The 138,494-nt window shown below is 45.7% G+C and overlaps 11 protein-coding genes and 1 non-coding gene across 27 annotated transcripts; 4 read left to right on the forward strand and 8 right to left on the reverse strand.

Moving 5' to 3' along the window:
* Window positions 1-1,647: 1,647 nt before the first annotated feature.
* LOC114788694 (interferon-induced protein 44-like) lies at window positions 1,648-9,111 on the reverse strand. 2 transcript variants are annotated; one of them, XM_028977509.1, is made up of 8 exons: window positions 8,906-9,111; window positions 4,169-4,668; window positions 3,695-3,746; window positions 3,177-3,372; window positions 2,950-3,102; window positions 2,543-2,714; window positions 2,062-2,162; window positions 1,648-1,875 (listed from the first exon to the last, which is right to left on the reverse strand). In XM_028977509.1, exons 1-8 carry the CDS (start codon window positions 8,995-8,997, stop codon window positions 1,687-1,689), a joined length of 1,455 nt encoding a protein of 484 aa, XP_028833342.1. In that variant the 5' UTR covers window positions 8,998-9,111; the 3' UTR covers window positions 1,648-1,686. The 2 variants fall into 2 exon arrangements, with proteins under 2 accessions (XP_028833342.1, XP_028833343.1); XM_028977510.1 differs by having other exon boundaries at window positions 8,923-9,109.
* Window positions 9,112-9,759: 648 nt separating this feature from the next.
* LOC114788427 (interferon-induced protein 44-like) lies at window positions 9,760-14,631 on the reverse strand. 2 transcript variants are annotated; one of them, XM_028976994.1, is made up of 9 exons: window positions 14,499-14,631; window positions 14,172-14,400; window positions 12,439-12,932; window positions 12,260-12,311; window positions 11,886-12,081; window positions 11,647-11,799; window positions 11,393-11,555; window positions 11,087-11,187; window positions 9,760-10,849 (listed from the first exon to the last, which is right to left on the reverse strand). In XM_028976994.1, exons 3-9 carry the CDS (start codon window positions 12,923-12,925, stop codon window positions 10,655-10,657), a joined length of 1,347 nt encoding a protein of 448 aa, XP_028832827.1. In that variant the 5' UTR covers window positions 12,926-12,932; window positions 14,172-14,400; window positions 14,499-14,631; the 3' UTR covers window positions 9,760-10,654. The 2 variants fall into 2 exon arrangements, with proteins under 2 accessions (XP_028832827.1, XP_028832828.1); XM_028976995.1 differs by lacking the exon at window positions 14,499-14,631 and having other exon boundaries at window positions 14,172-14,412.
* Window positions 14,632-15,360: 729 nt separating this feature from the next.
* Window positions 15,361-27,263, reverse strand: LOC114788653 (interferon-induced protein 44-like). 2 transcript variants are annotated; one of them, XM_028977433.1, is made up of 9 exons: window positions 27,178-27,249; window positions 26,851-27,079; window positions 18,281-18,888; window positions 17,679-17,730; window positions 17,178-17,373; window positions 16,933-17,085; window positions 16,526-16,697; window positions 16,045-16,145; window positions 15,361-15,859 (listed from the first exon to the last, which is right to left on the reverse strand). In XM_028977433.1, exons 3-9 carry the CDS (start codon window positions 18,879-18,881, stop codon window positions 15,671-15,673), a joined length of 1,464 nt encoding a protein of 487 aa, XP_028833266.1. In that variant the 5' UTR covers window positions 18,882-18,888; window positions 26,851-27,079; window positions 27,178-27,249; the 3' UTR covers window positions 15,361-15,670. The 2 variants fall into 2 exon arrangements, with proteins under 2 accessions (XP_028833266.1, XP_028833267.1); XM_028977434.1 differs by having other exon boundaries at window positions 26,851-27,263.
* A 764-nt stretch (window positions 27,264-28,027) lies between these two features.
* On the reverse strand, window positions 28,028-32,401 carry LOC114788720 (interferon-induced protein 44-like). Of its 3 annotated transcripts, none has more exons than XM_028977561.1 (8): window positions 32,342-32,401; window positions 30,745-31,244; window positions 30,311-30,362; window positions 29,827-30,022; window positions 29,581-29,733; window positions 29,174-29,345; window positions 28,751-28,821; window positions 28,028-28,535 (listed from the first exon to the last, which is right to left on the reverse strand). In XM_028977561.1, exons 2-8 carry the CDS (start codon window positions 31,229-31,231, stop codon window positions 28,347-28,349), a joined length of 1,320 nt encoding a protein of 439 aa, XP_028833394.1. In that variant the 5' UTR covers window positions 31,232-31,244; window positions 32,342-32,401; the 3' UTR covers window positions 28,028-28,346. The 3 variants fall into 3 exon arrangements, with proteins under 3 accessions (XP_028833394.1, XP_028833392.1, XP_028833393.1); XM_028977559.1 differs by having other exon boundaries at window positions 28,721-28,821; XM_028977560.1 differs by having other exon boundaries at window positions 28,721-28,821; window positions 32,359-32,378.
* A 9,253-nt stretch (window positions 32,402-41,654) lies between these two features.
* LOC114788418 (interferon-induced protein 44-like) lies at window positions 41,655-48,031 on the forward strand. 2 transcript variants are annotated; one of them, XM_028976975.1, is made up of 9 exons: window positions 41,655-41,708; window positions 43,467-43,564; window positions 44,629-45,122; window positions 45,250-45,301; window positions 45,503-45,698; window positions 45,785-45,937; window positions 46,029-46,191; window positions 46,385-46,485; window positions 46,723-48,031. In XM_028976975.1, exons 3-9 carry the CDS (start codon window positions 44,636-44,638, stop codon window positions 46,915-46,917), a joined length of 1,347 nt encoding a protein of 448 aa, XP_028832808.1. In that variant the 5' UTR covers window positions 41,655-41,708; window positions 43,467-43,564; window positions 44,629-44,635; the 3' UTR covers window positions 46,918-48,031. The 2 variants fall into 2 exon arrangements, with proteins under 2 accessions (XP_028832808.1, XP_028832807.1); XM_028976974.1 differs by lacking the exon at window positions 41,655-41,708 and having other exon boundaries at window positions 42,387-43,564.
* Window positions 48,032-49,438: 1,407 nt separating this feature from the next.
* Window positions 49,439-57,266, forward strand: LOC114788419 (interferon-induced protein 44-like). Its single transcript, XM_028976976.1, has 6 exons — window positions 49,439-49,535; window positions 49,634-49,862; window positions 53,934-54,427; window positions 54,555-54,606; window positions 54,791-54,971; window positions 57,131-57,266. The coding sequence occupies exons 3-6, from the start codon at window positions 53,941-53,943 to the stop codon at window positions 57,149-57,151; spliced, it is 741 nt and encodes a 246-aa protein (XP_028832809.1). The 5' UTR covers window positions 49,439-49,535; window positions 49,634-49,862; window positions 53,934-53,940; the 3' UTR covers window positions 57,152-57,266.
* On the forward strand, window positions 55,844-61,157 carry LOC114788417 (interferon-induced protein 44-like). The gene is made up of 8 exons (XM_028976973.1): window positions 55,844-55,994; window positions 57,131-57,630; window positions 57,848-57,899; window positions 58,163-58,358; window positions 58,437-58,589; window positions 58,721-58,892; window positions 60,445-60,545; window positions 60,637-61,157. The coding sequence occupies exons 1-8, from the start codon at window positions 55,945-55,947 to the stop codon at window positions 60,820-60,822; spliced, it is 1,410 nt and encodes a 469-aa protein (XP_028832806.1). The 5' UTR covers window positions 55,844-55,944; the 3' UTR covers window positions 60,823-61,157.
* Window positions 61,158-61,915: 758 nt separating this feature from the next.
* trnal-uaa (transfer RNA leucine (anticodon UAA)) lies at window positions 61,916-61,998 on the reverse strand. The gene has a single exon. It is a non-coding gene; the product is annotated as a tRNA-Leu (tRNA).
* A 1,224-nt stretch (window positions 61,999-63,222) lies between these two features.
* Window positions 63,223-66,905, reverse strand: rabgap1l2 (RAB GTPase activating protein 1-like 2). The gene is made up of 8 exons (XM_028977378.1): window positions 66,748-66,905; window positions 66,112-66,180; window positions 65,688-65,798; window positions 64,382-64,486; window positions 64,131-64,214; window positions 63,971-64,042; window positions 63,720-63,893; window positions 63,223-63,629 (listed from the first exon to the last, which is right to left on the reverse strand). Exons 1-8 carry the CDS (start codon window positions 66,856-66,858, stop codon window positions 63,441-63,443), a joined length of 915 nt encoding a protein of 304 aa, XP_028833211.1. The 5' UTR covers window positions 66,859-66,905; the 3' UTR covers window positions 63,223-63,440.
* A 2,083-nt stretch (window positions 66,906-68,988) lies between these two features.
* fam163aa (family with sequence similarity 163 member Aa) lies at window positions 68,989-80,559 on the reverse strand. 9 transcript variants are annotated; one of them, XM_028978229.1, is made up of 5 exons: window positions 80,392-80,559; window positions 71,658-71,742; window positions 71,403-71,424; window positions 70,866-70,980; window positions 68,990-70,211 (listed from the first exon to the last, which is right to left on the reverse strand). In XM_028978229.1, the coding sequence occupies exons 4-5, from the start codon at window positions 70,956-70,958 to the stop codon at window positions 69,858-69,860; spliced, it is 447 nt and encodes a 148-aa protein (XP_028834062.1). In that variant the 5' UTR covers window positions 70,959-70,980; window positions 71,403-71,424; window positions 71,658-71,742; window positions 80,392-80,559; the 3' UTR covers window positions 68,990-69,857. The 9 variants fall into 9 exon arrangements, with proteins under 9 accessions (XP_028834064.1, XP_028834062.1, XP_028834063.1 ...); XM_028978223.1 differs by having other exon boundaries at window positions 68,991-70,211; window positions 71,403-71,526; XM_028978224.1 differs by having other exon boundaries at window positions 68,991-70,211; window positions 71,403-71,526; window positions 71,658-71,841.
* A 3,233-nt stretch (window positions 80,560-83,792) lies between these two features.
* On the reverse strand, window positions 83,793-101,244 carry nrd1a (nardilysin a (N-arginine dibasic convertase)). Its single transcript, XM_028976185.1, has 31 exons — window positions 101,184-101,244; window positions 100,536-100,755; window positions 99,936-100,200; window positions 99,215-99,296; window positions 98,878-99,031; window positions 98,697-98,770; window positions 98,514-98,609; window positions 98,307-98,429; window positions 96,879-96,936; window positions 96,735-96,808; window positions 96,575-96,644; window positions 94,556-94,633; window positions 94,198-94,318; window positions 92,516-92,574; window positions 92,377-92,431; window positions 92,001-92,105; window positions 91,800-91,923; window positions 91,623-91,709; window positions 91,310-91,429; window positions 90,743-90,794; window positions 89,360-89,510; window positions 89,044-89,171; window positions 88,790-88,952; window positions 88,673-88,704; window positions 88,317-88,455; window positions 88,145-88,192; window positions 87,018-87,070; window positions 86,864-86,947; window positions 86,338-86,545; window positions 85,418-85,507; window positions 83,793-84,363 (listed from the first exon to the last, which is right to left on the reverse strand). Exons 2-31 carry the CDS (start codon window positions 100,691-100,693, stop codon window positions 84,142-84,144), a joined length of 3,273 nt encoding a protein of 1,090 aa, XP_028832018.1. The 5' UTR covers window positions 100,694-100,755; window positions 101,184-101,244; the 3' UTR covers window positions 83,793-84,141.
* A 5,874-nt stretch (window positions 101,245-107,118) lies between these two features.
* LOC114788052 (SLIT and NTRK-like protein 3) lies at window positions 107,119-112,470 on the forward strand. 2 transcript variants are annotated; one of them, XM_028976187.1, is made up of 2 exons: window positions 107,119-107,227; window positions 108,213-112,470. In XM_028976187.1, the coding sequence occupies exon 2, from the start codon at window positions 108,242-108,244 to the stop codon at window positions 110,738-110,740; it is 2,499 nt and encodes an 832-aa protein (XP_028832020.1). In that variant the 5' UTR covers window positions 107,119-107,227; window positions 108,213-108,241; the 3' UTR covers window positions 110,741-112,470. The 2 variants fall into 2 exon arrangements, with proteins under 2 accessions (XP_028832020.1, XP_028832019.1); XM_028976186.1 differs by lacking the exon at window positions 107,119-107,227 and adding an exon at window positions 107,456-107,783.
* The last annotated feature ends 26,024 nt before the right edge of the window (window positions 112,471-138,494 follow it).

Below are 138,494 nucleotides of genomic sequence, written 5' to 3' on the forward strand. Positions count from 1 at the left end.
CTCTTCTTCTCACAGTTCCAGAAGCACCATGAGTGACGTCAGATCCTGTCTTACTAAGAAACAGGAGGGGGCGATCTGTTCCTGGTTGTTTCTTTCCTGTACGGCCTGGATAGCAGGGGTGACAACCTTCAACCTCACCGTGTTCATGTGATCGATGGTCAGTGTTCCTTCTCTGATGTCAGCTCTGGTCCCAATTTTGGAGGCCTGGTCTTTCTCAACAATAATGGGACACAAGTATACAGCAATCCTGGAATGTTCTACAAACTTGACCCTGCACTGATCCATGGAAATGAAACATTTCAGAGTTAAAGATGCTGAGATTTATGTTGAGGGTGACGAGGATGGACAGGATTAAGAATAAATGCACTAGAGGAACAGTTAGGGTCGGATGTTTTGGAGACAAAGTCAAGAGAGAAGAGTTTTGATACTAAGTAGGCTGAGGATGGAGAAAGGCCTAGTAGGAGGTTTATGGATATGATGACAGAGGACATGCAGGTGGTTGGTATGGAAGAGAAAGATGCAGAGGACACATGGAGATGGAGACAGTGGTGACCCCTAACGGGAGCAGCCGAATGTAAAAAATCAATGTTGGATTTTTCAAAGCACTTATTTATGTTTTGCTGTAAATGACAGTTAAGAAAAAAACTTGGAATAAATTTTGTTTGTTATTTAATGAGCTTGAAATTATTCCTTTAGACTCTGGTAACCACCTGGTGGGTCCTGTTGGTGCTGGAAAGTCCAGCTTCTTCAACTCTTTAAGTTCGGTCTTCCGAGGTCATGTGACCAGCCAGGCAGTGACAGGATCTGCTGGTACCAGTGTGACCACCAAGGTACAAAACTATTTTCTTGCTGGAATTCACTCTACTTGAGAAAGTTAGGTGTGCACTATTGTGGCCTTTAATCTTTCTTTTTATGGCATTTAGTTCCGCACCTACCCTGTCATGTCAGATAAGACTAGAAAGCCGTTACCTCTCATTCTGTGTGATGATGAAGACCCTACCAAGATGAGCAGTGTTGATTCAGCGCTCAACATGGTGGCTTTTTGTTTCATTTTGAACTGTACAATAAACCCTGTTTTATTACCGGCATCCATCGTTCCTTCCCGGTCTTGGGTGTGACAGTTCTATTTAAACACAACTAATGGAATGTCATTGTGATACACTGCAGCACAGCACACGGTGCACACAATAAAATCAGTCCCTTGGTGAAGAGTGGCACCTTAGCAGATCGGGAATCGAACCAGCAAACTTCTGATTATGGAGCCACATCCTTAACCGCTAGGCCACCACTGCCCCTATTTACTATAATAAAGCAAATAATAATTTTTTAAAAACCTGAAAAAATACACAACAAAAGACCAACATTGAACAGTAAATTATTTAACATTTTTTATTCTTTCAGTACTCAGTTATGATTCCACTACAATATATGGCCAACACTACTATGAATTAACAGTTGTACCCTCGTGCATTTTCTTCTGGATCCAACAATTTAAAGTGATAAAGTGAAAAAACTAAAAGACGTACAGCCACATATTGCAGTGTATTTGTGAAGAACAATTAAAGAACACCAGCAAAGTTTTGACTGGAAGTGAATGAAGGATCCGATGCTTAACTTGTATTTTTAATGAAGCTCTGTTACAATTTGCACTTTTGGATTATGAGATCTACGCCTTTTGTCTCGTCTCTATGCAGTTTCTTCCTTAGCGTCTTGGTAAATGTCATCGAAGTAGCTTTCAGCTGCACGGAGTATTTGGATCACGGCGCTGAGCAGCAGGACGTCGATGTCGCTGTGGAGCTCCAGCTCACGGCTGTAATTTTTAACCGGAATCACGGCCGACAAAGAGACACCAAGGAGGGCGGTGGCCTCTCGCATCTGGACACAGACACAATAAATGTCCCCGTTTTTATTTGTCTGTTAGTATTGGAACACACACGCAAGTAGCAAGAACTAACCCTGTCATAGGGGGGCACGTTCTCTACATAAAGGGCACAAAATATGTCCAAGATTATTATGGTCAAAGTGGACGTCCAACCTATAAAAATATATAGTATACGTCACCATTTTCTCAATGTACAGACTCTGGTAGACCTTCTGTAGGTTCTCCGCCACTAAGGAACAGGCCTCGTCCACCTTGGTCAGGAGCACAAGCTGAGGGATCCCTGAAGTCATCATTACAGATAAACTTCATAAACTTTTTATAAACCACCTGATTTAAAAATGTCTGCTCCATCTTAAATGGACGGTACGGATAATGAGTGCATACAGTTATTGTTCATTAAACATTTAGATTATCAAAAAAATAGTATTTTCTATCAATGAGGATTGGGGATTTTTCTATCTTGTTATAGGCATGATCTAAAGTCATCATATGCAAACCATTAAACACTCAATATTACAAACAACTGTTTACTCGCCCCAACAGGCGTCAGATTTTGAAACGCTGCTATAATCTATAATCTAACTGACTAACAGCTCTGGTTGGGGTGGCCAATCAGATTTCCTGCAAGGAACCTACTTAAGTAAAGATCCCACTACTCACCCAACAGGTTGGCTTTCCGGCGGATTGCAGCAAACTTCTCCAGCATTTTTTCAGGCAACAGTTTCACTTTGCTGCTGCCAATCACATAGACCAAGCAGTGAATCTTGTCTTTCACGTACGCTGCTTTGCAGAAACCAGGTGCTTCTTCTTGCAAGGGCACCAGTGGGTTGAACTGTGAATAGAAAAGAGAGTCTTAAAAATGAAGTAGCAAGATATAAATTTTAAGGACATGATCAAAGATGCAAAATTCAGATCAGAATCAGCCGCTGACAGCATTGCCTGTAGCAACACACACAATAAAATAAAAGACTGCATAATGTGAAGACTTAAACTTATATAAAGTGGATCCAGAAATTGTGTGTTTGAGAGAAATTGCGGGTCTCAGAACTTTAATGGTATGAACTCACCTGGTAGCGATCTTGAACGTGGCCTTGCAAGATACTTGTGATGTCCCCTATATCCAGGCCAGCATTCACATCACCCTCCAAACCCATGGTGTCACACAGAATGAGAGGTAACGGCTTTCTACTCTCATCTGACATGACAGGGTAGGTGCGGAACTAAATGCCATAAAAAGAAAGATTAAAATAGTGCACATCTAACTTTGAATTCCAGCCATTAAATAGTTTTGTACCTTGGTGGTCACACTGGTACCAGCAGATCCTGTCACTGCCTGGCTGGTCACATGACCTCGGAAGACCGAACTTAAAGAGTTGAAGAAGCTGGACTTTCCAGCACCAACAGGACCCACCAGCAGAACTTGGGCCTTGCTGACGGAGGTAATGATGGGCTTCCAACTTTTAATTGATTCCATCAATTCCTTTCTTTTCCTTACAAATAAAGTTGGCAATTTATTGTCATTATTAGAGGAATTATTCAGTGGCTGTTATACAAATGTAGTGTAAAATGTAAATGTAAAAGGATTGAAGTGATTCTGAATATTCATTAAAGTTGATACCAATTGTAAATGTGTACACAATACATAACGTGTATTCCCATGTGCACAAAATTGCATATCAAATTCATAAATGTTTAAGACAAATGTCAAATGTCAAAAGAAATTTACATTAGGCATAATGGGGGAAATAATAATTGCATATTTATAATCATATAATCATTATAGAGATGGAGAGAGAAAAATAAATGATATACCCAGGGCTCCAGTCAATGTTTCTCCAAGGCTTCTCCAGGTGGTTACCAGAGTCTAAAGGAATAATTTCAAGCTCATTAAATAACAAACAAAATTAATTCCAAGTTGTTTTCTTAACTTTCATTTACAGCAAAACTCTCATCCAGAGCGACATAAATAAGTGCTTTGAAATATCCAACATAGATTTTTTACATTCAGCTGCTCCCATTAGGGGTCACCACAGTAGAACCGTCTCCATCTCCACGTATCCGACCCTAACTGTTCCTCTAGTGCACTTATGCTTAATCCTGTCCATCCTCGTCACCATCAACATAAATCTCAGCATCTTTAACTCTGAAATGTTTACTCTGTAACTGAAATGCTGAATGTGGAAAATGAACCATTTTAGTTCAGCATTTGTAGTTGGAACGCTGAAATGTGCATATTTTATTTTGCTGTACATTAATAAGAAAATATCTAATTTTATTGTAATGTACCTTCAACTCTGTAGACCTCTAACTCTATCAGGTTCAGGTCATTTCCATGGATCAGTGCAGGATCAAATTTGTAGAACGTTCCAGGTTTGCTGGATACTTGTGTTCCATTATCGAGAAAGACCAGGCCTCCAAAATTGGGACCAGAGCTGACATCACAGAAGGAACACTGACCATCGATCACATGAACACGGTGAGGTTGAAGGTTGTCACCCCTGCTATCCAGGCCGTACAGGAAAGCTTTATCATCTTTCAAATTTGACCCAGTTTGAGCGAAATCTTTACTGATAAACCCTCCGAAGATGAATCCTACTTTGTTGTAGGCTACAGTGAGAGTTGGACCTTGTCTGTCACACGTCTGGTGGAAGGCAGAGTATTTGTAGGAATGGACGCTGGCTTTGAACAGCAGGCTGAGCCTGGCAGATCCAAACAACAAGGAACAGAGCACCCCCTCCTGTTTCTTAGTAAGACGGGATCTGACGTCACTCATGGTGCTTCTGGAGCTGCGAGAAGAAGAGTTTATATGTTTATAGAACGTTACAAAATGTTACGCGCATTGGTCCACACAGTTAGCAATAGACCAGTAACGACATGCATCAGAAAAGAAATAAAGACCAAAAAAAATAAAAATAATAAAGAAAAAAAAAGGTTTCATAAGACCTCCATATTTAACAGAATGGGGTCTTCAGACATTACATATCAGTAGAAAGAGTGAAGGGACGTGGCTCTGGGTTCATTTCTTTTATAAAAACGGTTGGACCATTTGCCATGTTTGAAAGTTGTATTTAAACCACAGACAGGCCATCGAGAATAGGGAACCTGATCCACGGAGGACCACAGTTGCCATAGTCTCTACGTAGCGGTTCTTCTTCTGCGTTGTGTATTTTTATTTTGCTCCTCATTTTTTTGCTTACATTTTTTTTTGTATCCTGTGTATTTTTCTGCCCAAAAAGCAAAGTCGCATCAGAACATCGCGTCTCCCTCCTTCCTGCTCTACAACATTCAGTATTATAAGAACATGCACACACAGAATATTCTTAATATGTGTATCGTTTATAATAAAAAAAACAACATTTTTGGCACCGACCCCACGTACCTCTTACATGTTCTTATAACCGAACCAGCGCTCCGACCCACAAACCCCACGGCACGGCCGCTACCATACAATATCCTGGGGGCGATCAGAGTGTTATTACTCACATAACTTTTCACGATAACCATAAATTAAACAAACAGAAGATACAGAAACATATTTGACATGACCAGAAACACTAACACACTTAAATATTCCACAATTAAACACCCAGATTGTCACTGTAATTCCCTCTCACCCCCACCAGAATACAAGTTACCAAAATAAAAGTCTTTATAAAGTATGAAAATAGAAGATACAAAGCACACATTTAGAGAAATACACTTATAAATCTAGTGTAACCACACCACTCCGGCACATCTGCATACATGTTTAAAAGGGTGGTAGTAGCCTAGTGGGTAAGACACTCGCCTATGAACCAGAAGACCCGGGTTCGAATCCCACTTACTACCATCGTGTCCCTGAGCAAGACACTTAACCCTAAGTTGCTCCAGGGGAACCTGTCCCTGTAATACTGATTGTAAGTCGCTCTGGATAAGGGCGTCTGATAAATGCTGTAAATGTAAATGTAGGACACTCTTATGACACATCAAGCTACAGAAATGATACTTCAATCCAGAGCTAACCATTATGAACATGGAGACAAGGCCAGCAAGTTATTGGCACACCAGCTACGCCGGACAGTCAAATACTACAGATCCAAACAGTCTCGGGCAAAATCTCTGATCCCCTGGAATTTAACAAAGCCTTTAAGGAATGTTATGTGTCTCTTTACTCCTCTGATCTTACATCTTCTTCTGCTGAGTTTGATCATTTTTTTGACAAACTGCATATTCCCTCCATAGACACATCCATTGCTGAGGATTTAGAGAAGCCAATCACCATTGCAGAACTTAGATTGGCACTGATGTCTCAGCAAAGTGGAAAATGACGGATTTCCTTGTGAATTCTATAGAAAGTTCTGGGATAAACTGGCTCCATTATTGCTAGACATGTATAATGAATCGTTTGACTCTGGCTGCCTTCCTCAAACCCTTTCACAAGACACCATCTCACTGCTTTTAAAAAAGGGTAAAGATCCTTTGTGCTGCTCATTCTACTGCCCAATAAGCTTGTTGAATGCAGATTTTAAACTTTTATCAAAATTGTTGGCTGTAAGACTGGAATCTACCCTTCCAAGCATCATCTCTGCAGACCCAACAGGATTTATCCGAAACAGACACTCTTTCTCTAACCTTAGATGTCTGTTTAATACAATTCCCTCAGCTCAGGAGGTCCTCATATCACTCGATGCTGAAAAGGCTTTTGATAGACTGGAATGGCCCTATCTTTTTCATACACTGGGAAGGTTTGGCTTTAAAACAAACTTCATTTCATGGATTAAGATACTTTACTCCTCACCGCAAGCATCTGTTAGAACAAATAATACTCAATCTGAATATTTCCCCCTCTATCGTTCGACTAGGCAGGGTTGCCCCTTAAGCCCTTTATTATTTGCGCTTGCAGTTGAACCTCTTTCAATTGCACTTAGGTCTAACACTCAGATTACTGGAATTGTTAGGAATGGCCAGGAGGTGAGAGTGTCCCTTTATGCAGATGACCTCTTGTTATATATCTCTAATTTACCGGTTTCAATCCCTGCTGCTCTTACTACTCTTCAATCATTCTCTGAGATTTCTGGTTATAAATTGAATTTGAATAAAAGTGAATTAATTCCCATTAGTACTGCTGCTAGGAATTACCCTCTTTATAGCTTACCCTTCAAAATTGCCCATCATAATTTTACATATCTTGGTGTCTGTGTCACATCAAAATTTGAAGATCTTTTAAAGGCTAATTTTGTTTCCTTGCTGTCTAAGGTTGGAGAGGATTGTGTTAATAAGTTTTTCTTACCTATTTCAATGCATACCAATATTTCTGCCTCAGTCATTTTTTCTAAGCTGCGGTTATCACAAATCTATGAGGGCGTCAGTCCTTTGTGTGACCGATGTCAGCAGTCCCCTGCCAATATTATTCATATGTTCTGGCTTTGCCCTTCTTTACACCAGTACTGGACTGAAATATTTGACATGTTGTCAGAATTTGTGGGGAAAAGAATAGAGCCCAACCCACTTGGGGCATTGTTTGGGGTTTTCTCCTCACCTTCTTCATTATCTGTTCATCAAAGGGACATGCTGGCCTTCTCTACCTTACTGGCAAGAAGACTAATCACAACACACAGGAAATCCAAATTCACTGGAAACGAGATATTCTTTATTTGGTTAAACTGGAAAGGATAAGACTTTCACTTAGGGGTTCCCTTAAGACATTTAAAAAGATATGGGGTCCTTTCCTTGATCTGGTTAAGAATAAGAATTTCCCTTCTGGTCCTGGGTGATACAGTCCGCGTCTCGGTGGAGCTCTGCAGAGGTGGCTTTAAATTTATTTACTTATTTATTTTTTTTTGTACAGGTTGATGGTGGGGGTGGATTGTAGGCTGCTTTTTTGTTTCTTTTGCTTTGTTTTGTGTTTTTTTCCCCCCTCCTTTTTTTGGGTGTAATATCTGTATGTGTATGTATGTATCAATATATATAATATTATTATTATTTTTATTATTATTATTTTTTTTTTGTTTTTTTTTAGGGTCTAGGTTTGAGAGTTTGAGCTGTTTTCTTTTGTAACCTTTTGAGAATATTGTTATTGCCTATGCTCTAATTCTAATAAACAAAGTTTAATTTTTTTTTTTTAAGAATTAAAGTCTGTACTTATTTGAAGAGAGACGGATGGATTCTTTCGATTCATCGGAAGTGAAACCGAAACCATTTACTGCAGTGTGGAGACGGCAGATTATCATCATGAACAGCAGACATAGTACAGCTCTGACACGATAATTCAGGTCTAAAAGTTTGCAGGATTTTGAAGTGAGAATAAAATATTTAGGTTGAAAAAAGTGAGAAAAAGCATGAGGAAGAACAGTGAGTTCATAATGTATACATAATGTATTTCTGATGGCGTCGTAGATATAAGTTGTTACGATTCCTGAATATTTCTGCGTTATTATGTGGTCATTATGTTAATTAAGCATCTTTTTGACATGCAAATTTTCACCGCAAACTTTTAAATATTACAGGAATGCATTATGAACATGCTGAGTCCTGTATAAGGTCTTCTTCCTCATGCTTCACATCCAGCAGGTCTCAGGTCTATTCCTACCACATCGCTCGATTATATTTTTCTTCCACTTCGCCTAAATCTTTCTTTTTAACCCAAATATACCACATAATATACTACACAACCCCTAAGGGGCTCCGTAATAAAAATGGTTAGAAGAAGAAAGGAGAGGAACTATTGTAGTTTAATATACTACACAGTTGCTGAATTCATATTATAACAAATCTACAGTAAATGCTCATGAGAGGTACACAAGCTGCATTTAATTTTTTAATATACATTCAAATTCAAACAAGAAGTAATAAACATTGAAGTGAAGTGATTGTCACTTGTGATACACAGCAGCACAGTACACAGTGAAATTTGTCCTCTGCATTTAACCCGTCACCCTGAGTGGGCAGTGGGCAGCCATGACAGGCGCCCGGGGAGCAGTGTGTGGGGACGGTGCTTTGCTCAGTGGCACTTCAGTGGCACCTTGACGGATCGGGATTCACTACCCTGTATGGGTGCTTACCGTCTCACAGAGAGCAGTAACGGTGAAAGTGGAAGTGAAGTGATTGTCATTGTAAGAGTCTGCAGCAAACCACATGGTAATTTAACCAAATGTGTCCTCAGTATTTAACCATCACCATTGGTGAGCAGTGGGCACCATGACAGGTGCCCGGGGAGCAGTGTGTGGGGACGGTGCTTTGCTCAGTGGCACCTTGGCGGTTTCAGATTTGAACCGCCAACCTTCCGATTATGGGATTGTTTCCCACTAGGCCACCAACTGGGAATGGTTGCGTCAAGAAGGTCATCTGGCATAAATGTTCAAATCCCGAGCCGGAATTGTGCTACTGAGGTGCCACTGAGCCAGGTACCGTCCCCACACACACTGCTCCCCGGGCGCCTGTCATGACTGCCCACTGCTCACCAAGTGTGATGGTTAAAAGCAGGGGACACATTTCACTGTGCGCACTGGTGCTGAGCTGTGGCGTTTCCCACGCGACAACTAATCACTTTAACTTCCTATATGCCTAATGTGTGTGCACATGTTGTGCCGCCTGAAAGCAGAAGCTGCTGCGTTTCTCTGAAAATTTGCAGTTGCCGGTCTGCTTTGTCTCCTCTGTGGTGTTTCAGGGACAAGAAAGAAGTTGTGCAGAAGACAAACAGACCTTTTTGCCAACAAAACTTTATTCTTTAAGCAAATAATATAATGCATTGCTATATTACTTTAAGCAGATAACATATTTGCTGTGGCAAACGCAATGGCAGTGTTGGCGCAGCAGTTAAGGAAGCGGCCCCGTAATCAGAAGGTTGCTGGTTCGGATCCCAATCTGCCAAGGTGCCACTGAGGCGCCTGTCATGGCTGCCCACTGCTCACTCAGGATTATGGGTTCAATACAGAGGACAAATTTCACTGTGTGCACCGTGTGCTGTGCTGCTGTGTATCACACATGACAATCACTTCACTTTATTATAATATTTCACTTTATATCCCTCAACACTGTGTTTCCTGCACCATCCACACCATTCTCACATCCAGGCCTTTGTAAATATACACCTGTACCATCCAGTGCAATACACCCCCTACAGGCTATAAATGGCTCCTGCAGCGTGGAGAACTCCCTAAAGTCCTGTTGTGGTAGGTCCACCGTCACCTTGGATAACAGCCTCAGCTGAATGAAGTAATTCAACTTTCAACTTTAAAATCTGTCAAAGATTAAAACCCAGGTTCCTGGCTGTTTGATGGCTAAAGACAGCTAGTGGACAAATGGCGCTGCTGTGTGTGTGTGTGTGTGTGTGTGTGTGTGTGTGTGTAGAAAGAAAATAATTTTTCCCAGAAATGAACATCTTGAGTTTACAATATTCATGTCCACGTCTATTATTTGATTCCACTAAAACTTTCTTAAAAAACATTTGCGCTTTGGGGCAAATTTTTTTGAGCAATTAAATGTGATTAATCAAGATGAATTACAAAACCTCTAATTAATTAGATCATTTTTTAGTCAAGTTCCACCCTCGATAGGAAAGGTGTGCATGTATATATATTTATAAGTGTGTGTGTGTGTGTGAATGGACTGATCCATGACGGAACCTTTCCTATCGAGTCTTGAGTTATGTGAATATTAACGGCACCATAAAAAATCTCACAATATAAATTTAAAAATAAGAAAAAAGTAAAAAACAATTCATCTACAAGCGCGCACCCTTTTTCCAAAGAGACTCGGCCAATCAACCGCTGTGACGGGAACTAGAAGATCATCTCAGACCCTCAGACTCCCCTCCTCTGCGTCTTGGTCAACGTCATCGAAGTAGCTGTCGACCGCACGGAGTATCTGGATCACGGCGCTGAGCAGCAGGATGTCGGTGTCGTGCTCGAGCTCCAGCTCGCGGCTGTAATTTTTAACCGGAATCACGGCCGACATGGAGACACCAAGGCGGGCGGCAACCTGCTTCATCTGAACGGACAGAAGACACAGGAAATGAGCGTCTTCGAGGCAGGGACCTTCGTGACCCGCCGTAAGGACACGTTTACGCTCTCAAAATCCTGAAATGGGAAGAACTGGAAAAAAGTGACTCTCGCCGAACTTAAAAGGGTTAAAATGGCAGGTTCTCTTCTGAGTATGTTCCATCTAACTGTACATATGTAGCGAGTGTGTATGGGGTCCAAAAAGAAGAACCATGGTCCACCTCACCGTCCTCTCGATGTAGTGACTCTGATAGATCTTCTTCAGATCGTCCTCCACGATGGGACAGGCCTCATCCACCTTGGTCAGGAGCACAAGCTGAGCAACACCTGAAGTGCCACATGAACCTCAGCTTTGGAGATGCCAAGACAATGAACGCAACACTGACAGCCACTTTAGTCACTCTGCTGTGCATCATGGGAACCACCCTACAATATGATCTTGGACACCAAACATCATTGCTCACTGATTCATTAAGAGTTATTTGGTTGTCTGGACATAGATTGGTAACTTTTTTTTAACCACATGGCTCACCCAGCCGGCTGACTTTTCTACGCAAGGCAGCAAGTTTCTCCAGCGTTTTGTCTGGAAGGAATTTGACTTTGCAGCTGTCGACCACGTAGACAACACAGTGAATCCTGTCGTTCAGACGTGCAGATTTGCAGCCATCTTCTTCCATGGGCACCGCTGGATTAAACTAGAGAGGGGCGGCAGGCAGCAGCAACACTTCACCACACGCCAGCTATTCATGACACACAGAACATATGGACAAATGCACAAATCCCCACCTGGTAGCGGTCCTGAACGTGACCCTTCAAGATCCTTGTGAGGTCAACTATGTCCACGCCAGCATTTGAATCGCTCTCCAAGCCCATGGTGTCACACAGGATGATTGGCAGCGGATTCCTGCTGCTGTCTGACAGGATGGAGTAGGTGCGGAACTAAGGGCCAAAAATAGATCAATTCACAGCAAAGGTCAAGCAGGGCAGTCCTGTAGCAAATTTCGGAAATTAACTTCATGCCGTACCTGAGTGGTCACACTGGTGCCAGCGGAACCTGTGTTGGCTTGACTGGTCACATGACCTCGGAAGACCGAACTCACAGAGTTGAAGAAACTGGACTTTCCAGAGCCAACGGGACCAACCAGCAAGACCCGGGCCTTGCTGACAGAGGTTATGACGGGCTTCCAGCTTTTAATTGCCTCCATGAGTTCATTTCTCTTCCTTTGAAAGATTTAAGCTTTTGTTATTATAGAATATTTCAGCTCAGGACAGAAGATCTAAATAACATATTCATCATGGACGTCCAGATGTCCAGAACATGGATGTTCTGCATTTAGAAACATTAATGGAAACTTTGACTTGTCAAGAATTATATTAGTCTAGAAGAATGAAGACATACCCAGGACTCCAGTCGATGTTTCTCAGAGGTTTGGTCAGGTACTCTCCACAGCCTAGGCAGCCCCAATCAATAATGTTTGAACTCATTAATTATTGCCATTTTTCGGGTGATTTGTGCATTTCACTGCACAGTTATTTGAGTGTTGAAATGGCTAGTTTATTAATGGCATCACGGTTTACCTTCAACTCTGTACACCTCACATTCTGTCAGGACCAAGTCGTTTCCATGTATTTCTGCAGGGTCAAAGTTGAAGTAATTTCCTGGATTGCTGAGCACATTGTTTGAATTGTTGTACAAAAAAATTAATGATCCAAAATTAGGGGAGTATGCGCCATCGTTGAAAGCAGGCTGGCCATTGGTCACGGGGACCTGACGGAGTATGAAGTCCTCACTCCTGCAGTCCAGGCTGAATAAAAATGCCTTTTCATCATAGACATCTTGTCCTGTCTGAGCAAAATCTTTACTGACATACCCTCCATAGACAAGAGCTGAGTTGTTGTAGGCCACAGTGATGGTTGGGCCTTGATTGTCACACTTCTGGTGGAAGGAGGAGCCGCTGTAGCCGTGGACACTGGCTTTGAACAGCAGGCTGAGCTTGGCTTGGTCGAACATGGAGCAGAGCATCCTCTCCTGCTCCTTAGACAGATTGGATTTAACGGCACTCATGATGTCTCTGGAACAGGGAAGACAGAAAAAACTTGCATCTAGATGGTGTTGTAAGTTGAAAGTGAAGTGACCGTCATTGTGATACACCGCACACGGTGACACAACGAAATGTGTCTTCATTTAACCCTTGGTGAGCCGTGGGCAGCCATGACAGGCACCCAGAGAGCAGCGTGAGGGGATTGTACCTTCATCCAACATGTGATGTCACATGTGATACTCAGCAGCACAGCACACGGTGCACACAGTGAAATTTGTCCTCTGCATTTAACCCATCACCCTGAGTGAGCAGTGGGCGGCCATGACAGGTGCCCGGGGAGCAGTGTGTGGGGACGGTGCTTTGCTCAGTGGCACCTCAGTGGCACCTTGGCAGATCCTATTTGCTGACAAACTGAGCGCCCTACGCACTCAGTGCTTTGGTGACTTTGAAGCACGAAAAAAACCATTTCACAACCCATTTGCCGTCGACGTGGGAAGTGCTCCTGTACAGATTCAGCTGCAGTTTAAAGATGACACTCGGCAAAGCAACTGAAGTGCTGCATTGTGGGATATGTAGTTTGTGTGTTATCGGCGCTTCGTGTCGCTGGGCAATAATCGTGGATCCGAGGGAGCAGTGGGCAGCCAATCGTCCCCCGAGGGAGCAGTGGGCAGCCATGACAGGGGCCCGGGGAGCAGTGTGTGGGGACGGTACTCTGCTCAGTGGCACCTTGGCAGTTCGGGATTCGAGCCGGCAACGTTCTGATTAGGGGTCTGCTTCCTCACCCTCTAGGCCACCACTGCCCCTAGGTCATGACTGTCATAATGTTTTTACAAGGACAACTGTGAAATAATCACCAAATCACCATCATGACACATCTCTATAAAAAGCTTCTTTCACCAGTTCTACCAGTTGTAGGGGTGTGGTGTTCTACCAACTTTCTGTAGTCGCTAGTGAGGTGCACACAGAAAAACTGGACTGTCCCGCCCTACAATGCTTCTGTCAACATTCTTCTGTTTTATTAGAATATTTTCTATCTTGGCAAAGTAAAAATGATATAAAATGTGATGAGCTTTCATAATTTAAAAGCTCTAATTGTCTTAAATATTCGAAAGAATTTTTAAATGTGTACTTTTTTTATTCTGCAAAACAATCTGCATGTACACAATAATTACTGCAATTCAAATGAATATACTACAAATTTACTAACGCAAGTTTAACTAACTTATGCAAACAAACACTAACACCCACGTTCGCCAGCTTGCTGCTTACCAGTTTAAACAGTTCTACGTGGAATTCCAGAGGAAAACACCCAGTATCTGACAGCTCACTCGGTTGGGATCTAGATGGCCACCTCACAGGTTGATGATCTCCGTCGGTTGTGGAAAAACACAGGAAGTGAATCTCGGAAAACTGGAAATCGACAAGCCAAGATGCTCTCCGATCTGAGGCGATGATTCGTTTGTAAAGTAAAAACGTGGCAAAGGGCTGTGCCCCACCTCTAGATGACACATACACACATATTTAAGTGAAAGAACACAGTAACGTCCCCTACAGGAGTCTCCTAATTAGCTCAGGGTTTCACTAAAGAATATTTACCCAATTCCTGAATTATGATGACCTGCAATGTCCTGCACTGCTTATATTCTCATCTGGACTGGCACTTTAGACATCACTGCATAGAAACAACACGCTGCCCCTCCCCTGAATACTAGGATCAGTGTTCGTGTCTGTGGTTCCGTGGTAAGTTCCATTCCCACAGAGTGCATGTGACGTTACGTCTCACACTTCCGGGTTGTGGGTCCTGACTCTTGTGTTATGTCACCTCCGCCTCACCTACATAAACCCCGTGGGATTCGGAGTCTGCAGAGCTGTTATCCACTACACTTCCTCAGATGTTCCCCAGTTCTTTTTCCCTGCTTGCCTGTGCTGTTATTGTGCTGTTTTGTGTGTACATGCAGGATCGTGAGTCCCCTGGAGCAAGAAAAGACTGATGGACCTAACCCAGGCGTAGGACTGGTGATAAAGACCCTACCAAGACGAGCAGTGTTGATTCAGCGCGCAACACGGTGGCTTGTTTCATTTTGGACTGTACAATAAACCCCGTTTTATTTTTCTTGCACCTCGGTGTCCATCGTTCCTTCCCAGTCCCAGTGGGTGTGACAGTTTTACTTAAACACAACTAATGGAAAAACTGTTAAAGTGAAGTGATTGTTGTTGTGATACACTGCAGCACAGCATACAGAGCACACAATAAAATGTGTCCTCTGCTTTTAACCACCACCCTTGGTGAGCAGTGGCACCTTGGCAGATCAGGAATTGAACCGGCAACCTTCTGATTATGGGGCCGTTTCCTTAACCACTAGGCCACCACTGCCCCTATTTACTATAATAAACCAAATAATAATTTTTAAAAAGACCTGAAAAAATACACAACAAAAGACCAACATTGAACAGTAAATTATTTAACATTTTTTATTCTTTCAGTACTCAGTTATGATTCCACTACAATATATGGCCAACACTACTATGAATTAACAGTTGTACCCTCGTGCATTTTCTTCTGGATCCAACAATTTGAGTGATAAAGTGAAAAATCTAAAACACGTACAGCCACATATTGCAGCGTATTTGTGAAGAACAATTAAAGAACACCAGCAAAGTTTTGACTGGAAGTGAATGAAGGATCCGATGCTTAACTTGTATTTTTAATGAAGCTCTGTTACAATTTGCACTTTTGGATTATGAGATCTCCGCCTTTTGTCTCGTCTCTATGTAGTTTCTTCCTCAGCGTCTTGGTAAATGTCATCGAAGTAGCTTTCAGCTGCACGGATTATTTGGATCACGGCGCTGAGCAGCAGGACGTCGATGTCGCTGTGGAGCTCCAGCTCACGGCTGTAATTTTTAACCGGAATCACGGCCGACAAAGAGACACCAAGGAGGGCGGCGGCCTCTCGCATCTGGACACAGACACAATAAATGTCCCCTTTTTTATTTGTCTGTTAGTATTGGAACACACACGGAAGTAGCAAGAACAAACCCTGTCATAGGGGGGCACGTTCTCTACATAAAGGGACAAAATATGTCCAAGATTATTATGGTAAAAGTGGACGTCCCAACTATAAAAATATATAGTATACGTCACCATTTTCTCAATGTACAGACTCTGGTAGACCTTCTGTAGGTTCTCCGCCACTAAGGAACAGGCCTCGTCCACCATGGTCAGGAGCACAAGCTGAGGGATCCCTGAAGTCATCATTACAGATAAACTTCATAAACTTTTTATAAACCACCTCATTTAAAAATGTCTGCTCCATCTTAAACGGACGGTACGGATAATGAGTGGATCCAATTATTGTTCATTAAACATTTAGATTATCAAAAAAATAGTATTTTCTATCAATGGGGATTGGGGATTTTTCTATCTTGTTATAGGCATGATATAAAGTCATCATATGCAAACCATTAAACACTCAATATTACAAACAACTGTTTACTCGCCCCAACAGGCGTCAGATTTTGAAACGCTGCTATAATCTATAATCTAACTGACTAACAGCTCTGGTTGGGGTGGCCAATCAGATTTCCTGCAAGGAACCTACTTAAGTAAAGATCCCACTACTCACCCAACAGGTTGGCTTTCCGGCGGATTGCAGCAAACTTCTCCAGCATTTTTTCAGGCAACAGTTTCACTTTGCTGCTGTCAATCACATAGACCAAACAGTGAATCTTGTCCTTCACGTACGCTGCTTTGCGGAAACCAGGTGCTTCTTCTTGCAAGGGCACCAGTGGGTTGAACTGTGAATAGAAAAGAGAGTCTTAAAAATGAAGTAGCAAGATATACATTTTAAGGACATGATCAAAGATGCAAAATTCAGATCAGAATCAGCCGCTGACAGCATTGCCTGTAGCAACACACACAATAAAATAAAATACTGCATAATGTGAAGACTTAAACATATATTAAGTGGATCCAGAAATTGTGTGTTTGAGAGAAATTGCGGGTCTCAGAACTTTAATGGTATGAACTCACCTGGTAGCGATCTTGAACGTGGCCTTGCAAGATGCTTGTGATGTCCTCCATATCCAGGCCAGCATTCACATCACCCTCCAAACCCATGGTATCACACAGAATGAGAGGTAAAGGCTTTCTACTCTTATCTGACATGACAGGGTAGGTGTGGAACTAAGGGCCATAAAAACAAAGATTAAAGTCCACAACAGTGGACATCTAACTTTCTCAAGTAAAGTGAATTCCAGTAAGAAAAAGTTTTGCACCTTGGTGGTCACACTGGTACCAGCAGATCCTGTCACTGCCTGGCTGGTCACATGACCTCGGAAGACCGAACTTAAAGAGTTGAAGAAGCTGGACTTTCCAGCACCAACAGGACCCACCAGCAGAACTTGGGCCTTGCTGACGGAGGTAATGATGGGCTTCCAACTTTTAATTGTTTCCATCAATTCCTTTCTTTTCCTTACAAATAAAGTTGGTAATTTATTGTCATTATTATATGAAGTAATCTGTGGCTGTTTTACAAATATAATTTCCTGAAAAAGACTGAAGTGATTCTGAATATTCATTAAAGTTGATACCAATTGTAAATGTGTACACAATACATAACGTGTATTCCCATGTGCACAAAATTGTATAACAAATTCATAAATGCTTAAGACAAATGTCACAAATAAAATTACATTAGGCATAATGGGGGAAATAATTACTGCATATTTATGATAAGAATCATTATAAAGATGGAGATAGAAAAACAAATGATATACCCAGGGCTCCAGTCAATGTTTCTCCAAGGCTTCTCCAGGTGGTTACCAGAGTCTAAAGGAATAATTTCAAAGTCATTAAATAACAAACAAAATTAATTCCAAGTTGTTTTCTTAACTTTCATTTACAGCAAAACTCTCATCCAGAGCGACATAAATAAGTGCTTTGAAAAATCCAACATTGATTTTTTACATTCGGCTGCTCCCGTTAGGGGTCACCACTGTCTCCATCTCCATGTGTCCTCTGCATCTTTCTCTTCCATACCAACCACCTGCATGTCCTCTGTCATCATATCCATAAACCTCCTACTAGGCCTTTCTCCATCCTCAGCCTACTTAGTATCAAAACTCTTCTCTCTTGACTTTGTCTCCAAAACATCCGACCCTAATCTGTTCCTCTAATTTATTTTTAATCCTGTCCATCCTCGTCACCCTCAACATAAATCTCAGCATCTTTAACTCTGAAATGTTTCCTCTGTAACTGAAATGCTGAATGTGGAAAATGAACAATTTTAGTTCAGCATTTGTAGTTGGAACGCTGAAATGTGCATATTTTATTTCCTTTGTACATTAATAAGAAAATATCTAATTTTATTATAATGTACCTTCAACTCTGTAGACCTCTAACTCTATCAGGTTCAGGTCATTTCCATGGATCAGTGCAGGGTCAAAGTTGTAGAACGTTCCAGGTTTGCTGGATACTTGTGTTCCATTATTGTTGAGAAAGACCAGGCCTCCAAAATTGGGACCAGTGTTGACATTGTAGAAGGAACACTGAGGTTGAGGTTGAAGGCTGTCAAAGTAATTTCCTGGATTGCTGAACACATTGTTTGAATTGTTGTACAATGATCCAAAATTAGGGGAGTATGCGCCATCGTTGAAAGCAGGCTGGCCATTGGTCACAGGGACCTGGCGGAGTATGATGTCCTCACTCCTGCAGTCCAGGCTGAATAAAAATGCCTTTTCATCATAGACATCTTGTCCTGTCTGAGCAAAATCTTTACTGACATACCCTCCATAGACAAGACCTGAGTTGTTGTAGGCCACCGTGATGGTTGGTCCTTGATTGTCACACTTCTGGTGGAAGGAGGAGCCGCTGTAGCCATGGACACTGGCTTTGAACAGCAGGCTGAGCTTGGCTCGGTCGAACATGGAGCAGAGCATCCTCTCCTGCTCCTTAGACAGATTGGATTTAACGGCACTCATGATGTCTCTGGAACAGGAAAGACAGAAAAAAACTTGCATCTAGATGGTGTTGTAAGTTGAAAGTGAAGTGACCGTCATTGTAATACACCGCACACGGTGACACAACGAAATGTGTCCTCATTTAACCCTTGGTGAGCAGTGGGCAACCATGACAGGCACCCAGAGAGCAGCGTGAGGGGACGGTACCTTCGTCAAGGGCACCTCAGTGGCACCTTAGCGGTTCAGAATTTGAACCATCAACCTTCTGATTATGGGTCCCTTTCTGTACCCGCTAGGCCACCACTTCCTGTTGTAGGATAAGCGGTGAATCAGTCTATGTGCAAATGAATCACATTTACTCCCCATTGTACTGTATCCGTACATGCACAGTCTCAATTTAGAGTTCAAGTTCATTAGTTGTCATATGTACAGAGTACAATGCATCAAGCACAACAAAGCAAGCACAGTGTTTCACAATGACAGTCACTCCACTTGACCTCTGGTTAAGTCGTACATAAAGTGCATTGCAGTAGTCAAGATGAGTGTATTGAAAAAATGTGAAAAAAGCTGTTTTTTACCACTTAGCTGATCTGTACATCTGTATAATTTTAACTCTATCACTTGCTCCAAACCTTTTTTTTCATTACATTGTAAAAAAGTTTAGTCACATCCATGCCTTGTTTTCTGCAATACACTCCAGTAACGATTTTGCCGAATATGCATTTTCTTGTTTTAGTGGCATATAGATTTTACTGTATTCAGCCAAAAAATGCAATATGCATATTTTCGAAGAATTTAACCAAGAAGAAGTAAGTACAAAGAGAAGAGAAGAGGTCTAAGAATCGAGCCTTGAGGCACTCCACATGTGAGAGGTGCTGGAGCAGACTGATTGTCCACCCAGTTGTGCAAACAAGACAGGAGGATCTTATGGTCCACTGTGTCAAAGGCAGCTGTTAGGTCCAAGAGTACTAAAACCACACAGTGGCCAGAATGTCAACTACCTCACACTAGTCATAGTCAGTTACAAGACTGCTCTGACACTTTTACACTTTACAAGCTCTGTTGCACTACATTGTTCACATTGTTTATGTGGTTTGCACTCTCCACCATGTGCCCTTATTTGTATATTGTGTTTTAAAATGTTATATATTATGCTTATTTTTATACCATTGTATTTAATGTTATTGTTTTATTTATGTTACTTGTATGCACCATGGGTCTGAGAGTAACGCAATTTAAATTCTCTGTATGTCCTGTACATGTGGCAGAATTGACAATAAAGCTGATTTTGACTTTGACTGACTTTGAAGTGCCGATTCAGTGCTGTGACAGCTTTTGATCCCTGACTGAAACACTTCAAGGAAAAAATAATTTCAGCTGGTAGTAAACTATTTTCTCCAAGACTTTTGAGAGAGAGCTTAGATGAAGTACAGAGATGTCCTCCTGCATAGGTGGTGGTGCCAGGTATTGCTGGACGTGGATCTGGGCAGACCAATGAGGGTGATGACTTATTAGGGGCAGTGGTGGCCTAGCGGTTAAGGAAGCGACCCCGTAATCAGAAGGTTGCCGGTTCGAATCCCGATCCGCCAAGGTACCTCTGAGGTGCCACTGAGCAAAGCACCGTCCCCACACACTGCTCCCCGGGCGCCTGTCATGGCTGCCCACTGCTCACTCAGGGTGATGGGTTAAATGCAGAGGACAAATTTCACTGTGTGCACCGTGTGCTGTGCTGCTGTGTATCACATGTGACAATCACTTCACTTTATTGAAGTTGAATTGTCACACCCTCAGCCCATCTGCCCCGTGTATTAAAGCCAGTATCTTAAGATGAATCCTTTTGTACAGCTGCCGAGGCATAAGTCACCTCAGTTTTAGGACAATGTTGTTTAGTATTGGGTGATAATAGCCTAGTGGGTTTTTTACTCACCTATGAACCTGAAGACCCAGGATCAAGAACATTTTGTATAGATCTGTTGTTCTTGCCAGTGTCACATTACCAGTGATCCCAAAATGCAGTGTACACTTTGCTGACAAACTGAGAGCCCTACGCACTCAGTGCTTTGGTGACTTTGAAGCACGAAAAAAGAATTTCGAGCTGCTTCACAACCCATTTGCTTTTCGACGTGGGAAGTGCTCCTGTACAGATTCAGCTGCGATTTAAAGATCACATTTGGCAAGGCAACTGAAGTGCTGCATTGTGGGATATGTAGTTTGTGTGTTATCGGCGCTTCGTGTCGCTGGGCCATAATCGTGGGTCTGAGGGAGCAGTGGACGTAAGTTTTCTGCTATTCGAAGTTCTTTTGAGAGACAGATGGTTTCTTTTGATTCATGGGAAGTGAAACTTTAGTGCAGTGTGGAGACGGCAGATTTGCATCATGAACAGCAGACATAGTACAGCTCTGACACGATAATTCAGGTCTAAAAGGCTGCAGGATTTTGAGGTGAGAATAAAATATTTAGGTTGAAAAATAATGGAAAAAGTGAGGTGTGAAGCATGAAGTTATGATTCCTGAATATTTCTGCGTTATGTGGTCATTATGTTAATTAAGCATTTTTTTGACATGCAAAATTTCACCGCAAACTTTTAAATATTACAGGAATGCATTATGAACATGCTGAGTCCTGTATAAGGTCTCCTTCCTCATGCTTCACATCCAGCAGGTCTCAGGTCTCTTCCTACCACATCGCTTGATTATATTTTTCTTCCACTTCACCTAAATCTTTCTTTTCAACACAAAAATACCACATAATATACTACACAACCCCTAAGGGACTCCGTAATAAAAATGGTTAGAAGAAGAAAGGAGAGGAACTATTGCAGTTTAATATACTACACAGATGCTGAATTCATATTATAACAAATCTGCATTAAATACTCATGGCAGGTACACAAGCTGCATTTAATCATTTAATATACCTTCAAATTCAAACAAGAAGTAATAAAGTTCACTACCTTGTATGGGTGCTTACCGTCTCACAGAGAGCAGTAACGGTGAAAGTGAAAGTGAAGTGATTGTCGTTGTGAAAGTCTGCAGTAAACCACATGGTGATATAACAAAATGTGTCCTCTGCTTTTAACCATGATAGCCTTGAAAGGCTGCCCACTGTCCAGTGTTGACTTAAAGAACTTAAGTCAATTTTAACTCTATCACTTAATCCAAACAATATGATCTCTGTTTTTTTTTCATTAAAATGTAAAAAAAATCAGTCACATTCATGCCTTAATTTCTGCAATACACTCCAGTAACAATTTAGCAGAATATGTGTTTTCTTGTTTTAGTGGCATATAGATTTGACTGTATTTGCCATAGAAATCGAATGCAATATGCATATTTCCGAAGAATTTAACCTAGAAGAAGTAAGTACAAAGAGAAGAGAACCTGGAGGCACTGGAGAAGACTCAGTGGTGTCGATACGGACACAATAATGTATTTCAGATAGGTAAGACTTAAACCACTCTAAAACCCCACCCTGAATGCCCACCCAGTTGTGCAAACAAGACAGGAGGACATTATGGTCCACTGTGTTGAAGGCAGCTTTTAGGTCCAAGAGTACTAAAACAACACAGTGGCCAGAATCTTTGGCTAAAACAACGTTGTTTAACACTTTTACATTTACATTTAAAGCATTTATCAGATGCCTTTTTCCAGAGTGACTTACAGTCAGTAGTTACAGGGACAGCCCCCCCCCCTGGAGACACTTAGGGTTAAGTGTCTTGCTCAGGGATACAATGGTAGTACCTGGGATTTGAACCTGGGTCTTCTGGTTCATAGGCGAGTGTGTTACCCACTAGGCTACTACCACTTTACAAGAGCCGATTCAGTGCTGTGACAGCTTTTGATACCAGACTGAAACTCTTCAAGAATATTGAGCTCATCCAAAAATAATTTCAGCTGGCAGTAAACTATTTTCTCCAAGACATTTGAGAGGAAAGATGTCAAGACAAGTGTCTTTTAATCAGAGTTGTAACCACAGCATTCTTAAGACTTACAGGTATAATAATCCTGTTGGTTAAACTGCCATTAATAATACTGAGTACATAAGGTGCAAAAGTGGAGAAGACCTCCTTAAAAAGATGGGGTGGGATTGATAAGGTGACAGGCTGAAACTGATCAAAGACAGCTGAGCAGATGACGTAGATGGAGGGGTCATAGGTCGGTGGACACACGAGGGGTCTGGTGCTCGACACCTTACTAGTGAAGAAGTCTAAAAAGTTCTCACACAATTCAGTTGACTTACCCATGTAGGCTGATTGGGGAGCATTAAGAACAGAATGTACAATTTTAAACAGTACACAGGGATTGTGGGAATAAGAGTAAATGTTGGAGAAAGTATAAGATTATCACGCAATCACCATGTATATCTTCATGTATGACACTTTTATTATCCTGCACTTGTTATCCCTACATATGGTATATGTTAAGCCGTATATATTTTACCACATATGATAACCTCTTGTACCTCAACTATATTCAATCACCTTGCTGCTTAAGACCTCAACTGTATTAAATCACCTTGCTGCTATTAAAAGGGGCCATGGGATAAAGGATGTTTTGCAGGACTTGAATTACCAGGGCAGAGTGACCGGGACTTGACTCGACCTAGGGAGACAACGAATGGATGAGGGGAGGCCTGCAGATGGTGCAAGCAGGAAACCATCAACCATACCATGCCATGAGCTCAGCAACCATGTAGAGGAAAACAAGTCCACATCAATGCCTTAATAATTATTGTCTTATATGGTGTGACCGTGTGGAAAAATATACCGCCCTGTATTGAATAAAAGGAGGAGGCACGTCAGAAACCACAGAGCTGTTGGAAGCAACCTGTGTGTGCATTTCTGATTGCTCTCCTTGCAAGTAAACGAACTCGACCTGCTTCGTGTCTTCCTTCTCCAGTTATTTAATAAGTGTTAGAACAAGGTATAACTCCGACAGTTAATAACATCAGAAAAATGTTTGGTTTTAGCAGCTTTCACAGTTCTCTGATAGCCTCGCCACTCTTACTTGAGTACCATCTCGACAGACTTACTATGATCCACAAACTTTATTAACCTACTGTATATATACAGTGGAGGAAATAATTGTTTGACCCCTCGCTGATTTTGTAAGTTTGTCCAATGACAAAAAAATGAAAGTCTCAGAACTGTATCATTTCAGTGACAGATAGCACATCAAAAGGAAAATTGAAAAAATTACTTTAAATAAAAGATAGAGACTGATTTGCATTTCATTGAGTGAAATAAGTATTTGAACCCCTACCAACCATTAAGAGTTCTGGCTCCCACAGAGTGGTTAGACACGCCTACTCAATTAGTCCCCCTCATTAACTACACCTGTCTTAACTAGTCACCTGTATAAAAGACACCTGTCCACAGAATCAATCAATCAGGCAGACTCCAAACTCTCCAACATGGGAAAGACCAAAGAGCTGTCCAAGGATGTCAGAGACAAAATTGTAGACCTGCACAAGGCTGGAATGGGATACAAAACCATTAGCAAGAAGCTGGGAGAGAAGGTGACAACTGTTGCTGCAATTGTTCGAAAATGGAAGGAGCACAAAATGACCATCAATCTACCTTGGTCTGGGGCTCCACGCAAGATCTCACCTCGTGGGGTCTCAATCATTCTGAGAAAGGTGAGAAATCATCCTAGAACAACACGGGAGGAGTTAGTTAATTACCTCAAAGTAGCTGGGACCACAGTCACCAAGAAAACCATTGGAAACACATTACACCACAATGGATTAAAATCCTGCAGTGCTCGCAAGGTCCCCCTGCTCAAGAAGGCACATGTGCAGGCCCGTCTGAAGTTTGCCAATGAACACCTGAATGATTCAGAGAGTGACTGGGAGAAGGTGCTGTGGTCAGATGAGACCAAAATTGAGCTCTTTGGCATTAACTCAACTCTGCGTGTTTGGAGGAAGAAAAATGCTGCCTATGACAATGAGCTGAGTCAGGAGACAGTTGAATTGTCACACCCTCAGCCCATCTGCCCCGTGTATTAAAGCCAGTATCTTGAGATGAATCCTTTTGTACAGCTGCCGAGGCATAAGTCACCTCAGTTTTAGGACAATGTTGTTTAGTATTGGGTGATAATAGCCTAGTGGGTTTTTTACTCTCCTAAGAACCAGGATCAAGAACATTTTGTATAGATCTGTTGTTCTTGCCCAGTAATGTGACGCGCTAGTGGCACACAGGTTGCGGATCCCAAAATGCAGTGCACACTTTGCTGACAAACTGAGCGCCCTACGCACTCAGTGCTTTGGTGACTTTGAAGCATGAAAAAAGAATTTCGAGCTGCTTCACAACCCATTTGCCATCGACGTGGGAAGTGCTCCTGTACAGAGTCAGCTGCGGTTTAAAGATCACATTTGGCAAGGCAACTGAAGTGCTGCATTGTGGGATATGTAGTTTGTGTGTTATCGGCGCTTCGTGTTGCTGGGCAATAATCATGGATCCAAGGGAGCAGTGGGCAGCGAATCGTCCCCCGAGGGAGCAGTGGGCAGCCAATCGTCCCCCGAGGGAGCAGTGGACAGCCATGACAGGGGCCCGGGGAGCAGTGTGTGGGGACGGTACTCTGCTCAGCAGCCAATCGTCCCCCGAGGGAGCAGTGGACAGCCATGACAGGGGCCCGGGGAGCAGTGTGTGGGGACGGTACTCTGCTCAGTGGCACCTTGGCAGTTCGGGATTCGAGCTGGCAACGTTCTGATTAGGGGTCTGCTTCCTCACCCTCTAGGCCACTGTCATAATGTTTTTACAAGGGGAAAGAACAACTGTGAAATAATCACCAAATCACCATCATGACAAAAAGCTTCTTTCACCATTTCTACCAGTTGTAGGGGTGTGGTGTTCTACCAACTTTCTGTAGTTGTTAGTGAGGTGCACACAGAAAAACTGGACTGTCCCGCCCTACAATGCTTCTCAAAGTCAAGTCAAAGTCAGCTTTATTGTCAATTCTGCCACATGTACAGGACATGCAGAGAATTGAAATTACATTACTCTCAGACACATACAAGTAACATTAAATACAAAACAGTAACATTGAATACAAAGGTATAAATACAATTTTAAAAACACCATATACAAATAAGGGCACATGGTGGAGAGTGCAAAACCATGTAGTGCAACAGAGGTAGGTTTAAAGTGACGAAGTGACAAGTGAGGTAGTTGGCAGACCAGAGCTGCACAGAGTGACTGGTGCATGGTCAGTTTGTGTGTGTTAGGGTTCAGAAAGTTTGTGGGGCAGAAGAGGGGAGTGAGGGGAGTGGGGGCAGAGCCGGGAGGGAGTTGAGTTTCCTGACAGCCTGATGGGTGAAGCTGTCCTTCAGTCTGCTGGTCCTGGCCTGGAGACTCCGCAGTCTCCTCCCTGATGGCAGCAGGCTGAAGAAGGTTTGCATTGGTTGGGTGGGATCAGCTGCTATGCCGAGGGCTTTCTTGGTGAGGCGTGTGCTGTAGATGTCTTGGAGGGAGGGGAGAGGGACACCGATGATTCTCTCAGCTGCTCTGACTATGCGTTGGAGAGCTTTTTGGCAGGACGCATTGCAGGCTCCAAACCACACAGTAATGCAGCTAGACAGGATGCTCTCGATGGTTCCCCGGTAGAATGTGTACATGATGGGGGCTGGTGCTCTTGCTCTTCTAAGTTTGCGGAGGAAGTAGAGACGCTGCTGTGCTTTCTTGGCCAGTGCAGTGGTGTTATTTGTCCAGGAGTATGTCAACATTCTGTCAACATTCTTCTGTTTTATTAGAATATTTTCTTGGCAAAGTAAAAATTATATAAAATGTGATGAGCTTTCATAATTTGAAAGCTCTAATTGTCTTAAATATTCAAAATAATTTTAAATGTGTACTTTTTTATTCTGCAAAACAATCTGCATGTACACAATATTTACTGCAATTCAAATTAATATACTACAAATTTACTAATGCAAGTTTAACTAACTTATGCTAACAAACACTAACACCCACGTTCGCCAGCTTGCTGCTTACCAGTTTAAACAGTTCTACGTGGAATTCCAGAGGAAAACACCCAGTATCTGACAGCTCACTCGGTTGGGATCTAGATGGCCACCTCACAGGTTGATGATCTCCGTCGGTTGTGGAAAAACACAGGAAGTGAATCTCGGAAAACTGGAAATCGACAAGCCAAGATGCTCTCCGATCTGAGGCGATGATTCGTTTGTAAAGTAAAAACGTGGCAAAGGGCTGTGCCCCACCTCTAGATGACACATACACACATATTTAAGTGAAAGAACACAGTAACGTCCCCTACAGGAGTCTCCTAATTAGCTCAGGGTTTCACTAAAGAATATTTACCCAATTCCTGAATTATGATGACCTGCAATGTCCTGCACTGCTTATATTCTCAACTGGACTGGCACTTTGGACATCGCTGCATAGAAACAACACGCTGCCCCTCCCCTGAATACTAGGATCAGTGTTCGTGTCTGTGGTTCCGTGGTAAGTTCCATTCCCACAGTGTGCATGTGACGTTACGTCTCACACTTCCGGGTTGTGGGTCCTGACTCTTGTGTTATGTCACCTCCGCCTCACCTACATAAACCCTGTGGGATTCGGAGTCTGCAGAGCTGTTATCCACTACACTTCCTCAGATGTTCCCCAGTTCTTTTTCCCTGCTTGCCTGTGCTGTTATTGTGCTGTTTTGTGTGTACATGCAGGATCGTGAGTCCCCTGGAGCAAGAAAAGACTGATGGACCTAACCCAGGCGTAGGACTGGTGATAAAGACCCTACCAAGACGAGCAGTGTTGATTCAGCGCGCAACACGGTGGCTTGTTTCATTTTGGACTGTACAATAAACCCCGTTTTATTTTTCTTGCACCTCGGTGTCCATCGTTCCTTCCCAGTCTTGGGTGTGACAGTTTTACTTAAACACAACTAATGGAAAAACTGTTAAAGTGAAGTGATTGTTGTTGTGATACACTGCAGCACAGCATACAGAGCACACAATAAAATGTGTCCTCTGCTTTTAACCACCACCCTTGGTGAGCAGTGGCACCTTGGCAGATCAGGAATTGAACCGGCAACCTTCTGATTATGGGGCCGTTTCCTTAACCACTAGGCCACCACTGCCCCTATTTACTATAATAAACCAAATAATAATTTTTAAAAAGACCTGAAAAAATACACAACAAAAGACCAACATTGAACAGTAAATTATTTAACATTTTTTATTCTTTCAGTACTCAGTTAAGATTCCACTACAATATATGGCCAACACTACTATGAATTAACAGTTGTACCCTCGTGCATTTTCTTCTGGATCCAACAATTTGAGTGATAAAGTGAAAAATCTAAAACACGTACAGCCACATATTGCAGCGTATTTGTGAAGAACAATTAAAGAACACCAGCAAAGTTTTGACTGGAAGTGAATGAAGGATCCGATGCTTAACTTGTATTTTTAATGAAGATCTGTTACAATTTGCACTTTTGGATTATGAGATCTCCGCCTTTTGTCTCGTCTCTATGCAGTTTCTTCCTCAGCATCTTGGTAAATGTCATCGAAGTAGCTTTCAGCTGCACGGATTATTTGGATCACGGCGCTGAGCAGCAGGACGTCGATGTCGCTGTGGAGCTCCAGCTCACGGCTGTAATTTTTAACCGGAATCACGGCCGACAAAGAGACACCAAGGAGGGCGGCGGCCTCTCGCATCTGGACACAGACACAATAAATGTCCCCGTTTTTATTTGTCTGTTAGTATTGGAACACACACGGAAGTAGCAAGAACAAACCCTGTCATAGGGGGGCACGTTCTCTACATAAAGGGACAAAATATGTCCAAGATTATTATGGTAAAAGTGGACGTCCCAACTATAAAAATATATGGTATACGTCACCATTTTCTCAATGTACAGACTCTGGTAGACCTTCTGTAGGTTCTCCGCCACTAAGGAACAGGCCTCATCCACCTTGGTCAGGAGCACAAGCTGAGGGATCCCTGAAGTCATCATTACAGATAAACATCATAAACTTTTTATAAACCACCTCATTTAAAAATGTCTGCTCCATCTTAAATGGATGGTACGGATAATGAGTGCATACAGTTATTGTTCATTAAACATTTAGATTATCAAAAAAATAGTATTTTCTATCTTGTTATAGGCATGATATAAAGTCATCATATGCAAACCATTAAACACTCAATATTACAAACTGTTTACTCGCCCCAACAGGCGTCAGATTTTGAAACGCTAATATAATCTATAATCTAACTGACTAACAGCTCTGGTTGGGGTGGCCAATCAGATTTCCTGCAAGGAACCTACTTAAGTAAAGATCCCACTACTCACCCAACAGGTTGGCTTTCCGGCGGATTGCAGCAAACTTCTCCAGCATTTTTTCAGGCAACAGTTTCACTTTGCTGCTGTCAATCACATAGACCAAGCAGTGAATCTTGTCCTTCACGTACGCTGCTTTGCGGAAACCAGGTGCTTCTTCTTGCAAGGGCACCAGTGGGTTGAACTGTGAATAGAAAAGAGAGTCTTAAAAATGAAGTAGCAAGATATACATTTTAAGGACATGATCAAAGATGCAAAATTCAGATCAGAATCAGCCGCTGACAGCATTGCCTGTAGCAACACACACAATAAAATAAAAGACTGCATAATGTGAAGACTTAAACATATATTAAGTGGATCCAGAAATTGTGTGTTTGAGAGAAATTGCGGGTCTCAGAACTTTAATGGTATGAACTCACCTGGTAGCGATCTTGAACGTGGCCTTGCAAGATACTTGTGATGTCCCCTATATCCAGGCCAGCATTCACATCACCTTCCAAACCCATGGTGTCACACAGAATGAGAGGTAACGGCTTTCTACTCTTATCTGACATGACAGGGTAGGTGCGGAACTAAATGCCATAAAAAGAAAGATTAAAGGCCACAATAGTGGACATCTAACCTTCTCAAGTAGAGTGAATTCCAGTAAGAAAATAGTTTTGTACCTTGGTGGTCACACTGGTACCAGCAGATCCTGTCACTGCCTGGCTGGTCACATGACCTCGGAAGACCGAACTTAAAGAGTTGAAGAAGCTGGACTTTCCAGCACCAACAGGACCCACCAGCAGAACTTGGGCCTTGCTGACGGAGGTAATGATGGGCTTCCAACTTTTAATTGATTCCATCAATTCCTTTCTTTTCCTTACAAATAAAGTTGGTATTTTATTGTCATTATTAGAGGAATTATTCCGTGGTTAATATCCAGAAAAGGATTGAAGTGATTCTGAATATTCGTTTAAGTTGATACCAATTGTAAATGTGTACACAATACATAACGTGTATTCCCATGTGCACAAAATTGTATATCAAATTCATAAATGACAAATGTCACAAATAAAATTACATTAGTCATAATGGGGAAAATAATAACTGCATATTTATGATAAGAATTATTATAAAGATGGAGAGAGACAAAAATAAATAATATACCCAGGGCTCCAGTCAATGTTTCTCCAAGGCTTCTCCAGGTGGTTACCAGAATCTAAAGGAATAATTTCAAGCTCATTAAATAACAAACAAAGTAGTTTTTTTTACTTTCATTTACATGCTTTGAAATATCCAACATTGTTTTTTTTACATTCGGCTGCTCCAATTAGGGGTCAAACAGTAGAACCGTCTCCATCTCCACGTATCCGACCCTAACTGTTCCTCTAGTGCACTTATTCTTAATCCTGTCCATCCTCGTCACCATCAACATAAATCTCAGCATCTTTAACTCTGAAATGTTTACTCTGTAACTGAAATGCTGAATGTGGAAAATGAACAATTTTAGTTCAGCATTTGTAGTTGGAACGCTGAAATGTGCATATTTTATTTCCTTTGCTGTACATTAATAAGAAAATATCTAATTTTATGTGATGTACCTTCAACTCTGTAGACCTCTAACTCTATCAGGTTCAGGTCATTTCCATGGATCAGTGCAGGATCAAAGTTGTAGAGCGTTCCAGGATTGCTGTATACTTGTGTTCCATTATCGAGAAAGACCAGGCCTCCAAAATTGGGACCAGAGCTGACATCAGAGAAGGAACACTGACCATCGATCACATGAACACGATGTGGTTGAAGGTTGTCACCCCTGCTATCCAGGCCGTACAAGAAAGCTTTATCATCTTTCAAATTTGACCCAGTTTGAGCAAAATCTTTACTGATAAACCCTCCGAAGATGAATCCTGCATTGTTGTAGGCTACAGTGAGAGTTGGACCTTGTCTGTCACACTTCTGGTGGAAGACAGAGTAGTTGTAGGACTGGACGCTGGCTTTGAACAGCAGGCTGAGCCTGGCAGATCCAAAAAACATGGAACAGAGCACCCCCTCCTGTTTCTTAGTAAGACGGGATCTGACGTCACTCATGGTGCTTCTGGAACTGTGAGAAGAAGATTTTATATGTTTATAGAACGTTACAAAATGTTACGTGCATTGGTCCACACAGTTAGCAATAGACCAGTAACGACATGAATCAGAAAATAAATAAAAACCAAAAAAATGTAAAATAATAAAGAAAAAAAAGGTTTCATAAGACCTCCATATTTAGCAGAGTGGGGTCTTCAGACATTACATATCAGTAGAAAGAGTGAAGGGGCATGGCTCTGGGTTCATTTCTTTTATAAAAATGATTATGTAGCAGGTTGGAACATTTGCCATTTTTGAAAGTTGTATTTAAACCACAGACAGGCCATCGAGAATAGGGAACCTGATCCACGGAGGACCACAGTTGCCATAGAGTCTCTACATAAACATTTAAAAACGGTAACTTTTCTGCTATTGCAGAAGATCTTTTGAGAGACAGATGAATTCTTTCTATTCATGGGAAGTGAAACTTTAGTGCAGTGTGGAGACGGCAGATTTGCATCATGAACAGCAGACATAGTACAGCTCTGACACGATAATTCAGGTCTAAAGGCTGCAGGATTTTGAGGTGAGAATAAAATATTTAGGTCGAAAAATAATGGAAAAAGTGAGAAAAAAGTAGTGAGTGAGATGTGAAGCATGAGGAAGAACAGTAAGTCGTAGCTATAAGTTGTTACGATTCCTGAATATTTCTGCGTTATTATTTGGTCATTATGTTAATTAAGCATTTTTTTGACATGCAAAATTTCACCGCAAACTTTTAAATATTACAGGAATGCATTATGAACATGCCGAGTCCTGTATAAGGTCTCCTTCCTCATGCTTCACATCCAGCAGGTCTCAGGTCTCTTCCTACCACATCGCTTGATTATATTTTTCTTCCACTTCGCCTAAATCTTTCTTTTCAACCCAAAAATACCACATAATATACTACACAACCCCTAAGGGACTCCGTAATAAAAATGGTTAGAAGAAGAAAGGAGAGGAACTATTGTAGTTTAATATACTACACAGATGCTGAATTCATATTATAACAAATCTGCAGGTACACAAGCTGCATTTAATCATTTAATATACCTTCAAATTCAAACAAGAAGTAATAAAGTTCACTACCTTGTATGGGTGCTTACCGTCTCACAGAGAGCAGTAACGGTGAAAGTGAAAGTGAAGCGATTGTCGTTGAGAAAAGTCTGCAGTAAACCACATGGTGATATAACCAAATGTGTCCTCTGCTTTTAACCATGATAGCCTTGAAAGGCTGCCCACTGACAAGTGTTGACTTAAAGAACTTAAGTCAATTTTAACTCTATCACTTAATCCAAACAATATGATCTCTGTTTTTTTTTTTCATTAAAATGTACAAAAAATCAGTCACATTCATGCCTTAATTTCTGCAATACACTCCAGTAACAATTTAGCAGAATATGTGTTTTCTTGTTTTAGTGGCATATAGATTTGACTGTATTTGCCATAGAAATCGAATGCAATATGTATATTTCCGAAGAATTTAACCTAAGTAAGTACAAAGAGAAGAGAAGAGGTCCAAGAATCGAACCTGGAGGCACTCCACATGTGAGAGGCGCTGGAGAAGACTCAGTGGTGCCGATACGGACACAATAATGTATTTCAGATAGGTAAGACTTAAACCACTCTAAAACCCCACCTTGAATGCCCACCCAGTTGTGCAAACAAGACAGGAGGATATTATGGTCCACTGTGTCGAAGGCAGCTTTTAGGTCCAAGAGTACTAAAACAACACAGTAGCCAGAATCTGTGGCTAAAACAACGTTGTTTAACACTTTTACATTTACATTTAAAGCATTTATCAGATGCCTTTTTCCTGAGTGACTTACAGTCAGTAGTTACAGGGACAGCCCCCCCCTGGAGACACTTAGGGTTAAGTGTCTTGCTCAGGGATACAATGGTAGTACCTGGGATTTGAACCTGGGTCTTCTGGTTCATAGGCGAGTGTGTTACCCACCTGGCTACTACCACTTTACAAGAGCCGATTCAGTGCTGTGACAGCTTTTGATACCAGACTGAAACTCTTCAAGAATATTGAGCTCATCCAAAAATAATTTCAGCTGGCAGTAAACTATTTTCTCCAAGACATTTGAGAGGAAAGATGTCAAGACAAGTGTCTTTTAATCAGAGGTGTAACCACAGCATTCTTAAGACTTACAGGTATAATCCTGTTGGTTAAACTGCCTGTCATGGCCAACACTCATCCAGCCCACCAGAGAGCGCCAGACCAACCAGAAAGACCACGACCCGGAAGAGGAAACGGAAGCGTGCAGCGTCGAGTATAAAAGTCGGATGACCCCGAGGAGACGCTGCACGCTCTTTGTATGAGACTACTCATTCGAGACGTTTTGCTATATTAACCGCGACCTTGATCTACCGACCAACGAATTACGACCTTCGCCTGCCCCCGACTCCGAGAATTGCTTGACCCGTCAATCTACGACGGCATCCCTGTTCCCCTGCCTTCCTGCCTCCCCAGCCGTCCTCTCGTCCCGCCCACGCTCCTGGACAACCCTGAAACCCGCCGTCTTCCTATTCTCCTCTACCCCGGTAACCCCCACGGATCCCGACTTCCCTTCCCACCACACTGCGGCGCGCCCTCTACTTTCTCCACGTCCCCATTCCCTGCCAGTCTCTCCCCCACAGACCAAACGCCCCCGATATTAAATCACCTTGCTGCTATTAAAAGGGGCCATGGGATAAAGGATGTTTTGCAGGACTTGAATTACCAGGGCAGAGTGACCAGGACTTGACTCGACCTAGGGAGACAACGAACGGATGAGGGGAGGCCTGCAGATGGTGCAAGCAGGAAACCATCAACCATACCATGCCATGAGCTCAGCAATATACCGCCCTGTATTGAATAAAAGGAGGAGGCACGTCAGAAACCACAGAGCTGTTGGAAGCAACCTGTGTGTGCATTTCTGATTGCTCTCCTTGCAAGTAAAGGAACTCGACCTGCTTTGTGTCTTCCTTCTCCAGTTATTTAATAAGTGTTAGAACAAGGTATAACTCCGACAGTTAATAACATCAGAAAAATGTTTGGTTTTAGCAGCTTTCACAGTTCTCTGATAGCCTCGCCACTCTTACTTGAGTACCATCTCAACAGACTTACTATGATCCACAAACTTTATTAACCTACTCTATATATACAGTGGAGGAAATAATTATTTGACCCCTCGCTGATTTTGTAAGTTTGGCATTAACTCAACTCTGCATGTTTGGAGGAAGAAAAATGCTGCCTATGACCCCCAAAACACTGTCCCCACTGTCAAGCATGGAGGTGGAACCATTTTGCTTTGGGCGTGTTTTTCTGCTAAGGGCACAGGACAACTTCACCGCATCAACGGGAAAATGGACGGAGCCATGTATCGTAAAATCCTGAGCGACAACCTCCTTCCCTTTGCCAGGAAATTGAAAATGGGTCGTGGATGGGTGTTCCAGCACGACAATGACCCAAAACATACAGCAAAGGCAACAAAGGAGTGGCTCAAGAAAAGCACATTAAGGTCATGGATTGGCCTAGTCAGTCTCCTGACCTTAATCCAATAGAAAACCTATGGAGGGAGCTGAAGCTCAAAGTTGCACAGAGACAGCCTCAAAACCTTAGTGATTTAGAGATGATCTGCAAAGAGGAGTGGACCAAAATTCCTCCTAAAATGTGTGCAAACTTGGTCATCAAGTACAAGAAACGTTTCACCTCTGTGCTTGCAAACAAGGGTTTTGCCACTAAGTATTAAGTCTTTTTTTGTTAGAGGGTTCAAATACTTATTTCACTCAATGAAATGCAAATCAGTTTCTATCTATTATTTAAAGTTATTTTTTCAATTTTCCTTTTGATGTGCTATTAAAATAAACCTACCTTTAAAATGATACTGTTCTGAGACTTTTCATTTCTTCGTCATTGGACAAACTTACAAAATCAGCGAGGGGACAAATAATTATTTCCTCCACTGTACATAAGTAAGTACTGTTTGTGTATCATAGTAAGTTACATAACATAAAGTGTCAGTGCTACAGCATTGCACATGATCAGGTGAAAGAATTTTTATTGCCTAGAAAAAAGAAGGAGTAGCCTGTCCTGTTACTGTGTGTTGAATAGTCTTACAACACTGGGGTAAAAGCTCTACAACGTGCTGTGCGTGAGAAGTGAAAAAAGACAGGGTGCAGGGTGGTTAATGTCCTCCATGATGCGTGTGGTGTAAATGTCCTTTATTGCAGGGATTGGTGTCCCAATGATCCTCTGCACCACCAGGTATTGCTGGAGGTGGATCTGGGCAGACCAATGAGGGTGATGACTTGAGTCAGGTGACAGTTGAATTGTCACACCATCGGCCCATCTGCCCCGTGTATTAAAGCCAGTAGCTTGATATTAATCCTTTTGTACAGCTGCAGCAACATAAGTCACCTCAGTTTTAGGACAATGTTGTTTAGTATTGGGTGGTCGTAGCCTAGTGGGTTTTTTACTCTCCTATGAACCAGGAGACCCAGGTTCAAGAACATTTTGTATAGATCTGTTGTTCGGGCCCAGTAATGTGATGCGCTAGTGGCGCATCTGGTGTCCACCAGCAGGTACAGGGGTTGAATGGCCCCCACGACTGGCACCGGCCACCTTGCGACCACAGCTAGCAACAGCCGCCACAACAATTGCAGAGTGGAACAAGTTCCATTCGGACTCAATGTCCCCCACTGCCCTCGGGACACAGTCATTCTCTGCCGGAGGTGGGAATTGAAGGCCATCTTGACAGGTTCTTCTGCCAGGCGTTCCCAGCAGACCCTCATTATATGTTTGGGTCTGCCAGGTCTAAGTGGCATCTTCCCCTGCCATCTGATCCAACTCACCACCAGGTGGTGATCAGTTGACAGCTCCGCTCCTCTCTTCACCCGAGTGTCCAAAACATATGGTCGCAGGTCAGATGATATGACTACAAAGTCAATCGACCTGTGACCTAGGCTGCCCTGGTACCAAGTGTACTGATGGGCATCCTTATGTTCGAACATGGTGTTTATTATGGTCAAACTGCGGCTTGCGCCGAAGTCCAATAATGAAACACTTGAGTTCAGATCTGGCAGGCCATTCCTTCCTATCACACCCCTTCAGGTCATGCTGTCATTGCCCACGTGAGAATTGAAGTCCCCCAGCAGGATAATGGAGTTCCCAGTTGGAGCACTATCTACCACTCATCCCAGGGACTCCAAAAAGGGTGGATACTCTGAGCTGTTTTTTGGCACATAAGCACAAACAACAGTCAGGACCCTTTCCCAGACTTGAAGGCACAGCGAAGCTACCCTCTCGTCCCCCGGAGTAAACCCCAACAAACCGACTGAGAGTTCCAGAGCCAATGCTGTGTGTTGTGGTGAGTCAGACTATATCTAGCCGGTACCACTCAATCTCTTCCACAAGCTCCAGCTCCTTCCTAGCCAGAGAGGTGACGTTCCATGTCCCAATAGCCAGTTTCCTTGTCTTTGTCTCTCCCTTTACCTAAGATCAATTTGTCATGGTAGACCCTACCAGGTGCACCAAGTGCCCCAGATAACATAGCTCCTAGGATCATTAGGGCTCTCAAAGTCCTCCATGACAATACAGTGATGGTTCAAGGAGGAGTATCCATCATAATGATGAACATTATACTAGTTATTAGTGGAACCCAGAAGCTAGTGTTTGAATTTGGCAAATATGACAATTGTGAAAAAAAAAAAGTGAAAGAACACCATAGCTGTTACAGTGGAGGTAATAATTATTTGACCCCTCGCTGATTTTGTAAGTTTGTCCACTGACAAAGAAATGAAAAGTCTCAGAACAGTATCATTTTAATGGTAGGTTTATTTTAATAGCATATCAAAAAGAAATTTGAAAAAATAACTTTAAATAAAAGATAGAGACTGATTTGCATTTCATTGAGTGAAATAAGTATTTGAACCCTCTAACAAAAAATTCTTAATACAAGGGCAAAACCCTTGTTTGCAAGCACAGAGGTCAAACGTTTCTTGTACTTGATGACTAAGTTTGCACACATTTTAGGCGGAATTTTGGTCCACTCCTGTTTGCAGATCATCTCTAAATCACTAAGGTTTCGAGGCTGTCTCTGTGCAACTTTGAGCTTCAGCTCCCTCCATAGGTTTTCTATTGAATTTGACTAGGCCAATCCATGACCTTAATGTTTCCACCTCCATGCTTGACAGTGGGGACGGGGTTTTTGGGGGTCATAGACAGCATTTTTCTTCCTCCAAACATGCCGAGTTGAGTTAATGCCAACGATCACAATTTTGGTCTCATCTGACCACAGCACCTTCTCCCAGTCACTCTCTGAATCATTCAGGTGTTCATTGGCAAACTTCACACAGGTATTCAACAAAGTTGTGGCGGGTGGTCCTCCCAGGACTGGATTAAGAATCACTGTAATATGATATTGGTGGTAGAATCTTAAATGGCCCGTAAATGTATAACACTAGCCAGCATTGTGAAAGCATTACATTACAACTCAACAGTTTTTTTGCCGCTTGGATGCATCATTTTGACATGTTGACATGGTTAACTTCTGTTTTTTGGAAAGCTACAAAAAAGCTTACTTTAGGAATTCCGCTAAGAATATACAATTGGAAGGGAACTATGGCACAGAGGTGGGAAAAAGTCCATTCTTAGACTGACAGTTATTATGTCGTATTAGCCATTCACATCATTAATGACCATTTTTTAATTGTATAAATCTGATCAGGATGGACTGTTGATTGTGTTGCTGTCAAGTTTACCACTGAAACCCGAGTTTACCCCAAAGTATGTACACCACACTGTGGATGAGGCTTTTTTTGCTGTGCAAATGTAGAATTCGAATGGAATTAAGAATATATAATAATAATAATAATAATAATAATAATAATATAAATATTACCAAAATAGAATGTTCTAAAATAAAATGCATTATATATATAATATAAACCACAAACCAATCTATTTAAAGGTGCAATGTCATTTTTCTGTTTAAAATAATTTTGTTGTTATATTTTATCAACAGAATGTGTCCATCTCCTTGTTTCAATAAACAGATTTCTGTTGATGCATGATGCATGCAGATCTTTATTTACACAAATTCATATTCCATACACACTCAGGTCTATAATGATGTGCGTCCCCATTTAACGTTTACAGCATTTATCAGACGCTCTTATTCAGTAGTTACAGGGACAGTCCCCCCCGGAGACACCCAGGGTTAAGTGTCTTGGTAGTAAGTGAGTTTGAACCTGGGTCTTCTGGTTCATAGGCGAGTGTGTTACCCACTAGGCTACTACCACCAGAAACCTAGAGGGACTGGCACCAAGGTTATTATAGTTAACGAAAACGAACGAAAAAACTAAAACTAGAATTGAAAACGCATTTTCGTTAACTGAAATAAAAATAACAGCGAGGGTTAAAAACAAAAATGAACTGAAACTGTTTTGTGTGTATACAAAACGAACTTAAACGATATTATAGCAAAAACGTCCTTTGTTTTCGTCTTTGTAATAAGCCTTTTGGGTTGAATTAAAATCTACTTACTTCACGCTGCCAATTTTAAGACAGGTGTTTGTCCAGTATGGCAACACGTGGTCTGTGACGTCACGTGTCCATAGTCTGTCCGTGACCCCGCCGGCTAGCGTGATGGCTGCAGCGAAAGTCGGAAGAAAGCGGAAGAAAGTCCTATTTGAGATTTCTTTGATTATGACAGTGGCAAAAATAAAAGTAAGCGCCTTGTTGTAGAAGCATGTGATACAATATGTGGAATACTTCTCAAGGGGAAAAACCCCACGAATCTGAAAGTCCATTTGAAAAGCTCACACAAAAAGGCGAACCAAGAGTACCTGGACAAGCCGGAACACCACAAACGAGAAGAAGCATTGGTAAATATGTTTATTAAGACAGGAATGTCTGCACGACTGTGTGACTCGATTACCTTCAAAAAGTTCACCACTTCACTCGAACCAAAATTCAAAACACTCGGAGCAGCAAGAGTCAATAACCTCATTGGAGCTAAGATGGATAAGGCTATTCTGGTGATTTTGATTCATGCACCTGACAAATATCCTAATTTACAAAAATAAAACTAACACTGTAACTGATAAAAACTAAACTAAAACGAAGCAATTTCAAAATATCAAAACTAATACTAGTAAATCTGCCTCTAAAAACTAATCAAAACTAACTGAATTTAAAAACAAAAAATCAAAAGAAATAAAAACTAAAACTAATGAAAAACCCAAAACTATTATAACTGTGACTGTCACCAAGAAACACATTGTCACATGCGTCCCCAGAGGCTGGGTTAAGCACTTTATATGATATACTGAGTATAAATTGTTAAACTGAATTGATTCACATTAGGGCTGTGTGATAAATAATTTCAGCGAAGTCATGGGAATTTAAATTATATAAAGGAGAATTTAAAATAACCATTACAAAATCACATAACATCACATTTTTAAATAAATATTTTTTATATAAATGTTTTATTTTCAGTAAAGCCCTATTACACACCTAAATGAAGATGAAATAAAAAAACATTTTTTTTTATAATTATTAATTGGGAACTTGTGGATATGAGGAACTGAGATATGGCGCCGCCTGGTGGAGGTCGTTTTATCTTGTTTTGATTAGATTAGATGATTAGATTCAACTTTATTGTCATTACACATGTACAAGTACAGGGCAACGAAATGTAGTTTAGGTCTAACCAGAAGTGCAATAAGCAGCAAGTGCAGGATACAGTTCAAATAAGTTATATATATATACATAAAGTGATATGTGCAGGACAAAGTAAAGTAAAGTAAAGTGTAGTGATTGTCACATGTGATACACGGCAGTACAGCACACGGTGCACACAGTGAAATTTGTCCTCTGCATTTAACCCATCACCCTGAGTGAGCAGTGGGCAGCCGTGACAGGCGCCCGGGGAGCAGTGTGTGGGGACGGTGCTTTGCTCAGTGGCACCTCGGTGGCACCTTGGCAGATCGGGATTCGAACCAGCAACCTTCTGATTACGGGGCCGCTTCCTTAACCGCAAGGCCACCACTGCCCAGCTGGACAAAGTGATATGTGCAGGAGTAGTACAGTGCAGTGATTATCAGGAGTGTATGGGGGGGGGGGCAGAGGAGTTCAGCAAGGAAACAGCTCTGGGAAAAAAGCTGTTCCTAAGTCTGCTGGTTCTTGTCCGTGGTAGCCTGAACCGTCTGCCTGAAGGCAGGAGAGAGAACAGTCCGTGGGCCGGGTGGGAGGAGTCCTTAAGAATACTGCGAGCGCGACGCAGACAGTGCTTCCTCTGGATTTCCTCAATGGATGGAAGTGGAGTCCCTGTGATGCGCTGGGCAGTTTTCACCACCCGCTGCATCGCCTTACGCTCAGCAACAGTGCAGCTTCCATACCACACTGTGAAACAGCTGGTAAGGATGCTCTCTATTGAAGAGCAGTAAAGGTTCAACAGGATGGTAGTGGGTAGCTTGTTCTTTTTTAATGTTCTCAAGAAGAAGAGGCGCTGGTGAGCCTTCTTGACCAGGCTGGAGGTGTTAATGCTCCAGGACAGGTCCTCTGAGATGTGGGGCCCAGGAACTTGAAGGATGTAACAGGCTCCACAGTCATCCCATTGATGTGGATGGGATCATGCGAGCCTCTTCTCTCCCTCCTGAAGTCCACAATGAGCTCCTTGGTCTTGGTGGTGTTTAGGAGAAGATTATTTTCTGTGCACCAAGTGGCCAGATGCTGGACCTCCTCCCTGTAGGCAGTCTCATCGTTGTTGTCGATGAGACCTATCACCGTGGTGTCATCTGCAAACTTAAGAACGAAGTTTGATCCATACATAGGTTGGCAGTCGTGGGTGAAGAGGGAGTAGAGGAAGGGGCTCAGCACACAGCCCTGTGGTACACCAGTGTTGAGCGTGACAGTAGTGGAGCGGATGTGGCCTGACCTTACATGCTGTGGTCTGCTGGTCAGAAAGTCCATAATCCAGTTGCAAAGTGAGGTGTTGATGTCCAGGGCTCTAAGTTTAGAGATTAGCTTAGAGGGGATGACAGTGTTAAATGCTGAGCTGAAATCAACAAACAGCATCCGTGCATATGTGTTTTGCTTGTCCAGGTGCGTGAGTACAGAGTGCTACGGTACGCAAACTGGTGTGGGTCCAGAGTTGGTGGGAGGAAGTCCCTCAGATGTGCCAGGACTAACCGCTCGAAGCACTTCATGATTTTGGGTGTGAGTGCTACAGGGCGGTAGTCATTCAGGCATGTTGGGCTAGAATGTTTCGGCACTGGTACAATGGAGGTGGATTTGAGGCATGTTGGAACAGCTGCTTGGGCGAGAGACATGCTAAAAATGTCCGTGAATACGCCAGCGAGCTGCTCTGCACATGCTCTAAGTACACGCCCCGGGATGCCGTCTGGTCCGGCAGCCCTGCGCGCGTTGATCCGTCTCAGTGCAGTGCAAACATCTGAGGAGGTGAGTATGATGGGCGAGTGGTCGGTAGAGGAGGGGATCTTGACAGCAGGTTGCTTGTTGTCTCTTTCAAAGCGAGCATAAAAGTCGTTAAGCTCATTCAGAAAGAGGATATTTGTGGTTGTGGGGGCTGAGTTGCTGGGTTTATAGTCTGTGATGGCCTGAATGCCCTGCCACAAGCAGGGCATTCAGGGTCAAAGATCACACAGATGCCGGGGTGCACACAAGAACCTCTTTTTAGAGGTAACAGAGCTTCATTAAAAATACAATTTAAGCATCGGATCCTTCATTCACTTCCAGTCAAAACTTTGCTGTTGTTATTTAATTGTTCTTCACAAATACGCTGCAATATGTGTCTGTACATGTTTTAGATTTTTCACTTTATCACTCAAATTGTTGGACCCAGTAGAAAATGAGGGTACAACTGTTAATTCATAGTAGTGTTGGCCATATATTGTAGTGGAAGCATAAATGAGTATTGAAAGAATAAAAAATGTTAAATAGTTTACTGTTCAATGTTGGTCTTTTGTTGTGTATTTTTTCAGGTCTTTTAAAAAAATATTATTTGCTTTATTATAGTAAATAGGGGCAGTGGTGGCCTAGCGGTTAAGGAAGTAATCAGAAGGTTGCCGGTTCGATTCCCAATCTGCCAAGGTGCCACTGCTCGCCAAGGGTGGTGGTTAAAAGCAGAGGAGACATTTTATTGTGTGCTCTGTATGCTGTGCTGCAGTGTACAACAATCACTTCACTTTAACAGTTTTTCCATTAGTTGTGTTTAAATAAAACTGTTACACCCAAGACTGTGAAGGAACGATGGACACCGAGGTGCGAGAAAAATAAAACGGGGTTTATTGTACAGTCCAAAATGAAACAAGCCACCGCATTGAGTGCTGAATCAACACTACTCGGCTTGGTAGGGTCTTTATAACCAGCCCCCAGTCCTACGCCTGGGTTAGGTCCATCAGTCCTTTCTTGCTGGAGAACGTTCCGCCCTACGAACCTCCAGGGGATGCTCACGATCCTGCATGTACACACAAAACAGCACAATAACAGCACAGGCAAGCAGGGAAAAAGGAACTGGGGAACATCTGAGGAAGTGTAGTGGATAACAGCTCTGCAGACTCCGAATCCCACGGGGTTTATGTAGGTTGAGGCGGAGGTGACATAACACGAGAGTCAGGACCCACAACCCGGAAGTGTGAGACGTAACGTCACATGCACACTACGGGAATGGAACTTACCACGGAACCACAGACACGAACACTGATCCTAGTATTCAGGGGAGGGGCAGCGTGTTGTTTCTATGCAGCGATGTCCAAAGTGCCAGTCCAGTTGAGAACATAAGCAGTGCAGGACATTGCAGGTCATCATAATTCAGGAATTGGATAAATATTCTTTAGTGAAACCCTGAGCTAATTAGGACTCCAGTAGGGGACGTTACGGTGTTCTTTCACTTATTTAAATTGTAAAGTCATATTTGCCAAATTCAAACACTGGCTTCTGGGTTCCACTAGTATAATGTTCATCATTTTGATGGATGTTGTTCATTATACTATAATATTTTTTTGTTATTTTCCTGTCTGATTGGTCAACATCAGCTGCTTTAAATATGTGTGTATGTGTCATCTAGAGGTGGGGCACAGCCCTTTGCCACGTTTTTACTTTACAAACGAATCATCGCCTCAGATCGGAGAGCATCTTGGCTTGTCGATTTCCAGTTTTCTGAGATTCACTTCCTGTGTTTTTCCACAACCGACGGAGATCATCAACCTGTGAGGTGGCCATCTAGATCCCAACCGAGTGAGCTGTCAGATACTGGGTGTTTTCCTCTGGAATTCCACGTAGAACTGTTTAAACTGGTAAGCAGCAAGCTGGCGAACGTGGGTGTTAGTGTTTGTTTGAATAAGTTAGTTAAACTTGCATTAGTAAATTTGTAGTATATTAATTTGAATTGCAGTAAATATTGTGTACATGCAGATTGTTTTGCAGAAGAAAAAATGTACACATTTAAAATCATTTCAAATATTTAAGACAATTAGAGCTTTCAAATTATGAAAGCTCATCACATTTTATATAATTTTTACTTTGCCAAGAAAATATTCTAATAAAACAGAAGAATGTTGACAGAAGCATTGTAGGGCGGGACAGTCCAGTTTTTCTGTGTGCACCTCACTAACGACTACAGAAAGTTGGTAGAACACCACACCCCTACAACTGGTAGAACTGGTGAAAGAAGCTTTTTATAGAGATGTGTCATGATGGTGATTTGGTGATTATTTCACAGTTGTTCTTTCCCCTTGTAAAAACATTATGACAGTTGTGACCTGTACGGATACAGTACAATGGGGAGTAAATGTGATTCATTTGCACACGGACTGATTCACCGCATATCCTACAACACGCAGTGGTGGCCTAGCGGGTAAGAGCATGGACCCGTAATCGGAAGGTTGATGGTTCAAATTCTGAACTGCTAAGGTGCCGCTGAGGTGCCCTTGACCTTAAACGCTAGGCAGTGGTGGCCTAGCGGTTAAGGAAGCGGGCCTGTAATCAGAAGGTTGCCGGTTCGAGTCCCGATCTGCCAAGGTGCCACTGAGGTGCCACTGAGCAAAGCACCGTCGCCACACACTGCCCGCTGCTCACTCAGGGTGATTGGTTAAATGCAGAGGACAAATTTCAGTGTGTGCACTGTGTGCTGTGCTGCTGAGTATCACATGTGACAATCACTTCACTTTACTTTGATGAAGGTACCGTCCCCTCACGCTGCTCTCTGGGTGCCTGTCATGGCTGCCCACTGCTCACCAAGGGTTAAATGAGGACACATTTCGTTGTGTCACCGTGTGCTGTGTATCACAATGACGGTCACTTCACTTTCAACTTACAACACCATCTTGATGCAAGTTTTTTTCTGTCTTTCCTGTTCCAGAGACATCATGAGTGCCGTTAAATCCAATCTGTCTAAGGAGCAGGAGAGGATGCTCTGCTCCATGTTCGACCGAGCCAAGCTCAGCCTGCTGTTCAAAGCCAGTGTCCACGGCTACAGCGGCTCCTCCTTCCACCAGAAGTGTGACAATCAAGGCCCAACCATCACTGTGGCCTACAACAACTCAGCTCTTGTCTATGGAGGGTATGTCAGTAAAGATTTTGCTCAGACAGGACAAGATGTCTATGATGAAAAGGCATTTTTATTCAGCCTGGACTGCAGGAGTGAGGACTTCATACTCCGTCAGGTCCCCGTGACCAATGGCCAGCCTGCTTTCAACGATGGCGCATACTCCCCTAATTTTGGATCATTAATTTTTTTGTACAACAATTCAAACAATGTGTTCAGCAATCCAGGAAATTACTTCAACTTTGACCCCGCAGAAATACATGGAAACGACTTGGTCCTGACAGAATGTGAGGTGTACAGAGTTGAAGGTAAACCGTGATGCCATTAATAAACTAGCCATTTCAACACTCAAATAACTGTGCAGTGAAATGCACAAATCACCCGAAAAATGGCAATAATTAATGAGTTCAAACATTATTGATTGGGGCTGCCTAGGCTGTGGAGAGTACCTGACCAAACCTCTGAGAAACATCGACTGGAGCCCTGGGTATGTCTTCATTCTTCTAGACTAATATAATTCTGGACGAGTTAAAGTTTCCATTAATGTTTCTAAATGCAGAACATCCATGTTCTGGACATCTGGACGTCCATGATGAATATGTTATTTAGATCTTCTGTCCTGAGAGTCATCAAAAACTGTGCTGAAATATTTAATATCTATAATAACAAAAGCTTAAATCTTTCAAAGGAAGAGAAATGAACTCATGGAGGCAATTAAAAGCTGGAAGCCCGTCATAACCTCTGTCAGCAAGGCCCGGGTCTTGCTGGTTGGTCCCGTTGGCTCTGGAAAGTCCAGTTTCTTCAACTCTGTGAGTTCGGTCTTCCGAGGTCATGTGACCAGTCAAGCCAACACAGGTTCCGCTGGCACCAGTGTGACCACTCAGGTACGGCATGAAGTTCATTTCCGAAATTTGCTACAGGACTGCGCTGCTTGACCTTTGCTGTGAATTGATCTATTTTTGGCCCTTAGTTCCGCACCTACTCCATCCTGTCAGACAGCAGCAGGAATCCGCTGCCAATCATCCTGTGTGACACCATGGGCTTGGAGAGCGATTCAAATGCTGGCGTGGACATAGTTGACCTCACAAGGATCTTGAAGGGTCACGTTCAGGACCGCTACCAGGTGGGGATTTGTGCATTTGTCCATATGTTCTGTATCTCATGAATAGCTGGCGTGTGGTGAAGTGTTGCTGCTGCCTGCCGCCCCTCTCTAGTTTAATCCAGCGGTGCCCATGGAAGAAGATGGCTGCAAATCTGCACGTCTGAACGACAGGATTCACTGTGTTGTCTACGTGGTCGACAGCTGCAAAGTCAAATTCCTTCCAGACAAAACGCTGGAGAAACTTGCTGCCTTGCGTAGAAAAGTCAGCCGGCTGGGTGAGCCATGTGGTTAAAAAAAAGTTACCAATCTATGTCCAGACAACCAAATAACTCTTAATGAATCAGTGAGCAATGATGTTTGGTGTCCAAGATCATATTGTAGGGTGGTTCCCATGATGCACAGCAGAGTGACTAAAGTGGCTGTCAGTGTTGCGTTCATTGTCTTGGCATCTCCAAAGCTGAGGTTCAGGTGTTGCTCAGCTTGTGCTCCTGACCAAGGTGGATGAGGCCTGTCCCATCGTGGAGGACGATCTGAAGAAGATCTATCAGAGTCACTACATCGAGAGGACGGTGAGGTGGACCATGGTTCTTCTTTTTGGACCCCATACACACTCGCTACATATGTACAGTTAGATGGAACATACTCAGAAGAGAACCTGCCATTTTAACCCTTTTAAGTTCGGCGAGAGTCACTTTTTTCCAGTTCTTCCCATTTCAGGATTTTGAGAGCGTAAATGTGTCCTTACGGTGGGTCACGAAGGTCCCTGCCTCGAAGATGCTCATTTCCTGTGTCTTCTGTCCGTTCAGATGAAGCAGGTTGCCGCCCGCCTTGGTGTCTCCATGTCGGCCGTGATTCCGGTTAAAAATTACAGCCGCGAGCTGGAGCTCGAGCACGACACCGACATCCTGCTGCTCAGCGCCGTGATCCAGATACTCCGTGCGGTCGACAGCTACTTCGATGACGTTGACCAAGACGCAGAGGAGGGGAGTCTGAGGGTCTGAGATGATCTTCTAGTTCCCGTCACAGCGGTTGATTGGCCGAGTCTCTTTGGAAATAGGGTGCGCGCTTGTAGATGAATTTTTTTTTTTCTTATTTTTAAAATTATATTGTGAGATTTTTTATGCCGCTGTTAATATTCACATAACTCAAGACTCAATAGGAAAGGTTCCGTCATGGATCAGTCCATTCACACACACACACACACACACACTTATAAATATATATACATACACACCTTTCCTATCGAGGGTGGAAATTGACTAAAAAATGATCTAATTAATTAGAGGTTTTGTAATTCATCTTGATTAATCACATTTAATTGCTCAAGAAAATTTGCCCCAAAGCGCAAATGTTTTTTAAGAAAGTTTTAGTGGAATCAAATAATAGACGTGGACATGAATATTGTAAACTCAAGATGTTCATTTCTGGGAAAAATTATTTTCTTTCTACACACACACACACACACACACACACACACACACACACACACACACACACACAGCAGCGCCATTTGTCCACTAGCTGTCTTTAGCCATCAAACAGCCAGGAACCAGGGTTTTAATCTTTGACAGATTTTAAAGTTGAAAGTTGAATTACTTCTTTCAGCTGAGGCTGTTATCCAAGGTGACGGTGGACCTACCACAACAGGACTTTAGGGAGTTCTCCACACTGCAGGAGCCATTTATAGCCTGTAGGGGGTGTATTGCACTGGATGGTACAGGTGTATATTTACAAAGGCCTGCACTTTGGTGACAAGGTGTGGATGGTGCAGGAAACACAGTGTTGAGGGATATAAAATGAAATATTATAATAAAGTGAAGTGATTGTCATGTGTGATACACAGCAGCACAGCACACGGTGCACACAGTGAAATTTGTCCTCTGTATTGAACCCATCATCCTGAGTGAGCAGTGGGCAGCCATGACAGGCGCCTCAGTGGCACCTTGGCAGATCGGGATCCAAACCAGCAACCTTCTGATTACGGGGCCGCTGCCTTAACCGCTGCGCCAACATTGCCATTGCGTTTGCCACAGCAAATATGTTATCTGCTTAAAGTAATATAGCAATGCATTATATTATTTGCTTAAAGAATAAAGTTTTGTTGGCAAAAAAGTCTGTTTGTCTTCTGCACAACTTCTTTCTTGTCCCTGAAACACCACAGAGGAGACAAAGCAGACCGGCAACTGCAAATTTTCAGAGAAACGCAGCAGCTTCTGCTTTCAGGCGGCACAACATGTGCACACACACTAGGCATATAGGAAGTTAAAGTGATTAGTTGTTGCGTGGGAAACGCCACAGCTCAGCACCAGTGCGCACAGTGAAATGTGTCCCCTGCTTTTAACCATCACACTTGGTGAGCAGTGGGCAGTCATGACAGGCGCCTGGGGAGCAGTGTGTGTGGGGACGGTACCTGGCTCAGTGGCACCTCAGTAGCACAATTCCGGCTCGGGATTCAAACATTTATGCCAGAATGAACAATAACTGTATGCACTCATTATCCGTACCGTCCATTTAAGATGGAGCAGACATTTTTAAAAGAGGTGGTTTATAAAAAGTTTATGAAGTTTATCTGTAATGATGACTTCAGGGATCCCTCAGCTTGTGCTCCTGACCAAGGTGGACGAGGCCTGTTCCTTAGTGGCGGAGAACCTACAGAAGGTCTACCAGAGTCTGTACATTGAGAAAATGGTGACGTATACTATTTATTTTTATAGGTTGGACGTCCACTTTGACCATAATGATCTTGGACACATTTTGTCCCTTTATGTAGAGAACGTGCCCTCCTATGACAGTGTTTGTTCTTGCTACTTCCGTGTGTGTTCCAATACTAACAGACAAATAAAAAAGGGGACATTTATTGTGTCTGTGTCCAGATGCGAGAGGCCGCCGCCCTCCTTGGTGTCTCTTTGTCGGCCGTGATTCCGGTTAAAAATTACAGCCGTGAGCTGGAGCTCCACAGCGACATCGACGTCCTGCTGCTCAGCGCCATGATCCAAATACTCCGTGCAGCTGAAAGCTACTTCGATGACATTTACCAAGACGCTAAGGAAGAAACTACATAGAGACGAGACAAAAGGCGGAGATCTCATAATCCAAAAGTGCAAATTGTAACAGATCTTCATTAAAAATACAATTTAAGCATCGGATCCTTCATTCACTTCCAGTCAAAACTTTGCTGTTGTTATTTAATTGTTCTTCACAAATACAAGTCCATCAGTCTTTTCTTGCTGCAGAACCTCCACGAGATACTCATGATCCTGCATGTACACACAAAACAGCACAATAACAGCACAGGCAAGCAGGGAAAAAGAACTGGGGAACATCTGAGGAAGTGTAGTGGATAACAGCTCTGCAGACTCCGAATCCCACAGGGTTTATGTAGGTGAGGCGGAGGTGACATAACACGTGAGTCGGGACCAACAACCCGGAAGTGTGAGACGTAACGTCACATGTACACTGTGGGAATGGAACTTACCACGGCACCACAGACACGAACACTGATCCTAGTATTCAGGGGAGGGGCAGCGTGTTGTTTCTATGCAGCGATGTCCAAAGTGCCAGTCCAGTTGAGAACATAAGCAGTGCAGGACATTGCAGGTCATCATAATTCAGGAATTGGGTAAATATTCTTTAGTGAAACCCTGAGCTAATTAGGAGACTCCTGTAGGGGACGTTACTGTGTTCTTTCACTTAAATATGTGTGTATGTGTCATCTAGAGGTGGGGCACAGCCCTTTGCCACGTTTTTACTTTACAAACGAATCATCGCCTCAGATCGGAGAGCATCTTGGCTTGTCGATTTCCAGTTTTCCGAGATTCACTTCCTGTGTTTTTCCACAACCGACGGAGATCATCAACCTGTGAGGTGGCCATCTAGATCCCAACCGAGTGAGCTGTCAGATACTGGGTGTTTTCCTCTGGAATTCCACGTAGAACTGTTTAAACTGGTAAGCAGCAAGCTGGCGAACGTGGGTGTTAGTGTTTGTTTGCATAAGTTAGTTAAACTTGCATTAGTAAATTTGTAGTATATTAATTTGAATTGCAGTAAATATTGTGTACATGCAGATTGTTTTGCAGAATAAAAAAAGTACACATTTAAAATCCTTTTGAATATTTAAGACAATTAGAGCTTTTAAATTATGAAAGCTCATCACATTTTGTATAATTTTTACTTTGCCAAGAAAATATTCTAATAAAACAGAAGAATGTTGACAGAAGCATTGTAGGGCGGGACGGTCCAGTTTTTCTGTGTGCACCTCACTAGCGACTACAGAAAGTTGGTAGAACACCACACCCCTACAACTGGTAGAACTGGTGAACGAAGCTTTTTATAGAGATGTGTCATGATGGTGATTTGGTGATTATTTCACAGTTGTTCTTTCGCCTTGTAAAAACATTATGACCTAGGGGCAGTGGTGGCCTAGCGGGTGAGGAAGCAGACCCCTAATCAGAACGTTGCCGGCTGGCTCGGCCTGCTCCCCGGGCCCCTGTCATGGCTGCCCACTGCTCCCTCAGGGGACAATTGGCTGCCCACTGCTCCCTCGGATCCACGATTATTGCCCAGCGACACGAAGCGCCAATAACACACAAACTACATATCCCACAATGCAGCAGTTCAGTTGCTTTGCCGAATGTGATCTTTAAACTGCAGCTGAATCTGTACAGGAGCACTTCCCACGTCGATGGCAAATGGGTTGTGAAGCAGCTCGAAATTATTTTTTCGTGCTTCAAAGTCACCAAAGCACTGAGTGCGTAGGGCGCTCAGTTTGTCAGCAAAGTGTACACTGCATTTTGGGATCCGCAACCCGTGTGCCACTAGCGCGTCACATTACTGGGCAAGAACAACAGATCTATACAAAATGTTCTTGATCCTGGTTCTTCTGGTTCATAGGAGAGTAAAAAACCCACTAGGCTATTATCACCCAATACTAAACAACATTGTCCTAAAACTGAGGTGACTTATGCCTCGGCAGCTGTACAAAAGGATTCATCTCAAGATACTGGCTTTAATACACGGGGCAGATGGGTGTGACAATTCAACTGTCTCCTGACTCAGCTCCAATAAGTCATCACGCTCATTGGTCTGCCCAGATCCACGTCCAGCAATACCTGGCACCACCACCTATGCAGGAGGACATCTCTGTACTTTCAAATTTTAGGCCAACCTCTAAGCTCTCTTTCCTCTCAAAAGTCTTGGAGAAAATAGTTTACTACCAGCTGAAAGTCGCTCTGGATAAGGGCGTCTGATAAATGCTGTAAATGTAAATGTAAAGTTTTTGTGTCTGTATCGGCACCACTGAGTCTGCTCCAGCACCTCTCACATGTGGAATGCCTCAAGGTTCGATTCTTGGACCTCTTCTCTTCTCTTTGTACTTACTTCTTCTAGGTTCAATTCTTTGAAAATATGCATATTGCATTTCTATGCTGAGTACAGTAAAATCTATATGCCACCAAAACAAGAAAATGCATATTCAGAAAAGTTATTGGAGTGTATTGCAGAAAACAAGGCATGGATGTGACTGAGCTTTTTTACATTTTAATGAAAAAAAAGGTTTGGAGCAAGTGATAGAGTTAAAATTGTACAGATGTACAGATCAGCTAACTGGTAAAAAACAGCTTTTTTTCCACATTTTTTCAACACACTCATCTTGACTACTGCAATGCACTTATGTTGGACTTAACCAGAGGTCAAGTGGAGTGATTGTCATTGTGAAACACTGTGCTTGCTTCGTTGTGCTTGATGCATTGTACTCTGTACATACAGTGGAGGAAATAATTATTTGACCCCTCGCTGATTTTGTAAGTTTGTCCAATGACGAAGAAAAGTCTCAGAACAGTATAATTTTAATGGTAGGTTTATAACTTTAACAGTGACAGATAGCACATCAAAAGGAAATGAAAAAAAAAAAACTTTAAATAAAAGATAGAAACTGATTTGCATTTCATTGAGTGAAATAAGTATTTGATCCCCTACCAACCATTAAGAGTTCTGGCTCCCACAGAGTGGTTAGACACGCCTACTCAATTAGTCCCCCTCATTAATGACGCCTGTTGTCAGGATTGCCTGTAGCTGGGCTCCACACCTGACTCCTATCCTGACGCCCCATAAATGCCAGAGACTTCCGCCCCTTCGAGATCTCCGGCATTTTCGTGAACTTGACATTGTAACCGTGTAGGTGTTAGTATTTTCAGTTCTGGCAATCGCCACACGCCTGCGGGTTTGTTTAAGTTTATTCCCCTTTATTTCCCGTTTTGGCCACCGCGCCATTCTTTATTTGTGTTTACTGTTTGTTTATTAATAAAACCCCATTCCCAGCATGTCAAACCTCCGCGCTTCCTTCCCCCGTAAGCCCATAGTCGTGACACCTGTCTTAACTAGTCACCTGTCCACAGAATCAATCAATCAGGCAGACCCCAAACTCTCCAACATGGGAAAGACCAAAGAGCTGTCCAAGGATGTCAGAGACAAAATTGTAGACCTGCACAAGGCTGGAATGGGATACAAAACCATTAGCAAGAAGCTGGGAGAGAAGATGACAACTGTTGCTGCAATTGTTCGAAAATGGAAGGAGCACAAAATCGACCTCAGTCTGGGGCTCCATGCAAGATCTCACCTCGTGGGGTCTCAATGATTCTGAGAAAGGTGAGATCATCCTAGAACAACATGGGAGGAGTTAGTTAATGACCTCAAAGTAGCTGGGACCACAGTCACCAAGAAAACCATTGGAAACACATTACACCACAATGGATTAAAATCCTGCAGTGCTCGCAAGGTCCCCCTGCTCAAGATGGCACATGTGCAGGCCCGTCTGAAGTTTGCCAATGAACACCTGAATGATTCAGAGAGTGACTGGGAGAAGGTGCTGTGGTCAGATGAGACCAAAATTGTGCTCCTTGTCATTAACTCAACTTGGCATGTTTGGAGGAAGACCCCATGCCTATGACCCCCAAAAACACCGTTCCCACTGTCAAGGATGGAGGTGGAAACATTTTGCTTTGGACGTGTTTTTCTGCTAAGGGCACAGGAGAACTTCACTTATTCAACGGGAAAATGGACTGAGCCATGTATCGTTAAATCCTGAGCGACAACCTCCTTCCCTCTGCCAGGAAATTGAAACGATAACGACCCAAAACATACAGCAAAGGCAACAAAGGAGTGGCTCAAGAAGAAGCACATTAAGGTCATGGAGTGGCCTAGTCAGTCTCCTCACCATAATCCAATAGAAAACCTATGGAGGGAGCTGAAGCTCAAAGTTGCACAGAGACAGCCTCGAAACCTTAGTGATTTAGAGATGATCTGCAAAGAGGAGTGGACCAAAATTCCTCTTAAAATGTGTGCAAACTTGGTCAAGTACAAGAAATGTTTGACCTCTGTGTTGCAAACAAGGGTTTTGCCACTAAGTATTAAGTCTTTTTTTTGTTAGAGGGTTCAAATACTTATTTCACTCAAGGAAATGCAAATCAGTCTCTTTCGTTCATTTAAAGTTATTTTTTAAATTTTCCTTTTGATGTGCTATCTGTCACTGTTAAAATGAACCTACCATTAAAATGATACTGTTCTGAGACTTTTCTTTGTCATTGGACAAACTTACAAAATCAGCGAGGGGGTCAATTAATTATTTCCTCCACTGTATGACAACAACTGACTTGAAATTGAACTCTAAATTCGGATACAGTACAATGGGGAGTAAATGTGATTCATTTGCACATGGACTGATTCACCGCATATCCTACAACACGCAGTGGTAGCCTAGCGGGTAAGGACATGGACCCGTAATCGGAAGGTTGATGGTTCAAATTCTGAACCACTAAGGTGCCACTTAGGTGCCCTTGATGAAGGTACCATCCCCTTACGCTGCTCTCTGGGTGCCTGTCATGGCTGCCCACGGCTCACCAAGGGTTAAATGAGGACCCATTTCGTTGTGTCACCGTGTGCTGTGTATCACAATGACGGTCACTTCACTTTCAACTTACATAACCATCTTGATGCCAGTTTTTTTCTGTCTTTCCTGTTCCAGAGACATCATGAGTGCCGTTAAATCCAATCTGTCTAAGGAGCAGGAGAGGATGCTCTGCTCCATGTTCGACCGAGCCAAGCTCAGCCTGCTGTTCAAAGCCAGTGTCCACGGCTACAGCGGCTCCTCCTTCCACCAGAAGTGTGACAATCAAGGCCCAACCATCACTGTGGCCTACAACAACTCAGCTCTTGTCTATGGAGGGTATGTCAGTAAAGATTTTGCTCAGACAGGACAAGATGTCTATGATGAAAAGGCATTTTTATTCAGCCTGGACTGCAGGAGTGAGGACTTCATACTCCGTCAGGTCCCCGTGACCAATGGCCAGCCTGCTTTCAACGATGGCGCATACTCCCCTAATTTTGGATCATTAATTTTTTTGTACAACAATTCAAACAATGTGTTCAGCAATCCAGGAAATTACTTCAACTTTGACCCCGCAGAAATACATGGAAACGACTTGGTCCTGACAGAAGGTGAGGTGTACAGAGTTGAAGGTAAACCGTGATGCCATTAATAAACTAGCCATTTCAACACTCAAATAACTGTGCAGTGAAATGCACAAATCACCCTAAAAATGGCAATAATTAATGAGTTCAAACATTATTGATTGGGGCTGCCTAGGCTGTGGAGAGTACCTGACCAAACCTCTGAGAAACATCGACTGGAGCCCTGGGTATGTCTTCATTCTTCTAGACTAATATAATTCTGGACGAGTTAAAGTTTCCATTAATGTTTCTAAATGCAGAACATCCATGTTCTGGACATCTGGACGTCCATGATGAATATGTTATTTAGATCTTCTGTCCTGAGCTGAAATATTTTATATCTATAATAACAAAAGCTTAAATCTTTCAAAGGAAGAGAAATGAACTCATGGAGGCAATTAAAAGCTGGAAGCCCGTCATAACCTCTGTCAGCAAGGCCCGGGTCTTGCTGGTTGGTCCCGTTGGCTCTGGAAAGTCCAGTTTCTTCAACTCTGTGAGTTCGGTCTTCCAAGGTCATGTGACCAGTCAAGCCAACACAGGTGTGACCACTCAGGTACGGCATGAAGTTAATTTCTGAGAAAAATACACACACACACACACACACACACACACACACACACACACACACACACACACAGCAGCGCCATTTGTCCACTAGCTGCCTTTAGCCATCAAACAGCCAGGAACCTGGGTTTTAATCTTTGACAGATTTTAAAGTTGAAAGTTGAATTACTTCATTCAGCTGAGGCTGTTATCCAAGGTGAAGGTGGACCTACCACAACAGGACTTTAGGGAGTTCTCCACGCTGCAGGAGCCATTTATAGCCTGTAGGGGGTGTATTGCACTGGATGGTACAGGTGTATATTTACAAAGGCCTGCACTTTGGTGGAGGAAACACGGCGTTGAAGGATATAAAGTGAATTTTTTTTTGCGTTTGCCACATCAAATATGTTATCTGCTTAAAGTAATATAGTGCATTTCATTATTTGCTTAAAAAAAAGTTTTGTTGGCAAAAAGTCTGTTTGTCGTCTGCACAACTTCTTTCTTGTCTCTGAAACACCACAGAGGAGACAAAGCAGACCGGCAACTGCAAATTTTCAGAGAAACACGGCAGCTTCTGCTTTCAGGCGGCACAACATGTGCACACACACTAGGCATATAGGAAGTTAAAGTGATTAAAGTGATAATGTGTTTCATGCTTTTAACCATCACACTTGGTGAGCACTGGGCAGCCATGACAGGCGCCCGGGGAGCAGTGTGTGTGGGGACGGTACCTCGGTGGCACCTCAGTAGCACAATTCCGGCTTGGGATTCGAACATTTATGCCTTCTTGACGCAACCATTCCCAGTTGGTGGCCTAGTGGGCCGGAGGGTTGCTGCTTCAAATCTGAAACCGCCAAGGTGCCACTGAGCAAAGCACCGTCCCCGGGTCCCTGTCATGGTACCCACTGCTCACCAAGGGTGATGGTTAAAAGCAGAGGACACATTTTGTTATATCACCATGTGGTTTGCTGCAGACTTTCACAATGACAATCACTTCACTTTCACTTTCACCGTTACTGCTCTCTGTGAGACGGTAAGCACCCATACAGGGTAGTGAACTTTATTACTTCTTGTTTGAATTTGAAGGTATATCAAATGATTAAATGCAGCTTGTGTACCTGCCATGAGTATTTACTGTAGATTTGTTATAATATGAATTCAGCATCTGTGTAGTATATTAAACTACAATAGTTCCTCTCCTTTCTTCTTCTAACCATTTTTATTACGGAGTCCCTTAGGGGTTGTGTAGTATATTATGTGGTATTTTTGTGTTGAAAAGAAAGATTTAGGTGAAGTGGAAGAAAAATATAATCGAGCGATGTGGTAGGAAGAGACCTGAGACGTGCTGGATGTGAAGCATGAGGAAGGAGACCTTATACAGGACTCAGCATGTTCATAATGCATTCCTGTAATATTTAAAAGTTTGCGGTGAAATTTTGCATGTCAAAAAGATACTTAATTAACATAATGACCACATAACGCAGAAATGTTCAGGAATCGTAACAACGTATTCCGTCAGGAATACATTATGAACTTACTGTTCTTCCTCATGCTTCACATCTCACTCACCATTTTTCAACCTAAATATTTTATTCTCACCTCAAAATCCTGCAGCCTTTTAGACCTGAATTATCGTGTCAGAGCTGTACTATGTCTGATGTTCATGATGATAATCTGCCATCTCTGCACTGCAGTAAATGGTTTAAGTTTCACTTCCCATAAATCAAAAGAATCCATCTGTCTCTCAAAAGAACTTCGAACAGCAGAAAAGTTACCGTTTTTTAATGTTTATGTAGAGACTCTATGGCAACTGTGGTCCTCCGTGGATCAGGTTCCCTATTCTCGATGGCCTGTCTGTGGTTTAAATACAACTTTCAAAAATGGCAAATGTTCCAACCTGCTACATAATCGTTTTTATAAAAGAAATGAACCCAGAGCCATGTCCCTTCAATCTTTCTGCTGATATGTAATGTCTGAACACCCCACTCTGCTAAATATGGAGGTCTTATGAAACCTTTTTTTTCTTTATTATTTTTAATTTTTTTGGTTTTTAAACCAAACAGTATTTTTTTCTGATGCATATCGTAACTTGACTATTGCTAACTGTGTGGACCAATGCATGTAACATTTTGTAACGTTCTATAAACATATAAACTCTTCTTCTCGCAGCTCCAGAAGCACCATGAGTGACGTCAGATCCCGTCTTACTAAGAAACAGGAGGGGGCGCTCTGTTCCTTGTTGTTTGGATCTGCCAGGCTCAGCCTGCTGTTCAAAGCCAGCGTCCATTCCTACAAATACTCTGCCTTCCACCAGAAGTGTGACAGACAAGGTCCAACTCTCACTGTAGCCTACAACAAAGTAGGATTCATCTTCGGAGGGTTTATCAGTAAAGATTTCGCTCAAACTGGGTCAAATTTGAAAGATGATAAAGCTTTCCTGTACGGCCTGGATAGCAGGGGTGACAACCTTCAACCTCAACGTATTCATGTGATCGATGGTCAGTGTTCCTTCTGTGATGTCAGCTCTGGTCCCAATTTTGGAGGCCTGGTCTTTCTCGATAATGGAACACAAGTATACAGCAATCCTGGAACGTTCTACAACTTTGACCCTGCACTGATCCATGGAAATGACCTGAACCTGATAGAGTTGGAGGTCTACAGAGTTGAAGGTACATTACAATAAAATTAGATATTTTCTTATTAATGTCCAGCAAAATAAAATATGCACATTTCAGCGTTCCAACTACAAATGCTGAACTAAAATGGTTCATTTTCCACATTCAGCATCTCAGTCGTTCAGGGATGTTATTACATTGGTTACCAGGAATTTTCTTCCCAGGAAATAGTTTTGTTTGTTATTTAATAAACTCAAAATTATTCCTTTAGACTTTGATGACTACCTGGAGATGCCTTGGAGAAACATTGACTGGAGCCTTGGGTACAAAATATTATGTTTCATATTTTTTCACCCTCTCCAACATTATTATGGTTCTTATCATATATTTACACAATTATAATTTTCCCCATTAGGCCTAATGTTAAAATTCTTTGTCTCCAGCTAACACTTAGGAAATAGTGTACAAATGAATATTTATAACCACTTAAATCATTTTTAAAAGTATCTTTTACTTACACTGATTACTTATAACAACAACAACAACAATAATAATAATAATAATAATAATAAACTTTATTTGTAAGGAAAAGGAAGGAGCTCATGGGCCAGATTGAAAGCTGGAAGCCCATCATTACCTCAGTCACCAAGGCCCAGGTTCTACTTGTTGGTCCTGTTGGTGCTGGAAAGTCCAGCTTCTTCAACTCCCTGAATTCAATCTTTCAAGGTCATGTGACCAGTCAGGCTATCGCCGGCTCTGCAAGTTTCAGTCTGACCACCCAGGTAACTTCTCATATTTGCTTCACATTAACATTCTGCGCTACTCCAAACTGTAAACTGATGATTATTTTTTGTCCATAGTTCCGCTCCTACTCTATCAAGTTTGACAGCGGTACAAAAACGCTGCCAATCATTCTGTGTGACACCATGGGCTTAGAGAGTGATTTAAACGAGGGCGTGGACGTAGCTGACCTCACAAGCATTTTGAAGGGCCGCATTCAAGACCGCTACAAGGTCAAAAGAAAATTTCCTTTAAGTGACAGTTTTTCTTGTTTTTACAACAGACGATCTCTATTCTTTAGCTCCTTTAGACCTTGTTCCATTTGGTCCTTATTTCTAACTTCATCACCTCTGGTACCTCCCAGTTCAATCCGGCGATCCCCTTGGAAGAAGATGCCACTGGTTTCCGCAAATTTGTGCAGTTTAAAGACAAGATTCACTGTGTGCTCTATGTGTTCGACTCCTGCAAAGTCAAGTGCCTGTCTGAAAAACTGCTGGATAAATTTGCTGCGTTCCGTCGGAAGGCCTGCCTGATGGGTGAGTACAACACACACTGTCACGGGTGGGCTGGACATGTCACGAAGGAGGACGCATTCGCACGATTTCACGCGACAGGGGTTTAATACAAACTAAACACGAGACAAGGGAACATTAACACGCACAATGACCAGGATAGTTTTATACAATTATATAAATAGACACCATTTACATTTACATTTACATTTACAGCATTTATCAGACGCCCTTATCCAGAGCGACTTACAATCAGTAGTTACAGGGGACAGTCCCCCTGGAGCAATTTAGGGTTAAGTGTCCTGCTCAGGGACACAATGGTAGTAAGTGGGATTCGAACCCGGGTCTTCTGGTTCATAGGCGAGTGTGTTACCCACTAGGCTACTACCACCACCTGAGAAAATGTGTGTTCACCACACCAGGTGAACACGATCAGGGAACATTACACAGGACGAACATGAAACTCCGGTCCGGACTCCGGATCCGGAGTCACCCCTGCCGGTCCGGATCATGACACACACTGATAAACCAGCTGCTTTACTTTCCTGCCTGGATTTCTCTTCTGTAGTGGACACTTAAAAATAGAAATGCCTTTCAGGAGGATGAACACTGAACTCTCCGGACCGTATAACCAGTTAACAGTATTATCAGCTCCATACTCTCCCTTATCGAACGTTTTGATCGATTGATCATTATCACAAAATTTGGCCATGCTGAAACCGAAGACATTGGAGATAATAAACAGTTTATATTAAAACATGACTCTCGCTGCCCTCCTCAACCTCGTTTTCAGCCATTTTGCTCCATGGATATAAACACTAGATGTCGCGTTGAATGGGGAGCCGTCATCTTGGGACGGAGTGGCACTTCTTTTGGAAAATTAAATGTGACATTGTTATTAATACATTCCTCAAAAAAATAAAAGGGAACACAAAAATAATACATCCTAGATTTAAACGAATGAAATATTCTTATTAGATACTTTGTTCTTTGCATAGTTGAATTTGCTGACAACAAAATCACACAAAAATTAATGAGAAAAAAAAGTGGAAATGATCCATTGATCCATCTTGTGGCCTCCATGGGTGTGGCCTCCACGTGCCTGTATGACCTCCCTACAACGCCTGGACATGCTCCTGATGAGGTGGAGGATGGTTTCCTGACGGGTAACACACTCGCCTATGAACCAGAAGACCCAGGTTCAAACCCCACTTACTACCATTGTGTCCCTGAGAAAGACACTGAACCCTGAGTGTCTCCGGGGGGGGGACTGTCCCTGTAACTACTGATTCTAAGTCGCCCTGGATAAAGCGCCCATGAAAAAGCATGGGGAAGAGCTGTACAATCTTATTGCCACAGGTAAGAAGGACGTCCTGTAGCGCTCAGTTCTGCATTTAGAGGCGATGAGCTACATGTGCCCTGGTGGTCCATCAGGGAGGCGTGCATGGGACAAGAGGGGTTCTCCATGATAACAAGAAGCCCAGGCATATCAAAAAGACATAGCAAAGACATCTTTTAAAATGTATTTTCCCAGCATAATTGAAGACTAAACTGTGTGTGTAAACTGCAACTTCAGGTGTCCCACAGCTCGTACTCCTGACCAACGTGGACAACGCTTGTACCTTGGTAGCAGCCGACCTAAAGAATGTCTACCATAGTCGCTATATTGAGAGAATGGTGAGGTGACGCAACGTCTTACAACTGCGCCTGCTTTGTGTTAACGTCATTATCATGAAAAGTGTGAGCGTCACGAGCTGTCCGTGTCCAGATACAGGAGGCCGCCGCCCGCCTTGGTGTCTCCGCGTCGACCGTGATTCCGGTTCGAAATTACAGCCGTGAGCTGGAGCTCAACAGCGACGTCGACGTCCTGCTGCTCAGCGCCGTGATCCAAATACTCCGTGCAGTGAACAGCTACTTCGATGACATTAAGCAAGAGGCAGAGCCAGAAAACTGAATGTTTCAGGGTTACAATCAGCTTAAATATATTCATATAAAAAGATTTTCTCTTCAGTAGGGATGTTTCGTTGCACCATGAATAAAAATTCCTTCTTCTACTCACAGTTTTAATCTTATTTTATAACATCAGTTTATCTACTACTTGTACTACTACTATGCAGCAATTAATGCAAAATGCATTTATTTTAATATGCGCTGGGAATATGGGAGGATGTTGCGATCAGCGTATATTTTACTTTTATTAGTATTAACCTCTTTAATATTACAATCTCGCTTGTTTCTCATCAGACTACATTCAATGTATGAAATGTAATAATTAAAAACTCCATCATACTTTGGCTCATGTTCGTTTTTGTGATGGTGGTTCATGTTCTTGCTGATGTGCTTGTTGCTGTTGTCGGGATTGTTGGTTGTTTGCAAAGCCCACAGTCTCCACTATGGGAAGATTAGAAGTTGTTTTCCTGTTTGTATAGGGTTTTAGTGACAGATTTGAATGGCAGCGACATATTTATTTAGAACGACCCTGAAACACAATCTGAAAATACACTGCGCAAAAATAAATCGACACTTTATAACTCCAAGTCAATCACACTTCTGTGAAATCAAACTGTCCACTTAGGAAGCAACACTGATCGACAATCGATTTCAGATGCTGTTGTACAAATGGTTTAGACAACAGGTGGGACTTATGGACAATTATCAAGACGTCCCCAATAAAGACGTGGTTCTGCAGGTGGGAACCACAGACTAAAGTGAACTGAAGTGATTGTCACTTGTGATACACAGCAGCACAGCACACGGTGCACACATTAAAATTTGTCCTCTGCATTTAACCCATCATCCTTGGTGAGCAGTGGGCAGCCAGTGTGTGGGGACGGTGCTTTGCTCAGTGGATCACGATCGGGATTCGAACCGGCAACCTTCTGATTACGGGACGCTTCCTTAACCGCTAGGACACCACTGCCCCACAAACATGGAACCCAGGCCTCCCGCAGCGAGAATTGAACCACCACAGAACCACCAATGCATATAAGTTTATTTGACCATCATGTGAGTTTTAGAGTTTTCAAAGATAATATTTTTCATTAGGCTACCAGGAGTGGGGTTTGAACCCACGAAGACATGCGTCCATTGGATCTTATGTCCAACGCCTTAACCTCTCGGCCATCCTGGTTACCACAAACCACACAAGTGGCTCAGGTAGTGCAGCTCGTCCTGGAAGGCACATCAATACATCAAAAAGGTTTCTGTCAGCTTAGTGTCCAGAGCATGGAAGCGCTACCAGGAGACAGGCTAGTAGATCAGGAGATGGGCATGGGGCCACATTTCTATGGGGGGGCCGCACAACCCTCCATGTGCTCACCAGCAGTAGCCTGACTGCCAAGATGAGATCCTCAGACCCCTTGTGAGAAAATGGTGGAGTGTGTCAGCAGCACATCTGGGACATCATGTCTCGCTCCATCCTCCAAATGTTGCACCCAGACCGTCTAGGAGTTGGCGGATGCGTTGGTGAAGGTCTGGGAGGAGGTCCGTCAGGAGACCATCCTCCACCTCATCAGGAGCATGTCCAGGCATTGTAGGGAGGTCATACAGGCACGTGGAGGCCACACCCATGGAGGCCACAAGATGGATCAATGGATCATTTCCACTTTTTTTTCTCATTAATTTTTGTGTGATTTTGTTGTCAGCAAATTCAACTATGCAAAGAACAAAGTATTTAATAAGAATATTTAATTCGTTTAAATATAGGATGTATTATTTTTGTGTTGCCTTTTATTTTTTTGAGCAGTGTATTAATAACGATGTCACATTTAATTTTCCAAAGTCCAAATTCCCAAAATGTTGCAACAGCAAAAGGAATAAATTTCATGTGGGAAAGAAAAGGACAAACATTGTTCCAAAAGAAGGATCTTTTTTTAATGTAAATTCCTTAAGTTTATTTTAGTTCTAGGACTTTCCCTTATAATGCCCTGATTTGAATGAAGCAGTTATGAATCTATAACAACTGAACACGATAACACAATTCATCGCATTTTTTTCGTTGTACTTTATTAATCCCAAAGGAAATTGCTTCTCTGCATTTAACCCATCACCCTTGGTGAGCAGTGGGCAGCGATGACAGGCGCCCGGGGAGCAGTGTGTGGAGACAGTACCTTGATCAGTGGCACCTCAGTGGCACCTTGGCAGAGGTTCTGATTATGGGGCCGCTTCCTCAACCGCTAGGCCACCACTGTCCCAAAACTCAACTTCCAAACTCAACCAACAGCCCTTTTGTGCTCTTGATGATGAAATGTGGAAATACGATGTGGACATAATGAGACACATTGTTACTCTGTTCTCAGCTTCTCAACTTGGTGTGAACAGCATTACCATATCAATTACAGCCAATTAATCAAAACCCACTCAAGTGATTTAATCAGATCTGCAATAAATTATGTAAATATAGTGGCATTTGCAGAATATTTGTTTTAATTGGCCAAAAGTCTTGCTTTAAAAACTCTCCGTTGCTCTGAGTCGCTTCCTTATTCCACACTGTGTGACAATGAGACCTGGTTCCCACTTTTCTGGACATCTCGGTGGTCACTGGTGTCAGAGTTGGTTCTCCGGTTCGGTCTGTCACACCTGGGCACTTCTCCATTCCCACAGCGAGTGTCTCCTCATGGACAGTCCCCACGTCCCCTCTCTGGGACCAAACTGCTGCTGGCTGCCGTTGGCCATCTTTAAGGATCCCAGGGTCTTGCTGAACCAGGTGTTTTTGGCTGCCTGGAGTTTGTGGAGAAGTGCCGAATTCTGGTGCTCCAGCTCCTGCCAGGCAAACACACACGATGCTTTTAAAAAACCGAACGCGCCCTCGTGTCTCCATCAAGATTCCAGGCAGAGTTGTGAGGGTTGTACCTGAATCCTGCACATGGCCTCCACCATTTGCAGCTTTGTCTGAGCCAGTTCCTGGACCTGCTCTCCAATCTGGTCTGACGAGGAGTCTCTCGCGTCGCCAGAACTGGAGCTGACCTGGATGGTCCCATCGTTGCTGAGGAGCTTGCAGCAGCGATCACAGTCCATCACTTTACTCTGTAGAGGTATTTTACACGATGCTGTGAAACCACGAAGCAGCGCAGAAGCATGGGAATGTGTGCAGTGATGCCTACTTTGACCGCGGCCAGATCTGCACCGCCAGAAGCCTGCTGCGTCTCCAGCCTAGAGTTCATCTGAGAGCAGATCTGGAATTGAAAGCATTCTTTACATGTCTGTCGACCTGTTAAATTTCGTTGACGGTGCTCTTTTCAGAGGCCAATGCTGGTGGGATACCTTCTTATAATCAGCGATGATCCGAGTGGTCTTTTTGCTCTCCAGCTCTGCCTTTTCCAGCGCGGCTCTGAACATCTCCTTCAGCTGGAAGACAGTAAGCAAATGCTACTACCACCAACAATTCAACAAATGTAGATGTTTGCATAGGTGTGGAAAGGTCTGACAATGAGCATTGAAGATGTGAGGAGTCCAACGTGTATGATGCATATGTTGCATGTTTCCTGTGGTTCGTGCAGATAGTAGGTCCACACCTGTCCTCGCTCCTCTTCCATCGTCCTCTTTTCATTCTCAGCCTCAACCAGGCGCTGTTTGGTTACTGAAAGCTCCTTTATCAACTCGTCCACCTTGTCCTCAGTCTGAGAAAAAAAAAAAAAAACGAGTGTCAGAGTGTGAAACGTTCCTTCATTCATTCATCTAATTCTCTTCTTCAGATAAATAATGCTGAGTAACAGGAGAAACTGTAATGCCTGATGACAGCTGGCCCTGGAATAGGTTATGATGTAGGGGGTGTTGGGTACATCATAATATCCAATATCCATGATATCCAATCTCAAAACCTATCTGTTTTCTCTGGCTTTTTGCTAAAGTCCTAGACCCTCATTTCACTTGATTTTGACGCAGTGTCAATTATAAAGTCCAGTTTATCACAGAGTCCCCCTGTTAGAGACAGACAGAGTTAAATTCACCCTAGTTAGGCAGTCCTAGTTAGGGTACCGGGCCACTGTAGCACCAATATACCACTATAACCACATATTTCAGTATCGGTCGTACAGTGCAACCGTCTGCCGCTGCAGCAAATAAATCCTGGTTCCTGACAACTGCTTTACAAGGACAAAACATGAAACAAACCAGAGGGTCACCACAGCCACCACCACCGTTACAACTACAGCTTCAGGGATCTTCAAATGGACCAATAACATCATTATAGACATAATCTAGACCATGACACTGGACTGCATCCTGGACTTCTCCAACCCTACAACCATAGGACTTCTCATTATATCATATCCAACCCTGCACTGACACCATTTGCAGGCTCACTCTACCCTGGAAGGGGGTCCCTCTCTGTATCACTCCTTCCCAACGTTTCTTCCGACCTTTTTTTTCTCTCTCCTAGAGTTTTTTTTGTGTGGAGTTTTTCCTTGTGTGCAGAAGGGTCAAGTGTGGGGGGTGTCAACTGTAGGGCCTGTCAAAGCCCATTGAGACACACTGTATGTGATTTTGGGCTATATAAGAAATAAATGTTGTTGTTGTTGTTATATCGACGGCATCGATATGAATTGATGTGACATCTATGAATCAAATTCATAGATGTCACGTTAGTGGCAGGATTTGGAAAGAGAGCCGCATGACATCTACTGTCCTCTTTGAACACAAATTCATATGTTTGGCCTTGTAAGTCCAACATAGGCATGCATAATCATGCATTTTAATTAGAGGTAAGAAACTGGTAAATTAGTGAGTGTGTGTATGTGTGTGTGTGTAGACCCGGCTGGCCAAATGAAGGCCAAACCATTTAAATATCATAAAGGAGGGTGAGATGCACCCTGCAGCCACCTGGTCCAATGCGTTTTTCAGTGCAATCTTGCTGGTGACCAGTTTCTGGGCCAGTTCGTCATTCTCCTGCTCCAGGCGTAGACTGGTCTCCTGAAGCCGTCTGTTCTCCTTCTGAAGGAACAAAGGAACAAATGGTCCAGGGAGAGACGAGATATGAGCACTGTACCAGGGGGTTCAAAATGCAGGTTCCTTATCCTGAAGGCCGTACAATCAGTAGTGACAGGGACACTCAGGGTTAAGCACCCTGCTCAGGCACACGATGGTAGTAAGTAAGAACCACCCCTGGTAGCACAACAACATCCAGAGCCATTAAATCCAGACTCTGCTGACACAAAGGCTCTTACGCCTTCAGAAGCAGCAGCCTGTGGAGGGCCGTCAGCTGATGTTCACAGTGGGGAGGTGAGGCGGGTGGGCCGACACTTGCCTGGTATCTGTTGTGCGGGTTCTCTTCCTCTGTCCGGCTCTCTCTCAGCTTAGGCTTCTTAGAGGGCACCTGCTGAGGGGTTAAAGGTGAATCAAAAAGCACCTCGTTCGAGTCACACTTCCAGGCCCTAATTATAGCTGACATTCCGCCGAAGCCGGACAGCTCTGATATTCCCTGTCAGGAAGGTGAAACGGGTTTTTTTTCTCTTATATACAATTCAAGACAAAATTGTATATTAAGAAGTCCAATCCAGAGACAGGAGACATGGCATAACCAGGTGTGGACCGGGCCTGGATTTATCTTCAAGTTTTGTCTGCACGCTGATTGGCCGGTTGCCGATAACAGGCTAAACTTTCTAGATTTCTTTTTTTACGCTTACCTTGACCTGGTTCTGGTAAAATGGCCAAATCACATAAAAACTATGACTGGACTCTTTCTGACATTTACAGTATTTTTTAAAAAAGTTTCCTTCCATCCATACAGAATCGTGAAATAAACCAGTAAGGTCCATGTAGGCGCTACTCTGGTCATGAATAACAGCTGAAAAAAGAGGCAAATTCACTACAGTAAACTATCAAGTAAAAGTAAACCTGCAAGATGGGAGACAGAAACGCGCTTGGTTTCCTTCGCACTCACGGCTTGCTTTGGGATGGAATCCGCCACCAAGCCGGCCAGGATCTCCTCCTCGCACATCTGGCTGATGATGTGGGCATCGTAGGCCACCGTGATGGACACTTCTTCCATCATCTTCTCCACTCTGTCTGTGTTCAGCAGAGGCAGCAGGTCTGACAGGCCGGCTCTGTCGGGAGGCAACTTCTATACCTCAGGGGACGGAGGGGCGGAGTCAGGTCTGGAGAGGCGTTCACACCCCCTGGGGTTCTTTGGAAATGTCTGGACGGGCGACATTTAGCACTCGTGAATTTCGGGCGTGGCTCAGAAATGCAGATTCCCCTTGCCTTGTTGTTGTATTACACCTGTCCCAGCCACGGCTGTCCTTTTTCACCTACATCATTCCAAAGATCAAGACAAACATCTCCAAATGCGTCCTACTCAATATTTAGGGAATTCTGATAAATGATCTCCAGAAGAAATCTCTGTTTTGGTCTCAGTTAGACCTTCAGGTCCTGATTAATGCTAATTTCTGATGGAAGAACCAGATTGTCACTTGGCTCCATAGAATGGATCGTATGCTGTCATGAAACCGTCGTGCAGTGCACCGTGTTAATGATGCAGTTCATCAGTGGGGGGGGTGGCCCGGAACCTTTTTTATTTGTGCTGGAGGAACCCCTTCTAAGGACGACTACTGAATGGTGTTGCTTCGTTTACTGCGAGTTTTACTCCCGCACTCTGAGGGAATAATGAAGCTCTTCACATCACCTCCCCTTTAACCCGGGTGTGACCTCCACCCTACTGCGGTCAGCCCGCTGCAACCATCTCAGAACGTTCACAGAACGTCCCACCCAGCGGCTTGCTGGGTGGGACGTTCACGACCCCCTCCCTCCACAGAGTCCCTCAGTCACCATGCAAAACGCCACCAAGCACCAGTCATTGTCCTGGCGTTGAATGTCCTTTAATGACCTGAGCCAGAACACGATGGCCAGTAATTCTGCACATGCCGTCTGGGCTTCAGATAACGACACGAAATAACCACACGAACGCTCTGTGCACGGCCCTGCCTGAATAAGCTATGCAGCGAACAGGATCGCCGACTGGTTTAACTGGTAGCAGAGGGCAAGGAACTGCAAGGAACACGGGCAACACCCACCTACTGCGCATAAACAACACCTTCAGTTGTGATTTAGAACAGGCAGATACTGCAAGTGTAACCTAATTCCGCTGAAATGTGTGCTACCTTGAGCTAACTGGATATATAATCTGAAAAAAATCATTTTGTGACATTCGGGAGATGCAAGATTAATTCCGATTAACGCCACCAGCATGTCATTGTGTTTAATTACGATTGCCTGAGAAGTAGGTATTAAACTGCTATTTAATACATGCAATTTACTGCAAAAAATCCCTATATAAAGTAATTTTGGTTTCAAGGGTCCGTTGACAATTATTAATATATTTCATATTAATCCACCCAATCTCTTTCAACAGGGAACTGACAAAATAGCAAAATGGATATTTGGCGTAGTTGTGGTAGTTTAGTGGGTAAGACACTCACCGATGAACCAGAAGACCATAGAGTTACAGGTTCAACCCCCACCTGTGACTGTCCCTGTAACTTCTGATTGGATGAGGCCATCTGCTAAATGCCGTAAATCTAAATCCATGGAGAGGCTGTTAGACCGGCTGCCTCACAGTGACACTGACCCCATGGGTGGCATTTGGGTGGTGCCACCAGCATCAAGCAGAGTGGTGAATGAAGCTTGGAGAGTTTCCATTTTTGCTCATACCCACAGTGACGGACTTATTTTGGTAAGGGGGTAAGTAGCCTAGGGAGTAACACACTCGCCTATGAACCAGAAGACCCAGGTTCAAATCCCACTTACTACCATTGTGTCCCTGAGCAAGACACTTAACCCTGAGTGTCTCCAGGGAGGGACTGTCCCTGTAACTACTGATTGTAAGTCGGTCTGAATAAGGGTGTCTGATAAATGCTGTAAATTTAAATGTATTTTGTCTTTTACCTCCTAACAAATTTCATCTTCAACAGAATAGAATATGTGCAAACTCTTTACAGCAAAATGAAGAGTTAAAAAAAGCGCATATTTTATTAAGCATACATTGTTTTTGCTACTAGTTCCCTGCAGTTTGGGACCCACTGCTGTAAACCTAACACTTACACACGCACATGCGTACACACTGCACAAAATAATAAAAAAAATATATATATAATAATTTTTTATTCGTCTAGAACTTTGCTGACAAGTTAGGCCTTATCAGGGCTCTTAGTTTTTGTAAACTCAAAATCTATAGAAAACGAACGAGAATTGCTATTAATATTTGAACACAAAATCATTTCAGGGCCATTGTGAATATTCGTTTATTTTCAAAACTGACTTCTTGTGAAACACGTGTGTGTATGTATTTTTATTTTCGAAATTCTATACAAATTCTATGAAGGGGAAGCTCAGGCTGCACTGCACTGTGTGCATATTCCTCAAATCACACCCAGCCAGTCGGCAGATTGATTATTAGGGCCCGTCGTGTAACCCCCCGTCTTCACCACCATTCCAGTGGCACATCTCCTCCTCTTCCTTCACCTGGAACTCCGCAGAGGTCACAACATGGGTCACTGCAGTGACGACATAAAATGTCACGCCTTCTACGCCTTCGATAACCTGGAAGTGAAAAGCTATCCTGGCCACAAAAATTGCAATAATTTTAGCCATAATTTGATTAAGCCTCATAACAAGGGGCCAGTCTGTCAGGTGCAGAGTTTCTAAAGCTACTACATACATCAATCCACTAATAAACCGATAAGAAAGCGGCCCCGGAGCGGAACAGGAGCAGAAAGAACCAGGCGAGGCTGTGGCATCACGGCTGCCCTGGGATCGAAATATTTCAAAAACTTAAAACTGATATCTAACTTTTCATATTGTTCCCAGGAGTTTTGTTTCTCAGATTTTGCACAGAGACGCCTCCAGAACAGAACCTTTCGGTGACAAGAACCCCCGTTTGGAAGTAGAAATCGGAAAAGATCGTGTTCATAACAAAACGTAGAAATCAGCTTGGGTCGAGCGGCAGGTCTGCGCTCTGGGGAGAGCTGAAACGGTGGAGGTGGAGGTGGAGGCCGCTCAGACGTCGGTGCTGATGGCCCGAGTGCTGCAGTGGGCGTCCAGCAGTCCGCGGCTCCTCAGCGGCTCCGGCCGGCCAGGGGACATGCAGAAGGCGGCGGGGTTCTCGTAGTACGTGGGCACGAAGCCCAGCCGCTCGCCGCCGTTGCGCGTCTCCTCCACTGAGTGGACGTAGTGGGACGAGCAGGTGGGGCAGAAGGCGTGCCGAGGGGCGGGATCAAAGGGCAGCGCGAGCGGGGTGACCGCCGGGCCGTCCATCCCCAGAGCGCTACAGGCATTGCAGGCGAAGTGGGGCTCAGGGTCCAGGTCGGAAGCCATGTCACCTTCGGACTCATTCTTCCTGCAGCAGTAATACTGCACAAACACATTTGTACCATTTCATCAAATGATAAATTTCATCTGAATTATCGATTTAGCAGGAATATTTTCTATTACTATTACATGCAATTAAACAATCAAAATAAATCCATGACAAATGGGGCCAAAAGGGTGGAATTATGAGAATTATGATTTGAAATGTGAGTGGAGGAACAAGATCAAATGTCAATTTTAAAGGTCCCATGACATTTTGGCTGTTATATCGGTCTTGTTGGTCCCCTAATTCTGTATCTGACGTCTCTTTCCGAACTTCAGCCTTGGATGCAGAATTACAGCCACTTTTATCCATTCCCGCAATGAGATTTCCCGGGACGCGCCGTTTCGGTGTCTGTAGCTTTAAATGCTAATGAGGAGGAGAGAGGCGGGACGAGGAGGAGAGCACCCTATGGAAGTTGAAGGGGCATTCGCGGAAATAACGTCATCAACACTATATTTGTTTTTTCCCGAAAAATTTAAATGAACCCACTGGTTCTTCAGAGGTTCGTGACAAAAAATACATTTGCGCTCATAGACAGGCTAGGGGAGCTCTTATTAATGATAAATAAGCTCACAAAGGGAATTTTTCATGTCATGGGGCCTTGAAAACAACATATAGGGCAACATTTAATAGTACTGAGATATTGTTGTCACCTGGAGTCGACAGTAACAGAGCACTGCAATGATGCACAGGAGTATCACCGTAGCGAGAATTCCTCCAGTTATGACAACAGTTCCAGCTGTCATCCGACCAGATCTCCATCAAACCCTGAGATTCGGGGACAACACCCACAGTATTAGTTTGTGGCAGATTGAACTGTACAGGTCATAATTAAAACTGAGAAAATGTTTCTGATACGATTGTGGTCAAATTGTTCACTTTTGTCCAAATGAAATCACGCATTTATATTACTATCATACACAGAACATTATCACCGTGGCATAAGGTAAAATGATGTGGTATGGTAGTAGCCTAGTGGGTAACACACTCGCCTATGAACCAGAAGACCCAGGTTCAAATCACACTTACTACCATCGTGTCCCTGAGCAAGACACTTAACCCTGAGTTGCTCCAGCGGGGGACTGTCCCTGTAACTACTGATTGTAAGTCGCTCTGGATAAGGGCGCCTGATAAATGCGGTAAATGTATGTAAATGTAAATGTAAATGTGGTAAAAGAAAAAGGACTTACATTCAGCAAAGTGTGTTAATACCTGTACAGGAAGACAAGGACAAGACGGTAAACATAGAGGGACAGGAATTCGGCGGGTAGAGGAGCAGACACTCACATCAGGAGGGGTCACCACACCTCAAGCCTGCCGAAGAAGAACACTCGCTGGAATGCATGCATATATACTAACTAAACTTTCTAATAAATTATATATAATAATATTTATTTACTTATTTATTTATTTCAAAATTGCCAACAAGAACACTGACTACAGACCACAGTGAACACTTGGGGTGAATGTTCTCCATGATTAGACGTGAGGAACCTCAGCGGTACCATCTCCACCCACAGGGTGGCATGACTGTTACACAGAATACAAATGAAATAGTAAATACTAGCGTCCCAGCGCAGGGTTTTTCTGGACGACATTTCGCGATGAGGTGCAACATTCTGCTCCGTTCTGCTGGAGAAAAGACAAAATATTATCGAAAATTTTAGAGTTTTATAGTCCAGTTACACCAAGGAAATGATAACTGAGCAAGAGTATGAAAAATATGAATGAGCTCATGCCCTTCGTTACAAGCCCCGACCTCTGACCAATCGCCTGCGCTTCCGAATTCCGAAACAACAACGTGAATCCCACGCCGAGGGTCCAGAGTGAAGCAGCTCTGAGGTGGGCACAAGGTCAAAGTTCAAACTGCTGCTCTCAAGCCTCAGACCACTGCAGACATGGCGAAAGATGCCCGCCCCGGCCCACAAGCCGGCCCACAGGAGCTGTCTTCCTACGAGTCCTCCGTCAGACGTGGCTTCTGTCCACCTTCCGGCGCGAGGGCACTAAATTATGCACCCTGCGCCGGGGGACTCCGACGCTGTTAAAAGCAATGTGCCATCTATTCTCCTTGGAGCGCGTCCAGGAGCCCGCGTCAGGTCCGCAGCTTGGCTCGTGCTGGCAGGGGGCGGAGCCTGAGGACGGGCGGACGGACGCACTTAACCCCACATTAACCCCCCTTCCTGGGGAGGGCACGGGGCCGTCGGCAAAATCAATAAACCTGAAGCAGCATGGCATGTAGGGCTCTTAAAATGACAGCTTCATGGATTTTTATCACTATTTTATCTTTTTTAAGATTTGATTAACAAGAAGATTTTAGGGAGCGGGACAAATGAAGGTCGATGACGAAGGTAAAGCACAGACACAAAATCACCACACATCTTACAATCACAAAAAGTGAGGCCACGCCTGCCTGCGTCCCTGGAGAACCTTCTGATGAATGGAGAATTAATTATTCAGGCGGAAGCAGCTTGGAAAGAGACGGCAGCTGGGATTCGAGGGAGGAGAGCTACGGGACATGCGGGAAATATGCACTTTCTTGTCAAGAGTCCTTTTTTCATTGCAAAGAAATAAACGGAAATCTTCAATCTAATCTGTATATGAAAGTGTTTGGTATCTTGTGCTTAACTAGGGAGTGACATTGTAAGTGTCTAAAGCAGAGGCCACCAACCCTGATCACTGCATGGTGGTGGCAGCCTAGTGGGTAAGACCCAGAAGGTCACAAAGACCCAGGTTCGAACCCCACTTATTACCATTGTGTCCCTGAGCAGGACACTAAACCCTGAGTGTCTCCAGGGGGGGACTGTCCCTGTAACTACTGATTGTAAGTTGCTCTGGATAAACACCGTAAATTGATATTATGATCCTGGAGGGCTTTTTCCCGTGTTCCACCACACATGATTCAACTCAGGAATTAACTCAGATTGAATGAGGGTACCCTAACTCGGATTAAATGAGGGTACCCTGAAGTGCCCTCTGGGACCAGGGATGGTGACGCCTCTTCTAAAGTGTATCTTCACTCCAACTCAGAGCTGAAAACCGGGCAAGGCTGAACATGCAAAGACATTAATCTCTAATTATGAGTACAAGATACAAGTTCTATTCAAGTTTCACTTTAAACATGTCATACACACTTCGTTAATGGCGCTGTGGTTTTTATTTATTCATAATTTACAATAAATAAAATAAATTTTAAAAGAGAACAATCACCTTCAGAGTTTCTCTACTTCAACATACTGATATTCAACTATCGTATTTGCTGGTGTGTAATTACATCGGTCACCCAGAACATGATCTTTAATGATGTTTTAAACAGGAAGATAACTTATCTCCTTCACGCAAGACGCTTCCTCATTCAAGGATGTCCAGCAATTCATCACATAATAATTCATTTACAATATTTAGCACATTTCCAATAGATACAAGGACATTCCCCTGGAGACACTGCTAGTAAGTGAAAGTGAAGTGATTGTCATGGTGAAACACTGCAGCACAGCACACGGTGACATGGTGACACTTGTCCTCTGTATTTAACCATCACCCTGAGTGAGCAGTGGGCACCATGACAGGCGCCCGGGGAGCAGTGTGTGGGGACAGTGCCTTGCTCAGTGGCACCTTGGGACTTGGGTCTTCTGGTTTATAGGTGGGTGTGTTACCCACTAGGCGAGACAGGACGATTCCTATCTTGCTATATTTTTGTTAACCAGCAGCCACGCCCCACGCAGTAGTTTGAAAATAGTGCCCATGTGCCCGTATCATGCAGTTTACAGGTCAGGAAGGAAGTGCGACCCAGCATGGATCCTTTATCATCCGGCTCACTCTATTACAGCAATGAGTCTGCAGAATCGATAGGCGGACGCTCGTATATCTGTGTTGCCATGGCGCCTGCTGACCCACTTCTCCTGTTTAACGCCCGTTTCCTCCCTCTCTGGTCTTCATCCCTCTCTGCCTGGACCCCACCTCCTTCCATCAGACGTCCTCTTTATCCTGTTTTACGCCTCGGCTGCTGTCTCAGGCCTAAAGGAGCCACAGGATGACATGTCTCTGGTTTCCTCTGAAGAAGGACAGGAACGTCAAACCAAGGTCAGGACTCTCTGCAACCACGTGGATCTTGATCGAACCTGCGCTGAACATGTTCCGTCATTAATTTAACTAAACAAGTCCATTTGATTCCTGGCGTCCGGGTGCTGACTGACAAGAACAATATGCTGTTTGTTCTCTCATTAAAATCCCCGTCCCCGATTGACGTGAACACGTCTGAATCCATAAAGGTCCCGCTGGGTACGCCGGTGCGTATTGCTGACTCATGATGGAAGATCGGTATCCGGCCGCGTCCACCGGGGTGACAGATGACACCCAGCGACACGGGCAGGTTCACCGCGTACGCGCCCTGTTCCAGTCAACTAAAGTGAAGTGATTGTCACTTTTGATACACAGCAGCACAGCACACGGTGCACACAGTGAAATTTGTCCTCTGCATTTAACCATCTACCATCTACTACTGTAATTGAGTAGTGGGCAGCCATGACAGGCGCCCGGGGAGCAGTGTGTGGGGACGGTGCTTTGCTCAGTGGCACCTCAGTGGCGCCTTGGTGGATCGGGATTTGAACCGGCAACCTTCTGATTATGGGGCCGCTTCTTTCTTCTCTTTCGCGATAATTATAACGCATCGCATGACCAAGAATTGCGAATCAAATTAGCATTTCGTTAAAAAAAATTACACAAAAAAATTAAGATACAACATACGAGACACTTTTCCCATTCAAAAAAAATTTAAAAGCAGCGAATCAAATGGAGAGGACAGGTACTACAGAACGGAGACTGATCAATTACGGTGCAAGCTTGACCCGACCAGACCCCAAATAAAATTACAGAAATTGACAAAGATTTACATTACTTGAATTTACAATACTTGAAAATCGTGATGTATTTTAAATATATGAAGTGAGACGTAAGTCCATCACACATTTCTCCTAATTCCAGACCAACTGATGGCGAAGATTTCAACAAAAACACTCGTATAATCATTTATCAGACATTTCTGAATGCCGATTCCCTGGAATATGATTGGGATCGGCCTGAACGACGCTGGATCGGGACATTCAGGCTGTGTTTGCAGGAAGCTGGCTTCTCTCTGCCGGGCCACAGAGCCAGACTTTACACTTCAGCCGAACGGCTGACGCAGCATCCTCCAGGAATAGCCGGAGAGGCAATCAGCAAGGCTGTATAGGAGCTTCCATTTCACCGGACTGCCATTCCACAGTCGGCGTGCTACTCCGCAAGCGCCTAAAGATCCCACACCAACCTCCAGACTGTGAAAAGCAGATTGGGGCAAATGGGATTTTTTTCTGCATGGTCTGCAACATTGTGCAGGCGGACCCGCTCACATCTCTCACATGGACCTTTCACACTCCTGCCCTGCAGAAGAAGATACTGCAGCATCAGAGGCAGGTTGAGGGACGGCTTTTACCCTCAAGATCATCCACATCACCTTAAATGGTCTACAGAGCTCACACACAGGCACAAACGCACCAGTACTGCACCCTGCATATTAATACATCTCACACCACGCTGCTATGTTATTATTTATCATACTATGTCATATTACTAGCACTGCTATCATTATTATATTATTATATCATGGCAGGTGGTCAGGATTCAAACCGGCAACCTTCCGATTACGGGTCCATACACTACACTGTACACCGATATATCATCGTATATCAGGGGGCAGTGGAGGCCTAGCGGTTAAGAAAGCGGCCCTGTAATCAGAAGGTTGCCGGTTCGAATCCCGATCCGCCAAGGTGCCACTGAGGTGCCACTGAGCAAAGCACCGTCCCCACACACTGCTCCCCGGGCGCCTGTCATGGCCGCCCACTGCTCACTCAGGGTGATGGGTTAAATGCAGAGGGCAAATTTCCCTGTGTGCATCGTGTGCTGTGCTGCTGTGTATCACATGTGACAATCACCTCACTTCACTTCACGTATTGCTCCTACTTGTCCGCCTGGTTTGCCAAGTTTGTCTCGACCTGCATGATATTATGGGTTATTATATTATATTATTTTTGCACTCTGTGAATCCCTGAGGCATCGCAATCTCGTCTCTCTGTGTACTTATGGTGAGATGACAATAAAGTTGACGAATGAGGGCGGGCGGAATAACGTTCAGTAGTACTCACTGTAAGACCGTAACTGTGTCTCCTTCGGCTCAGTGGGACGAAATGCTAGTTGATATCCTCTCAAAGTGAAAGTGAAGTGATTGTCATTGTGATTAAACACTGCAAAACACGGTGACACAACGAAATGTGTCCTCGGCCTTAACCATCACCCAGCCTTGACAGGCGCCCGGGGAGCAGTTGGCAGATCGGGATTTGAACCGACATCCTTCTATTTTGTGACTGCAGGGTCCTGTGACGTTGTAATGGAAACTGGGAATTCTCCATCATTGAGTGCTCCACCCTGGAGCAGTAAAGGAAACTGGGAATTCTCCTTCCTGAAGCTGTAATGGAAACTGGGAATTCTGGAACGATAATGAAATGGGGTAATTCTCCACCCTGGACCAATAATGGCAGTTGGGAATTCTCCATCCTCAAGTAACACTGGAAGTAACACATTCCTGGGAATTAAAAAGGGAAGCTGGGAAATCTCAGTCCTCAGGGGGTACTGGAAGCTGGCAATTCTCCACCGTGGAGTAATTCTGCATTACGTCTCCATCCAGGCCAACAGCAGGTCACATTCATTACGGTATGGAAGGTTTTGGCTCCTGAGCCCTGTTACTGCCGCAACGCAGCCCCACGATGAAGCGGCTGCCGGGAGAAAAATGGCCACGCGAGAGAGGAGATGAAGGACTGAAAAATGGACGCGGCCGCGGCGCGGCAGCAATAACAAACGGCCTGTTAGTGGTGATCGAATGCGGACGAGAAATTCACGCAGCTCATGATGGGCGGAGCCGTTCGCATCTTTCACTGTTTCTCTTCTTCGGCGAGATTGATACCCAATAAAACAGAAAACCGGGAGGAGAAGCAACGACCGTAAAACTGCAATCAGCGGCCTTCCGGGCCTTATGTCCTCGGGAATTAACAAGCAACTATTACATGGAATTGCGATTACTCTGAATAATGGATTTTTGGTGATTTTGCCTTTTTTTTGGAAATGCACCAATAACGACCATAAAATCAGGCAAATCTGATCAAACACGCATGAACATAAATAGGGGTGGTAGTAGCCTAGTGAGTAACACACACAGACCAGAAGACCCAGGTTCAAATCCAACTTACAACCATCGTGTCCCTGAGCATGACACTTAACCCTGAGTGTCTCCAGGGGGGGACTGTCCCTGTAACTACTGATTGTAAGTCGCTCTGGTAAATGCTGTAAATGTAATTGTCTGCTTCATAAATCACCTGTTAAAAGTAATGTATTATACTAATATTATCTTTCACTTTCAGAGTTCATTTATGCAAATATCAAACATTAACAGTCTAAATAAGCTTAGTTTGCAGCTTCTGTCCAATTTTACAAAATTGAAAAGGGATGTAAATCAACGAAATATTGATGTGAATGTTGTAAAATGAGTAAAGATGGAGTAAAGTGTCAAAAATATCACAGAATGTTTTAGTATTTTGGGTACATTGTAAATAACGAGAAGATTCTATTTCGTAAAGCCTGTATAAACTAACAAGGACATATGGCCCCAGCAAGGCGGAAAGGTTAACAGCACGCGGCATCAGTCCATTCGGCGGGGACCGCGATGCCCACACGGGCCCTGTGGTCAGGTTCATGGCGGCCCGCTGGGTGCATCCCTCTCCAAGGACACACCTGCCAGGAGAACGTCTGCAGACTCTCCAGATATGCAGATCTTTTTAAACATTCGTGCGAACCCTCGTGGTTTGAATAAAAATGGAATGATTTGGTGCGAAATTTTGTCCGGCTTCTTTCATTTACATTTTACATTTACAGCATTTACCAGACGCCCTTATCCAGAGCGACTTACAATCAGTAGTTACAGGGACAGTCCCCCCCTGGAGACACTCAGGGTTAAGTGTCTTGCTCACAGACACAATGGTAGTAAGTGGGATTTGGACCTGGGTCTTCTGGTTCATAGGCGAGTGTCTAACCCACTAGGCCACTACCACCCTTTCCAGTCGGCAGGAGATGTGAGTTAGTAAGTCGCCATCGCCCGGCGCAAGGTGGACGGTGGACGTCCTCCTTCATTATTCAAATGCGGCGAGGTGGGGATCCTGCAAATTTAAACACACGCCTCTTCCATTACTGACACATGAATCCCCATAACAATATTCTTCCATCAGCGTGGAATTCGGTCAGGTTCAGGAAGCACTTATCTCCACGGTGTCCATCTGCATCTGGGACAGGTGCACTGAGGAGAGGAAAAAGAAGCCGAGCAGGAGCTGGTGTGGCGGTGATATGATGACATAATGAAATTTCCCCATATTCAGGGAAGTTTTCCGGCATGTTCTCCTGCATCAGTACCAGAGGGCAAGGACAAAAAAAAACGTTTTTCATGAGACGAGATGTAAATGCTGGTCATGTGACGATAGCTGTAACAACATCATGTAGGGCAGTGGTGGCCTGGCTCGAATCCCGATCGGCCACGGTGCCACTGAGGTGCCACTGAGCAAAGCACCGGCCCCACACGCTGCTCCCCGGGCGCCTGTCATGGTGCCCACTGCTCACTCAGGGTGATGGTTAAATACAGAGGACACATTTCATTATGTCACCGTGTGCTGTGCTGCAGTGTTTCACAATGACAATCACTTCAATTTCATTTAATATAGTTGACGAACAGAAATGAGATCAGATGTAATTTTCTAGACTTAAACATCTCTGAAATCGAGGTAAGACGTTATTTTTGATATTTTAACACGGTTTCTGTTTCCTGATTCTCCCATCCGCTATCGCAGCATTTAGCATTCAGCAGATGCCTGGGAGAAAATTTCTTTACAACGAGGAAAAATAGAAGACAGAATGTGTGCCGTAAAACACAGAACAAATCAGAGCGCCTCCCGTGTCTGGAATGGATGTCGAATATTCTTCAGCTTATGACGTAATAATAAAATAATAAGATGACCTTTGATTTAATTAGGAAATTGACTAATAGAAAATGATTTACTGGGTACTATATTTTCATGGACTAAAACTAGACAAAAATGCGTAGACATTTCGCCAAATAGACTAAAATGAGTCTAAAAAAAAACTTAAATGACCGCCTGACACTAAGACCAGAAAAAAAACCCTAAAATTTAGACAGGCCGCCAGAGACAACTACACCCCAAATGACAGTGGGGGTCTCAGAGGGACTGAGTAGGCTTCTACCAACAATCTACAACATGCTGATTACAAGACCACCAGCCTTTCTTCTGCAGCTCGGACCACTGGTGTCTGCGTCCTTCCTGAGATCTTCTGCTATGATGTCTTCAGAGCTGCAGGTGACAGGGACGACGGAATGGAGCCTGTTATGGGTCTGCAGAGACCCTCACTGTGAAGTGAAGTTCTGACCTCCAGCACGACCTGCCCAGGAGAAGAACTCCACACTACCAGTCCGATTTCTGGAATTTTACATGATTCCATAGATTCATATTTACAGGAGGGCGGAGGTGAGATCTTCTGCTATGGTGTCTTCAGAGCTGCGGGTGACAGGGACGACGGAATGGAGCCTGTTATGGGTCTGCAGGGACCCGAATGGTCCTGTTCTCCAGTCAGGACCCTCGCTGTGAAGATCTGACCTCCAGCACGACCTGCCCAGGAGAAGAACTCCACACTACCAGCCCCATTTCTCTTCTGCTATGGTGTCTTCAGAGCTGCAGGTGACAGGGACGAAGGAATGGAGCCTGTTATGGGTCTGCAGGGACCCGAATGGTCCTGTTCTCCAGTCAGGACCCTCGCTGTGAAGATCTGCCCAGGAGAAGAACTCCACACTACCAGCCCCATTTCTCTTCTGCTATGGTGTCTTCAGAGCTGCAGGTGACAGGGACGAAGGATTGGAGCCCGTTATGGGTCTGCAGGGACCCTCGCTGTGAAGTTCTGACCTCCTCCCTCACTGTCGGAAGGTAAACCTCAGCTCTGTACGGGATGTCACCGCAGATAAAGCCACCCGGGACGGGGCTCTGAACCAAACACGAGCGCAGCCGGAATGAAGACATTTTTACACGCGACGCGTCTCACCTTCTGCGTCCTCCGTCGCATCCCCTGTCCCCCGCCAGCCGCCCGGCGGGTCGCCTTTCACCGGATCGGCAGCAGCGGCAGCCGCGCACGGCGCGTCCCTCGCCGTCACGTCACGTCACGTCGCGGAACCGAACTGCGCGCGGAGACGCGCAGGGAATTTAAACCAGGGGGGCACGTGACGCGCACCACCATCATCATCATCATCATCATCATCACAATTCCGTCCACGAACAGCGTCCTAGTCACACGTGTGCGTGTCTGGGTCACATTTACAGGGACAGTCCCCCCCCCCCTGGGGACACTCAGGGTTAAGTGTCTTGCTCAGCGACACGATGGTAGTAAGTGGGGTTCGAACCTGGGTCTTCTGCTTGGGGGTATTTTAGTTGGGGTGTTAGAATTAGGCAGCATCTCCAAAAACTGCAGCTCATGTTAGATGTTCCTGGTCTGAATCTTGAGCAAAAATTTACTTTACTCATTTGCACATATTTTATGTGAAAAACATTAAAGTGTAATATTTGGTTATGTTTGCAATATTTGCATATTGGTTCATTGTACACTTGAAATATTTGCAATACTGTGGTCTGTAGCAGTCGCTAAAAGCATTTCACTGCATATCATACCGTGTATGACTGTGTATGTGACAAATCAAATCCCGAAGCGCCAAGGTGCCACTGAGCAAAAGCACCGTCCCCACACACTGCTGTTATGGCTGCCCACCGCTCGCCAAGGGTGATGGTTGAATACAGTGGACACGTCTCACCGTGTGCACTGGGCGCTGCGCTGCAGCGTTTCACAATGACAGTCACTTCGCTTTCAGACTGGTCCCTGATGACCTGGGCGACTTGTTAACGGAGCGCCGCCCACCTACCAGACTCCAGGAGACGCGGCCTCCATCATTCTCCAGCAATAGGCCAACAAGTTTGAAATGCTCCACTGGACGCCACAGGAAATCCTTCCTTCCCACAGCTCTCCGACTTTTTAACTCGGCCCTCCGCCACTCACTCACACAGTAAGTGGCCCTCTCTCTCTCTCTCTCTCTTCCTTACACTCACTATCGGTAAGTCTGTAAACAGCATGGGGTTGTGCAAATATGATCCTGTTTTTTTACTGTGCAATAACTCACTTATTGACTCTTAAACTAACTCTTAATGTGCAATGCTGCCTTACTACATACTTATTTTTATTTATACTCATAAATAAAATACTCATGTATACTCAGGGGAGGACTGTCCCTGTAACTACTGATTGTAAGTTGCTCTGGATAAGAGCGTCTGATAAATGCAATAAATGTAAATGTATGTCTGTCTCTCAGTCTCTCTGTGCACTCGTTGTATGTCTTGTACATACATGTTTCATGGTTCCAGCATGAAATGTACCAGAGGGCCCTGTAATCAGAAGGTTGCCGGTTTGAATCCCGATCCGCCAAGGTACCACTGAGGTGCCACTGAGCAAAGCACCGTCCCCACACACTGCTCCCCGGGCGCCTGTCAGGGCTGCCCACTGCTCACTCAGGGTGATGGGATAAATGCAGAGGACAAATTTCACTGTGTGTGCTGTGCTGCTGTGTATCACATGTGACAATCACTTCACTTTTTTTTTTTTTTTTTTAATTGCATGTACGCTGTATGTCTTCCCCTCTGTGCAGTTGTAGCATCAGCAGTTTCCTTCGGGATTAATGACGTGTTCAGATTCTGAACATTTACACCATCTTTAAGTGAAGTGATTGTCACATGTGATACACAGCAGCACAGCACACGGTGCACACAGTGAAATTTGTCCTCTGTATTTAACCCATCACCCTTAGGGAGCTGTGTGTGGGGACGGTGCTTTTGCTCAGTGGCACCTCAGCAGATCAGGATTCGAACTGGCAACCTTCTGATTACGGGGCCGCTTCCTTAACCGCTAGGCCACCGCCGCACCTTCTTTTCAGCCAAGTGTTCTATAACAGTTCAAACTTATATAATGTCATCTCACCTCGGCTGTCCTAGATAAACCACCGAACGCACTCAACACGTACACAGGCATCTACCATAACCACTCAGCCGGGTTTAATCTAGTTCTCTCAGAGTTGTTCTACGTCCTGGTTCCTGGTCCCAGCATGAAATGTACCAGAGGGTCACCACAGCCACCAACAGCGTAAAAAGGCTACAGCTCCAGGGATCTTCAAATGGACCAGAAGCCTTGTTGTGGATGCAGTGGTGGCCTAGCAGTTAAGGAAGCAACCCGGTATTCAGAAGGTTGCCGGTTCGAATCCCGAGCCACCGAGGTGCCACTGAGCAAAGCAACGTCCCCACACACTGCTCCCTGGGGCGCCTGTCATGGCTGCCCACTGCTCACTCAGGGTGATGGTTAAATACAGAGGACACATTTGGTAGTGTCACCACGTGCTGTGTTGCAGTGTTTCACAATGACAATCCCTTTCGCTTGTTTTCTCTTCTTGGACAAATCCTCACCAACCCTGCACTGATACCAGCTGCAGGCTGACTCTACTCTGGAATGGCGTTGAACACCAGAGCAAGCAGCGTTTCCAAACCCTGTTATTTTCACGTTCAAATTTGCATTGTATCCTGCGCGGTCCTTCCAAGAACAAGAAGTCGCCACCGGAATTTCAAAGAGTCCATGACTGGTTCACGACTGCAGTTGTTTCGGCTCAATGCGTGTTAACTGATGCCGATCAGGATCAAACAAAAAAGGAACAAACGTTGCCAGATCAAACGCTACAAACGATGCTTCATGCTTACAACGTGCTTCCATGTTACCATTGATGAAGTGATCAGTTCTGGTTCACTAGGACCCCCAACTATGAATACAATCTTTTTATTCACTCTGTTCTAGTTTCTATCAATAGAAACAATAGTTACAAGTTCATCTAAATATTCTCTAAGAGGAAGGTCTTGAGCTGCCGTTTGAAAGTGCAACTCAGTGACTGAGCTGTTCTGACCTCAAGGGGAAGTTCATTCCACCACAGAGGGACCGAGACAGAGAAGAGTCTAGATGAGTGTCTTCCTTTTACCTTCAGAGATGGAGGCCAGCATCAGTATTTTGAACCTAATGCGTGCAGCTACTGGGACCCAGTGGAGGGAACGTAGCAGAGGGGTGGTGTGGAGAACTTGGGAAGGTTGAAGATCAGTTGTGCTGCTGCATTTTGTATTAGTTGTAGAGGTCGGATGGTACATTGAGGTAGACCTGCTAGAAGGGAGTTACAGTAACCAGTCGTGAGATTACTAGGGACTGAACCAGTAGTTGGGTGGCCTGTGTTGACAGATAAGGGCGGATTTGTCTGATATTATAGAGGAGCAGGAACATTTTTTTTGGCAGGACAGTGCAGTTGACACCCTAGTGCTGAAAAACACACACACAAAGATTTCATAAAATAAAAAAAAAAACGGCATCAATCCTGGTGCGTTTCAGTTCTTCTGTATTTAATTTTGACACAGTGTTATGGAACAGTATGAATGCATTCAGAACAAACAGCCGCACTTGCAATAAAATACACACTTTTTTTTTTTTTTTGCTTTTTTAAACCTGAACACTTCCAAATGCTGAGCAAGCTGGGCTGAGCAAGGACAGAAGCTCCCGGTTCGACCTGAATGCCACCTCAGCAGCAAGCCTGATTAAGACCTTTTTATTAAAAACCTACTGGACACGCGGACTGACGCAGAGCAGGCAGGAGGGAGGGCGCCACCACCTGGTTAAAATAATGGAGGCCGCATGCCTGCGTCTGACGCGGGGCGGGGGGGACGCAGTGTCTCACTTCAGGATTTTGTGGTAGGGGAAGAGTTTGAGCGCGGCAGTAAAAGTGTGTATGTCGGTGATGACGTTGGCTGAGGCCAGCGCCGGGGACGCCGGCAGGAAGGTCAGTTTGGACACCTCCCCGTACGAGGACGAGCTGCAAACCAGTTCCTCGCCCGGCTCTTCCTCGGCCCCACGGCGTCCCTCAGGGTCACTCTCCTCGGGTCCAAATCCAACCACCTGCAAGCAGGAAGGTCACTGATTTTATAGCAGCATTATACTTCATACGACTTCATTTCACACGAATGAGATCAAGTGTTGGATGCAGCATTTTCACACTGATGAGCATCAGTCCGATAAATAATGAAGTGTCAGTGGGAGGGGAAAAAAAAAAAAATAAAAATTGGTAAAAGTCCCAGACACAGTCAATTATTATCTCCACTATCACACAGTCCCCCTGTTTAGCACAGACGGTGTAAAATTCACCCTAGTTAGGCTGTCCTAGTTAGGGTACCGGGCCACTGTAGCACCAGTATACCACTATAACCACATATTTCAGCATCAGTCGTACAACGCCACCGTTCTTGTTTGTTTCCTCCGAGACACGGAATCAAGCGCACAGACCACCGGCAGACTCCAGTGAAGAGACCAGCAGATAAATCCTGGTTCCTGACAACTGGTAAATGAGGACTTGGCATAAAATGAACCAGAGGGTCACCACGGCCACCACCACCGTAACCACTACAGCTTCAGGGATCTTCAAATGGACCAGTAACATCATAATGTGCCAGGTGATGTCCACCATGGCACAGGACTAAAACCTACTCTGCACTGTCCAGGACATCCAAATATGGACAGATGCTCTATAGTACACTTTGGACATCTCCACCTCTACAACTGTAAGACTTTTTCTCTTAATGGACAAATCATCACCAGCCCTGCACTGACACCATTTGCAGGCTCACTCTACCCTGGAAGGACGTCCCTCTCTCTATCACTCCTTCCCAACGTTTCTTCCTTTCTTTTTTTCTCTGTCCTAGAGGTATTTTTCTGTGGTGATTTTCCTTGTGTGCAGAAGGGTTAAGTGTGGGGGGTGTCAACTGTAGGGCCTGTCAAAGCCCATTGAGACATACTGTATGTGGTTTTGGGCTAAATAAATGTTGTTGGTGTAAACTGCATTATGGTAAAAAATGTTTTGCGCCATACACTAAACATCCTGCGGAGGAACAAACAGAACAAAATGCTGTCACAGGGGTGTGCGGTTTACGTAGATGCTGGCACAAGGCGTACGTACGTGAACACTGAGCTTCCTGCTGCTGTCGCCACGGTGCTCCAGGAACCAGGACACCAGTTCCGACTTCGTCATGAGTTTCAGCGCCTCAATCTGCACGAGATTGGAGAAGAAAGGTCTGTCAAGACCACCGATGAGACTGGAGGATCCTTTCCCAGCTCCGCACCATCTACGCTACACCAATCTGTAGAAATTTAATTTGTATCTGGCTGGACGTGGGTCTTTTCGGTGTAAAGTGAAGTGATTGTCACATGTGATACACAGCAGCACAGCACACGATGCACACAGTGAAATTTGTCCTCTGCATTTAACCTATCACCCTGAGTGAGCAGTGGGCAGCCATGACAGGCGCCCGGGGAGCAGTGTGTGGGGACGGTGCTTTGCTCAGTGGCACCTCGGTGGCACCTTGGCGGATCGGGAATCGAACCGGCAACCTTCTGATTACAGGGCCGCTTCCTTAACCGCTAGGCCACCACTGCCCCGAGGACGGTGAACCGAGGACGCGGGGAACTTTGAGTAAAACCGCTACGTATGGGGTCAGTCCGGCTTCCCTCACACCACAGCGGCCGCGCTTCCCGCCTTCTACATTCTGGCTTTCAGCGGGGCTGTAAGCGAGGGAATTTCGCACAAAAAGAAATTAGTGGGTAACACACTCACCTATGAACCAGAAGACCCAGGTTCGAACCCCACTTACTACCATCGTGTCCCCAAGCAAGACACTTAACCCCGAGTGTCTCCAGGGGGGGACTGTCCCTGTAACTACTGGTTGTAAGGCGCTCTGGATAAGGGCGTCTGGTAAATGCCGTAAATGTAAATTAAGCTTCGCTTTTTATTAGAAATCGTATTGTGGTTCATTCACGTTGGTTTATGGCCGATTCCCGTGGGGTTGGACAGAGAGAGAGAGCGCCGGAGCTGCCGCTTACCTCTCGGTTGAGCCTGTCGAAGACGTACTGCTGGGTGACGACCTCCGCCCAGTTCCGGTCCACCTCCTCGCCCAAGTGCGTGTCCTCGCACTCCTTCAGCTTGACCAGAGCGGTCACCTGGGTTCTGAAGGCCTCGTCCGTCAGGGCGCTCATCTTCTCCCCGAAGCCAAGCAGGAACTCCTCGATCTTCGTCTCCACGAACTCCGTGCTGAGGGGCGGAGTGCGAGTTTTATAAGCGCCGCGACACACACACACACACACACACACACACACACACACACACACACACACAGTTAGGTGGCCAGCACCTGAGGCCAATTGAAAGGAACGGCGTGAGGAGAAACGTGGCCGAGAGAGTCTCTCCGATCCAATAAAGCGAACGCTTTAGATTAATGGAAAAAAAAAACACAGTGCCGATTAGCGACGTTTATTTCCTGCGGTGGAGCGTCGCTCACGGCAACCGAGTGCCCAATCACAGTCATTTCCATCAATTACAGTCATTACAGCAAACGGCGTTTCCACTCACTTGAACTTTGTCGCCTGCGTCTCCACGGTGACCGAGAAGCCCAGGACCCCCGAGGTGTTCCGGCAGGTGGGGTACACGTGGTATCTGGGGAGGGCAGAGCGACGCTTCAGTTAAGTGGCTCGCGGAAGCACGATTTGTTGCGACCGCAACTCACCCCAGAGTCTCTTTGGTCCTCAGGAAGTCAAAGCAAGGCTCCTCCATGTGCATCTGCGGTGAAGCAAGCACAGCTTGTTGTATTCCGGTGACAAGGGGCGGCTCGTTCAGTGCAGGAACAAACTTTTCTTATTAACAGTATAAACGTATGTGATATGAATTTGGCCAACGGCCTACTTGCAACTCGAGAGCACGGCAGGGTTTCTGTGGGTCCATAAAAAGTCGAGTTTCCAAAATCATATGGCCTTAAATATCCTTAAAATGGCTGGTTTTATCACTTGCATCATACAAATACCTGGTATTTTACTGGCCTTGTGGGTGTGACAACGTCCACGTTCAGTAAAATTGGCCAGATTTGGTACACGGTTATGCTATATGATGATGTGCCTGTGCTATGGACACGTTACCCTTTCAAAAACAGTTACATTTAAATTTACTTATTAAATTTATTTATATTTTTATATATATATATATATATATATATATATATATATATATATATATATATATATATATATATATATAAATAAAAAGAGAGAGAGAGAGAGAGAGAGAGAGAGAGAGAGAGAGTTTTTGTGTCTATGATTCAATTTACATCACAATATGAATTCTATGCCATATCGCACAGCCGTGTGTTCAGGTATTCTGAACCTAATAATGAAAAATTATTTCATTATTTCAAAACATTTACATTGCAGAAACTGCTATGTTAATTTAATACAGTCTGTAGTGTATTTAAAAAAAAAAAAAAAAAAAAAAATTCAAATTTCTCATGCTCTATAGCAGTCAAACAACTCCAGGACCAGGTTTGGGAAACACTGTTCTACATGATGCTTTCAAACCTGTCAGTGAGACGGGAGTTAAGGCCTCACATGGACATCTGAACCAGGCGCTTTTCTGGCGTTCACCGAGTCTTGGCATCGATTCCACCCCACTAACGGCACTACTTTATAACTAGAACCAAGCAACGGTTTATGATGTAATCGACTGTGTTCTGCGCCGCATCGCCGTTTCAGCGCCGTGGCCGTTCTCTCGCTGCGCCGCATCATCTCGGCTTATTCCCCGCGTCCCCTCCGAGATCCGGAGAGACGTTAGGACGCGGAGTGCCTCTCGCCGACGCGTACTCACCACCAGCAGCTCCATCAGCGTGTGCTCCCGCAGGTTCTTGGGCCCGGACTGGAAAGGAGGAGGGAAGGGGGTGGGGGACAGCATGAGGCAGGGACAAAGATTTCCAGCTGCCACTTGGACATTTTAAGGGTCTGGAGACACGGCTTTATTGTTCACCGCAGTGGCCGGGTACCTGGTAGTACACGGTGACCTCCGAGTTGGCGTCTCCTTTGTTGAGAGACTTGACCTTGCAGAGGTGGTGCTGCTGAGGCAGCTCTACCACCCTGAAGAGAACAGGGACCTCTGCTGACAGCTTCTGGAACTGCAATTTTCTACATAAGGAAACAAAAGTGACCAAAGGGCATCAGGAGTCCCGTCCAGGCATGTGACGTACGGACCGCAGCTGTCAATCATGCCTACAGGCCCTCCCCTTTTAAAACAGTGTTTATTTTCATCATTAAAGGTCATAATTGCACACCAACAAAAAGGTGTTGATGGGTAGTTAGTTCAGATATGACATTAGCTTCAAAGGAACGTAAGGAGTCTTACTCTGTGACGTACTGAAGGAACTCCACAGACTCCTAAACAGAGAAATCAAACATCTGTAACTATACAGAAATTTATTTGGCCACAATTTGAAATGAAACTGACTGGACGCTGACAAACCCTGGCGCTGAAGTTGCCCTGAACCAGGCCTTCAGCATACAGCTCCGACTTAAAACTGCCCACAAAGTCCATGAGGTCGGACATGGCGAGACCGTCGACCACAGCCTGGTACTTCTGCATCACAGACCAGCGGGCGTGCTCCAGAATCAGCAGTCTCACGTCCCTGAGGGAGTCGAATTAAAAAAGCCACTTCGTGAAGGCAACGAAAATCCCACACAGCAAGGGACAGCGGTGGAATCGGCACACCGACGTACTTGCCCAGCTTCTCCGGCTTTATCAGGACGTTGAAGTACGTCTTCTTCAGCTGCTCAGCAAACATGGCAAAGACGTCCGGCGTGGCGCTGAAGTCAGCCAGGTGGTCCACGATGAGGTTGAACAGCAACTGCGCAGAGAGCAGACGCAGAGGTGGACCTTCCAGGCTTGGTGGAATCATGCTTGGATTTTGATACAAATGTGAAGTTTATTGCAGCGCGTTCTATTTTACACAGATGTCAGCATTGCTGCTGTGTCGCTGTGTGTGTGTGTGTGTTGTACTGGATCTGTGTACGTTTGTGTTCGCTGGTATCTCACAGGCAGCTTGTGGTTGAAGCCCTTGACCTTGATGACAAGGCCGTGCTCCGCGGCTACCAGCTTGTACTCCAGCTGGGCCACGTCTGCCTCGTACGCCGGCTCAGCCAAGTTGTGCGTCAGGATGTTCACGAACATGTCAAAGAGCACCAGGCTGGGAGAGGGGCAGAGAGAGAGAGAGAGAGAGAGAGAGAGAGAGAGAGAGAGAAAGAGGGGTGTGAGCGAGTTCAGAGAGAGCGAGAAAGAGGGGTGTGAGCGAGTTCAGAGAGAGCGAGAAAGAGGGGTGTGAGCGAGTTCAGAGAGAGAGAGGGGTAGAGCGAGTTCAGGGAGAGAGAGGGGTAGAGCGAGTTCAGGGAGAGCAGAGGGCAGAGAGAGCGAGACAGCGAGGGCCAGCGAGGGCCAGAGAGAGCGAGACAGCGAGGGCCAGAGAGAGCGAGACAGCGAGGGCCAGAGAGAGCGAGACAGCGAGGGCCAGAGACAGCGAGGGCCAGAGAGAGCGAGGGCCAGAGACAGCGAGGGCCAGAGACAGCGAGGGCCAGAGACAGCGAGGGCCAGAGACAGCGAGGGCCAGAGACAGCGAGGGCCAGAGACAGCGAGGGCCAGAGACAGCGAGGGCCAGAGACAGCGAGGGCCAGAGACAGCGAGGGCCAGAGAGAGCGAGGGCCAGAGAGAGCGAGGGCCAGAGAGAGCGAGGGCCAGAGAGAGCGAGGGCCAGAGAGAGCGAGGGCCAGAGAGAGCGAGGGCCAGAGAGAGCGAGGGCCAGAGAGAGCGAGACAGCGAGGGCCAGGGAGAGCGAGACAGCGAGGGCCAGGGAGAGCGAGAGATTTGTTGCTCTGATTTGTTCCCTGTTTTCCGACTCGTGGTACAGAAAGCACGTTTAAAGATCACGTCGTAATTTTCGTCCAGCCACCAGTTCACCCATCACAAGTATCTAATGAAATCGAATTCATGCCGCGACTATAATAATGCGATTAAACCAGAGGAAATAGTTTTAGGTCCACAAAAACCAAGGAACATTTTACTTTATAAAATCATATTTAGTCTCGTTTTTATTAGTCCACAATATTAAACTAAATACATAAATTTCGTTACGGTTATAGTCACATAGCAGCATTTACGTTGTGCCTTTCCACCATCGATCGGTATCAATCTGTTTGGCCAAGACTACAGGCCCACGCCCCATTTCTGATTGGCTTACTGGCTAGTAGGCCTTTTGCTAGAGTCAGATCAGTGGGCGAATTTGATTTTTATTTTGTTAATTTTCTAACGGCCGCGGCCTTAAACCGAAGGTCCGGCGTGGCGCCTGCATGCTGTCAGCTCTGGGTGAAGATGACGTTACGAGACAATCCTACTGGAAAATGCACACAGAGCAGTAAGCTGGCTTACTTTTTAGCAGACTTCTGGATGACTGGGGAGATGAGGTGAAGCCTGATGTACGCTGGACGGGACAGACAGGGGGAATAAAAAGCTGTTAAATGCGTGGTGGTCCGCTTCTTCAACACTGACATTTCTTTTTACATTTCTGACATTTATCAGACGCCTGTTTCCAGAGGGTCAGTAGTTACAGGGACAGTCGTCCCCCCCCCGGCGACACTCAGGGTTAAGTGTCTTGCTCTGGGACACGATGGTAGTAAGTGGGGTTCGAACCTGGGACTTCTGGTTCAGAGGTGAGTAGCTGGTACCACCCCACATGACTGGGTGTCTATTGTAACAAGTGGCTTATAGAGGCAGGAAGGAGAACGATTGTGTCCGTATGCGGCTCATCAGTCACATTGTCACATAATGTAGAATGTCTGTGAAATGTTTTATTGTTGTAAAAATTCATTTAATATCCAGCCCTAAAGAAGATTTAAGACTTGGTCTGATCCTTGACAGGTAACATACAAAATAAATAAATAAATAAACAAAAACGTGCATTTAAGCTATTTAATTCTGAACCAGTTGTAGACTCACCCTTTGGTATCTTAAACTTGTTGTCCTTCTTGTACCAGAGACATCCTCTCTCGCTGTTGGCGACTCGAACCGGGTACTCTGTGTCGGGACAGTCTGATGTTTTGAGGCCGAAATCCGTCGCTGCGGAAGGAGCACAAGCACACGAACTCAACCAAGACCGAAGGATAAATCAGCATGTGGAGTCCATGCGCCCCTCCACATCTTCTCTTTTACCGTACATGCCATTACCAAAAAAACAACCCAACAACAACAACTAATGCTGTAACCACTGGCTTTGCCCGAGTGGGGTGAATGAACGATGCTACACACGCACCAATAAACTTGTTCTCAGCAGGAAGATGCAGATCTGGGTTCAGCTCAAAATCTCCAGTCCAACGTTCCCTCCACTCCTGCTGAATGTCTGCACGGGGGGGACAGGAGACACCAATAAAGACACAGGTTGAGAGACACACACACACATTTCAAACGTCTATATTCCCGAGCCACTTACCTTCAATACTGTACTCTGTGCCAAACCACTTTTCCCTCATTGGACAGATGCCCTTGTGCTCGGGGGACAGCAGCAGGAGGTTGGCCCTATCAGGCGTCAGCAGGGCCAGGGCAGAAGAGATTACCTGACACCGGGGGACACATTTTCATACATGAAACGAGGCTGATGCCGGGCTGATGCCGTTGAGCGGCGAGGCTGTACCTGGGGGTTGTATTCAAACATGAGCTGGTCTCCTGTAAGGAAGTCTTCTTTGGGGAACAGCTGCATGTTCTCGCAGATGTCCTCTACATACTCTATGGGGTCTGTCTGCAAAGGAATCAAACCTTTTTTTTTTTAATTGGAAGGTATCATATCTTGAACTGAAGTCATTAGATTTTTACATTTACCAGACGTCCTTATCCAGAGCAACTTACAACCAGTAGTTACAGGGACAGTCTTCCCCTGGAGACACTCAGGGTTAAGTGTCTTGCTCAGGGACACGATGGTAGTAAGTGGGGTTTGAACCTGGGTCTTCTGGTTCATAGGCGAGTGTGTTACCCACCAGGCCACTACCACCCAAGTCAGTGCAGCCACTCACCTGCTCCTGATAGTGGAATTCGTTTGCCTCGATCTTCTGAATCTCTTCGTATATTCTGGAAAGTGAACGGACACAATTTCACATTTGGGAGCAGTAATCCGCGCAGCTCCCGTTTCTGAAGCCATGACCTGCCGCCTACCTCTGCTGCGGCCCGAGCGTCTGGAGCATCTTCATGTACTGGAACACCAGGTGGGTCACCTGAAAAACCGGCAGGTCGTTACATTTACATTTACAGCATTTACCAGACGCCCTTATCCAGAGCGACTTACAATCAGTATTACAGGGACAGTCCCCCCTGGAGCAACTTAGGGTAAAGTGTCTTGCTCCGGTACACAATGTTGGTAAGTGGGATTTGAACCTGGGTCTTCTGGTTCATAGGCGAGTGTGTTACCCGCTAGGCTACTACCACCCCTTTTTTTTTTTAATTGGAAGGTAAACCGCCTAGTGTGAGTACACCCTTATACAAAATGACCGGAGCAGGCCCAGGAGTCCGGTAAAAACAAGTGCCAAAAACGGACGGGCCACGAAATATTGTTCCATACGGCCCGATGCGTTAGGGTGTACTCACGGTCTAGGCACGGTTGCCGTGAACCGGGCCCGAGTACGATTGTCCCTCCCTCCCCACTCCCCCTCTGGCCTGCCGGAGCATTACTTCATTATGGGTGGGCGGGGTTTCAGGATAAACAGGAAGAGCGGCGCTCTCGCTGATCGCATTCGGTTGGCTAGATGGTTTGATGCCGATGATCTTTTTCATCTGCAGAGCTGCCAGATTTACGGAGTGCGTCCCGCACCTTTAAATACTGTGCCCGCAGTTTTTAACCTTGTCTCGGCACTGCTCGGTGGTTCTTTGGAATAATCCCGTATTTTGCGACACATTTCAGAGTTTATATGCGATTTGTCCAGCTGTTGTTGTTATGCTCTCATCTGCCCAAATTTCCGACAAACATTGCACCTCTGCAGTAGACCAAAGCGACCCTTTCCCCGCCATGTTGGTTTTGGAACGTCGCAAAAACGTGACATCACGCATTCTGTTCCATGCTTCAGCGCGGTTAGCGCTCACACTACGTGCGAACCGCGCCCGGGCGCACCTCTTCCAACCGGGCCAGGGCCGGCTAAACGAACCGCGCCCGGGCACGGCTCGGAGCACTCGCACTAGGTCAAACGAACCGCGCTTTGGTGGTCAAACGCACTCGGGCACGGTTCAAACCGCCTAGTGTGAGTACACCCTTATTCTGATTGTCGATCTGTGTATCAATAACTATGGCAGAAAATGACAATATATATATATATATATATTAAAAAAAAAAAAAAAGTCATTTATTATTTGATTAAGCCCAGTCCAACAAGAAAAAATGATCGGTTGACATGTCCTCTTTTACGATCACATGGGAGAGCGTGCAGGGAAAAGGTCGACTTGGACTGGCAGTTTTTGCACGAATATCTGCCACGTGTGATCGAGCAAACATGCCCAAAGCTGACTATTGTGATCGGCCTGAATTCCATCACGATCACTGATTGTGTAGACCTACTTAAAACGAAGCGAGGGTGAGAGCGAACCCCCAATCCCCGTTTCAGAGATGAGTCTGAACACGGCCTCTCGTTCAAGGTTTTTCTGGGCGGCACTAACCTGCTCTCGCCTGCCTGGACCAGAGTCCCGGTAAATCCCATTAGACGCATACGCATGGCCTCTAGGAGAGCGCAGGGTGGGCAGTGCATTACTGTAATGAGGTTACGCGTGACCTGTACAACATCACCATGGGATACAGTCCTCTGACTGGTGCTCGTCTCACAGCGTTTGCTCCGATAAAACGGTTTGCTCACCTGGTAGAAGTTCTGGAAGCCCTCATCCGTCAGGGTGATGGAGATGCTAAAAATGGAGTAGGTGGTGTTCTGGTCAAAGCCCGTTTCACTGTTGCCACCAAAGAGAGCCAGAGCCCAGCATCTGGAGGAGGGGGGGGGGGGGGGGGGGGGGTTTGTCGCCGGTATGCACCATCACATGCTCCAGAAACATTGCAACACATTTGGTCATCGTAACTGCAGAAAAATGACTGTCCTACTTTACAGTTTTAGAACGCCGTTCATAAACGGTGTAAATTCGCCAGACCTACTCAATATTAGGCGGTCATTGCGCTACGGCTGACTGGGGTGTTTTTTTTTAAGGGCACGTCACCACACTCACTTCCTCCTCAGCAGGGAGAGGATGCTGCCAGTTCCTTCATGGCCAATTAGCCAGGAGATGTAATGAAGCGGCTTCACCCTAAAACCAGGAAAGGAGAGGTCAGTGCTGATGTTTAACAACTGGGAGTCACGTTTTACGGTCCAGATAAGCGCAATATTTAAACAGCAGGGGGGTAACAATGCACTCCTGCTCAACCATTCCATTTTACAACAATTAGTAAGTTCATGGTATGGTTGGAGCTGGGAATTAAAATGTTGTACATCAAATATCATTTGTTTCGCTTTGATCAAAACTGCATTTTTTAGCAAAAATTTAAATATTTTAATAGTTTCAAAAAGTCTAAAAACTAGAAAGAAAAAAAAAAAAGCAACATGACTTTATAAGACGAAAAAAAAATGATTTAATTTTGTGTAACAGTCAGGCTGCACGTGTTTTTTTGTTTGTAGTGCTATATTGCATGTTCTTTAAACCTAAAAAAGAAAAAAAAAAATTTAATTTTGTGTAACAGTCAGGCTGCACGTGTTTTTTGTAGTGCTATTTTGCATGTTCTTTATACCTAAAAAAGAAAAAAAATATTTAATTTTGTGTAACAGTCAGGCTGCACATGTTTTTTTGTTTGTAGTGCTATATTGCATGTTCTTTAAACCTAAAAAAAGAAAAAAAAGATTTAATTTTGTGTAACAGTCAGGCTGCACGTGTTTTTTGTAGTGCTATATTGCATGTTCTTTAAACCTAAAAAAGATTTAATTTTGTGTAACAGTCAGGCTACACGTGTTTTTTGTAGTGCTATATTGCATGTTCTTTAAACCTAAAAAAGAAAAAAAAGATTTAATTTTGTGTAACAGTCAGGCTGCACGTGTTTTTTGTAGTGCTATATTGCATGTTCTTTAAACCTAAAAAAGATTTAATTTTGTGTAACAGTCAGGCTGCACGTGTTTTTTTGTAGTGCTATATTGCATGTTCTTTAAACCTAAAAAAAGAAAAAAAGATTTAATTTTGTATAACAGTCAGGCTACACGTGTTTTTTTGTTTGTAGTGCTATATTGCATGTTCTTTAAACCTAAAAAAGAAAAAAAGATTTAATTTTGTATAACAGTCAGGCTACACGTGTTTTTTTGTAGTGCTATATTGCATGTTCTTTAAACCTAAAAAAGATTTAATTTTGTGTAACAGTCAGGCTACACGTGTTTTTTGTAGTGCTATATTGCATGTTCTTTAAACCTAAAAAAGATTTAATTTTGTGTAACAGTCAGGCTACACGTGTTTTTTGTAGTGCTATATTGCATGTTCTTTAAACCTAAAAAAAGAAAAAAAGATTTAATTTTGTATAACAGTCAGGCTACACGTGTTTTTTGTAGTGCTATATTGCATGTTCTTTAAACCTAAAAAAGAAAAAAAGATTTAATTTTGTGTAACAGTCAGGCTGCACGTGTTTTTTTGTAGTGCTATATTGCATGTTCTTTAAACCTAAAAAAAGAAAAAAGATTTAATTTTGTATAACAGTCAGGCTGCACGTGTTTTTTTGTAGTGCTATATTGCATGTTCTTTAAACCTAAAAAAAGAAAAAAAGATTTAATTTTGTGTAACAGTCAGGCTACACGTGTTTTTTTGTAGTGCTATATTGCATGTTCTTTAAACCTAAAAAAGATTTAATTTTGTGTAACAGTCAGGCTGCACGTGTTTTTTTGTAGTGCTATATTGCATGTTCTTTAAACCTAAAAAAAGAAAAAGAAAAAAAGATCCTTTATGATATTATACAGGCCGGACTCACAGCACACACATCATTATTTCTCCCCGCGTGCTCCTGCACGCTCGTCTTATCACAGCGTGGTTGGCACAGTTACTGAGATCATTAGTTACAGCCAGCGACGGGAAATGTTTGGTTTCGCGAGCCCCCCGACTGAGTGCCAACGTCCTGGATTTAGACCCAAGTCGGCCCACCACCCGCCACCCGCACCAGCTCATGCCAGCCCGGTTTCGTGTTGCGTAGCTGCGTACTGATGCTTCTCACGCACTCACCTGTAGTGCTTCTCCTGCGGGGGCAGCGCCCAGGTGATGGTGAGAGCGTGAACCTTTCTAACAGGCACCACTAAAACACACACACACACACAAATTACCCGGAGATGAGGTGTCGAGCAAAACGTCATCATTAAGCAGGATTCTTACACCAAAATATTACCTCTGTACAGCTTGTTAAAAGCTGGCGTGTCGAAGGGATCCAGCAGGTCGGAGAAGTCGGGTTTCGGCAGCCCACTGACGGTTTAAAAAGTGCCGGTGTGAAGAGCAGAAGACGGCGGGGACGGTTGTGTGCGGTAATACCTACTTGTTTGGGATCTTGCTGAAGATCTCTCTCACCCATTCTTCTAAATTGTCCAGACTCTCTGTACAGACGAGAACAAAATAATATTATTGAAAAAGGCAAATTATTGTTATGTATTATTTATGTAAATTTGGCGACCGGGAGAGATTTAGATTATACCGGCCCACCACAGAAGAATGACGCATGACCTGCGCAAAACCATGCCCACTTGCAGCATGAACCATTAGTAAAATATCATTAAAAATGACTAGTAATCCTTAAAAAATTGAGTTTCATGCACAACGGTTAGGTTTAGGCCGTACTCAAATGCACGCAGGCGTGGAACCGATAGGGCGAGTGCATGGAAATGACCAGGGACTGTCCTAGTTCCTCTGGTGCCTTGCGCAAAAAAAAGTCATTATGATTATAAAAACCACAAAATAAAATCTTGGAATCCTGGAGGGACCACATGATAAAATATGAACAAGCATAGTGTTATGTAAGTATTTTCTGACAATCGTTTTTATTTAAATCCTTCCCATCATACAAATACCCGGTATTTAACTGGTCTTATGGGTGTGACAGAAAGTCCACTTTCAGTAGAACCGGCCACATATTATGCTACATGTTGACATATCTGGTTTATTGTACAACTACCTGCTCCAGTGCCTTGGACACTTTAAAAAGTTACTTGTCGAATTATATACCGCAATGTATACTGTCTATGGTTTCATTTGTGTCGCGCAATGAATTTTATGCCATAATCGCCCAGCCCTAATTAAAAGCCTGTCCCAATTAGCAGCACAGGCAATGCTGCCTCATTGTATGCTAAACGTACACACTCACGAGTTCTGCGTTTCACCTGCTGGACGTGTCCTCCTTTCACCGAAGACACCACATCATCCCGGCTACACATGCAACATCTAGTGGATTTATGTCTACTGGATTCGTTTTTTGCATTTACTTCGGGAATCATGTCGAACTCGGGCATCATTAAATCCCTAGTAATTATGAATATGGTGGTAGTGGCCTAGTGGGTAACACACTCTCCTATGAACCAGAAGACCCAGGTTCAAATCCCACTTACTACCATCGTGTCCCTGAGCAAGACACTTAACCCTGAGTGTCTCCAGGGGGGGACTGTCCCTGTAACTACTGATTGTAAGTCGGTCAGGATAAGGGCGTCTGGTAAATGCAATAAATGTAAATATACAACCACAAAAATATGACAAATTTGGTCCCACATGAAACCTACAGGACAGGGACAAATATACTTTTTGTGATGTTGGGACATTTTCTGGGCAACTTCATGAGACATGCAGGCGGCCTCACAGCTCATACAAACAGCAAAATGATAATCCTAATCCTAAAAAAAAAAAAAAAAAAGGACCTAGCGAGAGCAGAAAAGTGTGAGGTCCATTATGAATCCAGGAAAAACCTCAGCGAACTTGCCTTTGGACTGGACCGCCAAGGTCATGTAGTGTGCGGAGTAATGGGTCCTCCAGAACTCGCGCAAGCGGGCGTAAACGTTGATGGCGTTTCTCTTGGGTTCGTGCTTCAGTGTCTCTGCATTCCCTACCGAGGAAAACAAAATCGTTCGTGACAAAAGTTGCAGCAGATGCAACGCTTCCGCTCCCGAATCTCCGTGCACGTTCTCACCCCAGCAGAACTTGCCCATGGGATGGTCGAGTCTCGCCAGGCTCCCGAACAGCATCTCTTTACGGTGGGAGTCGGACGGCTTAGCCAGCTGGTACTCTTCATCCGAGGAGAAAACAGCGCAATTAAAAACGCGCTCCGAGACACGGAGGAGGCGTCCTGGGGTTTCCGAGCGCTTCTCCTTACCGCTGTCAACCGCCTCCACCTCCCTGTCGACGGCGTCTTTGATCATCAGAGGACAGATGAAGAACTGCGCCCATCTGGGAACGAGAGAAGACGCATTGAGCCGGGCCGGCCGGGCCTAAACGATTCGCGGTGGGATTAGAGGCGGTTTGGACCCATGCCCGGCGTCAGACGGATCAGTCACCTGTCCAGAGCCTCTTTGAAGTGCTTCCTCTGCACGTCGAACTGAAAAATGGTCCTCTCGCAGTCCGTCGAGGCGTTGTCGCTGCCCCCGTGCTTTTTCAGGAAGGCGTCGAAGCCGTTTTCAGACGGATACTTCTCGCTGCCCATAAACACCACTGTATATTTAAAAAATAATAATGATATAAAGTTATTAACGATGGTCCTGGAACGATGGTATCAGGTCTCATGGCCACTGAAGGGAGGGAGGGAGGGAGGGAGGGAGGGAGGGAGGAGCAGTGAGAGCCGTTTCAGATTTGACGAGAAAGCGCTAAAAGGAGGAACCCTGGCAAGAAACGTACTGTGTTCGAGAAAATGGGCCAGGCCAGGCAAGTCGCCGGGGTCGCTGAAGCTGCCCACGCCGACGCAGAGAGCAGCTGCGGACTGAAGGAGGAGAAGAGAAAAAAGAACAAAAAAAAAAAACTTTACTTTACTTTACTTGGCAGACACTTTTACCCAAAGCGACTTACAAGAGGACGAAACCAGCAATTCTCGTTCGGTTTCTATAGATCTTGAGTTTACAAACTAAGAGCCCTGATAAGGTCCAACTTGTCAAGAATAGAACATGCTCGGAAATTGTTAAGTGCTGGATGAATTTTTGTGTGTGTGTGTGTGTGTGTGTGTGTAAAAGTGTTAGATTCGTCTGAAATACTTTTTGAACAAGTGTGTTTTCAGCTGCTTCTTAAAGGTGGTGGTGGTCTCGGCTAGTCGAATGGAGCCAGACAAGTTGTCCCACCAGCCAGGGACAACAAAGGAGAACAGAGTATCAGTCAAGTTCCGGTGAACTGCGGTCATCTGTCTACACTAGCCATTCATTAAAGCCAACCAGACGGAAAATATTAAATAATACGGATGAAAGGTGGTTGGCTGAAATTCGGTTGAGCTCATCACCTTCACAGATCATCGTGTTGGAGAAGCTGTGGATGTTTTATTGACGAGATCGACTATCATAAGGCCTAATTAAATATGCGGCTGATGTCGTGACTCTTGAACATTAGTTTGTGGACATACGGCCTACATTACCTGCTTCTCTGAGCACGCTTTTTTCTTCCTTGCATCGTGGTCTTCGTCCAACTCTTCAAAATCACTGTCCTGCTCTTCCTCTCCCTCCTCAGTTTCTTCGTCGGTGCCCTCCCCTGAGTCGCCCTCCTCCTCCTCCTCCTCCTCTTCATCTCCACTCCCCTCTTCTTCTTCTTCTTCCTCCTCCTCCTCGTCGTCCTCGAGGGCAGGGCTGCCGCTGAAGTCCGATATCAGAAGAGCCTTCAGGCCATTACTCAGCTCAATGTACCTGTGTGCACAGAAGAAAAAATAAAGAGAATGTTTGAAAGTGTTTGGTTAAGTAAGCGTTCCTCCTAAAATTTGAACCAGAAGACCCAGGTTCAACTCCCACTTACTGCCATCCTGTCCCTGAGCAAGACACTTAACCCTGAGTGTCTCCAGGGGGAGGGGGACGGTCTCTGTAACTACTAAGTGGCTGTAAATGTAGATTTTCATCCAAAACACTGATACAACAAAGTCAAGTAGTTGCAGAAGCGTCTGCCGAGATCTCGTTACCAGCGACGGAAACTCGAGCCGCAGCTGCAACACTTGAGCTCGAATTCCAGCCCGGTCGGGCGAGCTCACCTGTACTGCTTGGGGTCGCTCGGGGACTTGGCGATCCGAGCGTCCCCGGCGCGGTCCCCGGCGCGGTCCTCGCCGCCCCCGTCCCCGGGCGGCTCCCCATGCGGCCTCGGCTCGGCGTGCTCGCCGGCCGCGCACTTGGACTTGTTGCTCAGGGGCATTCCCACCGTGCGACCGGGCCGGAATACGGAGCGGGTCACCTTCAACAGGGCGGTCCCGGTCACTGGGAGAAGGGGAGAGAAAAGACCGCACACGCTAGAATGAGCAGGTCCGGCCGTCTATTCAATCTGCCTGGGAAGCTATTCAACCGCCGCCTTTGTGGCGAAAACAATGAGCCCGTAAATAAATCCTGGCCGGGGAGGGGGCAACACAATCTCGTCCAGCCAGCAGAAACCGAGCCCCCTCATTCTGTACACATAATGTCTCGTTTAACCGGCAGCAAACAAATCGTTTTCGAGCGACCGCCGAGCGGCCATTTTGGCTCCAACCAACCCAGTTTCCGCCAACGACAGCTGCTAACTGCAGCACCGGGCGGCCCGACACAAATAAACGTAATTAAGGCCGTGCAGTGACACGAAAACATGCGGTTTAGGAAATAATTGCGCTTCTGAAAGTGAAAAAAGTTCCATCGCCCCGACGGAAGTGTCATACCCAGCTCACTTCTGGCCGTCGGCTGCGCCTGACTTCCCTGAGCCGGCTGGTAGGCCGGGCCTCGGCAACAAGGAGCGCTCTGGTTGGTCGTCGGTGCGCAGGGGTGGAATGCCGAGCTCGCTGATTGGCGTGAACGAGTTCCGTCGCGTCCAGCCTCGCTAATACGGCGAGAGGGACGCGATTGTCGTTGTGCGCACAACGAAACGTGTCCTGTGCAGTGTGTTGGGACGGTACCTCGCTAGGATTAGAGACATCGTACATTTTCCATGCAAATATGCACAAAGGTTATCTACACCTTTTATATTCCCGGTTTTATAAGTTCTTTTTGTGTTTTTTTTTCTTTTGCATTTTTATGCACTGTTAGATTGTAAGAAGTAGTTAATGTATTCGAACCAGTATTTCATGCTTAATTTTTACATCTTAAATCAGGACTACTTTTCCCACAATGCATATCTGAACAGGTTAACGACACAACGACACAACGACTGTGCTGAATTTTAACATTTTTGCATTAATGCATTCCTCTCTGCATTCATTAAGATCTTGGGCCTAAGTGTTGCAGATTTTTAATCGAGTTGTATGTATAAAAATATATGCAAATTTCACATTTTCTACTCTAGTTCTCTATAATCCAGCACCCCAGCGACACAATCACGAAATCATTAATCTGACATGGAAATCTAGTTTTGAATCAGTGAATCAAATGGCTAGAAGCAGATTCACTACCACTGTTAACTGGCAGCAGAATCATTCAGTCTAGAACAAAAGATCAGCCCACCTCATGAATCTTACTGTTGAATGCTGATGCTAATATTCTAATTATGCACAAATTATGTTTACATTAAAAGAATATTTTGAGGCCATGTTGTAGTTTCTCAAAGGCATTGCCCAGTGTGTTCTCTCAGCAGAGGACATTCTCTCAGAAATGTGCAAATGTTAAGCAGATGCATGACAAGCAGGAGGGACACGTGCGCGGTGGCGTGCACTTCTTTCAAAAGCCACAAGGTGACAGACAAGCCATTGTGCTCCTGAGCCTGGTGGCTTCTGCGGCACAGGGGACCTGCTCGGTTTGCGGCACTTCGCCCAAGTTCACTTTGCCCTGGCGCATAATTACATGCAAATATCAAAATTTAAATGTAAACCGCAAGCATAAAGGTTAGTGCTCGGCATCTACAACTTTTAACTCTCGCCTTCTGAGAAGGTCGAGAGAACCTGAGAGGTCTCGGCGTCCCCGGGACTCCATAATGTTCTTCTCAGCGGGTGCACAGGCACGTAGGCGCTACACACAGCTTGAGCACGGCAGCATGTCCTTAAAAGAATTTTTTTCCTGCCATATTTACTGTATTTACTTCTGCACTACCCCGCTACGCCATGCCAAGATGTGGCCTTGTTTAAAGAAATCAGCACTTATTACAATTCCTCAGACAATGCATAAATATGAGAATGATTTATGAGGCTGTAGGTGTCCTCAAAATGAAAAAAAGATTCTAAAGCAGATGCTGTTATGCAAAAGGTTTCTTCCATTCAGACATGCGTTGGCCTGACATGGAAAATATGATGGATTACGTGCCTCTGCAGCTCGTTTTTTTTATTATCTCCGAGGTCTTCCCTGGGAACAGGCGACAGCCGGGAAATATCGCTCCCTAATCCCACACCACTTCGGCACAGATTATTTCGCCCAAACCGAGCTGACTGGAATCGCGGAGGCCCGGCACCCGAGCTCTGACTCAGCCACTCGGGGGGTGGGGGGCTGGGATTATTTATTAACGGCGATTCCCAGGGAAATGTCACCCGGAGCAGGCCAATTACACGTATGGATGGACGTTGTGCGCAGAGGATGCAACGTGACCCCAGAAGGAAGAGTCGCGGATCTCTTTATCGAAATTTGGTTTTGGTCCTGAAAGGGACTGAAAAAAGCAGCTTCCGCCACATATATCACCATAATAATCACAGGAACATCTCAACTGAAAAAAAAAAAAAAAAGCTCATATAGATCAAATCACTTTTATTGCATTGATTGGTTACGATTAAAGGTAACGCTGGTTTTCAATAAAATTGTATTTAAATGGTATTTAATGAGAACTTTCACTAAATTCAGTGCTGGAACGCTTTGGGGTGATGCTACATAACAACGTCTATATTTCCTGAGATAAAAGATGGAGACAAGTTGCTAGTTATCTGTATGGTGGAGAGTTGAGCCTTTCTGTTGGTATGTAATTTTTCCCGAAGATTAACTGCGACGTTGTTTTATACAGACGAAGTTTAAAAATGGGGAGGAGCCCGTGGCCATGATTTAAATTTATAGCCCAATAGCGGGGCTGGAATTACAAAAGGTTTAAAAAAAAAAAAGGAAGGGTTGAGCTCTGTTGGTATTCTAATCGACATGTTTCTGAGATTGATCTTTTTAATCTGTTCAAAGGGCAACCTCCTCCCTCATGGATGGCGGCTGTATTACACCTATATCTTCCATGCAGTCTGTGCCACGTCCAACAAGGCTTTCAGAGACCTCTGATCTACAATAGACGCCATCAACATAAGTGCTCCAGGTCAGATGAGTTCTAAACAAGCGTTCCACAGGCCGGTTCTGAGAACAGCAGCTGGAGGGTGGAGAGCGACGCCGGGCGCTCTGCTGTGAAGTAACAGGAGATATTCCCGTCCTGGACGGGGGTGACATTTGTTTTCTGCTCCCCTCGCTGCGACGCTCGACAATGACAGCCACTTTTCTGCATCAGCGGCCCAACAGCTTATCACGCCCTTGTTCAAGCATCATTTGCCGCCGCACGACTCGCCGGATAATGCGGTTAAATTTGGTGGCCTGTCGCACGCGCCGGGGTTTGAACACGGAGCAGGAACACTTTCACCCCGCAGCCCCCCACCCCCCCATGCCAGATTTGCTTAATAAAGGCTTTATGCACCTAAAGGCAAAGTGCTTCTGTGAGAGCCTGATAAAGTCACTCTCACAAGCCATTAGGACGCCTAGTGCATTACAACAAACCCCGACAATTAAAAAGCCATCCATGGCACTATTACAGCTCATGAATGATTTTTAATTTTATTTATTTTTTTTCTCAAATGAGCATTCGGTAGCAATCCACCTCCAGTAGATAAAGCTCTGCATCTGCAGGGTGATGGAGATCAGTGATGCGTTCTTCTTCTTAATACATATATATATATATATATATATATATATACACACACACACACACACACACGAATATAAATAATAGAGGACTATTGATGACGGCCCCGCAGGAAGGCTGGTAATTGTCACATGGCGGCGGATTGCCGGCTCGCTCGATCTTGCGGGACTTTACCTGGAGACTTCCGAAGGGCAGGTTCCCATGGCAACTGATTTGAACCCTAATTAAAACGGGAGGCTTGTGTAATTAGCCTTGCGCCGGTTCTTTCGCGGCCGTCCTGCCGTCCTTGTCTCAGGTCCGTGGGAACGAGGCGGAGGTCAGGGTGGCATGTTGATTGAGCCGGCAACGCGGCCTGTGGAGGTTTTTTTTTCCCGCCGGTGGCCCCCGGCCCCCTCGCGTGATCGCGTTGGCCGGGTGATTAATGAACGCCGGGGGCCGATCCCTAATGAGTGCATTTCCGTTCAGAAACGTTTGGGAAGCCGCAGTCTGAGGGCTGGAACGTTCCTGAAACGTTTCTGAAACGTCTGCTGTTCGATTACATCCTGGAGTTCGTCCCTCCGTTTATTTACGGCAGACGACCCGGCAGCACTGTACAGCGCATGCTGCCTCCACCTGGGACACGTTCACCATGGCCCTTCAGGAGCCTTGGCGACCATGTCTGTTAATACTTTACTTTACTTTACTTTACTTTACTTGGCAGACACTTTTATCCAAAGCGACTTACAAGAGGAAAACACCAGCAGTTCTCATTCGGTTTCCATAGATTTTGAGTTACAAACTAAGAACCCTGAAAAGGCCGAACTTGTCAGGAAAAGAACATGCTCGCAAATTGTTAAGCGCCAGACGGATTTTTTATTATTATTTTTTTTAATTTTGTGCAGTGTGTGGGCACGTGCGTGTGTTAGTGTTAGGAACAATTTACGCAACTGAGAATCTTCCGGGTCTCACCGGAGAAATGTTCGCGGATTCATCCCTTCATCGCGCCGTTCTTCTTCTGAGATCTACTCACAGATGCTCAGTGATGTTTGGGTCACGGGGAGTGTGAGGGCCTTTGTTGCACTCGCCTTTGTTTCTATGCCCTTTCACAGTGATAATATGAAGTGATAATATGACTTGTTGCCAAAATGTTCTTGACATTTTTTTTACGTGAACTTCTGATGCTGAATTTTGGCAGCCTTCTTGAAGCTGTTTTGCCGAAAATGTCCATAGAAATACTAGGAACTGAGACAGCTATCTTCTTGTTGCCTCTTGTTGCCTAACAACAATGAACAAGGCGTGGGTTAGTAGGGCTCTCCGGATCCGGGGTCCATGTGTCATTTTGTTTCCTGATCGCTCTCACCCGTGTCTGCCTGTATGAAGCTGCCCTGTTCGTGTCTGTTCGCCGCCGGGTCGTTGTTTGGTGATGTTTCCCCTGTCCTGTGCTCCATGTACCCGCCCCCCAGTCTCGTGATGTTGTGCGTATGCGTCCTCCTTCCTCGCCATGTCCTAAGTCTAACATGCATGATAAATACATAAATCTCATAGAAAATGCTGGAGCATTCGCGGCCTAGCGGGTAAGGAACCTGTTTCATGACTGCTCACTAAAGTTAAATGCGGAGGACACAGGCAGTGGCGGTGGTGGCCTATCGGTTAAGGAAGCGCCCCAATAATCAGAATGTTGCCAGTTCAAATCCCAATCTGCCAAGGTGCCATTGAGCAAATCACGGTCATGGCTCTCTAAATTAAATGCGGAGGAAACATTTTGTTGTGTGTCACCGTATGGTGTATCACAATGACAAAAAAAATCACGTCACATTTACATTTATTCCTTTTAATGACCAGTTCATCTTCCACATCTTTTACATGCCACTGTATCTACACACAAACGCACTCGCATGGCCTCGTGCTGGAGGCGAACTCGTTGTCCGGGCCGTATGATATTACTGCCGTTCCCGTGGTTCTTATTCGTGGACTCCGTCCCCCGCAGCTCCTTCACACTACAGTGGAAGAGCGAGAGAGACTTCCACAGAGCAGCAGATTCACGCCAGCGCCGCCTCAAATCTCAGCTCGGGTCTGTGTCTTGATAAGATCCTTCTCTCGGCCCAGGCTTTACAACCTGCTGGAGAAGAACCTCACCGCTGAGAAGTGCAGTGAAAAACATTTACTTGATTTGAACGTGTGCATCGCTCTCACATAAATTATTATCATTTTCTCAAATAATTGTTGCTCTATTAAGCTAAATATATAAATCATACAAGATCGCTCATAAAATCATGTTGAGTCAACATATCATTCTGTTCCTTTAAAACCAATTTATTGTGTGAGCTTTTCAACTGTAATTGTGATTGATAATAACTCAACGTAATATGAGAAAAGCACAGTCACCAAACCCGAACACGCAATCACCCAGACGGTGACCTCCTGGTTCGTAACTAGTAGGCGGGGTTAATGTAAATTAACCTGCCTTACGAGCCAATGAGACATCTTGGCGCATTTTTTTCCGTTTCCAATTCACTTCCATGTGCAAGAATCTTGTATATTCAGCATTCTCGATAATCAACTGAAATGTGCTGGACTACATCACGTCTACAAAAGAAAAAAATATATATTACTTGTGTTAAATTGACAGAGAACAACTGAGAAGCAACGTTCATGGGAGATTCCGAAAAGGCAATAAATCGATTCGTGTGTGGTGGAGTATTAGGAAATACTTTATACCGATTATTGGTTCTTCAAACGTCCCGATATTCGTTTTGTTTGTACAGCTTCTCCATGCAACACACCGGAGTTGTCGGTCTCTTCTCAGCGCATGCGCACTAGCTGGGCGTCGAACGTCTCATTGCAATATTTCAAATATTTCAGTTCAAATGAGCTGGCGCAGCGATGATCTCAGCCTTCCATCTGTGGCGGACAAAGCGCAGAAAGGTCGAGTTTCTTTGCTGAAAATATCCTCGACTTCGTGTATGCGCTCGGTATGTGGAGTAAACGCGGTGCCGGCCTGGCCGGCACAGTGAAGCAATGCGGCCATTTAACGCGCTGCCCGCACCGAACGGCTCTGTTTAAATGGTGATAATAATGATGAGGAGGATGAGGATGAGGATGAGGATGATGATGGTGGTGGGTGCGCGCGGCGCGCACAACTCGACGGGACGGGCGCGCGCTCGCCGCGGCGCGCGTGACAGGGCGGGAGGGCGACGCCGGACCGGGATGTAGTTTATTTTATTTTATTTTTATATCCATTTTTCCCTTCCTTCCTTCCTTCCTTCCTTCCTCCTCCTTCTTCTTCTTCTTCTCTTTAACGTGAAAAAAGCCCGCAGCAGCCGCCGGTCCGACGCGCTCCGCCGTGGCCGTGTGACCGTGACGCGCGTCGGCGTCGCCGAGACATCGCAGTCCGGTCACGTCGCCGCGAGAACCGCGGGACGGAGCGGCGCGACATGGCCGCGTAAAGTGTCGCCGTCGAGGTCGCCCTGCGCCAGTCCGGGTGAGTAGCGCGCGTCTCTGCGACGCGTTGCGACGCGTTACGGCACGCGTTCCCACAAGTTCCGTCCTCTTTCCCGCGTCGCCCGTCGCGTCCTTCTCCGCCGTCGTGTCACCCAGCGTCCGAGGCTCGGTAATCGGGCCGAATCTCTCGATGGCTTTTAAACGATGCCGTCCTGTCCCCTCCACTCCAGATCTGGAGTTTAATTTTTTATTTTTTAACCCACGAAGCGCTTCTCTACAAATCAGCTGTTTCTTCTCATCTGAGAAGACAGGACGGGACCCTTAAATGGATTAGAGACCTATGCGGTCCTTCGCGTGGTAATATTTGAGTGTGCAGGCTTCCTGGGGAAAGGACCGTTTGGTCCCCGCCGGTGCCGGTGCAGAGCCATGACCGCCGGTCGCTGGTCCTAAAACCCGCTTTGTCTTGCAGTGCGGTGACGGAGCTGGTCGGGGGGAAGGATGCTGTGGGTCGCGCTGCTGAGCTCGATCGCTCTCGGGTGGACCGCCCCGACCCCTCTGCTGGACGACTCGGAGGAAGTGGACGCGCCGTGCTTCGACCCCTGCAGCTGCGAGCTGAGGGAGGGCCTGGTTCACGTCCACTGCGACGGCAGGGGCTTCACCAACGTCAGCCAGGTGTCGCAGGCCTGGCCGAGGCCGTTCAAGCTCTACCTGCAGAAGAACTCGTTGCGCCGGCTTTACTTCAACAGCTTCCTGCACTTGAACAACGCGGTGGCCATTAATCTGGGGAACAACGCCCTGCAGGACATTCACGCCGGAGCCTTCCGCGGCCTGAGTGCGGTGAAGAGGTTGTACCTCCACGAGAACAAGCTGGAGGTGTTCAGGAACGACACGTTCCTGGGGCTCGAGAGCCTGGAGTACCTTCAAGCCGACTACAACGTCATCAAGAGGATCGACAGCGGGGCTTTCAGGAACCTGCATAAGCTCAGGGTGCTGATCCTGAATGACAACTTGATCCCCGCGCTGCCCAGTCTCCTGTTCAGATCGGTGTCCCTGACGCACCTGGACCTGCGCGGCAACAGGCTGAAGACGCTGACCTACAAGGGGACTCTGGAGTACGTTGGCCGCAGCCTGATGGAGATCCAGCTGGAGGAGAACCCCTGGAACTGTGCGTGCGACATCGTGCCGCTGCAGGCCTGGCTGGAGCGCGTCCCGTACACGGTGGTGGTGGGCGAGGTCACGTGCGAGCACCCCTTCCACCTCCACGGCAAGGACCTGAGGGAGATCAAGCGGCCCGACCTGTGCCCGCTGCTGGGCGAGTCGGAGGTGGAGGCCAGCCTGCCACCCTACACGGCCAGGGCCCGGCCCACCAAGCCGTCCTCCATGTCCTCCGTCAACCAGGACACGGCGTCCTCGGCCGAGAGGAAAGAGAGGCCCGTCAGGCCAACCAAAAGGCCGAGGCCCTCCAAGACGCCGCCGACCCCCCGCAGCGTCTTCCCCAACCAGCCGCCCGTCGCTGGTTACCAGACCAGACCCCCCATACCCATCATCTGTCCAATCGGGTGCGTGTGCAATCTTCACATCAACGACCTTGGCCTGACGGTGAACTGCAAGGACAACGGCATTCGCAACGTCTCGGAGCTCATGCCAAGGCCGCTGAATGCCAAGAAGCTTTATCTGAGCGGGAACCTCATACAAAGGGTCTACAGATCGGACTTTTGGAACTTCTCCAGCCTTGACCTGTTGCACTTGGGTAGCAATCGGATATCGTACATTCAGGACGGGGCGTTCGTCAACCTGCCCAATTTACGAAGCCTCTACCTGAACGGGAATAACATCGAGATACTCGGGATCGACATGTTCTACGGACTCCAGAGTCTCCGTTACCTCTACTTCGAGTACAACGAAATCCGGAACGTCCTGCCGGCCACCTTCAGCCTGATGCCGGCGCTGCAGCTGCTCTTCCTGAACAACAACCTCCTGCGGACGCTGCCCGCCGGGGCCTTCGCGGGCACGTCCCTCGCCCGCCTCAACCTGCGCAACAACTACTTCCGGAACCTCCCGGTGAGCGGCGTGCTGGAGCACCTCCAGGCGCTGGTGCAGATCGACCTGAACAACAACCCGTGGGACTGCGCCTGCGACTCCGCCCCCCTCAAGCAGTGGCTGGACACGCTCAGCTCCGTGGTGGTGGTGGGCGAGGTGGCGTGCAAGACCCCGGAGGCCCTCGCCGAGAGAGACCTGCGCTCGCTGGCCCCGGAGCGGGTGTGCGGCGAGCCGGGGCGGCCCTCGGCGCCGGCGCCCCTCCCCGGGCCCGGGCCGCACGCCGACCGGGCCGCCATCCCGCTCTCCGTGCTGGTCCTCAGCCTGCTGGTGCTGCTGGTGTCCGCCTTCTTCGCCGCCGCCGCGCTCTGCGCCTACGCCCTGAGGCGGCGCGAGAAGCTGCCGTTCCGGCGGCAGGGGGAGGCGGGGCTGGCCGGCCTGCAGATGGAGTGCGGCATATTCACCGAGCAGCCCGAGACGCCGCCGCCGCCCGGCCACGCCTACGACAGCATCGCTCCGCCCACGCCGCGCCCGTGCTCCGCCCCCGCTTACAGCGCCGGGCCGGAGGACGCCGACAAGCAGCGGCCGCCGGGCCGGAAGGAGGCCTCGCATTTCCGCACGCTGGCCGAGAAGGACCAGGAGTGGACCGCGGCCGTGTCCGGCTCCCCCATCAACACCGTCGTCGCCGTCTCCGGCCTCCGCGAGAACGGGGTACTCTGCCCCACGCTGATCGACAGCCAGGGCCCCACGCCCAAGGTGGGGCTCGTGGACAGCCTGTTCGGCGCGGCGGCCCGGTTTGACCGGCCGCCGGACAGGCACCCGCCCCCAGAATACCCGCGCGGGACGGGGCCGAGGACAGGGTGCCCCAATCAAACCCAGGGCGAGCACCCCGACTTGAGGGCCAGGCTAAAAACCAAGCTGGATTACATCGGCGTGCTGGAGAGGTCGTATCAGTTCTAGAGCCCGCCCCCCCTCGCCACGGACCGGTGACGAAAGCCCAGGGCCCGTGGCTCCGGATTAAACACCGTACTCAGATTTATATCAAGTGCCTTCACGAGCGCAGCCAGCAGTGTTGTTAATGATTATTTTTATACGCGGCCACGCGCTTATTTATCTTCGAAAAGACCACGCCCCAACCCGAAACCCCGCCCTCCGGGAATAGAGGTACTGCGGTTATTGTGGAACTGGTCAATGCTTCGTCGATCGTGTCTTTTGGGAAAATTGATTGATTTGTCTTTATTTGGACAGAAGTGGACAGGACGTGGCGAACGAACTCCTGGACTAAGATGGCCCTTTTTTTTTTTAAATATAATTGCCATCCTGCAAGGATTAGGGGGGTAAAGAACGTGCATATATTTATTCTTAGATTTCAGTGTTGAAATTATTGTAACACGTTAAATCGGTGTATGACGACTATGCTTCTGGTTTAAAAAAAAATGGATCCAATAAAGGGTGCTTAAACACAACAAAAAGCGGCACCTCGCGAGCCGCCCCGCTCCCTCGGGCGTATACGGTTAACGGCAGGTCACCACTTCAATATCGCAAAAAGGGTGCGCGTTTCATGCGGGGAGGACATTCGTCACGCGAACGGCATGGAGTTGACGCGGCCTATTTGCGAGAGAGCGTGCTAAAAGCCTCGCCGGGCCCCCCCACCCTGCCCCGCCCTCCTTCCGGGAGCCGCAACCCCGCTTACGATCCCGGGGCAGATGGGACGTCCCGGCGGCGCTTGAAATCAATTCGCGACGGATGCGGGGCCGCCGCGCCCGCAGTCAACCAGCCGGAACGAGGTTCTCAGCGGTTTTCCTGCGACTGTGACTCCGCCGCGGCCGGATAATGCGCCCAAGGACGGGCACGTGTGAAATGCGGATAATGATCGCATCGTACGCCAACACCCCTCCGAGCCAGAGCCTTGTTTTTTTTAGACATATATATATATATATAGATCCATGTCTGCTTTGCGGGCTGGTTCGATCCGTCTGGACTTGCTGCTCGGAATTCTGGGAGGATTCTGTGTGTGTGTGTGTTGCTCATCTCCGCTTCGCCATGGGAACGGTGGCGAGGGCTGTCAGAGCGAAATCTGACGCGACTTCTCCATCCCTCCCGCATTTTTCCCAGAGGCCTGGACCCTCTTTAAGGGCGCAAGTGTTGGGGGGTTTCGAGCGCCTGCCGTCGGTACGAACCCGTCAGTGGGCGGTACTGAAACACCTCGATATTTTAAAGACGCGCCGTTGCCTTTATGCCGCTGCGGCAGCTACGGTTTTTACCGTAGACGGAACACGCCCCCACAGTCCTATACTTGTACCGTTGTCTGTGGCCCTGCTGTGCATGCTGGCTCCCCGCAGAGAAGACCGTCGCCACCGAGGCTGGGAGGTACGGGTAAAAAACGTCATATTTTCCCACGTTGTCCGGCATCCTAACCTTTCTCGACCGGCACCCGGGCTGAAACGTCGTGGCCGGACTCTGATTGGCGGAAGTTTCTGCCTGAATCGGATCACCGCAATCGACCTGAATTTCATCCCCGCAATCAGCCAGCCCTGGTCGGTGGAGCCTACCGCCCTCTTCCCGACATTCCCGGAAGGTTCCGAGGTGGCGTTGGCCGCCGTGACCCCGCCGGGATTGAGCTGCGTTGTTCCCCGGCAGCAGCGGACTTCATTAGCAGTGAATCGAGCCACACTGGGAAGAGAGAGAGAGAGAGACAAAGACGTGCCAGATTAGCGAGATGGTTGAGCGTGACCGCTTATGAAGTGAAGCGATACACAGCAGCACAGCACACGGTGCACACAGTGAAATGTGTCCTCTGCATTTAACCCATCACCCTGAGTGAGCAGTGGGAAGCCATGACGGGCGCCCGGGGAGCAGTGTGTGGCACCTCAGTGGCACCTTGGCAGATTAGGATTCGAACCGGCGACCCTCTGATTACGGGGCCACTTCCTTAACCGCTAGGCCACCGCTGGCCCTGCATCGGCTCTGTGGGCCCGGCGAAAGTCCCTGCCGTTCGTGTTTGGGCCGGTCTGGCATTCGGCGCGTCAAACACCCACCTCACCGGGAGAGACGTCCCCACCGGATAAAGCACCGCAACATCTTTCTAATCACGCCGCCGCCATGTAATCCGGACGCTCCGGAGCCCGGCGCTGCGGCCCCGTTTATGGTAATGGCCCGGCGGCTGCTCTGCTTTGTGTGCGGCGCCGGCTCGTCTGGAGTGACTTTGACGCCCCGCCGAGAGGTTCGTCTGGGGAGCGGAGCGAACGCTGTCAGATCAATTCCGCCCCTTCGCGTCAGACCGGTACCGCCATCTCTGCAATAACCGGCGCCGGTGGCGGGGGAGAGTCGGGCCGCTCCAGAAAAGTGGCCTTATCGCCGTGCCGCGGTAGGGGGGGTCACGTTGACTCCACGCGTCTAATTTGTTCCGGCCCGCCGCTGAGCCCGAGCGGACAGTTCGCCGTATTTAATGTACGGCCAGGGCGGCGGCGTGCGGCGCGGTTCCCGAGTGCCGTCGTCGCGAGGGCCATCTGCTGCCCTTCTGCTGCCCATCTAGATGCCCGAGCGCCTCCCACCCGTCGTACTACGGTATTACAGGGGTCCCACGCGCGCCGTTTAAAACCAGGGACCTGGCCAGGCTGCGGGTTTTGGATGCAGGGTTTGCTGACATGTTTACGTCCTGAAACCTTCGTAAAAACCCTCGGATCCAGACGCCCTTTTTCACGTACCTTGTGGGTGTTGGAGCTGACTGCGGCAGCATTAAGGGGTTAATAATAATAATAAGGAGAAGAATGCCTTCTCTAGTCACTGTACGAGATTAAAAGCAACTCCTTCAGTGCAAAGTGCATTAAGATGACAGAAATTGTGAAATTAACAGCGCTATATACATATGGACAGAATAATGAACCACGTAAGGGTTTGTATACTGTGTGATATGTAGTGTTATATCATTCTGAAGTATTTCGCAGTAATGATGAACACGCACAGTGAGTCGTGGACGTTGGACATTTTAACTTCAAGCCTTACCTTGGTGTTAAAGACATGGGGGGCAGTGGTGGCCTAGCGGTTAAGGAAGCGGCCCCGTAATCAGAGGGTTGCCGGTTCGAATCACGATCCGCCAAGGTGCCACTGAGCAAAGCACCGTCACCACACACTGCTCCCCGGGCACCTGTCATGGTGCCCACTGCTCACTCAGGGTTATGGGTTAAATACAGAGGACAAATTTCACTGTGTGCTGCTGTGTATCACATGTGACAATCACTTCACTTTCACTTCACTTTCACATTTCACTGGCCCTTTTGGACATGTTAATGTGATTTCTATCTGAACGCTCATACAGCCTTCTTGCCAACTTTACATTTACAGCTTTTACCAGACTCCCTTACCCAGAGCGACTTACAATCAGTAGTTACAGGGACAGTCCCCCCCTGGACCAACTTAGGGTTAAGTGTCTTGCTCAGGGACACAATGGTAGTAAGTGGGATTTGAACCTGGGTCTTCTGGTTCATAGGTGAGTGTGTTACCCGCTAGGCTACTACCACCCTACTTTATGGACCACCTTATTGCAAATTAATCTTTAATTCTTTCAGAAAATGTAAACGTTGGATCAAGATATGGCCGTCCATATGGTCTCCATCCATCACCTCGCATTGCAGAAATGCAGTACCGGGGTTGAAATTTGCCAGTTACAGAGTACATCGTACGCGACATACGTAAACCTACTGATTACTGGTTTATTCCCGCGTGACAGCCCATCACATCCCATTTCAGAATAAAGCGGAACGAGACCCTGGAGAGAAATGTAGTGAAGTGGATGTCAGAAGTACCTCCTCAAGTGTAGTACAGCACGCTACTTGGTTACTGTCCACCTCCTCATGCCAGCTTTTATTGCCACTGATTCTGCAGGTTGGAGATGCGTGGGCTCGGCATGAAATGGGCTAAAAATGGAGGGCCGGTTTCAAAACAAAGGGTCCTTATGTAAGTCCGCGCGAAAGCCAACTTCGGAATCTCCGCCGTGACGCGCTACCAAGCGGGGCGAAGACTAGTGACATTTTCATTCAGTTCGCCAGGATGTAAGTCACAGCTGATGTCCCTGTGCTGTCCCCTTGTTTGGCGTATGGGCAATTTCTTCATGCTTGCTGTGCCAATTCATGAGCAGCCGGGCTCATGTGCTGAGCCTCATGACGGGAACCAGGGGCGATGAGAGACGAGCAATGTGCAAAATATGACCAGCAATGCAATAACATATATATATATTGCCCATTTAAAGCATTTGAATATCAAGGCCATATGCAGAAAGATTGAATTTATGAAAGTTTATTATGACCATGCCATAAGAATAAAGGAATTTGAACTATTCAACATTTAATACTGCAGTGTCACAGCAGTGCAGGGGGGACGCAAACGCTGGACTCGAGGGACGTAATTCCACATGGTACATGGCGCAAGAGCAGACCAGGTAACAGGAATTACGCATTTACAACATGCTACAGGCGATAGATAAAAATCAAGGCGATTAGGCAGCGGAACGATACGGGACACCAGGAAAACCTGGCCCGGAGTGTCCAGGAATCAGCTCCCTCCCTGCTCCTTATAATGTAGTAGTTAAAGCAGTATTTAAATGGAATTAATACATGAGAGACAACACCATTTCCCCCCATCCATATGCTTATGGAAGGAAAAGATGTAGGATATTGATAGGGATATTATAAAAAAGATGAAATACATTTATTATCTACTGTTGTGTGACGTAAAATCAGCCGAATTTGACAGTGTCCTAATTAAATATCTTTTAGTTTAAAGTGGAGGTGTGAATCATGACTGGCCTCAGGAATCGATTCGATTACAGCAATCGATGCGTTGATTATCGGTGCAACACAATGCGTCCCATCAATTTGGAGCAAATCTAATCGTCCAAACAGGCGTTCGGTCCGCTGTGCGTTCGTTACGTCGATTATGAGATTAATCCCTCTTATTATCGGTTTTGCTCGGGCTTTAGAGTAACATTACCTTGATTGCCTTGCTAACCAGACAGCGACACCTAGTGGTATTTCCCTATATGACACTGATGCTAACGTCTGATTTATAACTATTAATTTCCATCTGACAAATATTGAATTGGACTTTGTGAAGATGTGCATTAAAACGGATGCCACCAAAACACGAGGTTTCCCTTCAGCCTGGGCAAACATGCAGAAGCCCCATTATTCCTCCCTCCCTCCCTCCCGTGCGTAAATGAGAGCACTGACCCCATTACAGGCAAAAAAGCGCGGCGAGAACAGACGCTGTTCGTTTTGAAGCGGGTGATTAATTACAGATGTTACAGAGACAATGAAATATAGATCACAGCAGCCAGGGCTGCGTCGGGTTGACTTGCGTGTCAGCCTCGTTCGTTCTCTTCTTTTTTCATTACAGGCAGGAATAAAAAAAAAAAAAAAACTGTCAAGGCGCGCAGCGGCGTCTTTAAGAATGACTTACTGTACGAGTGCCCATGAGGTTTTGTCCTTGCAGAGGACATTTGTAATGAGGTCTTCGAAGCCAGCCCTCGTACCCAATATTGACCGAGGGCTAGCGAAATGGGTGGAGGCGGGGGCCGATTCGGGCCGAAATGACTTGTTAATTCTTCCATGAGGGTCTAGACTTTTTTTTTATTGGGGGGAACGTGTAGAACGACCATTTTATTTCTACGCCCTGCGGTCTTAAGTTGCTCTGGATAAGGCCGTAATGCGAAGACTCTACGTGTGCGGGTGTGTCGTGGACTGCGGGAGATCCCAGAATCAGGAGGGGTTTGCGGGGAGCGGAACCCCGGTGACGCGCTCTGCTGCTTCGGCTCTCCGCTGCAGGGCCTTCTGCTCCGGTGCAGCGGTGCAGTTCCCGTGCCAGACAGTGACGCAGCGGCGGAGGGCCTTCTTCAGCACTTCCTTCACGCGCTTGCCGGCGATGGGCCCGGTCACCGCGTCAGCAGGGTGAACTTCCTCTTTAAAGAATATTTAGATGAACTTGTGTACAGAATCTACAACAGAGTGAATAAAAAGATTGTATTCATAGTCCTAGTGAACCGGAATTGATCTCTTCATCGATGCCAAATGCCGTAAATGTAAATGAAATGTAAATGTAATTGCCATGCCAATTCATGCCGGAAAACAAAGTCCATCACATCAGAACCCCAAAAACTCGCAAGGCCCGCTTTGTCATGCCCGGCCGGGCCCTTCCACTCCCTCGTTCATCACGCGGTAATGAAATCAATATTCAACGCGGCTAACGGCCTAAACGCCGGTGGCCTCGGATACGGAGGGTGGGGGGGTTGGGACATCCGGGGGTGCGCCCGTTGAATAAAACGAACTAAGTGCTTTTGTTCATTATCACTCTGCGCTGTATGCGCGGTTATGTTTTTTCTGGATGTGGACTCGCTGATGCCGGGGGAATGATAATGGCGGTTTTATGGTCTCAGGCAGGATAACACAAGCCCCGTAATGATTTGGCTTCCATAATTAGTCGGAAAATTTACACTATCCATTCATTAGGCAGATTGAGCTGGGATTTGGTTGAGGGCCCGCTTTTCCGCTCGGTGGAATAAGTACGAAGGTGAAATTAGATGGGAGTCATTGTTTCGTGCGTAATTCTCATACAGACGCACAGTAAACGTGGCCACGCCCTCTATATATATATATATATGTGTGTGTGTGTGTGTATATATATATATTTAAATTGGAGCTAAAGCACGGCTCAATTTCACGCCCTGCTCGCGTTTTGACGGCTGAAATAACACCCTCACGGTGTCGATTATTCCGAGCGATTTCCCTGTCTGACACTTGCCTTCCTCCTCTCCGACGTGATCGGCGTGGATGAGATGGAACTTTGCACGCCAAGTGACGCCTCGATTTAAATTACGCATCATAACGTTGTAGCGCGGTGTCACCTCGGCATATGGGAGGTGGTAACCTAGTGGGTACCGCACTCGCCTATGAACCAGAAGACCCAGGTTCAAACCCCACTTACTACCATGGTGTCCCTGAGCAAGACACTTAACCCTGAGTGTCCCCAGGGGGGGGACTGTCCCTGTAACTACTGACTGTAAGTCGCTCTGGATAAGGGCGTCTGGTAAATGCTGTAAATGTAAATGTATTTCTCAGATTTCAGCACCACGGCCAGCTCCTGTACATCCAGTTACTGTGGAGTTCTGAGCCAAGCCATACAAATCACAAATTATATCAGACGGATGAACCCCTGGCACACCTCGTTTTTAACACGGAAATCAATTTGTGCACCAAACTGACATCCCCATTTTGGGGACAGAATCTGTATCATATGAAGGACAGAAAATTTTATTCTTGACAAAATGTGATTTTATTCCTGATTTTGTCCACAAGATTAATAGTCATAAAGTTTACAAAAAAGTAATGTTGTCCACAGAATGCATATTGGCAATGACAAATAGTGCACAGAATGCATTTCATCAGCAACAGAAAGTACATTTTGTCCACAGAATTTTGTCAAGGACGAAAAGTAATTCCTTTCACACAATACATGTTTGGTCAGAACATTAATTTGAAATGACATTTCGTCAACTTGTTGGAATCAACTGTCCCGTGACAGTGTCATATAACAAATTAACAGATTAAATTAAAATTAAATACCACTAAAACAGGTGACAGTCGATATTCCAAAAAATGTAGTATAATAATATTAACAAAAATATTATTAATAATAATAATAGAAATAAGCACCATTATTAACAATAATCTGTCTCCCACAGCAACATACCAGAGTGTCAGTGGAACGATATAGAATTCAATTTGCTCCAAACAAGGATCAGCTAATCAGATCTTCTGGCAGTTTGCCGACAACAGAACCATGTTACCAATGGAAGTGACCTCTTAAACTTTCCAGCTGCTTTCATTATGTTACTCTGCATCACATGCTCATCCAGAGTGACTTCTGCTCATTAATTACTGAGACGGCCGCCTGGCGGAGCGTGTCGCTCGGGGCTCTAGTGGCAGCAGTAGGATTGGTTGGGATGAGTGGGATATGAACCAACAATTTCGTGGGTCAGCTAGCTGATGGCTGAGTTCACTGGCCACAAGGCCGCACACACCCGGAGCGCCTGTGTGGATATTTTTAGAGGGATTTACTCAGGTCCCAGACAACATTAATAACAGCATCTCATCCGGCAGAATGTGTCTGTGTGCAGTCCCAGCTGCCCCGGCAAGAGCAGCTGATCTTGGGTGGAGTAAAAAAAACTGCTGTAAATAAAATAAAATGGGCGTTCATATTTCACCCTGATCCACTACAGAAAAAAAAATCCCTTACTTTCCATAACTGCTTAGTCCTGGGGTGCCAGGCCACACATGGTTTAGGCCCACACCAACACCTATGAACACTTCACAGTGATTCCAGCTCACTTAGTGATTAACCTGCCTTTAGACTGTGGGAGGAAACCGGAGAACCTGCAAACCCGCACCAACATGGGGAGAGCATCACGTTTTTTCCTCTAACGTGAAATGTAGAATACCGTAATTAATTCCACAGTGCAGGCTGGATTTAAGCGGTTTTAACGCAGCCTTTCTGACAGTCGCCTATCCAGCTGTCTCGTCTGATGACGTGCTCCTCTGCAAGTCCTTGATGCTGCTCCAGATCCTCAACTTGTTTATTTCTTCTCAGCCTCTGTCACTCGTCCCCGCGTCAGAGTTTGTCAACTGCCGACCTTGGGCGGAGCTCTGCACGGGAGAGGCAGCGTGGCAGCGTTCCTCCGCCGACTTCTGCAGACTCTTATTTAGGCCTGGTCCCCAAAGTCATTTGCAAGGATAATTAGAGAGGTACACGAATTGTGTCCGCACAGCTTTTCTCTCGCTCGCTCAATAAAATATGAAGTTTTTAATGACAGCGTGGTGTAATGCCCCATTCATTATTCATCATTTTTATGTAACTTTTATGTAACTCCTGAATGGCAAAAACTTCAATAAGTTGCTCAAAATGCTAAATCATTAGGGCTTTCACAATGGTGTAGAGTTGTCAGCTGCTTGCTTTCCTACATCACAGGAAATGAGCGCCCAAGGATGTTTCTAATCCGAACCCTACGCAGTATCAAAGCGGGTGGGACTAACATTCACCATTTAGAGAAATTAGCATCGTTTGATATCTGAGAGACGTGTGTACCAATCAGTGTGGTGGCGCCCGCGGGGCTCTTATGAAAGAAAACAGGTTGATCTAGCAGATATCCTACAAACCGAAGAGCCTCTTCCTTCAGAAGGAACCGGTGCTGTGTGGACCAGGGGTCAGCAACCCAAAGCCAATGACGTGACGAATGTTGAATCACGTGCACGGGCCTAAAAACACGGCCGAACGTGAGATTGGGTCACCATAACTTAGCGGCTCTGAGCCAACTCTGCACAACTTACTTATCATGCAAATCATTAAAAATGAAATAAATGTTTACTCACCCCAAGAGGCGTCAGATTTCGAAACGTTAACCTGATTGCGATGCATATTTTGAGTGACAAAAAAATTAAACACATTGCATTTTAATGTTACAAGATCACAATAATCTTCAAATTTCGAACTACAATAATAAATAAAAAAAACAATGGAGGAAAAAACAAATATGTAATATGATTGTTCATTTTCTGAAGCCACCGGGAGCCGCGGGTTAAGGATGAAAGCTCTGCATGTGACTCCAGAGCCACTCCGGAGCATCTGAAGGCCTGGTTTTCTTTTGCTGTTTGTTGTTTGTAGATCCAGTCATCAGTCAGGACGCCCAGGTCTCTCACCACCATGGCGGGGTTGAGAGATGAAGAGGAAACGGTTGTGTTGAGTTCAGTCTAACAGTGGTGTAGCTGAAGATGTCTCTGCTTCATCTGTGTGGCATTAAGAACAAGCTGAGAAGTTTAAGTGCAACATTATTACACGTAATGAAAGGACTGGTGTCAGAGTCACTGCACCTTATAGAAATAACTATGCACCCCAGAAATAACTACACTCTCACTGACTCTCACTGAAGGCATCAAAACTATGAATGAACACACGATGTACTTAACAAAAAGTGGAGACCTGGCCTCCACAGTCACCGGACCTGAACCCAATCCAGATGGTTTGGGGTGAGCTGGACCAACAAGTACTAAACACCTCTGGGAACTCCTTCAAGACTGTTGGAGAAGCATTTCAGGTGACGACCTCTTGAGGCTCATCGAGAGAATGCCAAGAGTGTGCAAAGCAGTAATCAGAGCAAAGAAACTAGAATATAAAACATGTTTTCAGTTATTTCACCTTTTTTTGTTAAGTACATAACTCCACATGTGTTCATTCAAAGTTTTGATGCCTTCAGTGAGAATCTACCAACGTAAATGGTCATAAAAATAAAGAAAACACATTGAATGAGAAGGTGTGTCCAAAAGTTTGGCCTGTACTGTACAACAGTACTTTCCACAAATGGCTGCATAGTATCAGTATGAAAAGTTAATCAGACCTCAGGAAGTGATTTATACAGCAAACAGAGAGGGTCTGAGCACCGAGCCTTATGGCACCCCCATCTAAATGAAAGATGGAGATTACCACGCCGTGTGGTAATCTCCCAACTCACATTGTATGACTGAACTGCTCACACCTGCTCACACTACACAAGCACACGTCAGAAGCAATAGAAGAAAAAAGAAGCATCAGTAGCGATGCTGAACAAGCGAAACGCGCTGCTTGGGACATTTGTGCAACTCCGTGCATATGGCTACAAAACATGGGGGGAAAAAGCTCAAAAACTCATTTGATTTATCCCTGGAAGTATCTTCTCCCAACTATTCTCACTGTTGTGTTGTGTTAAAAGTGCCTGTGTGTGTTGCTGCCACAGCTCAGCTTTTTGTCAGTTCCTTGGTTCTCAATCCGGAAAACAGAGCAAACGCATTAATGTAAAACAAATGCTTTTTGTTTTCAGTTTCTTCATTTTATTTCATGTGTGGAAATGCTGCCTGTAAAGCTTAGTTTGTCTGAGCTTTAACTTTGGATCACACAGGCTTATGCATCAATGATTGATAAAATGGATCGTAAAACACCGACACCCCCCAATTTACAGTTCTTTTCCTTCCTCGGCACGTTTGTGACACACTCACCTGCGAAGCGGCGGGTTCCTGGGATGTGGGCACTGGAGTGCCAGCTCAGTCTCACCAGGCTTCTCGTGGGGTGGGACCGGGAGAGGCTTCGGCTGAATTCTAGATGTCGTACAGCTCCCAGAGCTCCCCAGAACCCCCCATTAATTACACATCGGCCTGAGAGCGGCCCCTGCTCGTCTGGGACCGTACTGCCAGTTAAAGGAACCAAGTGGAGCTGCGGCTTTGAAAGAGAAACCCTTTCATATGCTCTGTGCCGCTGTCAAAACTTCTTCTCTGATTTAAATTTACAGGAGTCCGCAGCCGCGGTGTAAAAATGTCCGAAAAATCGGAATTTCTTCATTCAGTTCAAAAAAAAAAAAAAAAAAGCTCACAGACGAGTATGCATTATATGTATTTCTACGTGTGTCTGGACATGCGTGATGCCATTTGCACCCGTTAAATAAAAAAGAACTGCAAGGCAAGGCGGGACACTGTACGCTGCAAGCACAATTTTGTTTAATAGTGTCTCCATACTGATGTACAACGCCCCAATGGTGTATAATCAGTCTGGGAACACTGAATTACACGGGAAATGAAAATGAATGAAGGATAAAGGGTGGAAACACCACACATCGGACGTATGAGACACAATGTCATTTAAAAACGTGCAAAAACGGTGAACGTGCTACCGACACCAGGCTGCAAATGGAATGCATGTCTTTTTACACCAGGGTGCAAATAGGATCTCCATTGAGGGTTTCAGCTCGTGGAATCTTGGAACTATGCACAGAGGTGTTCAGGATTTAAAAAAGAAAAGAAAAGACAAAAATGAAATATTTTAGTTGGTTTTAATGTCATTATCAGCCTCTCGTTTATGCCCCTGCTGGATCTCTCCGGTGATGCCGAATCCCCAGCATTCCTCTGCTTGATATTGTGCATCCGTATGAATGTCTTTACATCCTTCTTTTTCCTGATTGACACGCACAGGCCGCAACGCGCAATATTGGCGGGATCTTTATGAACTCGATGCAGAATGGCCTTCAGTCGTGACGCACCGGGCACAAATCTTTACTTCACCACCAACCACGGCCTGGGTTTCTGATGAAAAAGAGGAAATATAATTTCACAGCCCAGGGACCGGGTCAAGCCGCGCACAGCGAGTAATAATCCAGCGTTGAGAAAAGTCCGCACGCTAGATTCCGGCGAATCTAGATTTAACGGTAATTACTTTTTTTTTATTTATGGGAAATGTAAAATGTTAGGTGGGGAATTTCACTTACTCAGGCAGTGCAGGTTGGACAAATGTCTCTCGTTTGAGACTATTAACGCTGAAATCCTTGGCAATTTCTGTGAATTAATTCGAAGCGAGGCGACACGTGGTCCCGTCATCGGCTTGACTGCCACTGGTCCAATTACAACCGACTCAGACAGGATAAAGAAATTACATTTGCTTTAATTAATAGAAATATGGCTGCTCCATCATCATTAAGAGCGTTTCAAGTCTGGACGTTAATTTACACGCCTCATTTAAGGTGCTTATCATCTTCCAGCGGCCTTTTGGAGATACACATAAAGTAATTAAAACAATTTTTTATTTTTTTTGCTTCTCAAAAGGATTATTGGCATGTTCTCCGCACTCGCAGAGACGGGGGACGTTCATTATGGCACTGGCCGTGGTGCGACCGGTGTTGCTTAGCAACCCGAAGCCTTCGGTTCACCCTAAAGCGCAATTAATTCATCCATTATTTAGCGACGCACAACACAAGCGCGTCTCATCATTTATTTGGGCGGTCGCAGTGAACGACAATCGTGTCGGTTTTTTTTCCGTCTCTTCATACAGGAACGAACCTGGAGAAGGCAGGATGTACGAGTGACCTTTTCTGGGGGAGAGAGGGACAGATTTGCTATTTATAGAGGGTGGGTGGTCCATCCTCTCTTATCGAATCACCAGAATGGGTTCCGTGTCTGCCTTTCGGGCCTGTCTCTGAACTTCTCTGGTGTCGGATGAGAACGGGACGACGCGCTCGGATCTCCTCGAGAAGCGGTGACCTTTGCCCCAGCTGCATGCGCGGCGAACCTAGTTCTGGATTCAGGCAGATGTGTGTGCGGCGGCGCAGCGGGAGGCCGGCAGAGTTGACGCGTGGCCCCTGCGGTACTCTCGAAAAGCGCCAAGAAGGAAGTGGGAGGCAGCCTTTTCGCTCTCCTGTACCAACCATCTGAGGGCACTTGTTCGTGTTCCACCAGGCTGCTGATATTCAGCACTTAACCCCACGCAGCTGGAGAACGCGGCTAGACGTCGGCTACCTTATCGGCTGTAGTTGCACACACTTGCATCAGGGGGTGTGGGGCGGGGCCACCAAATTAGTGGACGTCACCACCGAACAGAACCTGCCTTCAAATTCGACAGCAGGGGTTGCAAGGAATTTCCACAGCATTTTACATTTACGGCATTTAGCAGACGTCCTTATCCAGAGCGACTTACAATCAGTAGTTACAGTGGAGACACTCAGGGTCAAGTGTCTTGCTCAGGGACACCATGGTAGTAAGTGGGGTTTTAACCTGGCTCTTCTGGTTCATAGGCGAGTGTGTTACCCACTAGGCTACTACCACCCCATCCGTCTGTCCCGCTGCCTCAAATTCAAATTTGATTTGTCACATACACAGTCATACACGGTATGATATGCAGTGAAATGCTTTTTGCGACTGCTACAGACCACAGTATTGCAAATGTTGCAAGTAAACAATGAACCAATGTGCAAATATTGCAAACATAACCAAATATTACACTTTTACGTCTTTAACATAAAATATGTGTAACTGGTAGGGTGAAGGTGTGCAAATGAGTTAAAGACAATGTTTAAAGAAAAGAGAAAAAGAGCCATAAAAAAAAAGAGCAGTAAAGTAAAAAGCGCAGAGTGATTTTGTGCAAAGTGATTTTGTGCAAAGTGCGGGAAGCAGCCTGCGGGAAGAAGCTCCTCCTCGTTCTCTCTGTGTTGGACTTCAGGGGCAGTGGTGGCCTAGCGGTTAAGGAAGCGGCCCTGTTATTGCAGAGGACAAATTTCACTGTGTGCTGTGCTGCTGTGTATCACAATGACAATCACTTTACTTCTATCGCAGCAGAGAGAAGAGTCCATTGTTGGGGTGGGTGAGGTCCTTCACTATCTTCCTGGCCCTGGTACAGCATCGTTTGCTGTAGATAGATTGAAGGTCAGGGAGCTTGGTACAGATGATTCGTTCAGCTGATCGAACCACCCTCTGTAGGGCTCGCCTGTCCTGCATGGTGCTGTTCCTGAACCAGGTTGAGATATTTCCCGTCAGGATGCTCTCTGTGGTGCAGGAGTAGAAGTTCCTGAGCACCTTGGGGGGCAGTCTGAAGTCTCTCGGGCGTCTGAGGTGGTAGAGACGCTGCTGGGCCTTTTTCACCACGGTGTTGATGTGACAGGACCATGACAGGTCCTGCGTGATGTTAACACCGAGGTAACGGAAGCGGTCCACTCTCTCCACTGGGCTCCTGTTGATAACAGGGGTCTGGTAGGTCCTCTCCTGCTTTGTACTGAAGTCCACTATTAACTCCTTTGTCTTGCTGAAGCTCAGGTGGAGATTGTTCCTCTGGCACCAGTTCACCAGATTTCCAACCTCCTCCAGGTAGGCCATCTCGTCGTTGTCAGAGATCAGGTCCACCACGACAGTGTCATCAGCAAACTTGATGATGGTGGTGGGGTTAGTAGTGGCTGTACAATCATGGGTGTACAGGGAGTACAGCAGGGGGCTCAAAACGCAGCCCTGGGGGGCTCCAGTGCTGAGGGTGATGGAGGTTGAGACATGTCCACCCATCCTTACTGCCTGTGGTCTCCCGGTTAGGAAGTTGGAGATCCACTGACAGAGAGATGATCTGAGTCCCAGGTGCTCCAGCTTGGTGGTGAGTGTGGAAGGGATAATCGTGTTAAATGCTGAACTGTAGTCAATGAAGAGCATTTTAACATAGTTTCCCTTCCGAGTGTCCAGGTGGGTGAGTGCAGTATGGAGGAGATGTGATATGGCGTCATCCGTGGACCGGTTGGGACGATACGCAAACTGTAGTGTGTGTCGAGTGTGTCCGGTAGCAAAGAAATGATGAAGTCTCAAAGATCTTCATCACTACTGAGGTGAGGGCTACAGGGCGGTAGTCGTTGAGGGAGGCAGGATGGGTTTTCTTGGGGACCGGAACAATGATGGACTCCTTGAAGCATGTGGGGATCACCGACTGAGATAGAGAGAGGTTGAATATCTCTGTGAACACAGGTGCTAGCTGGTCCGCGCAGGCTCTGAGGATTCTCCCCGAGATGCCGTCTGGTCCTGCTGCCTTCCTGGTGTTCACTCTCTTGAAGGCTCTCCTCACGTCATGCTCGGTGATGACGAACGCGCTCTCGGTGCTGGCAGTGTCCTCCCGTCTGCAGCTGCTGGAGCCGCTAGCCGTAGCATCGCTAGCGCCTTTAGCTGCAGCCTCGAAGCGAGCATAGAACGTATTTAGCTCGTCTGCCAGAGACACGTCCGCGTTATAGTCCGTTATTGTCCTTAGTCCCCGCCACAGGCCTCGGTTGTTTCATCAGAGGTACGTCGAAAAGGCGACACTTCTCCGAACAGCTCGCAAGAGACGTCAAACGGAAGCCCGACGCAGGACAACCCCCCCCTCCCCCGCCAGAGCTAATTGGAAATGATATTTCGTACCCATTGTTCATTTAACGCCATCGATCGGGGCTCGGGCCCGGCCTCCTCCCTCTCCGGCGTCCCCGCGCCTGTCTGCCGGCCGTGATTAAAATAATGATCCGTCTTGCCGAGCGAGATGGGCCCTCATCACATTCCCACTCCCGCCGGGCCGCCGTCGCATTGATGAGCGCGGCCGATCCATCCGCTAATGATTCAGAGCAGGGACGGAGTCAGGACTCATTACGGTAACAGATGATGGGCTCTTTTGATGACATGGAATCGCTCCAAGGAGAAGTTCCCAGAGAGCTTTACCAGGAACGTCGAGCGATGCGGCTCCCGACCTTGAGATGCGGCGGAAGTCAGAGCTTGGCGGAGGTAAACACGCCGCGGCCTTTTGAGAGGCTTCCTCAGCCTCCGCTCGCCTCGCTTCGACCGGGATTCCTCTGCTGTGGGCCGCGTTTCATCTGACTCGGCAGGTTCTCGGAGCGCAAAGGTATGTGAGGAACACAATACAGGAGTTACACACACACTCACACACACACACACACACTCACACCATCAGCATTCTCTTTATTTCCGTGCTCCTGGGAGGAACAGCAATTCTCTGTAAGTAGGGGAGCTTTAAAACGTCTTCTGTAAGAGCAGCAACTATTACACCAGCCATGCAACACTCAACCTAAGGAACGTGTCTCAGTTATCTGTGTGTTGTTGCTTCTGACACCCAGAAGACGAACTTCAATGATGTCTTTATTAACAAAGTTAACAAAGGGGAGGAGCCTGTTGGCATGATTGACAGTGAAAGTGAAGTGATAGTGCACAGTGAAATGTGGTCTCTGCATTTAACCATCACCCTTGGTGAGCAGTGGGCGGCCATGACAGGCGCCTGGGGAGCAGTGTGTGGGGACGGTGCTTTACTCAGTGGCACCTTGGGAGATCGGGATTCGAACCGGGGCCACTTCCTTAGGCCACCACTGACCCTCACATGCAGCTACTACCTCATTCTGTCAAAACATCCCACGCCCAGGTAGTACTGCGCCGTATAAACAGTACGCAATATAAAATTAGCCAACGTGAGCGGTTTTGATTATTCCGGCCAACCTACTTGCAGCAAGATGCATTCTTTTTTGGAAAATAGATGAGAGCACAGAGTGGAGGAAGGAGCAGCTTGTTAAAAAGAGTGATGCAACATCGATAATCTGGCCTGAATAGATTAGCAGCGAGGTCCGTATTCGACAGACATTCACGGATCTTCACTTTATTTTCCCTTAGGAATCTTAGGGTGGTGGTAGCCTAGTGGGTAACACACTCGCCTATTACCCAGGTTCAAATCCCACTTACTACCATTGTGTCCCTGAGCAGGACATTTAACCCTCCAGGGGGGGACTGTCCCTGTAACTACTGATTGTAAGTCGCTCTGGATAAGGGCGTCTGGTAAATGCTGCTGTAAATATTATTTCTAAGCACGCCGGTGTGATGTGGGCGGTTCCTACTGCACATTCACCTGCTGGTTATGGTCTATCGGGACACGCCCATGTTAACTTGTGTCGGGTCGCATAATCTGGTCACCCTGCACATCTGGTGATGGACGGCTGCACTTGAACTTCCTTTTTCGTTGAGTTGTAAAGTTTTGGTCCAGAGAATTTCAGATTGTGTTCTCATATCCAGACACCAGGCTGTCTGTTGACATGCTGATCACATTTACATTTTTATTTACGGCATTTACCAGACACCCATAACCAGAGCGATTTACAATCAGTAGTTACAGGGACAGTTCCCCCCTGGAGACACTCGGGGTTCAGTGTCTTGCTCAGGGACCTGGGTCTTCTGGTTCATAGGTGAGTGTGTTACTAGGCTACTACCACCCTGGACACCACTTGACAGGAGGGAAAAACAGAGTTACTACCTCAACAAAACACTGCAGGATTTGTGTTACATTTATGACTTTTGTCAGAAATGTAACAAACATTTATGACAAAAGTCATAAATATAACGCAAATCCTCCAGTGTTTTGTAGTTACTGTTTCAACGTAGAAATGAGTCTGAGCTCGATTGCTTTTCCTCAAGGATGCGGATTGTGCATCACAAGATTGAATTTGGATTGTGAAAACTCAATTTGAATTTCAATACATACCGTCCACCGTATACGGTTCCATTTATTTCGCAACATGAATTTCATGCCATATCACACAGGTGTAGCGCAGCTCTACACAAACGCGGCCACGGCCGCTACCAACATGCGGGTTATTGCCGCTTTACTCCAAGTGTTTGGATGGGTGAAGTAGTTTTATACAGTGCTGGGAACATATGGCCCTAAAGAAACATGGACAGCACAGTTACACACTTGCAGCCAGTACCTGTAATCCCTCGGTGTAATATTTCAGATGTCACCGCGACAGGAGCGTCCAGCCCGTTCGTGAAAAGCATCCTTAGCTCCGACGGTGTGTTTGAACTCTAGCGTGCATGGCTGCCCGTGCGTGTGTGTCCAGCTTGAGTGGTTTTGTTTGGAGGTGGCACAGGGGGCAGAGCTCCTGCTGAAACTGAGCCCGGCACGCAGCCACAAACACAGCGAGTTGCAGTGTGTTACCCGCTAGGCTACTACCCACTATGTGTCTACTGATATCCATGCAGCGCCCATGATACATGGTGCCATCATCTCATCAGGTGAGAGATACCACGACAGGAGGGGCAGTGGTGGCCTAGCGGTTAAGGAAGTGGCCCCTTAATCAGAAGGTTGCCAGTTCGAATCCCGATCCGCCAAGGTGCCACTGAGGTGCCACTGAGGAAAGCACCGTCCCCACACACTCTCCTGTTATGGCTGCCCGCCGCTCACCAAGGGTGATGGCTAAAAGCAGAGGACACATTTCGTTGTGTCACCGTGTGCTGTGCTGCAGTGTATGACAATGACAATCACTTCACTTTTTTTTTTTTTTTTTTTTAAAGGAGGTGATGCCGTGAGCACCTGAACATCAACAGCTACCCTGGCAGATTTCTAAATGACAGCTCAAACCGAATTATCACTGCGTTTCAATAAACCGTTCCGTATTAAAACCATAAAGTCAGACCTGGCACTTTTAAATTAAGAAATACACACACACACGCACAGCTCATACTGTCTGTAATTCAATAATGGAGATTATGGCTTCTTCCCCTCGGCAAAGTATAATTCCCTAAGCAAGTTTGTTCCATTGAACTTGTTGGGCTTTGCTGTTTAAGAGTAGCCTGTGAACGTGGCCAGGCTGGCCGAGGGATTAAGTTCATCACAAAGTCAGTAAGCCCCAAACCAAGTGGCTGCACAACTTTTGCACTTTTAAGCAGGAGGGGGAAAAAAGGAGAGAGAGAAAAAGAGGAAAAAAAAAACTGAGTCTCTGTTTGGCGGGAAAAAAAAGCTCATTACACCGAGCCGCAGCCAACTCCTCATTTGCCCGAGGTTCGGGATTTACTGAGGTGGAAATAAAAAGGCGTTGCATGAGTCCCGCAGAAGTACATGTCATCGCTGAACTGTGCTCTTCAGCACTTCATTGTCTTCAGCTAATTGAAATGTATTAATATTGTTAATCTGAATCGCCCCACATACATACACCATACACTTTTTGTGGGCCAGAGAAAAAAACAATGCCTACATTTACGTGATTTACCAGACGCCCTTATCCAGAGGGACTTACAATCAGTAGTTACAGGGACAGTCCCCCCCTGGAGACACTCAGGGTTAAGTGTCTTGCTCAGGGACACAATGGTAGTAAGTGGGATTCGAACCCGGGTCGTCCGGTTCATAGCAGAGTGCCTAGAGGCTTGGATGACAGGGAACGTATTCAGATAATCGCTTTGTGATATCATGTGTAGGCACGGTTAATTTCAGATTTAAACTGAAAGACAGAACTGAAAATCACAAAAGTGAAACATCAGCAACCCAGAAATGCGTTATGGCACTCCGATGTGAACCAGGAATGAAAACAGATGTGATAGATATTAATCTGCAGCAAGTGATAGATATTAATCTGTTCAACCCCTCGCGTGTCCCCAAGGCCTGATTTTCACCGTGTTTGGGGCGTGTTCACTAACGTCATCCCCCTGATCATGGTCCTGAGATGATTTAATCCACAATACAGATTTTCTGCTCCGATCTGATTTTTGGACTATCAGATCATCAGCGTACTGCTGCAGGGAAACTGCCTGGTTACGGTAGAAGAATTAGCTCGTGAGCTCCACCCCGTTCGGCCCACGGGCACAGAGATGCGGTGACGCCTGCCCATGCAGAATTGTTATGGACGTTGGTCGAGGGGGACGTAAGAATCACACTAATTCTGATTTCCCCCATCACACCGTGCTCACGCTGCATCTACATCCAAATTATGACCTCATGCTGAATTCCGTGTTCACGCTGTCATGAAAAAGAAGATTCACAAAAAAAAATCAAATTTATTATGCCACCCATGATTAATGAAGTTTTTTTCTATGGGTATGGCCAACAATTTCATTATGCCTTAATAAAAGACATACAGCACAGTGCATCGGGCGGCTTTTCCCTGTGCTGGCAACCCCGTTCATCCTTACACCGCAGCTGCCTGTGACTCCCTGTGTACTTAAATTTTTTTTTAAATTGTAGTTCGTAATTTAAAGATCAACGTGATGTAACGTTAAAATGCATCGGCGTTGAATTTTTGTTGTTCGATATTCGTCACATATTTGCCCCCCGGCCCACCTGGCCGCCCCGCCAGAGCGTTTCAGAACCTGACCCCTCTTCGTGTTATATAATATTCAGCGTTTAAGGACTCGCTGGCTTGCCTCGGACTTTAAGTTGTGTAGCGTCAACACAGTTATGGTGAACCAGGCGATTAAACTTCCAGCTCCACTTGTCGGCGTGGGTTTCCACTGGGTGCTCCAGCCTCCTCCCACCATCCAGAGGCAGGATTTATAGCCTCAACCCTCCATCGTCCATTGAGCTGCACGCTGGAGGTGCTTCTCCGCAGGTGGCAATAAAGCCCAGAATAGAATTTACAGATAAAGAGAAAACAGCTTCGTCTATTCTGGCTCGAGAGACCAAAAAAAAAAAAAAAGTCAATATTTTTCATTTATATTTCTCCTTTTTTCAAACGTTGGCATTTAGAGGACCTAGTAAGTGGCTAGAAATTCCAATTAGCACAACATGATCAATACGAGGCATAACGGAGCCACTGTCCTGTCGGATCGATCCGGAGCTAAATCGCTTAATGTCACCTTTCGTTAATGCTACTTCCTGCGTATATACGCCCAGGCATAAACGTTTGGTATTTAAGCTACGCGGGGTCGCGGCGGCCATTTTCAGACGCCAACCTCCGCATCAACCCAGCGAAACGGACTTTTTCCCAGCTCGCAGATGAACTAGACGCCGTAGCGACGTTCGCGCCCAGATCACCGGCTTCCACTCGTCTGCCCCGCTTTTCGGGCCTCCTGCTGTTCCTTCGCTTGCTCGACCCCCCTTTTTTTTTTCACTAGTTAAGCTTTGCCGGCGCTCCACTCGAGATGAAGCGACACGCTTCGGTTAGAAGGCAGATGGCGGTGCTGCGGACTCGAAACAGCTGCTTGGAGGGCGGGGGATTTCCTCCCGAGCCCCGGCACTGCCGCGTGGCTGTGGGCCCTGGGTCCGAGGACCCGGGGGAAATTTGGCCCCTGGTAATGGGCATGTTCAGCCATGACAGGACTTTGCCAGACAAATTCTTGACTTTACTTTGTTTTTGGAGTTCTTTTTCTTGTGTGCAGGAGGGTCAACTGGAGGGCCTGTCAAAGTTCATTGAGACATTTTGGCCTATATAAGAAGCAATGTAGAACAAATGTGATTTTGTGGTGAACATGGAAGGCCACAGAGGACAAGCATTGTTGTGGGGTTCTTTCAGTGGGTTTTCTTGATGCTTCCACCATGATCTTCAATTTTTTTAAGATCACGATCTTCATTTCTGGAGAACACAATTGTAGTCTGTTGACCGGATACTGTATTTGAAATTATTAAGTCTATTTTATCTGAGACCATTGCAGGGAACTATTTTCCAGACGATTAGGTAATACTTATTATTACATTTTGCTTGTTAGCGGTGCAGTGGTGGCCTAGCGGGTAAGGAAGTGGACTCATAACTGGAAGGTTGTGGGTTCAAATCCTGAACCGCCATTGAGCAAAGCACCATCACCACACACTGGTCCCCGGGCGCCTGTCATGGCTGCCCAATGCTCACCAAGGGCATTAGCTCTGACGTTTAAATACAGAAGACACATCTCGTGGTGTCACTGTGTGCTGCGCTGCAGTGTTTCACAATGACAATCATTTTCACTTTTTCACTTAATGGTCACTGATGAGGTTATATAACATTTCTTGGCAACTCCATGGCAAAACGCAGCGCAACACATTATTTCGTACACCAGTTATAAAGGGAAGATATTGTAAATATCAACCACCTACAAAATGACAGTGTGGCTTAGGCTCGTCATTAAATTTCTATTCAATGAAATTAAATATAAAAAAATTTTTAAGGCACTTCCACAAATTGCTGTTTTGAATTTTATCAATGACTCGTTGCTGCATGAACGAGAAGAAGCACGTTGCTTTTTTTGTAGCTCTGGGGCTACAGGCTATAGGCTAATTAGCAACAAAACCCGCACCCACAGCAGCGAACGCCCGACAGTCTGTCGTAAATGTAAAATGCCGTAAATGTAAATGGCATTTGGCCTTTTTTTTGGTCCCTCGTGTTTCCCTCCACTGGTATTCTTCACCAACGGCAAGGCATCTAAATATCGCCTGTCAGCCATAATATAAAAAAACGGAACTGGAGGAACTTACCTGGAAAAAAAAATGGTCGTCATCCCTACCTGAGTCGCACATCACCTGCCCTGCACTGTTCTGTCAGAAGGAACGGGTCAAGCGGGGCACGTTAAAGCGGCGTTCCACGCGTCGACCTGCACCTTCTCGCAACACTCACGGTTAATTCAGCTTCACGAAGACGCGTACGAAATCGCCAGGGACGGGAGAAACGGAGGCACGGACACGGGTAGACTGACAACGAAGAAGAAGAATCGCCGTGGCTGTAATGTGGAAAAATAATGCCACACCTTTTCTGTGTAATCATATTTTTATTACTTCATGTTCCCGGGCAAAGGACATTTTTCATTCGCCTCTCTATCTGGAGCCGATGTTCCAGCTGAGGATGGAGCTGCATGGTAATATGATGCCGCCTCCAATGGCACTGTGGTCTTTTCCTCCCAAATTTCTTTCGGAATTAAGACCGACACGTCAAACGTAGTCTCATCAGACAAGACCCTGTCCCATATGGGCTCTTTTCTTGTGAATAATGGCCTTTGCCGTCCCCTGTGCTCACGTATTCTGGCTGCACGTGGACCGTGGTTTTGTGCTTCTGCCGGTCAGGTTCAGAGGGATGCTGGAGACGATCCCGGCAATCCTTGGGCATACGGCAAGGAACAGGGTGCCATGGCACGGCAAACGCTCTCGCACACCGGGGCCAATTCAGAGCTGCCGGTCCAGCTAACCTGCATGTCTCTGGACCGCGGGAGGAACCGAGCACCCAGAGGACACCCCGCGGGGAGAACATGCAAACCAGTCCAAACAAAAGAGAACCGGGGACTGCTTGTCGCGAGGCACGCTGCCACATTCCAGTGAACGGAAAGAAAAAAGGACCGCAGGCCAATCAGCCCCCCGCTGCTACCACCATGCTGAAGAAGAGTAGTAATTGTAAGTGATTTTCAACAGTTTCATACAGTATTATTCATTTATAGTTCATTTCCATGATGCAGTAGTTGAACACGGTACATGCCCTAAGCCCCCCCAAAAAAACCACAGAATTCAGTAGTACTACTCTTTATTCCAGAAATTCTATTCTTTCAATATGGTTGTCAATTGAATGATTTAATTATAATGATTGAGCAAGTTTAATTACACAATTGGAATTAGTCGTAATTCCCAAACAATTAGTTAGTTCTAAAAAGTAAAGCTGTCTATAATAAACCGTTATAGAGACGAGTGTGATAAAAGTCTCAGTATACAAAATCAAGCTGCGTTAACAGTCTCTATTTATTCGAACGCATTAAATACTTCAAATTAGACACAGCAACTAATGCATTTTTGACAGCCTTCATTTTCAATTTACGAACTATTTTCAAACTGCCGCTAAACGCAGCTCTACGCGTTTAGCATTGTTCACTAGTGTAAGGTAAGGATTATGGGTTAAAAAAAGTAACATGAAAAGGAATGCTAATGGAATCAAAAATTTTTTGTAATCCGTACTTTAAAAACATTGTAAAACGAAGTCGGGTTTACGCTACGTAAAACTTTGGCCTGGGTCTAAAGCGGCAGCATTATATGGGGTGATAGTAGCCTAGCGGGTAACACACTCGCCTATGAACCAGAAGACCCAGATTCAAATCCCGCTTAGTTCCATTGTGTCCCTGAGCAAGACACTTAACCCTGAGTGTCTCCAGGGGGGACTGTCCCTGTAACTACTGATTGTAAGTCGCTCTGGATAAGGACGTCTGGTAAATGCCATAAATGTAAATGTATATGGTCCCATTTTAAAACACAGGCCCACCTGCACACAATGCTCTTCTCTTCACCCCGAAGTTGACTTACTGTTAAACTGTTAGTTGGGGGGTGCCGGGTGGAATATTTTCACACGACACCTACTGAAGTGGCATTTTTCTATTTTATCGGTGTGGTTATTATGAATGAGTTTTGTGCATTGAATCGTGGGAGTGGTGGCACCGGCTGAATTCTATCCGGCGTTATTTGCCTCGAATTCACTTTCTATGGCAAACAAAACCAGAATCAGCCCGTTGGAGAGCACATGAGGCGTCCTGCTAACTGCTTGTGGAGAGCGTGATGATTAGGCGAAATCACGACCCAGATACCAAGGGTCCCGATCCAAGGATCAGTGTAGAGGACACTCTGCCGTTCCCTCCAGTGCAGTTCAGCTCTGTATCTTCTCACCTTCACACGATCCAGGTATTACACTACTCCAGTGCGAGCCATAGTCATGCTGCATTTCAACCTTGCACAGATGAAAATGGACATCATGGTCCTGGGAAATGCCTATTAATGGTTTCAAACCTCGCTAGAAGAAAGCTAGAAGGCTGCAGGCTCTGCTCTGCTTAATTACCACCCCTGCAGCGAAATCTGGCATCACGCTGTTTGTACAAGTCTTTGTGTGCCTATGTCCTCTGTACGCAGTGTCCTTCTCCGAAGGCACATGCTAGGGACATTACAATGCCCTGTGCATCTGCTAATGGTCAATATTCATGATTAACGATTAAAACCATACAATTTTTTTTACACTGACAAAAATGAAAGCTGTAAGCGACCTTCACCGCTGCCTTGGTGCATTAGGAAGTGTGCTCTCACTCACTCAAAAGCCATAATGCACAATGCAGGAAGCATGGTGGAGCGAGGGAAGCCGGACTGGTCCCATATCATCAAACGGGTTATGGGAGTGTTATCTGGAAGAAAAAGAAAAAAAAAACGAAGAAGCCGAGAATGTCCTGTTTAAACACCCTCCACACCTGTAGGTGGCGCTGTAACTCCCCCGGTCTCCTTGTTTCTCCTGCGCGAGTGCATTAAACACGTCGTCGTTCTCCAGCCGCATCTTTTCAGAGAGGATTTCTTGCAGCTGCAGCGCAACCATGAACACGTTATCCGCCAGTGTTGTATGTAGGACGCGTTTGGGGTTAAAGGTCAGTCTGCAGGTCAGGATAATACGTCAGTGTTTCCACGTCCACACGTATAGGCGCAAAAGAGAACTTCACCCTGGAATCCGTTTCAGAAAATAAGTTCTGGGAAACACGGCTTTGCATGGACACAGGACCAGATCGGCTAGAAACGTTCCCGTTTTAGGGTAAAACGGGGCTTGGACACTCCAGCTGGACAGGTCCAGGCAGGTCACGCCTCTGCTGGGTGGCGTCAGGCGAGTTGCAGCTACACATGCAACATTTCTTTCTTCTTTTGTGTTTTGTACAGTTTTACCCAACAAAGTGCAACTTTAGTTGCGGTTTTGATGAAAGGGGAACATTTGTCCGCCGCTCATTCGGTGAAAAGTTGAGCCGGTGTGGAGTCGAGTGGGTGGGTGTCGCTCTTTTAGAATTCCTGCCTGCCCCATTAAACCTGCTTGCGAGTCTCCTCCGCTCATTACGCAAAGAGTGCGGAAGAAGAGAGCGGCACGTTGGAAGCATATTAACGATAAAAAGCAAGACTTTGAAACAGGGGCAGTGGTGGCCTAGCGGTTAAGAAAGAGGTCTTCTTTGAATCCCGATCCGCCAAGGTGCCACTGAGGTGCCACTGAGCAAAGCACCGCCCCCACACACTGCTCCCCGGGCGCCTGTCATGGTGCCCACTGCTCACTCAGGGTGATGGGTTAAATGCAGAGGACAAATTTCACTGTGTGCACCGAGTGCTGTGCTGCTGTGTATCACATGTGACAACCACTTCACTTTTTTTCCCACTTTCTGACTTCATTGCCTGATTCGGCTTCTGTCGGCGGCTCCTCCTGGATTCTTATCGGTTCCATGCGTCGAAAGTGGAGATAAAGCGGCTGCAGGCTTCGCGTACAGAAGAGTGCAGCACAGCCAAAGGTGAAATTAAGACTGGAGAGTGGAGCGCACACACACACACACACACACAGCAGCTCATAATCTATTTTTGCAGATGAAACTCACTGATCAATTATTGACACTGGACTTGAAAGTCTTCCAGTGTTGACCTTTCCGGATGTGCCGGTGCGCTCTGGTCAGGCGCTGATAAATGAACGGGCCTTGTGCAAACCCATGCGGATAATATTTAGTCAGACCGGACACGGCGGCGTCGGCATGATTAGGGGCCCGCCGCCGCGCTTTTTGACTTTTAGAACGTCCCCGTCCCCCCCTCCTCCTCGCCTGCACAACGCCACCGCTCTCCGGTAAAGTAGGGCACGCGCATTCTAATCCCGAACAGGTACACTTCAGAGGCGGGTAAAAATAAACTTTAGATTTGTCACCGGAACTTATTCATGTCTCACGGCGACAGCCGCTTGGGCGTAGATTCCGTGCCGCAGTAAACCTCACGTGGCGATGGCCCCGGCGCACGTGGGAGACGTTATTGTGCCAGCGGCTGCATGGACATCACCTCCGGTCCCTCCATCTCATCCATCGGATCTTTTCCACGGACGCTCCTCCGATGCTAATCTTCCGTCCCCCCCACCTGGGGTGACGGGGCTTGTAAATGCCGAAGAGATAAGAACTTCCCGCTCCCTCACACACCATTGTAGTTATTTTATTATAACGTGCTCCGCATGAACACTGGTTTCTGATTGGCTGGTGGAGATGCATCAGAATCCTCCACCGCTCAGGTGTTTAACCATCGGTTTTCGATGAATGTGCTGCCGTGACGTTGCAAACTAATCTATGTCGCCATAGTAACCAGCTTCACTCTTTACTAAATTCATTCTCCTCTCATTTTCTAGAGCAGATCCACTTTAAAGGGATTCTTTTAAATGAGACTACTGCCACCTTTAAGAAACATTTGAAAACGCACTTGTTTAAAAAGTATTTCAAACGAGTCCAACACCAACACACACACACACATGCACACGCACAAAAAATTCCCCTGCATGTTCTATTCTTGACAAGTTGGGCCTTATCAGGGCTCTAAGTTTTGTAACTCAAAATCTATGGAAACCGAATGAGAATTTCTTCCTCCTGTAAATGGCTTTGTATAAAGCGTCTGCTAAGTAAAGTAAAGTAAAGTAAATGCCCATATTTTCATTAGGTCCTCATGATTAGGCATCTGCTATGGTATGTGGCATCAAGACAGATGCTTTAAGTCCTACAACTAGTGTGGCGGTGCCTCCATCGCCAAGTCCAGAGAACTCTCGTGTTTCCATGAAAGGGTGAGGTTGGACAGCAACCATCTTTAGGCAGGTGGTATGTGTCCAAAATGAATCCAAGGTTTCCCAGCATAACATTACCCAGAGCAT

This window comes from Denticeps clupeoides, chromosome 4, assembly GCF_900700375.1.
Source record: "Denticeps clupeoides chromosome 4, fDenClu1.1, whole genome shotgun sequence".
Lineage (NCBI taxonomy): Eukaryota > Metazoa > Chordata > Actinopteri > Clupeiformes > Denticipitidae > Denticeps > Denticeps clupeoides.

What these genes read in the sequence shown, in the direction of transcription:
- fam163aa (XM_028978231.1), bottom strand. Translation starts at nt 70,958, where the DNA reads ATGACAGCTGGAACTGTTGTCATAACTGGAGGAATTCTCGCTACGGTG. An exon ending in TCTGTTACTGTCGACTCCAG is followed by an intron (nt 70,212 to 70,865) that starts GTGACAACAATA and finishes GTGTTTGTGCAG; the next exon opens with TATTACTGCTGCAGGAAGAA.
- LOC114788052 (XM_028976187.1), top strand. Translation starts at nt 108,242, where the DNA reads ATGCTGTGGGTCGCGCTGCTGAGCTCGATCGCTCTCGGGTGGACCGCC.
- LOC114788720 (XM_028977559.1), bottom strand. Translation starts at nt 31,231, where the DNA reads ATGAGTGACGTCAGATCCCGTCTTACTAAGAAACAGGAGGGGGTGCTC. An exon ending in GTACCAGTGTGACCACCAAG is followed by an intron (nt 29,734 to 29,826) that starts GTACAAAACTAT and finishes TATGGCATTTAG; the next exon opens with TTCCGCACCTACCCTGTCAT. An exon ending in ACGTTCAAGATCGCTACCAG is followed by an intron (nt 29,346 to 29,580) that starts GTGAGTTCATAC and finishes TTCTATTCACAG; the next exon opens with TTCAACCCACTGGTGCCCTT.
- LOC114788417 (XM_028976973.1), top strand. Translation starts at nt 55,945, where the DNA reads ATGACAATCACTTCACTTTCACTTTCACCGTTACTGCTCTCTGTGAGA. An exon ending in TTACTGCTCTCTGTGAGACG is followed by an intron (nt 55,995 to 57,130) that starts GTAAGCACCCAT and finishes TTCTTCTCGCAG; the next exon opens with CTCCAGAAGCACCATGAGTG. An exon ending in GTTTCAGTCTGACCACCCAG is followed by an intron (nt 58,359 to 58,436) that starts GTAACTTCTCAT and finishes TTTTGTCCATAG; the next exon opens with TTCCGCTCCTACTCTATCAA.
- LOC114788427 (XM_028976994.1), bottom strand. Translation starts at nt 12,925, where the DNA reads ATGAGTGCCGTTAAATCCAATCTGTCTAAGGAGCAGGAGAGGATGCTC. An exon ending in TGAGGTGTACAGAGTTGAAG is followed by an intron (nt 12,312 to 12,438) that starts GTAAACCGTGAT and finishes GGGGCTGCCTAG; the next exon opens with GCTGTGGAGAGTACCTGACC. An exon ending in GCACCAGTGTGACCACTCAG is followed by an intron (nt 11,800 to 11,885) that starts GTACGGCATGAA and finishes TTTGGCCCTTAG; the next exon opens with TTCCGCACCTACTCCATCCT.
- LOC114788694 (XM_028977509.1), bottom strand. Translation starts at nt 8,997, where the DNA reads ATGTGGTTTGCTGCAGACTCTTACAATGACAATCACTTCACTTCCACT. An exon ending in GTACCAGTGTGACCACCAAG is followed by an intron (nt 3,103 to 3,176) that starts GTACAAAACTAT and finishes TATGGCATTTAG; the next exon opens with TTCCGCACCTACCCTGTCAT. An exon ending in CCGGAAAGCCAACCTGTTGG is followed by an intron (nt 2,163 to 2,542) that starts GTGAGTAGTGGG and finishes TGATGACTTCAG; the next exon opens with GGATCCCTCAGCTTGTGCTC.
- rabgap1l2 (XM_028977378.1), bottom strand. Translation starts at nt 66,858, where the DNA reads ATGATGGAAGAAGTGTCCATCACGGTGGCCTACGATGCCCACATCATC. An exon ending in ACCCGCACAACAGATACCAG is followed by an intron (nt 65,799 to 66,111) that starts GCAAGTGTCGGC and finishes TTGTTCCTTCAG; the next exon opens with AAGGAGAACAGACGGCTTCA. An exon ending in TCATCGCTGATTATAAGAAG is followed by an intron (nt 64,043 to 64,130) that starts GTATCCCACCAG and finishes TTTCAATTCCAG; the next exon opens with ATCTGCTCTCAGATGAACTC.
- nrd1a (XM_028976185.1), bottom strand. Translation starts at nt 100,693, where the DNA reads ATGCCCCTGAGCAACAAGTCCAAGTGCGCGGCCGGCGAGCACGCCGAG. An exon ending in CCGCAGGAGAAGCACTACAG is followed by an intron (nt 94,634 to 96,574) that starts GTGAGTGCGTGA and finishes TCCTGGTTTTAG; the next exon opens with GGTGAAGCCGCTTCATTACA. An exon ending in CTCTCCCTGCTGAGGAGGAA is followed by an intron (nt 94,319 to 94,555) that starts GTGAGTGTGGTG and finishes CCCCTCCTCCAG; the next exon opens with ATGCTGGGCTCTGGCTCTCT.
- LOC114788653 (XM_028977434.1), bottom strand. Translation starts at nt 18,881, where the DNA reads ATGAGTGCCGTTAAATCCAATCTGTCTAAGGAGCAGGAGAGGATGCTC. An exon ending in AACATTGACTGGAGCCCTGG is followed by an intron (nt 17,374 to 17,678) that starts GTATATCATTTG and finishes TTTATTTGTAAG; the next exon opens with GAAAAGAAAGGAATTGATGG. An exon ending in ACGTTCAAGATCGCTACCAG is followed by an intron (nt 16,698 to 16,932) that starts GTGAGTTCATAC and finishes TTCTATTCACAG; the next exon opens with TTCAACCCACTGGTGCCCTT.
- LOC114788418 (XM_028976975.1), top strand. Translation starts at nt 44,636, where the DNA reads ATGAGTGCCGTTAAATCCAATCTGTCTAAGGAGCAGGAGAGGATGCTC. An exon ending in TGAGGTGTACAGAGTTGAAG is followed by an intron (nt 45,123 to 45,249) that starts GTAAACCGTGAT and finishes GGGGCTGCCTAG; the next exon opens with GCTGTGGAGAGTACCTGACC. An exon ending in AACATCGACTGGAGCCCTGG is followed by an intron (nt 45,302 to 45,502) that starts GTATGTCTTCAT and finishes AATCTTTCAAAG; the next exon opens with GAAGAGAAATGAACTCATGG.
- LOC114788419 (XM_028976976.1), top strand. Translation starts at nt 53,941, where the DNA reads ATGAGTGCCGTTAAATCCAATCTGTCTAAGGAGCAGGAGAGGATGCTC. An exon ending in TGAGGTGTACAGAGTTGAAG is followed by an intron (nt 54,428 to 54,554) that starts GTAAACCGTGAT and finishes GGGGCTGCCTAG; the next exon opens with GCTGTGGAGAGTACCTGACC. An exon ending in ACACAGGTGTGACCACTCAG is followed by an intron (nt 54,972 to 57,130) that starts GTACGGCATGAA and finishes TTCTTCTCGCAG; the next exon opens with CTCCAGAAGCACCATGAGTG.